Below are 103,285 nucleotides of genomic sequence, written 5' to 3'. Positions count from 1 at the left end.
ATCTTTCGTGTATCAATAAGGCAAATATCGATGGATATAAATAATATTTCTTATTAAAAACCCATTAAGTAAGTTAAATCTTAAACGGGGGTGTCACAGAAATCTTTTCTGACCAAATTTCCCCCGGAAAGCAAATCTCATTGTCACGCCCGTCATTTTAGACGGTTTCTAAGTCCGCCGTATTTTGACAGACGTTTAGATAAAGCAAACCAACTTACAAATGCTTGCCAATAATAAAACTATCTGCGTAATACAATTTTTATATTTACTTCCTGTTTTATTAAAAAAAAATTTTATAAAACGTCTTGAAAGAATTAGTTAAAAACAAGAGAGAAAGTTAACTTCGGCCAGCTTAAGTTAGTAGATTGTAGATAGATAGTTTCTAAATTGTTCTCATTCCGCACGCTTCAATAAAATATTCCTTTATTGTGAGAACCTAAAGTATTTGGCTGAAGCGGGCAGATTGAGAACATTTTATATAGTATTTTTATTTAGTCAAACAAACATTTTTCGTCATAAAAGTCGATATCAGAAACTGTTGTACGTTGATAGTGCGCGATCGCCACGACCCCATACATCGTTAGGAGGTGTTTTTGTTTGATTCGAGTTTAAAGATATTTACAAATATTTAAAATTAACAACGTTTTCTTAAACGATAAGTCTAAAATCATATTTAAATGTAAATCGTATTTTTCATGAGTTCACTTTCCGGGAAAAATAATTATACCCTTTCAATCTACGAGTATCGGGTATATTCACTTTACTAACGAATTGTTTGACATGCATATAAATTCTGCGGGAGTAAAACAGCAGACTTCGCACTTCATTATATACGTTTAATTAGAAAATAATTTCCACAAGTTTGACTAAGATCGAAGGATGCAATGCCGGTAAGGGGTGGTATGTGCATATGGGCACCAACGGAGTGCAACGCGGACGGAAATAAAGCAAGTGCGTGGCTATTTCTGTAACCAGAACCGTTTCATCGGCCAACGTTGTCATCCGTTTAACAATGCATTATTGCCTAACGCCCGGGAAGACTTCTGTAGCGCGTGTTGCACTTACACCACCCTATAGCATCAACAGCTAAGCCAGAATGAAGACTAAAAAGAGCTGGAACGAGCGGCGGCAACAAGTGTTTAGTTCTCTCAGCTGATGAGATTTTGTTCTGGCCGTACTTCGTTTATTGTTAATGATAACTGACGAAACCAGGATACGCTTGGCTTGAACGCTGGCCTCATGCTTCGCATTCAATACAGGGGAATAGCTGTCTGTTGGCATTACGAGGGACTGCGCGATTTACGCATAATTTCGGATTGTTAAAATAAAAATGCTGCGCATCATTGAAAGAAGAATAAACTATTTTAAGGCCCAAAATCATGCCAAAATGTGGCTGATTCAAGAACATATTTCAATAAACAGCACAAATAATTAATAAATTTAGGAAAAAAATTTACAAATGTGTGTGTATCTTGAAATGAGCAACCCTTTTTTTTTGTATACCCTTGCAGAGGGTATAATGATTTCAGTTAAAAGTTTGCAACGCAGTGAAGGAGACGTTTCCGGAGCACCTAATTTTATTTTTTACACAAAATTTGATGCAAATCCTTTGATCCGTATTTTTCGATAGCAAAAAATCGCTGAGCACGCAAAACAACTTGTTACCTTTACGCCTCTCACAACTAAACAAAAAAGGGGATTCAATTGAAACTTGGTACAGATGTTATTGAAGAGTGTACCAACATAACAAAACAAAAAAATGGATAATCGAAAACATGTTGCCCGCGAAATTTGAAAAGTTACCTTACTTTTTGAACACACCTCGTATTCCTGCTAGGGAATGACACGCCAATAGTTGTCCCAAAAGATCTACGCTGTCCTGCCGTTTTATGTTGTCAAAGATTTTTCATCGTTAACCTGAAATATTTGTTTGTCGCCATCATTTTAGGGTTTTTATAATTAAAAATTAAGCCTTTAAAATGTTACTATTTTGATCATTAAATACTTGTTCCTTTATTGATCTTAACTCTATCAGAATTGGAGCCGAGTTCTCATAACAAGCATTATTTGGGTTTTCCATACCACGTTTATTATGCAAAATTACTTATCTTTCATTTATTTATTTATGTATGCATGTATTCCAAAAGTGGTAGAACTAATGTATCATTTGACGCGTTTTTGCAATACCTTTTGATTGATGCATCACTCGTAACAAGCGGACGATTACAGTGGATTTTCATTTCTTCGTGTATAAACATACTAGTACAGTAGTCGCACTCGCACACCCTCCTGGTGTGGACTGCCGTCAAAGTATTTTGAAATCACGATCGCTCCGATGCTAAATCCAAGACTTCATCTCCACATCAAGAGCACACATTGAAAACCATTCCCAAACTGATTTGATCTTGGGAATGCTTCAATGGAGGTCCTCCCAAATATAAAAGAAAAACAAACATGGAAAGTTTTAAATATAATATTGTTTAATTTCTCTATGAAGAAATCTTTCATTAATTCTTTCAACTACATTAATTTTTATTTTCTCAGAAAAAATTAAATATTTTATTAAAACGTTTTAAAAACATAGGACATAAATTCCGCTTTCCTTTTGCAAGGTGGACAAGCGGTATTGATAAAACGTTAAGAACTGTTTTCCGAACGTTAAATAAAAAGAACAACTTAAACTCCGATGCCTTATTTCCTAAGCTCTTACCACTTCAAAGGCTTAAAACAATGTTTAAACATTCTTAGGAATAAATTATTAATTTGTAATTTCTTTGCTTGCCATTGTGGTTGCTTTATTCATTTTGTTTCACATTTCCTTACAGCATGTTATATTTTATGCTTTGCCAAAGTTTTAATAAAAAATAGTTTAATTTCATGGAATTTTTCACGTTTCCTAAACATTTTTATAGCATTATATATATTATTTAAAGCTACCGCTTGTCGTGTGTGTGAGTGTTGGTGGGTGTGCCTGTATATGTAGATATATACGTAAGAGCGTGTTTGTGTTTGTATTGCTTATGGTGAATTAAAAACTAGGATTACAATTGAACTGCCAACAGGATCAAATCATGTGTTCACTATAAAGCATTTTAGCAAAAAGGTTAGCCTTATCGATACAGATAACAATATACCTAAACACATGCATCTCTGTTCAAAATGTATATATAGATTTGTATATATTTGTATATATATTCTTTTCATTAAATTACGATGTATAAAAAATATATACCCACATTATACCTTAGAAAACATAAGCGTTTTGTTTACGGTTACATTGATTTTTCTTTTCAAAAACTCTTCGTGGTTTTTAAGATTTTTCGTTTTTTTTTGTTTTTTTTTTTTGACACTTTTTTCCTGCCTAAAACATTTTTAGTCTAGGCATCCGAAAGATCACAATAAGCCGCGCCACCAGCCCCTCCGCCACTTGAAGACTTATGTTCGTCTTCCATTAGAGCGTCTACAAACTCGCCGGTCGCCTCGTGGTGATTAACCTGCGGCGACGAGGAGCTCTCTCCACAGTTGGTGGCATACACATGCCGCCGACTTCCCCCTGGCAGCTGATTGGAATCATCGGTATCAGGGTCGCGAATCGAGTTAAACGCATTGCTAGTGTTGGCGTTCGGCGAACAGGTGTCATCGTTTGGTGGATAGACGTGCCGGTGGTAGCTGCCTCCCCCGCTGCCACCTCCTCCACTCCCATCACCGTCTAGCTCCGCTTCGCGCACACTTCCGAATACCGGGGTATGCGAGCTGCTCTTGCGCAGCGAGGCTGGGGGCGACCAGACGGTCTGGTAGAGTGGCGAAGCGAACACGTACATGTGGTTGAGATATTCCATGTCATAGCTGGGTTGGTATGAATCCGTCTCCAATGGATTATAGGTGGGCTGGTACATTGGGGTCTGCCGGCAACTGGCCGAGCCGGAGGCGCTGCCTGCATAGTGCGGCGTATCGTAGTTTTGCGACCGACTGGAGCTACTGAGGTGCAGCATTTGAGCATGCCCACTATGGCTACCGCCTGCGCTGCTTCCGCCGCCTCCCATGCGATGAGCTGGAAGGGTGGCATAGATGCCGCGATATGCCTCATAAGGGGTTTGCGGATAGTATGCATCGCTCCAACGCACATGATTCGGGGTATAATCTCCCTTAGCATACAGCTAGGATTCGGATATCACAGAAGTCGTAAGCGTTAGGTAGAAGTTTATATTTCCATTTCAATCATTTCTCACCTGGATGGGTCGGCAGAAACCCTTGTTCATGTGCCGTGGCACTCCGAGTGTATAGCTGTGACTGAATCCCACTTCCGAGCTGAGCAAGTATTCATGGAACTTGTTGGGAAAGAACTCGATCTGCTTGTAGTTGTTATAAATCTCTGGCTGCAAAGTCAAAAATATGTTCGTTATTTTATGATATTCTTAAGGGATTAACAATATATAAAAAGTGTGCAAAAATTCATCGGACTTTAAAAAATCAGCTGTCAATTGATGCGTTTTTTATTAATTCTGCTAATCATTTATATAGTTTCACCGTTCCATCTCCGTTACTATTAAGTTCGGAGTATGGCAATAACCTTCCCACTCTATCCTTGGGCGTCATTACGTTTAAATAAACACTTACCGTCAGGTTCTTCTTTTTCTTATAGCTGGCCCAGTTCTGGGCCTCAAGTATAAGCTTCCCACCGGGGCGCAGCTGGTTGAACATCCGCTTGAAGGCCATCTTTAAGCCGTTATCCCCAAAGTTGAGATGGACCCATTTGGTAACAGAGAGACACAGTATGAGATCGTATTGCTGCGAGTCATTGGCCATGAACGACTCGTCCTTGAGCACATAGTTGGTGTGTCTAAAGAAGACGTTTGACGGGAAAAGATTATTGTTGCCACACGTATTTGGCGATTTGCTTGATAGCGGCAAATGGGGGATTCCCCCATAGGTTAGCGGAAAAGAAATGGGGAAGAATTCGTGCGGCTTGACGAGAAGCGCGTCCAGCTTCTGTTGTTGCTGCAGCTGTTCCAGATCATAGAGGTGGTGGTGGTGGTGATGATGATGATTATGACGGTGATGGTGATGGTGCTGGAGTCTTTGGTGCACCTTGCGCCGCTTCTTTCCTCGCCTCGTTTTCTTGTGTGCTAAATCCGAAGCCTCTCCGCCTACGGATTGCGTTTTCTCAGTTGACTCCGCCTTACAATCGACCATTGGTTCTGCCTTGATCTCTGGCATCTTCTCTTCCTTGGGAATGCGCACAAATATCGAGAGATTCCTCCGAGCCCGGGCAATTAGCTCTCGATCAATGTCGATGCCTACAATTGTTTTCGGTGCCAGATGTCTGGCCACCGTGATAGTCATGTGGCCCACGTTGCACCCAATGTCAAGGATGTCCTTATTTTGGAACAGTTCCACATGGCGCTGGAACACCTGTAGGCGTACGTCCCGAAACTCGTTCATCTGCCGAAAGTCCACGTAGCGATCAAAGTTGCCGTACCGGTACTTCAACCCATCGGCGCGGAACTTGGGCAGCACTTTGAGTGGAGGAATCAGGGCGGGTTCCAGCATCATACTGCTGGTCACTTGGACTTCGGTCACGTCTTCAGACGCAGTAGCATCCGCTATGATGGTGTCCGCTCCTGCCAGGGAATCCTGCTCACCAGCTGTGTGCGAAGTGGCCGCCGAAGTGGTGCTCAGCGGACTCCCAAGCCCGTGCTCTGGTAAATCTGGCGTGTCGCCCCGGGGTATCTCAACTAAAGTTTGGAGAATTTAGTATGAAATGTGAAAACATCTTACTTACTTACCATCGATGAGAGGCAGCTGTTTTGGAGGCCCCTCCTCTACGGGACTGATAATCTCAGATTCGCTAAAGGATGTCGACCGGCGCGAGTTCGTCTTTCTAGCTCCGCTAGGCTGCAGGATGCGCGGTGGCCGTTTCCAGGCTCCTGGCTGCGGGACCACGGGACTGACGATTTTATCCATAACTTCGTGGCGATGAAATTTCTGTGCCAAACCAAAGTTAATCAATCTTTTTTGAATAATATAGTGCTTTAAATAACAACTACAATGGTCGGCATAAGTATTTTGACGAATCAAAAATTAAATATACTCATCATTTGGACTAACTTCTGCAATCTTTGGCATTAATGGAACGGTTATTTAAATGCCGTTTAAATGATACAATACTTTTCTTAACCCATTCAGTATTTATCAAAAATTCAAAATTTATGTCAAAATCTACTTTTTTAAATTTTGCGAATTTTTTTAAAATTATTTTGCGTAAATTGTTTATGATTTTTGGAAAATGTTTAGAATTATATATTTGAGGCATGGTTTTAGCTTTTAAAAAAAATATTTTCCTACATTGTCACCTTTAAAAAATCAAAAATAATATAAGCAAATGATTTTTGAATAACAAATGTTTGAAGTTGAAGTTTGAAGCATCAAAAAATGTAAGTTTTCAAGACGAAGAAAGAAAAGTTCAAAAAGTAGATTTTCATACAAATTCGGAATTTTTAAAAGGGTTTGTATCATTTCCATTGATGCAAAAGTTTACAAGAAGTAAGTTCAAATCATGAGTATATTTAACTTTTGTTTCTTCATAACACTTATGCCGACCAGTATAATATACAGCCAAAACAGTTCCGTTCGGTTAAAATTTCGACTACATGCTTATGCAACTTAAAATATTTTCCAAGAAAGTTGTTCTTGAAATATTCGCGAAAAACGTGATTTTGATGTTGTTGTCCAACTCTAACAGACACTATCGTTATCATGCACGGGGCGTGGGGGCTGTAAACTAGTGTAATTAAAAAACGTATTGTTTTATTATTTTCCAACTATGCTTTTGGGGCTATGGGATATAGTTGTCTGATTTCCAACTTGTAATATATAATTATTATAAAAAGGGTATTTAATTTCAGATCGAAAAGTAATTAAAAAAAAAGGTTTAACCGGTTGCTTAGTAGACAATGGCTGTGTCCTATCGTTTCTTTGAGCTTGTTTACCTTTGCTGAGGTGGTATAAATACAAAAGCAAATCGGCAACACTAAAATCGGAAACGGAAAACTGCCAAAAGCAATCAAAACAAAAGCAGCGATTGACTTGCTGCCAAAACGCCAAAACTCTCTTTCTCCCTCCTCCTCCTCTTCTCTTTCGATTGCATTTTTTCTCTTTCCCTTCATTTCTCTTTGTGGGAGGTCGACTCGGAACACATGTAATTACATTTTGTGTTCAATGTGTTGTAGGTGTGATGACTGGTCTTGAGCACTGTTATGTTCTGTGATCCCAAACTCAACTCGTTCCCGCCCCGATTCACCCGTTTCAGCCTTACTCACCTTGCTCTTTTGCGAATTGTTGCTCTCGCTGATTTTCCTCTTCCTCCCGCCGCCTCCACCAACACCAGTGCCTATGCTGGCTCCGCTGCTGCCGCCGAAACTCAGCCCCGTACCCCCGACGCCGTAGCACGTGCTCGACAAATCCAGACGCAAGTCCCTGCTGGCCTGCGCCCGCCGCTCTGCCAGCGTCGACGCCACCGCCAATGTGGTCGATGTAGTCGAAAAACTGAGCAGCATCTCCTCCCCCAGCGGCTCAGCAGCAGCAGGCGGCGCAGCAGCTGGGCCTTCTTCCGCGGCTGCGTCCACATGTTGATGTAGCTTTGGCGATGACGGCGCTGCCGGCGACGGAGCCGACGCCGCCTCTTCCACTTGTTCCTCAGCCCCTGCAGCCGCCGCTGCTTCGGTCGACGATGGCATCTCAGCGGTGGCCGAAATGGCGGCCGACTGCGGAGATCGCACATGCGCCTGCTGTTGGCCCGTTTCCGCCGTTTCGCCGGCGGCCGGAACGGCGGACTCGCTTAGCAGCAAACTGCCTCCGACGTTGACGAGCGCTGCCACCGGCGACGCCGCCAGCGAGGAGGTGGCTGTAGGCTGCGGCGGTTCGTCGGCCAGCTCGCCTCCGCCACCGCATTCGTCACCAGCGTGCGATGTGTTATTGGAGTCGAAGCGCCGACGCTTTCGGTTCTTTCTCGTGCGGTGGTGGTGCTGTCGGTGGTGCAGCATCCCCCCTCCAACGCCGCCGCCTCCACGCTTCATCGGCGAAGTAAGCTGCTTCTCGTACTCCATCGAATCAACAGGATCCAGCAAGTGGAGTGGATCATGGATGTTGGGCGGTATTATCACCTCCACTTTCGGGGGGGTGGTGATGGGCGACTGGCGGGGCGTGGTGGCCGGTGTGTTGTTGCTGGAGGAGGCATTCGATGTATTCTCGTTCTGCAGCGAATTAAGGTTAAGCGGGTCGGAGATGTTGCCGCCTAACAGAAATTTGGTGGGTGGGACAATCACCTCCTTGCGCAACCGCTTCTCCGGCAGGAAAAACTTAGAGCGGCCGCAGCAATAGTGTACAGCATTTCCAGCTGCTGCGCTGCCCGTGACGCTGCTGTTGCCGCTCAGGGAGCTGGTGTCCTTGCTGCTCTGCGCCTCCTTGCAGGTCGCTCCTCCGCCGCCCGATGCGACTCCAACGCCTCCGCTTGCGGGCACGCCCGCTCCGCTGGCAGAACTGCCGTTGCAGCCTGTAACCAAGCAGCAAGTGTGATTCGCATTGTTTCCAGCGCACAACACATGGTGATGGTGACCCCTAAGGAAATGAACAAAAATATTTGCTAAAAATGTAGCCTAAACAAATCGAAAAACTTAAAAAATACAAGGAAGAACGGTTTAGTCGAATATCCAATACCGTTTCATCTGCTAAAGAGAGCAAAAAGGAGATGGATATACGAGCAGCAAAGGCGCCACCTACCCGCGATATTAGTATTTTGAAATGTATGCGGCAGACAGATTTAAGCGTAAGGGCGTAGGGCGTAGAGTATTCACATAACAAACTTGCTCCGCTTACGAAGTTAATTCTAACTTCCTAGCTCATATACATTTCGAGATCATAGTGTTCAAAAGGACATACTGACACAGCTAGGTCGACACGGCTATGATGGTGATCAAGAATATGACATTGCGGAGGGCAGTCCACATAGCGACGAAGCGCACCAGGAGAGTGTGCGAAGGCGACTACTATATATACACGGAGAAATAAAAATCTACGGTAATCGTCTAATTTTTACGAGTAACAATAGGTAATTAATAAATAATTGGGCGTCTGTCTGTCTGAGCATTCATTTTGTTGTGCGTATCCATACTCTATTTTAACCTCTGATATCAAACAAGAAAGGAAGGTAACTTCGGCAAGCCGAAAAAGTGTACCCTTGCAGTTATAAGAAATAATCAACGTAAGTAACTCCGTGTGACATTTTTAAGGATTGTTGTAAGCCCTAGTATTATTAAAGAAAAATCTTTTATTATTTCTGTGACCATTTTCTTGACGGTTTTTCTCAATATCATAAGATAATACATATGTCAAAAAACGACGAAGCTATAATTTGTTCTGAATTTCGAATTAAATTTTATTAAAATCGGACGACTATATCATATAGCTGTCATTGGAACGATCGGATAATTGGTGGGAAATAATATAAAACAAATTATAGCTTTGGGGCTTTTTGACATATCTTATAATATTGGAAATATAAATTTTTACATTTTTAAAAATTTCGATTTCAATTTAATAAAATATTGGTTATTTTTCATAACTGCAAGGGTATACAATCTTCGGGTGTACTTAACTTCCTTTCTTGTTTTAAATTTTTTCCGATTATTCCTATGGGATCTATAAGAAATAGTTATCCGATCCGGCTGGTTCCAACTTATGTACTACCTAAAATAGAAAGAAGGCTTTTGGGATAGCTTTAAAACTGAGAGAACAGTTTGCGTAACGGACGGACGGACGGACATGGCTAGATCGACATGTCTAGTGACGCTGATCAAGAATATATATACTTTATGGAATCGGAAACGTCTCCCCCACTGCGTTGCAAACATCTGACTGAAATCAGTATACCGTCTGCAAGGGTATAAAAACACTTCTTAACGCGGTAAAAATATATTGACGATCGTACCATTAACAAACAAAAGGATAACACTAAGGAGCTCTTATAAAATTAATTAATTTTTTTTTAAATGAGTTTGATGATATATATTTTATCAATATATAATAAAAATATAAACATATGAGAAATTGTAAGATGTACAATTGCGGGCAAAAAAGCACCATTGTGTAGGCCCTTAATTCATTTTAATACAAAATTGTAACTTTTGGAGATTTTTTCTTAATGTTTGTAAGAATAGGTAGGGTATCATATCTTGTGACTACAATAAATGTGATTAAGCCTACAATGCAAAAGGTTTTGAAAACATCGACTCACTTATCAAAAAAAAGTACCATTAAAAGAAAAGGTTTACAAAAATGTAGAATATTGCGTATTGGTATATTCTTTCGGCTGTTGTTCTGATGCTTGAGCTGAAACAACAACACCATGAGCGACCGGCATTGACTTGAATAGACTCTAGAATCTTTCCTTGGGAATATTGTAGAGTGAGTTTTCAAAAATATGTAAAGGACATTTTATTGTTTGGCTTTGCATCAGAAACATTGTTTTTAAATATTTCTGCAAAAGAAATTAGTATTGTTTACAATAAGGCTCAAAATGGTAAAGCTTCCAAAATGAATTTATTTTGTATAACCTATAACATTTTGTCATCGTTTTTAAGCTACAAAAGGTAACATGCTGATCCTGCATGGATTTACTTTAAGATATAGTACCATTTCCATAGCACAAAACAAGAAGGTACGCTGAATCCGAGTGACTCGACTATCAGATCAAACAAAAACACCACTGATTAAGGTAAAAAGCTAGTGACGATCGCACCTACAGCAAACTTCTTGTTTTGCGTATTAATTTTGAATGGAGCATCCGATTTTGATTTTATTTTAAGTGAGAGTACAACTAGGTCAATAGGACGATTAGATTTTCTTTTTCTTTGTGTATATATAGTAGTCGCCTTCGCACACCCTCCTGGTGCGCTTCGCCAATGCGTGGACTGCCATTCATAGTAATATCCGTTACACAGCTTAAGGGAGCAAAAGAGATATGGAGGTATATCAGTAGCAAAGCGATATTGTAAAGCGCCACCTATCAGCTATTTCAATATAGGCGTTTTGGCAATTTGTGGGCGTTAAAGTGGAGTTTTCTGATGTGAATTTGAAGGCTTTTTTTAACATAAATAATTTTCAGCCGCCCGACAGTAAAATTTTTAAGAAATCGCGGTGCATCAAGGAGAATTTTTTTTGCGAGTTTCGGGGGTGAGTCCCCTAATCTAGAGTATTACCGCAAAAGCATATTGAATTGCAGAATGTAAAAAATGTAGGAAAAATATTTATATAATAGATTTTTTTCAAAAAAGTTGATATCAGAACTTTTGTTTGTGGAAGGTGCGATCGTCACTATATTCTTACTTTGTAAAGAGGTGTTTTTGTTTGATATACTTTATGGTGGATTTAGAAATTGACTTCCCTTATCCCTAATGGATTGATTATTTTCCTTTTATCTTACAATCCACCCACTTTATTTCTCACCTGTGTGTCAGCATCTTCTTATAGAGCTGCATGGCTCCTCCTCCGGTCGCTCCACCACCAGTGGCGTTCTGCGCTAGTCGCGTGTTGTGATGGTGATGGTGACCACCTCCACCCACTGCGACGTGATGTGCATTGACACCGACGTGATGGGCGGTTCCGGCGATTCCGTGGTGGTTGATTCCCCCGCCAGTAATCTGATTTTTGTTATGAATATTCTGGATGTTCTCAAGATCAGCCTTGTGGGCTGCCGACGACGTTGCTGGCAGGAGGGAAGTAGCTGGCGCGGTGGAGCCAGTAGACTGCGACTGGGCGCTGCTGGCGCCGCCACAGGTGCTGGTGTTGTGCTTACTTCCGGCCTTGTGCTGCCTCTTGACCCAGGCCTTATTTCGGTTTTTGGGTTCTTGTTGTTGCTGGGGAGCCCGAAACTGGTGATGCTGCGCCGCTTGCGACTTTCCAGAAGTGGGCGACTTAGACCTTCTAGGTGCTGCATTTTTGGCACTTTCCGACTGCTGGGGATGATGGTCCTGCCTGGGACTTTGATCCAGGCGCAGCGTGGGCGTCATGCTTGATCTCGTTACGCGACAGTTTCCGGGACTGTCGCTCGGCCTCTTTTCCATATTTCTCTAGTGGCAATCTGCCATTATTTAACGCTAAATATTAAATTATAATGGTGAGCCCCGTAGCTCTTATTTTATTTATTCAGTTTTTGGAAAGCGCACTTTTCAATACCACTTTCAAAAATATTTTATCTTCATTTTCAATTCAATTCATCATTTCATTTCCTCTGTTATCTGCTTTTACTTGATTATTTTATTATAAATGCCCATCCACTTTTACTGTCAGTTTGGGCAGCCTGCTGGCTCAAATTTATTCTACACTTGATATTGGATTCGTAGGCATAAATACTGAATACTTTAGCCTTTTTCACTTTCACTGTTAAATATTTTATTTAAATTTTTCATTTTGTTGACTAGGTGTGTGATCCACTTCCTTGCGGTAGCCCCTGCAAAAATCATAACAAGAAATTGGGAGAAATTAATTTTAGAACATTACTGCATGGCAATAAAGTGATTAGAACTAGTGCTTTTCCCACAACTTTAGCAGATTTTTGAACACATGAACAGCATTTTGCAGTCACTACATTCCCAAACCAAAACCGGTAATACGTAGGTATAACCTGGGGATTCAGCAGAGAAGAAGGCAAGATTGTTGTCGAAGGACCAGATCCACCTATTGTCAAGTATTCCCACTACAAAATTACATTAGCAAACAAATTTAAAAAAAAAAATTTAATCAAAAGGAACGCTATAGAACGGGCAATCTGTATATTTTTTACAACAAAAAAAGAGGCTCTTAGTTTTATAAAATTGTCATATTTTTTATGTCAAAGGCAGACATGGCTATATTGACCCGTCTTGTGACGCTGATCAAGAATATATATGTATACTTTATGGGGTCGGAAACGTCTCCTCTGCAAGGGTATAAAAAAATTTTAGAAATTGAATACAAAGAAATACAAATGTAATTTTGAATCTCACTGCCGCTGATGTAGAATTAGGTTGTTTTTATTGGATTATAATTTTTCAACTTATTCTGCTGTACATCAGCACGTGGTTTATGATAAAAGCAAACAACTGGTTGCAGACACAAAAAAAATAATAACTGAACAGAATCTATAAATTACACATTATAACTATGAACACGAAATAACTTAAAACGAGGCAGAACAAAGTCTATTCACATTTTATTCTCTTGCTCTCAAAATTAAAATACTTACAAGCTAAGAGAAAAAAAAAAGAAAAACCCAATGAATTGTCGGGGTGAGGTTGGACCCACACTGGCGGCTATAAGCCTTAACTACATTTGTATAATACAAAGCTACCATTAGAGCAATTTTTTAACTTATAACCTCCTACGCTTGGAAATAACATTTTTTATTTGGTTATGAATTTCGAATTAAATTCTATCAAAATCGGACGACTATATCATATAGCTGCCATAACAACGATAGGAAAATTAGTAGGAAAACATGAAATAAAAATGATATCTTTTGTGTTTTTTAACATATAACCTTATAAGCTTGAAAATAACATTTTTTAATTATTTCTGAATTTTGAATTAAATTTTATTAAAATCGGACGACTATATCATATAGCTGTCATAGGAACGATCGGATAATTGGGGGAAATAATGTGAAACAAATTATAGCTTTGGGCCTTTTTGACATATTATCTTATAATATTGGGAATAAAAATTTTTAAGAATTTCGAATTCAATTTAATAAAATTATTGATTATTTTTTATAAACGCAAGGGTATACAAACTTTGGCTTGCCGAAGTTAACTTCCTTTCTTGTTTTAAAATTAGAATGCTCTTTACGTACAATGCTACCACGGGAACGACTTAACAAAGCTAATTTCTTTCATGTTTTTATTGTGGGTTTACTATAGTTATTACGTTAAAAAATGAAAAATATTTCCACTACGCTTGGAAATAACATTTTTTATTTGGTTTTGAATTTCGAATTAAATTTTATCAAAATCGGGCGACTATATCATATAGCTGCCATAGGGACGATCTGAAAATTACTAGGAAAACATGAAATAAAAAATTATATCTTTTGTGTGTTTTAACATATATATAAGGTTATAAGTTAAGCTTGAAAATAAAATTTTTTAATTAGTTCTGAATTTTGAATTTAATTTTATTAAAATCGGACGACTATATCATATAGCTGTCATAGAAACGATCGGATAATTAATGGAAAATAATGTGAAACAAATTATAGCTTTGGGGCTTTTTGACATTTTATCTTATAATATTGGGAATATTATTTCTTATAGTTTTAAGAATTTGGAATTCAAATTAATAAAAGTCGGACCACTCTAACATACAGATGTCAAAAAATTGTCTTAAAAAAGAATGAAATTATTTATTTTCATTTCACTGAAGTGAGCAACAATCCTTAAAAATTTAGCATGGTGTTACTAAAGTTAATTGATTGAGTTAAAATAAACGTAGGTATGGTATGTCATGTTTGTATAAGGGTTTGCTTTTATAGGGAAATTTTGTTTGCATTTAAGTGCAAGCTTTTTTCCAAGAATTCGGAAAGACAAATTCGTTCATCTCCACGTGCGTTTATACTTACATAACCAATTATTTATAGATATGTATGCAAATATTAACAGAAACATAAAAATCTATAATATATTATTTCTTTTTCTAGTATTCCCCCATACACACCCTTAATATTATACAAGATTTAAGCCTGTACATAATCACTTATTAAATACATATTCCATATGTTACAATTTAATAAAAGTAAAAAACTGTTAAAAACCAAATACTATTATTTTTGAGATTTTTTTGGGAAAGATATTAATATTTAATTTAGTATTAAGCTTATTTCTAGAACTATTTGGGATCATTTTCGCCTTCTGAAAAAGGCTAAAATGGTCTTCTTTTAATTCCAATATCAGGTAAGGTCAATATAAAAATGTTATATTGATCAAAATATATTCTTATATTAAAACCGAAATCAACTTGAAAAATGGAACGAAATCAACTAATAGCACCTTTCTAGTTCATACAATTTCGTTCTAGAATTAAGAACATTCAGCTCAAGAAAATTTGTGCTTACACGGTTTTTAAGAACGAATGCTCTTAATTTGAGCACAATGTTCTAGGTTTTTTTTTTCCATTTACTCCCCAAACAACGGGTATACGGGTACAAATTTAAATGTTTCTTTGTTTGCAATGGACTCCGACATTCTATTTTAAGTAGACTTGCGTTATTTGTGTTTTTTAGTTCACTCAACTTAATTTAACCCTTATGTTAGTAACCAACTTTACCGACGTCTTTTAGCAACCGGGTACCCGGGTACCCAATTCTGAATATTAAAATTTTTTTTATTTTATTAAAAAATTTTTTTCCAAAATATTTTTTTCTTGAAATATTAATAGTAAGTGAAAATGTAAAGAAAAAAAAATAATAATAACATAGAGTTGTGAATGACATCTGAAACCTATTTGGGACAGTCCAGGTACGACGATGGGATTGACGAGATTCCATAATATTCTGCGTTTTTTGAGATTCGACGAAAGTAATACTCGAAGTCAACGTAAAAAAGAAGACAAGGCAGCTCCAATTCGTGTTGTGTGGACAATGCTGAATTCCAATTTAGCTCAGATGTACAAACCAACTGCAAAATTGACGATTGATGAACAGCTATATCCATACCGTGGCCGAACTGGGTTTACTCAATATATACCATCGAAACCAGCTAAGTATGGTATAAAGATCTGGTGGATTTGAGATGCAGAAAACGCATATCCTTTGCGAGGGATTATGTACACTGGGAAAACAGATAACACTCGAGAAAAGAATCAGGGTGAAAGAGTAGTGAAAGAATAGGCGGCTCCGTACCGAGGTAGTGGTAGAAATATCTGCATGGATAACTTCTTTACTTCTCTACCCGTTGCTAAACATTTGTTATCGTGGAATATTACTATTGTTGGCACGGTAAAAAAAATAAACCATACATCCCTAGTGTTATGGGAGCAAATAAGACACGGGAGCAGTACTCGACAGTTTTTGGATTTCACGAAAAGGTTACCATGTGTTCTTACGTTCCTAAAAAAAATAAAGCTGTCATTCTGATGTCTACGATGCATTCAGATGCATATGTTGGTGATGACGCTAAAAGAAAACCCGAAATAATAAATTTTTATAATAAATATAAAGCTGGCGTCGACACAATGGATCAAATGGTGCGGAGATACACCAGTAAACGACGATCTTCGAGATGGCCAATGGCAATGTTCTTCAACATGCTAGATATTTCTTCACTTGCGACATATATAATTTATTATGAAAATAATAAAATGATTACCAAAAAAACGACAGAACGTCGTCAATTTATGCGTAAGCTTAGTGAAGAACTATCATTGCCAATGATTGAACATCGTACTGCGAATCCACAAATAATGCGCCATTTCTCAACAAAGATTGCCATTCAAAGTATTTTAGGCCATGAACTGACAGAAACAGTCGTGGTAAATCCTGGTCCAGAGACTCCAAAAGATAAAACCGGAAGGAAAATAGTTACAGGATCTTGCCATGTCTGCAATGCTTTGCCAATAAGAAGACGGCGAAAGACACGTAAGGCTTGTGCCAATTGTCACCGACCTGTATGTGACGAGCACTCAGTTAATCGTGTTCAATGTCATTAACTATAAAAAAAATGTAATATTTTTAAAAAAAATTTAGTTGCATGCATTTATAGAAATTATATTCAATTTATTTCCTAGGCATTCCACTGTGGGTACCCGGGTACCCGGTTGCTAATGGGGCGATGGCTGAAGTTTAAGCTTATTTAAAAAAAAAAATAAAAAATAAATCAATTAAATGAACTCACAACTAGCTTTCTTTTAAGTTAAAAAACGACGATTTGAGAGCTTAAAATGAAATATTGAACTTTCTTTAAGTTATTCACACAAATACACCGCGGTGGGTACCCGGGTACCCGGTTACTAACATAAGGGGTTAAGGAATATAGGTATAAATATTTATAAATTCTATATATATTAAACAGTAAACAAGTGCATATGAAAATATTTTTAAAACTAATATTATTTTATATAGTTACCTTACAATCTGCATTCGTTTAGTTGTAATATTTTGTTGCTTGTATGTTACATGGTTGGGTACTTTTTCGAAGAGGTCGTAGGAATTTTATTTTTCTTATTTGCAATTTTAAAATGTAACATTTTTATAACAATCAATTTTTGATTATTGCTGGTCAGTAAATAAATCAAATTATTGCTATACTTTATATTCTGTTGCTGACATTCTACGGTAAAATTTTAAATTTTGCAGCCAAGCACAGTCAAAAAACCAAAGAATGGTTGATTTGCCAACCTTGGCGTATAATGGTCTTGTAAAGTTAATGTATTCTCGCCCATTTTTAGTCTTAATAAAATCCTTCTGTTTTAATGGACTTTCAAATTTCTATTTAATTTGAATGGATACGATTCATCCAATCATGAGCCCGCAGCCCAACCGAAAGCTGTTCTTTTTGTGGTTCATCCGACCACTAATGGCAAACGAAAGCGGCAGTGGATGAAGGCGTTTCTCGAGAACGCCAGCAATGTGCCAGTTTGAATCGAGGCTGCCACGGAACACCAGATCTGCCTTGGGAAGATCAACTTGATAGGCCACCGTAGCCGTAGACTCTTGTAGACGGAGATTCGTCTCCACCTCTACTCCGATCTGAAGCTGATCACTGGCCTTCTGGTAGTAGCTGAGGTGGAAGCCACCAGGTCCCAAAGAACAAGACCACACAGAATCATCGACAGAATAGCGTCCTACCGCCGATAAAACAGCTACTTGCCGTCCAGGAACATTAGGTCCGTACTGGTAGGCCAACTCCGATCCAAGAGCCAGACTTTGGGTGACTGCCTGTAAGTACTGGCAAACAATTACACCGGAGTTCGTCAAGAAGCCCGGGTTTCCCAATGTCACTGATAATGTATAGTCCCTGCCGCGATAGTCCCCCGAAAACTGGGTTACCACCAACTTTGAGTCCTGAAACTGCGACGCAAACTTACACCTCAGTCGAGAGGTTAGCTGATGGATAACGTTTGCATTGAGGTTTCCCAATGGATCGATTTCAGCCAAGAGGACTGGAAAGGCCTCATTCGGGCCGTATTGCTTGGTACCCACATACGTGGCTCCAAAGCGATAACCACTGGGTGCCGACAAGCTCATATTGATGGTGTGCGTTACTTGGAAGTGGTTACTTAGCCCCTTGTTCAGCATGATCTTGGCGCCCTCGAAGGTGTTAGCCTGTATGTCGTGACAGCGACTGTGCAGTTCTTCAACAGTGCCGGGATTTGTCAGCTCACTCTTACTAGCCTCCACTTCTAACTCCTTGACCAAGTGTGGCGGCATTCCGTTTTCTGAGCTGCTACACACCTCCTGCTTGACAAATCCGGAGGACACATTGCCACGACCACGAGGGGACCCTACGCTTTCAGTGGACGCCATCACGTTACCCATTTTCGAAAGATGAGCGTTAGAATGCAAATATAAATTTTTGGGAAACTGTTTCAAGTGAAATGTATTTCTTTTCCGACTTTTAAACTTGTATGTAATGACAAAACTTAAAAATAATTTTGAAAACAAAATCATATGCTGCCGAGTTTTAAGCCCCACGTTTAACTTATAGGAAGGAGCTATGATCGGAGTTGGAAAAAAAACCAGAGGGAAGGTTATGGTAGAGTGCCTTGATTGTCAGATACCGTTACTCAGCTAAACAGCTTCATATTAAATGTGCTTTTTACATTTCATCTGTTTTACATACATTGTTATTACATTGTTTTACATTTAATTAGCGAAATGTATAGCAAAATAAAAACAAGAAAGGAAGTTAACTTCGGCAAGCCGAAGTTTTTATACCTTTGCAGTTATAGAAATAAACAACTTTAGTAAATAATTGTTTTCATATTATTTTCCCACTAATTTCCCAATTGTTCCTATTTTGATAAAATTTAATCAGAAATTAAGAAATAATTAGAAAATGTTATTTCTAAGCTTAGAAGGTTATATGTTAAAAATCACCGAAGATATAATTTTTGATATTATTTTACTACTTATTTTCATACTGTAGTTCATATGGCAGCTATATGATATAGTCGTCCGATTTTGATAAAATTTAATTCGAAATTCAGAACTAATTAAAAATTTTATTTCCAAGCTAAGAAGCTAAGAAGGCTATATGTTAAAAAAACACCGAAGATATATATTTTTTTAAATTTTTCCGCGATAGTTCCTATGGGAGCTATAAGATATAGTTGTCCGATCATGCTGGTCCCGACTTATATTTTACCTGCAATAGAAAGAAGACTTTTGGGAAAGTTTAAGCCCGATAGCTTAAAAACTGAGAGACTAGTTTGCGTAGAAACGCACAGACAGACGGACATGGCTAGATCGACGCGTCTAGTGACGCTGATATATATACTTTATGGGGTCGGAAACGTCTCTTTCACTGCGTTGCAAACTTCTGACTGAAATTATTATACCCTCTGCAAGGGTATAAAAATGTATTTGAAATTATAATCTTTAAACAATTTTGCCGTAACATTTTGGGTCGGCATGTCTTATCAAAAAATTTTAACATTTTCAGTTTTTGAGATCACGAGAACAGATGATAATGGCTATATCGACTCGGCAGCTAATCCTGATCAAGAATAAGTATACTTTATGGGGTCAGAAACGCTTCCTTCTACCTGTTACATACTTTCTGAAGAATTTACTACACCCTTTTACTGTACAAGCTGCTTATCGGGAAATCCATCTGTCTTACTTAAGTACCACAGATTTAATATTAATATTACAAAATATACTTTTGGTCGAGCAAATTCAATAAGTACTCAGAAAATTAATTGGATACCTCATAAAGCCGCAAAGAAAGTTAAAGTTTGGGGAAAGGCGAACATAAAAGTATTCGCTCCAAAACTCAAGAATAAAATCAGAATCAAAGTTTATTTCAGTATGGTGGCATGCCAACAAACGCCCATGACGGTAAAAATCTGTCAAGCGCCCACCATTTATTAATAGTTCAAAACAGTGTTAATCGAAATTTGTCAATATATCACGTTTCCAATACAGTTTTATAGTACATTTTAAAAATTGGGGAGAGAACCTCTCTCCTTTTTTTGATTATGTAATTTACTGGAATGGAAACAGTTCTTTAACATGCTAAGTAAGAGGTAACTTTTCCGACCGCTCTGCATCGTTTATAACAATCTTGACATAAGTACTTTATAAAAGGATTTCTTGATTGTTCAACTCTTTTTACATACCTGATTTGGTAATCTGTGATCAAATATTTCTGAAATGGAATAAAAACAAAATACCTATTATTAGTATGGCAATATTAAACAAACAAAACAAGGACCAAGTTTGGGCTTTAAAGATAACAAAGTTGGGAAATCTTAATAGAACATTTTATTAGTCTTCAAAAAATACTACAATAACAATAAAAGTTAATAACACCAAAAACCAGAAAGTGCGAACACAAATATTTAACTTTTTGAGGTACTAGATTTGACGAAAAGTGTGTAACACGTAAAAAAAACATTTCCGAACCCACAAAGTATAACAATTCTTAATTAGGAACACTAGCTGATTCGATCGCCGAGATCTCGAAAACTAAAAGAGCTGGACTTTTGGGATTTGGAATGCAGATTCTTGCGCTTCCTGCACTGCAAAATGTACTGATTGGGAAATAAGAGTATTGTAACATTCAACGGCATTTAATTTACCTTTCCATTTAAGTTTTGTGCAGATTTTGTACCACTAAACAAGTGTGGTTTTTCCAAAGGAGGTGAAACTTAAATTTCTTATGTTAAACTGTTTAGCATCGTTTGGATATTTAGGCCCCTAAAAAACTTGACAATTTTCATTTCGTGAAATCCCTCAAAATTTTGGTTTTTGAACACTTTTATTTTCACAGTAAAAAATTACAATTAGGAATTCGGTGGTTCCCAACAAATTTACCAAATGTCAAAAAGGAGTATTGTGCTCTGCTCATATACAGTCAGCGCCACATAAAAAGCTGCAATTTGAAGGTTTACGAATTTTTAACTCTTAGGGCCTGTGGTTTCTTTACATGATTGCGAATTCTCCCAAGTTTTTTTTTTTAATAAGTTAACTGATGGTATATTAATAAAAGTGCATACCAATTTTTAAATTTGTTTTTAATATTAAAAAATTTTGTTTTTGGTTTCACCCTGGTTTTAACGACTTCTTACTATTAAGGCACTCTTAAGGAAAAAATTCATAAAAGTTATAATAATAAAAAAATTTAACAAAAACTATTTATTTCCAATTGAACACCTTACTAACTATAACAAAAATTTAAATCTATGCAATTTAACAATAGAAATCTTTTTTTTAATTTAGCTTAATACTTAGTAATGCCGCCATACCCTGAACCATTAAAATTGATTCCGTTTTATATTTGGATGTGCATCCCCATACCATAACATGCGGTGAATGCTTTATTGTGGCTATGCAGCAATTTTCAGAATAGCGTTCCCCACGTCTACGGCGCACCTTGACGATTCCATCAGATTCAATGAGATTACATTTGGACTCATCTGAAAATAGCACTCTTGACCAATCAGAAGCAGTCCAATTTCCTTGTCCATGGTCCAGTTTAAACGATTTTTTTTCATTCGCGGATTCAAGTGTCTTTTTTGCAGATGATCTTGCGAGCATTCCCACAGAGTTAAGCCGACGTTGAACAGTTCGCTCCGAAATATCTTTTGAAAACTGTTCCTGAATCTCAGATCTTATCTGCACTGCAGTTTTGAAACATTCCTGCGATCTTCTCGTGACGTGGTGCATTTTTTACCTGTTCCTTCTTTTCTTTTTACTTTACCTGTCTCACGATAATTTTTTTAAAAAGCGACGCACTGAGCTTATATTGAAATGTGTTCCAGCCGCTGTTTGCGATTTGACACATTTTGTTCAGCCAATAAAATAATTTTTTCTTATCGCGATGAACTGCTTTTGCTTTGGCATGATTTTACAGGAGTCTTTACGAAAAAAATTCTACCAAAAGCAACTTAAGCAACAGCGCTCTTCAAATGACGAAATTATGTTAAAAATAGTCAAGGGAAAACCCCCTAAAAAAGAAATGCCCACAGAATAAAATTTAGGGGAATCCCAGCATAGTGATTGCACAATTTCCAAATTTTTTCAAGTGCTCCTTTTTTGTGGCGCTGTCTTGTGAAAATCGTCACGTGTAAAGCTCAGAAAAACCACTTTAAATGACAAAAACAGATTGCCAAAATCAGTAAAGCCGATCCGTTCTTGACTTCGACGCACATCAGAGGTCAAGTGGTGGCAGGTTATGGCGTGAATTTGTCAGCTCAGACCATAAGAAGACGTCTAAATGAATTCGGGTTATATGGACGCATTGCCCAAAAAAAACCACTTCTGCCCTTTAAAGGTGTTGAAAACGCCTTCAATTCGTCAGAAAGCATATTCAAAAAGGTTCCAATTTTTGGAACATGATTGACGAATCCAAGTTTAATGTCTTTGGGAGTCATGGTAAACCATATGTATGTGCGATGTCCTTTCAGCAAAAAATTTGACACCAAATACACGACGAAGACCGTTAAACATGTTGGCGCTTCGATTATGGTCTGGGGATGGGGGACATCGGGCGAAGGTCCTCTAGTGAAGATAGAAGACATTATAAACGGCGAAATGTACAGGAACATCCTTATTAACCATTTTTCTGGAGAATATGCCGATAATTTGCCACTTGCCAGGATATTTTAACAGGACAACGACCCGAAAGACACCAGCAAGATAGTCACGTCGTGGTTTAGTCAAGAGGAAATTAATGATTTGCATTGTCCACCGCAGAGCCCCGGCTTGAACCCTATAGAGAACTTGTGGGTAATTCTTAAACAAGTCATTCGCCCAAAAAAACAGCAAATTAAAACGATTTCTGTCAAAAGAAGGGTGAAGAAAATCACCCATCAACAGTGCGCACGTCTTGTGGAGTCAATTCCAAAGCAACGCTCTGCTGTTCTTAAGCAGAAATGTCAAAGTATAAGGAATATTGGGCAAATTTTAACTTATTCAACCATTTTTTTCCAGGTGGCTTAAGTGTGTGACACCTGCTCTTTTTTTTTAAAGTTTTTCGTTTAATATATATTTGTACAATTTGGTTATTCTTCTATTATAATACTGATATACAGAACTCATGTGACACAAAAAATTGGAGCTGTGAAATAAAAACTGTTTTTAATTTTTGTTAAAATTGTTGGTTGGAGTCTTGTGGCTTAAGTCCATAAGCACCAATGTAGGTGTCATTGGACGCGTATTTTAATTGATAAATCCAAAGCAATTTTGGTATGCAATCGTCACTACGTAAACCGGCATCCACAGTAATCAAATAAATTTGTTTTCTTTATAATTTAAAATTGGGCAATACTATATTCGCGGTGGTGGGAATAAAACTCTGCATAATTGGTAAAAACAAAATATATTTAGCGTTTTTGAAACTATACTTAAAATGATAAAAATATTAAAATAAAGTTTTAAAAATTAAAATTACATAAAACAAGAAAGTTTTTTTTTACCTTTGCAGATCGTTTTCTCTGGAGCATTGTATTTACAAACCTTTTTGATTTTTACACAACTAAAAAATTTGGGTACTCTAGCTCTTGCGGTTTGGAAACTTAAATATCTCTTAAATGTCTCCTATTATTCATAGCAAATAATTTTGCATGCTGTGGCCTGCCAAAGCTAGCTCCTTTTCTTCTTTTTATACCTTTGCAGAGGGTATAATAATTTCAGTCAGAAGTTTGCAACGCAATGAAGGAGACGTTTCCGACCCCATAAAGTATATATATTCTTGATCAGCATCACTAGACGAATCCATCTAGCCGTGTCCATCTGTCCGTTCGTCTGTCCGTCCGTCTTTCCGTCCGTTTCTACGTAAACTAGTCTCTCAGTTTTAAAGCTATCGGGCTACAACTTTCCCAAAAGTCTTCTTCAGATTGCAGGTAGTATATAAGTCGGAACCAGCCGGATCGGACAACTATATCTTATAGCTCCCATAGGAACAATCGGGGAAAATTTTTTTTAAAAATTATATCTTTCGTGTTTTTTAACATATAAATTTCTAAGCTTGGATATAACATTTTTAAATTAGTTCTGAATTTCGAATTAAATTTTATAAAAATCGGACGACTATATCATATAGCTCCCATAGGAACAATCGGAAAATTAGTGGTAAAATAATATTGAAAAATTATATCTTCGCTGTTTTTTAACTTTTAATCTTATAAGCTTAAAAATAACATTTTTTATTTAGTTCTGAATTTCGGATTAAATTTGATCAAAATCGGACGACTATATTATATAGCTGTCATAGGAGTGATCGGAAAATTGGTGAGAAAATAAAATGAAACAAATTATAGCTTTGGTGCGTTTTGAGATATATAACCTTCTTAGCTTGGATATAACATTTTTTAATTAGTTCTGAATTTATATCATATAGCTGTCATAGGAACAATCGGGAAATTAGTGGAAAAATAATATGTGTAGGCGGTTCTTCTTTGGTCTATAAAATGCTTATTTTGTAGAATATTTTCGATCAGTTACAGGGCTACATCTCTAGTAATTAAAAAATAGTGTAATTACTCCCAAAAGAAGAACGGTTTTTATAAAAAAAAAATAACGAGATTATGAGGCAAGAAAAATAGCTCTTCCTTTTTGGTGTTTAATATAGGTACTCCTAAGTGATTTGAAAAACAAAAAATAATACAGAAGTGTTCCCCTTTCGACAAATAAACACACATTTAAGAAACCAATTTATGAAGGCTATGAAACAAGAGGTTGTATTGAATTCTTTAAAACAAATGTTGATATGAAAAAAACATTCAAACATGCAGTAGAAAAGTCGCAATGACCAACTATCTGTTAAAAGGTCGGGTGCATACATAAATGCAAGTAATTCTCGTTAAGGCTGCCAGTCGTTAGAAAATTTGGTTTCGAATATATTTATGTACATAAAAATTAGGATATAATGTAAATACAAATATAAAATTATAAGAACTAGTGTTGAATGTTGGCCACAAATAGAGGAAATCCCAATTTACTGTCTGGCCTTCAAGTTCACATCAGACATTCTATAAGTCAAAAACTTTGTTTTTTAATTCACATTTAGAAAAAATAATCATAGTGAGACAGTATCATTGGATGCGCTTGTTTTCGTACTATGGTGATGGTACCATATCATAAAGTAAACCTATGTGTAGCTCATAAATGATTATAAAAGTTTATGTGCAATACAAAATTATTCATTTTGGAAGCTTTACCACGTTGTTAAACCAATCACCAATAATAGAGATACAATCCTCAAAAATAAAACATTTCTTTGCAGAAATATCAAAAAACAATGTTTCTGATTCAAAGCCAAAGAAAAAAACTTTCTACATATTTTTCAATGTTGAATGTTTTTTGTTGTTGATGTTTCAGCACAAGCTTCACAACAAAATATTTTCACCTTGTTATACATATATAAAATAAAATATTTTAGCCAACCACAGTTTGTTTTTAGATATCACCTGGATTGAACAAGTCCAACAACTACGTATTTCTTCCATCAATAATTTATCTTGTCCTTTTACTGTATTATATATAGAATTACTATTATCATTCCATTTTCATTTTATTTATTTTAATATGCGAAGTATATTGTCGGTATAATTCTGTAAAATAGCATTTTTTCTGTATAAAAACTTATTTGGACCGCTAAACTCTTTGAACAAAACAGAAACATGCCAAGCGGTTCAGCATCGATGTTGTGTAATTTTTGGTAAAGATACTGGCAGAACTCTTACTTATGGCTGTTATTCGAATTTTACTTGTTAGGCGTTTTCGAAGCTTGTTCAAATCAGGAACTGCTTTGCAATTTATAATGAGCACATCCAATCGAAGTACGAGTGACCGGCACCTTTCCAATTTAAACACTTATCTATTGTACCATTAACTGAAAAGAAGAAAAGCCTCTGCCTACAAATTCTAGTTTAAAATGCTTTAATTTCGTTGCTATAATTATTTTTCCGAACCTCCGCTATCGATAAGTATTTCTTGCTGGTATTTATAGGATTTCCTTTTATTTTGTTTGCTTTTCTCTTTGTTTTTGCTTGTTGGCCCGTTCATTCGCTCGTTCCATTTCCACTTAGTTTTATTTCACGCACAGTGGTTCGTCGTTTGCGGAGTACGCGAATAAAAAAACCACATAAGTTTTCTACAATTTTAAACAATTCTGTTTCACTGTTCGCACCCTGTGTGCAAATGTCGTCGATGGGTCTTTGTTGTTGTAGAAGTCGTTGCAAAAGCGACTTATAAGAACAAGAGACGGTTCGCTATTTATCTTTAACTTGTGTTGTCGTTTGCAATTTAAACTCGCGACAGGCACAGAAGCACTCACACAGACTTATATATACACATACATAGGCTGCATTTTTGACACTTGCACCGGGGTGAAAAAGAGGGGAACAGTCTCGTTTTTCCAGCGATACTTACGAGTTTTGAACACTTTTAATTAGGGGCAATGAAATTGTAGGTGTATTTATGTGTATTAAATATGCATCCGCCTTTAGTCACTCGATACGCACGACTAATCTGCTCTGCCTATTGTTTTACCGTTGGCCTTCTCTCAATTCAACTGCGGACAGCTGCTGCGCGGTCGCGTTGTTTACTCTATTAGGCTTCGACGTCCGCTCGCCCCCGTTCCGAACTTGTTCGCGTTTTTTTGGCAAATGAAACGTTTCACTACCAAGGCGTTGCGCCATGGTTGCCATGGAACGATGGGATCAGCGGCGGACCAGCACGATGGGACCACCACCAAGCGTCAAGAAACCGAATGTTCTGCGCAGTCTTTTTTGAGACATTTTGTGAAGATGTCTTATATGTTTCATGAATTCAAGAGATATTGATAACGATGTGTCAAAACTTGCATCGGATTAAAAAAGGTCGCTTGCGTTTGAAATCGTTACTAGTATTGGATCCACTGTGGAGCAAGATGACGGGATGGGTTGGTCTGTTCCTTTGCCACTCGTCTTACTGACTCTCTCACTAACCTGACCGACTGACTCACTGCCACGAACCTCCAGCTCTCAGCGATGTGGTGAAAAAACGGGAGAGAACTGTGCAGTGTGTGCATTGAGTATTGCGCCATTGATGTTCGCCTGCCTCTTTTCCTCTGAGCACATTTTATTTGTTAGCAGTTTCTCCTTTTTGCGCACTGTTCGTAGAGTATTTTCGAATTCGCCACAATAAGCGATAAACTGGGTAGAATCTTTTCTACCTTAGTCACATCCTTATTATAGTTAAGGTTTCAATCCTGCAGTCATAGAAAACGTTGCCTTCCTTTAAATAACCAAAAAAATTCCCATTTTCCTTTTTTTTCTCTAATTAGTCTTATCCTGAACTATAATACATATTCCATTACATTAATTCTGACCGCAACTATAAATAAAGCGAATTTATAAGAAGGGTGTTCTTATGCCGGTTATATAGAAACGTACATACTTATGAATATGAACATTTGTAGGTCACCCAAAGAGGTTATTTTACTTTTTCTGGGGGGTTTGTGACTTTCATTGCGTTTGATCGTTATAAACTAAAATCTGTGTTTCATAGCGGCGGTGCAGAAGTAGTGATGTTAGGATGCAAGAATTTAATTTAAATTTGTTTATTATTATTTATATTTATTTGTACAAATTGTATTGTATATATATGTTGTGATATTGGCGGAAAACTTTCTTAAGCTCTTTTATTCTGTTCACTAAGGGATCACTGTCGATTCTTTACCGAAATAGGCGTCGATTGATTTCTCGACAATTTCAAAATCTTACAGCTTTGCAAAGTAATTTTGTGCCAGTTCCAAATTGTAACCTGAAAGTTTGCCTTATTTTTGTATCGTAGTAGAGTAAAAGGGGGTACTACATTCTTCGGAAAGAAGCTATCAGATGTAAAGAAGTCTGTATGGACAATAATTTGGTTAGAAACAGTTATGGAAATTATTTTCATGCGAAAAGTTGACAAAAAAAATGTATATATTTTTCAAAATTTTATAAAAAGGGCCAAAATAGGACTTTTTTAAGACCGTTAAGAAAAACTCAATACGTTTCTCAAAGAATCACTGACACGTTTTTTCTAAATTTGTATCTATCAGATACAAAAATTATATTTTTTTCAACCATTCAACATAAGAAACAAATCATCAAGAAGTCGACTGCGACGTCGACCAAGCATCCTGCGATGCCTCCGATGAAAAATGATGGTGAAGGCAAGGAAGCCCAGCAATTAAGTTAGTGAGAATTTTGTGCATCCTTGCATTTTAAACAATACGGCATTTTCACAGTTGTAAATACAACAATTAAAAATATTAGGTGTGCGTTTTGAAGTATATTTTCTGAGAAATTGATGAGTTAATATTTATTACTTATTATTATGTGAAGTTTCAAAAACCAGTTTGTGTTATGTGCCGCAAAAAATGCATAACTTATTAGGAAACGGGAGATTGCAAAATAACGACCTTAAAAATAATCGGAAAAAAAGTTTTTAAAATTATATTTTTGGTCTTTGGTATCTACGGTTGGAAATAACATTTTTAATTAGTTCTGCATTTCGAATTAAATTTATTAAATCAGACGACTTTAACCTATAGCTGTAAAAGAAACGGTCAGAGAAAAAATGAAATAATTGTTTTTTTTCAATATTACTGATGGTGTTACTAACATTTATTATTTCTTATAACAGCAAGGGTTGTTTTCATTTGCGTTTCCAAATTTGAAGTAGTTGGCTTTGAGTTCCAAGTTAAACAAGTTAAAGATTCCTAGGTGTGTCTTCCACAGACCAATCATTTTTTAAGAAGTGAATGTAAAAACAGGTAATATTCTTTCAGTATTAAGATAGAAGTCCAGATAAGTTCACTTTAAACAAGAAGAATTGCGATCCCCACTGAAAAGACGGCAGACGTGACAAGAGGTGAGAAAAAAAGAGCCTTAAAATAAAATATGTATTACTATAGATAGATAGAAGATATCCGATTCATCGGAAAATGCTTGTGAGATAACTCTGAATCTGCGTCTGCAATGGATTTTTACCAGTTCTTTAAACGAGTTGCGGAAGAAAAACTATTAAAGTATGCGGATTGCTATCTTTGTTTGATACTGAAAGCCCGTTAAGCTTTATTCATAACTCATTAGTTCCAAAAAGAGATTGTTCTAAGTTAAAAACAAGAATGGAAGTTAACTTCGGCAAGTATACCCTTGCAGTTATAAGAAATAATCAACACTACTACGTAAATTTTGTAAGGATTGTTTCTGGTTTTAGTGGTATTAAATAAAAATTTCATTATTTCTCTGACCGTTTTGTTAACATCTGTATGTTAGAGTGGTCCGACTTATTAAATTGAATTCAAAATTCTAAAAAATATAAAAAATTATATTCCCAATATTATAGCTATAATTTGTTTCATATTACTTTCCCACCCACTTTCGGATCTTTCCTATGACAGCTATGACTTTGATAAAATTAAATTCGAAATTTAACACAAATTAGTAAATGTTTTTATAATTTCTTTATATTTTTTTTTCCACAAATTTTCCGATTGTTCTTATGGCAGCTATATAATATTGTCGTCCGATTTTGATTAAATTTAATTCGAAATTCACAACTAATTAATAAATCGTATTTCCAAACGTAGGAAAACACCAACAATATACTTTTTTCCAAAATATTTTTTCGAGATAATTTTTATGGGAGCTATAAGATATATTTGTCCGATCCAGCTGGACCCAACTTATATACTACCTGCAATAGAAAGACAATAAAAGACTTTTGGAAAAGTTTTAGCCCGATAGCTTTAAAACTGAGAGACTAGTTTGCGTAGAAACGGACGGATAGACGGCATGGCTAGATCGCCTCGCCTAGTGATGCTGCAAACTTCTGACTTAAATCATTATACTCTCTGCAAGGGTATACAAATTAGGATATTATAGTTTAGGAGTACATTTCATATCATTTTTGGAACAGTAAAGTGCTTGGCTATTTTCGTTCAAAAAATCACTCCATTTCGTTGAAAATAAAAATGATCATAATAAGTCCAGTGCCAAACTTGCATTGCGGAATCTAAAGGAAGGAATCTAAATTTTAAATGCTATTTTTAAACACTTTATAGTTTTTGAGATATCGACGTTCAAATGTACATTTTTTGAAAGTTCGTAGGCAGTTTTTGGGCGTAAAAGTACGCTACTTTTGAAAAAATTGGGTCACTATCTTTTATAGGTTCCGAGGCAAACATGGCAAGATCGACTCGACTATTTATGCTGATCAAGAATATATATACTTAATGGCGTTGGAGGTGCATCCTTTTACCTTGTGCAATACAAAATAATATTTTATTTTACAAGTAACGGGTATAATAACTAAAAACATATTCTTATTAAAAAAAAAATGTGAATTTTTTGAGTACAGAGTTAGTAGGATAACATAAGTGAATCGCCGTTGGAAAACGGGACTAATTTCCTTTTGCCGCAAAATGTGCATGCCCTTCATTTCTGTATAGGCTTGTTTTCGTATTTAAGACGTTTTGTTCTTTTGTTTGCGCTTATAGATTAGTAGTAGTAATAAAAATAATAAATATTTTAATGTTCATATGTTTGTAATTCAATTTGTTTAAAATTAATAATAACATACTACTTGTACAGTAAAAAGGTTACGGACGGCCAGAACATATATACATATATATGTGTATATAGAATAATATAATAATAATAATAAAACATGAAAGGAGTTTTACTTCGGCAATCCGAAGTTTGTATACCTTGGCAGTTATAAGAAATAATCAACATTAGTAACATCATGTGGAATTTTGAGGGATCGTTTCTGACTTCAGTGATATTACAAAAAATTATTTGATTCTTTTTTTATTTATATGTTAAAGTAATCCGGTTTTTATTAAATTGAATTCGAAATTCTTAAAAATATAAAAAATTATATTCCCAATATTATAAGATAATATGTCAAAAAGCCCCAAAGCTATAGTTTTTTCATATTATTTTCCATCAATTTTCCGATCGTGCCTATGTCAGCTATATAATATAGTAGTCCGATTTTGATAACATTTAAATCGAAATCCAGAACTGATTTAAAAATGTTATTTCCAAGCTTATAAAGTTATATGTTAAAAACAACAGAGATATAATTTTTTCATTTTTTCTGACTAAATTTCCGATTGTTTCTATGGCAGATATATGATATAGTCGGCCGATTTTGAAAGCATTTATTTATCAACCATAATAAAAATGTTATTTCCAAGCTCAGAAGGTTAAATGTTAAAAAACACCGAAGATATAATTTTTTTTAATTTTTTCCCCGTTAGTTCCTATGGGAGCTATAAGATATAGTTGTCTGATCCGGCTGGTTCCGACTTATATACTATCTGCGATAAAAAGAAGACTTTTGGGAAAGTTTCAGACCGATAGCTATAAAACTGAGAGACTAGTTTGCGTACAAACAGACGGACAGACCGTCGGACAGACGGACATGGCTAGATCGACTCGTCTAGTGACGCTGATCAAACTTCTGACTGAAATCATTATACCCTCTGCAAGGGTATAAATATACATACACAGCTGTGTTCGTTAAAGTAGTAGTGCGACAGAATCAACACTACATAATATTTTAGTAACATAGTCCGTTTTGTTAGTGGAACGCTAGAACACTTTTTTTATAAAATTGATCTTAGAGTTAAGAATCAAGTAAAAACCCCGATGAATTTGGTTATTTTTTTGGGTTGTTTTCGTATTTTTGGACACGAGCAGAACTTTTTGGCTGTTGACTGAAATCGCAGTTTTTATTTTTTCCCACGAAAAGTGCAGAAGTTATGTGGGCGGCCGACAGTTTTAAGCGTTTTAGCCGTATAGGGGCGTTGAATTGGGCGTGGCACCTTGTGGCAACTTGAGCTGCGCAGGAACCACAGGAATATGCAGGCCAAGTCTGACGCTTCCCTCTACCTGTTCAATACTTTCCGACGAATCTAGGATACCCTTTTACTCTACGAGTAACGCGTATAAAAATTATACAATACACAATAGCTATGGAAAAATATTATTTAACTGGAAATAGGACCTCTTCATTTCAGGGTAGAAGGAGAAAAAAATATGAAACTAAGCACAAAACCACAATTGTAGAGCACCGACGCATAGGGCGCTTCAGCAAAACTCATCCCCTTGCATCCAGAGATATCAAAGCGAACCTGAATTCGGGAATCAGTGATGTGACTATTCGCCGAAGACAGTTGGACAATAATTTGAATGTGCGAAGTCCACGAAAGGAGCAATTACTTGGTAAAAGACATCTCAATGCTTAGACGGAGTTTGTCATATGGGCCGTTCTTTTACAAACCGAACACTTTTTTTAATTTGACGTTTTTGATTTGCTTGAAACTTTTTTTACGTATACTATTCGGAAAATAATTATTTTTTTAGTTCGAATTTTTTAAAGTTTGTGAAAAAACTAGTTTTCAGAAAATACGCTTTGTTTGCAGATCTCCATCTGGAGATATTCAATAGATTCCATGCCTTTATCATAAAATCCTCTAAGACCTCATCTTTTTAAATAATTTTTTTAAACACACAAAATTATTAATTTCCTAAAAATAAAAACAAATTTTAATTTAAACTATTTTTTGAACTACTGCCTCCACAAATGGGAGTCCAAGTCTCTACCAAATATAACAGTCAAAATTTCAACCATCGCAGAATATGCTGTTTTAAAGAAATCCAAGAAACGATGACTGTTAAAGGCACTTTATCCTTTCAATTAGGTACATCTTAGCACTATTCATTACAAGAAAAATCGCCTTGTGATAAAAAATTTGCATAATAAATGTAGTAAATATATTCTGAAAAGACCTAAAAAAACAAATAAAATTAAATTAACTTTAATTAAAAATTTAGAATTGTTAAAATAAATACTCCTTTGATGTTAATAAAAATATTTTCATTTATATTACAAAAATATCAACAGTTTAAATAACTCAGTAATACAAACGCCATAAGGTTCTATTGAGAGAGGGATTATTACGTTAAATTCGATTTTAAATATGCCATCATTCGTCACTTACAATCGCTTTGTTATAGGTTAAAGCCATACCTATAATAAAACGATTGTAAGTGACGAATGATGGCGTATTTAAAAATAAAAGTAGAGGTTCTAGAGGATTTTATGCAAAAGACCTGATAGATAGTAGACGGATAACTTCAGATTGAGATATATATACTATTTTTATACGATATGAATCACGATTTCTTAAAAGCGCGAAATAGAAATAACCCCTGTTTATATGACACATATCATTTCGTGATTTGCTTTCAGTAGAGATGCCAGACGTCTAAAATTTGGTGTTTCAGTCTGGTCACACTTTTACAAAATGTAAACAAACCAAACAACGCGATGGATAAACTAAAATTCTTCATTTACAATTGGCAAATAAGAACGGGAAAATTAATTTCCAATGTTACTGAGTGCTTTTTGGGCACTAATGCAAGAGTCAAAGAGCGTTGCCACCTGGTCTGCATAAGGTTAAGTTGGTTGCGCACCACAAATTCACGCTTTCAGGATTAAATCATAGTCAACTTTCGTGTGTTGCCGAATTCACGAAATGGCGTTTATACACACACGAATCGGCTGAAAGCGTGAAATGATAGCGTGAATTCGGCATCGTGTAAACACAGTAATAGACTTGCAAACAGAGGGTACGTTTTGTAAACTAAACTTTAAATAACAAAAATAATTTTTTTTGGTCTAAATCCTGATACACTTGTTTACTTAATTTACTTAATATTCTTAAAAGAAAGTTTCAAGCAAATCGAAAATGTGATTTTTTTTTTGCGAAATTCGTTTGGTTTGTAAATGGCGTAATTTCTTTTGGAAAAATGAGTCTAAGCCAGTGTTAATTTGTGGAAGAGGTTCAAGACAGTATGTCCGTCGACCACCAAACACCGAACACCACCCAAACCACGCGCTTAAGACCGTTAAGCATGGTGACCTTAAAATCATGGCATGTTTCTTATCTGACGGTGTGGGCCCCATACTGAGATAAAATGCCCTTAAGCAGGATTATGATCCAAAACATACCAGCAAATTGTACAAGAAGTGGTTTAGCCAAAACCACCTGATTGAAAACTTATAGGGGACATAAAGAGATATAGATCCCATACTTCTAAGCCGCAGCTTTGGCAAGTTGTGCCGGAGGTATGGCCCCATTTTCCCCGAAAACATTGCGAGGACTTGGTGGACTCCTTGCTATCTAGGTGTGAAAAAGTTGTTAAATTTTTTAAAAATAAATACATTAAGCTCTTATAAATAAATTTTGCCTTGAAGTTGTGTTTATAATAGTATTTTTGAACTGTGAACGTGCATCACTGCTATTTTGCAGACAAAAAAACGGAACAACACCCGATTTATATTGTCTCCTCATTTTTCATTTTTTTCATATTAAAATGTTACATAAAGATATCAGTGTGATACGAATTGATATTAATTACAAGTGTTGAAATGAATCCGAATTATATTGAAGAAGTATGACCGTGCCCTCGTCGTTTTTGTGTATTTATGGTATTAATTATAGTAATATATATGTTTTTTATTTGAATTGCCGCGGTCACTCTAACATTAGACGAAAAGTTATCTGGCCACTATGCAGTGAAGGACTTACGCTGATGCAAAGCTGAAAGTCCTTCAAATATTTTTAAATTATCTCCAAAATATGTATAAAATAAAATTATAAATGAATCTTTCAGGTTTTTGATAATAAAAACAAAAGTGAATATTGATTAAAAATATCAGCACCTATTACAATGAATTATACGCGGTGTTCTGCTAAGTAAATATCAAGTTTGGAGTACAACTCCTTAAACTTGAACTTTTCCAAAATTTATTGTAAGATATAATTTTAAATTTTTCTCTAATTTTTTATGTTAATTATGTTAAAATGTCGTATATCAGTGAAAAACTTTCAAGTAAATCAAAAGCTCACAAATACCTTTAACTTCATCAAATAACATGTTGCTAGCCGAGTCAATCGACCCTGCAAGCAAAAAGGCAATAATTCTATCTTCTATCGTCCAGAAGTCACTTCTAAGTCACTTCTGGAAGATAGAAAGACGATAGTACACATTTTACAAAAACAAAATATACATATATCGCGTTGAAGTAACTTCTAAGTCACTTTTGAGCGATAGAAAGGCGAAATTCCTCCAAATTTATTTTTATTTTAAATATAAGGACCGTGTCTACAAGTGCTCAAAGACCTTATCGAAAAAATAAATGCAAAATATTGCCTAACATGCCAGGAGTGACTTTGGCGACACTTTAAGAAGAGTCGCCGAAGTGACTTCCCGAAGTGTCGCCGAAGTGGCACATTTCTTCCCGACGGGAGTGACTTCCGCGATCCGAATGCGATATCGCGGACGATAGTTTTCATCTTCTAGAAGTCACTTAGAAGTGTCTTCCGCGATAGAAAATGCCGTATGAACGCTGAGATCTCGGAAACTATTACTGTGTTTATACGATGCCGAATTCACGCTATCATTTCACGCTTTCAGCCGATTTGTGTGTCTATAAACGCCATTTCGTGAATTCGGCAACACTCTAAAGTTGACTACGATTTTAGCCTGAAAGCGTGAATTTGTGGTGCGCAACCGACTTTACGCTCTGCAGACAGGTGGTAACGCTCTTTGGCTCTTGCATTAGTGCTCAAAAAGCACTCAGTAACTTTGGAAATTAATTTTCCGGTTCTTATTTGCCAATTGTAAATGAAGAATTTAAGTTTATCCATCGCGTTGTTTGGTTTGTTTAAGTTTGTAAAAGTGTGACCAGACTAAAATACCAAATTTTACACGTCTGGCATATCTACTGAAAGCAAATCACGAAATGATATGTGTCGTATAAACAGGGGTTATTTCTATATCGCGCTTTTAAGAAATTGTGATTTCCGATTTTCCCGAAAATGCGTACGAGAGAAATTCAAGAAATGTTTTGAACGAGGCGGCAGAATCCCGGCAGCATAGATAACTCTTTCCCGCTTATTTAAATAATCTTTTAAAATTGTCTGCATCAAAATGTGATTTAATATTGGTTCATGTGTGCAGGCAATAAATCGCTAATGGGTCTCTCATTTTAAGAGCTTTGATAAGCAAAAAAAAGGCAGCAAAAATAAAAGCGTGGTTATTAACTTTGACATCTAATAAGCACGCGATAAATGTTATCGATGAATGAATTGGTGTGAGTTGGGGGCAGGGTAGGGAAATCAAAGTTGATTGCTTAAATGGCACGTAAAATCGGCAACAACAGGGGAATATAACAAGTTGCAGAACAGCTAGAGCGCTGTATTCGCTAGAGGGGTGCATTTCCAATAAGAAACTACACGCGTTTTGATATCACTCTCACTTTTGTTCCCTTTTTTATGTATATTGGACAAAAATTCCATCTCTATCCCTTTCAAATTAATTACTTTCTTATGGTACGCGCCCGAAAACAACAACATGAATCTCACGAAAACAGCTGAGCGTCCGTCGCACACACACATCGCTACACACGTGCTGTGCTTTCAGCTCAATTAAATCTCAAATCTTTGCATGTATACATATGCATGTTCTGCCCTGAGAAACTTACAGCATTATCTTTGCCTTTGCTGCAACAACGTCTGAGCATTCATTAAGTCGAATAGAGTTTACTTTCACAGCACAACCGCTCCTTCTTTATTCCCGATCGTAATGCGTTTTATTGAGAAACGCCGCATAAATATTTCGAGGACACGGACAGGCAAACGTCAATCCAATTTCAGTTTTCAACAGTGTGACCGTGGAATTATCGATTATACCGTCCGCCGCAAAATGGTTATCTTAGCTTCGGCCAGTTAGTAACAAAAGTGGAATCGTGGAATTAGGAACATGTCTTAAAATTCGGCTAGCAAATTTGAAGCCGTCAACTGTCCCCTCACAGATGTGTCGACAAGCTTCTTGTCAGAAAGTTAAATGGCATTCAAACTCTCAGTTTGTGAACAAAAAAGAAAGAACGGAATATGGGCAAGTTGGGGACCATGAAATATCCTCTTCCCATATAGTCTTTCCGTTCGAAATAGTTGTTATTTTTGATACTCCTTATGACTCCGATTCCCACATAACAAATCCACCACTATCCGATAACATCTGATTTAACTGATATTTTCAAACCTTTTTCTTTTGCGACTTCCATATCGACTTCCAAATATCGCCTTACTATCGCATAAAAGAGTCAGTCAAAGTTGGATGGGGAACTGGAACATTTTCGGCACGGCAAAACCTCCGTTCAAAGTGGTGGAGAGATCTCTGTGGCAAGACACTGTAAGGAGTATTCTGCAAAAATTGCTTTACGGGTGGGGTTAATAAAAAATTCGATAAATCCAGAAATTGAACCATTGGATCCTAAGACATGAATTACACATTAAAAGATTACCTCCTTGAAAAGGTTACTTTAAATTAAACTAATTTACTTATTAGTTACGCTAAAATCAAAGCCACATGTTTCGATAAATCAACTCATACAACACTGTCGTTTCATTGAACGGTCACACCAGCCTCGCAGACGTTGTGCTATTTGCACGGTACATCCAAGAAAGTGTGATAGTCATAATAAGTTAAAAAAGTTAGCATCGAATGATTATCATGGTTAAGCTAAGTATTTATTGGTTCAGTTTCTGTTTTTAAATTTTACTGACATTGACAAAAGCCTAGTTGACCACAGGAGTGAGGGAGAGGCACCGCGGCACTTAGATGAGCTAATGAAAAATAACGATATTACATATTACATTTTCACTAAGCTATCCGGAAAGGCAATCTCGTGCGTGTCCTTTCTCTTTGGATACGGTTAACAACCGTTACTTTTTTGGGATCGGTACTTTTTTTGGGTATGAAATGCATTCGAACTGCACGGCGCCGATATAGGGATATAAAGAGCAAGGAACTCATCAGACGATTGTTAAAAACAGATATTGCTTGCTATTTTGTATTAAATGACTAACCTACTGCTAAGTCCCTCTAGGCGCGAATTGGTACTTAAAGCGTTCAGCGGAATCCAAACTGTAAAAGCCTTTGATTCAATTAAATTTTTAATGAACAATGAACATTTTGCTAATGGAAAATATACAAATTCACCTGCTAGCGTTAACATTTTATTAATTTTTGCTTGGTCGTCTTCCTTTTTATTTTCGGAAAAATAAATGTGCAGTAGCAGTACCCCTTCCTACGGTCTTGGCTTGGCTAAGCCGATCAAATGTTTACGCATCAGCGATCCTCTAGTAAGAGTTCCCATTTGCAACTTCAGCCGTTGTGTGCAGACGCCATTAAATGATGGCCTGCTAACTATCGATAACAGAGTATGTCGATAGGAGCCATATGTGAGGCAGAAGAAGTGCGAAGAAAACACGGGAAACTCCAATGTTTGCAAAATAATTTGATTAGCGTTCGAGGAGAATGCCGTAAGCACTGAGGAGCAGGCAGTGGGCATACAAATACATTCCCGAAAACAAAGATATCACTGGGATACACGAGCTTTCCCGTGCAGCGCCCCCATGGCCAATAGAAACATGCGTAACGCCACCAAAGTGGAAGCCCTGATAGAGAGCTGCCGCAGCGAAGGCAAGTGGCAGCGAGTTATCGAGCTGACTGACGAACTGAAGACCGGGTCGCCGCACAACGGTGAGAACAATGTCGCGGCTAACATTACCAGTACATTGACTCCTGTTTCCTGAAATAGAATGCCTGGCCAACTTTTTAGTGGGAGAGGCGCGGCTGGAGAACTACCTGGAAGACAACTCGCTAGCTGCCGCCGACTCCAACTTCGGGCGTGCCAAGTCAGGCTTAGCCGAGGCTCGGCGGTTCCTTCACCTGGCACTGGGGGAGAGTGGACAGAAGGCTGGCATTGCCTTGGACGCCTACCTGCTGCTGGCCAAACTTTGCTTCGCATGTGGCGAGTATGAGCAGAGCCTCGACAATTTTGTAAAGGCCGAACTCAACACACTCGCCGAGAAAGAACTGACCCTGTAAGTTGGAAACAAGACTTACCCCATATTTTTCTTAGCAATGTTTTTATGGCGTCGCTAACTTTAAAGGGATTTAAACACAGTGTTATAGGGCAATACCTTTTCATTTGGGTTAGATTTTATATTGTTAAAACAAATTATTAGGCTGTATCTTCTTCATGACATTTGCTCCCCAATCTCTCGTATAATGTCCTTACTATGTACTGATCATTTTTAATGTGTCAATGGATTACGTCGTGAACTACACTACAATGTTTAAGATATCATTATTTGATTATAGCATAGAGGGGTTCCACAAAAATCACTTTTAAACTAACTCGTGTAATTATTTTAATCCCCTGGCAGAGGGTTTACTGATTTCAGTCAGAAGTTTGCAACGCAGTGAAGGAGACGTTTCCGACCCGATAAAGTATATATATTCTTGATCAGCGTCACTAGACGAGTCGATCTAGTCATGTCCGTCCGTCCGTCTGCCCGTCCGTTTCTACGCAAACTAGTGTCTCAGTTTTAAAGCTATCAAGCTGAAACTTTCCCAAAAGTCTTTTTTCTATTGCAGGTAGTATATACAACCATAGTCAAAATTATTTTCACAACACACAATTATTTGCACATCCCAACTTCTTTTAGTTGTTATTCTTGTTGTTGTTGAACAATTTAACTGAAATAAATATTATAGCGTAGCTTGATCTATGCTTAAGCGACAAAAAAAGAAATGCGAAAAATAGCGGTTCATAGGGCAAAGCTAAAAGAAAAAGAAAAAAAGCTTATCAGTTGTCAAAAGTATTTGCACACGTTTTCGGTGCGTCAAAATTATTTTCACAAAACTTAGTTTAATTTATTTCAGCTTATTATCTAATTTTAACAAACGATTTTCTTAATTTTATAAAAATACATTATTAATATTTAGTTACACCACCTTTGGCATCATTGACAGCTTGTAGTCTTTTAGGTATTGACCTTACCAAAGTTTGGGCAAATTCAAGGGTCAATTTGGACCAAATTTCGTCGATTTCAGCGATGACTCCGTCGCGTTTTCTATTTTTATCAATAGTTCTTTGATTTTTTACAAAAGCCCAAACGTTTTCGATAATATTTAGGTCTGGGCTTTGTGGTGGCCAAGGAAGAACCTCCTGATTAAGGTCGCTCAAAAATTTGGTCGGTATCCTACCCTTGTGGCATGGAGCATTGTCCTGCTGAAGAATCCATTCATGTGTAGGAAAAAGTCTATTTCCTGACACAAAAGCATGGTCATTAAGGATTCGAACGTATCCGTGCTGGTTTAAGGTTCCTTCTATCGGTACGAGGTCTCCGAATCCATAATAGCAAAGGCATCCCCAAAACATGACTGTGCCACCACCAAACCTATTGATTGGCTGGGCTGCCAAATGCTTTTGGTTTTTCTTTAAATGCATAAAATGGTGGCTGTAGGACCCCTGGAACTGAAATGCAGCCTCATCCGTCCATAAAACATTATACCAAAAGTCAAGAGGCTTCTTAATATATTCCAATGCAAATTGGAGGCGTTTTGTTCGGTTGGTTGGTGTGATGTCAATCACTTTGCGGACAACATATGTATTAAAATCAGCTTCTTTTAACCTGCGACGAATTGTAGAATCACTTATTTGTTTACCAATTATATTTTTTGATTCTTGGGCAATTTTCAATGGACTTGCACTTGGATTGCTCGCTACAACTCCTAGTAAGTGCCTGCATTCTCTTTGGTCCAACACAGGTTTTCGGCCTGATCTTTTTTTATTTTTTAAAGTGCCAGTTGTGTCTTGCTTTTTTACTAAGTAGTAAACATTTCTGCGCGAAATTTTATACAGTTTAGCGATTTCAGCTGCTGAAATACCGGCTTTAAACTTAGTAACAATTTCTGCCCGGAGTTCAAGGGTTAACTCCCTTGTTTTAGGCACTTTGTTTAGATAAATCTAAAAGATAAATAATTATTTTAATTGAATTTTCACTGAATTGAATTTATTAGAGAAAACGAACCGCCACTTGTCGCTGCAAACCAAATACTAATGACGAAATTGCATTGTGAAAATAATTTTGACGCACCGAAAACGTGTGCAAATACTTTTGACAACTGATAAGCTTTTTTTCTTTTTCTTTTAGCTTTGCCCTATGAACCGCTATTTTTCGCATTTCTTTTTTTGTCGCTTAAGCATAGATCAAGCTACGCTATAATATTTATTTCAGTTAAATTGTTCAACAACAACAAGAATAACAACTAAAAGAAGTTGGGATGTGCAAATAATTGTGTGTTGTGAAAATAATTTTGACTATGGTTGTATGTAAGTCGAAACCAGCCGGATCGGACACCTATATCTTATAGCTCCCATAGGAATGATCGGAAAGAAAAAGTTTTGAAAATTATATCTTTTGTGTTTTCTAACACTCTTGGAAATAAAATTTTTTAATTCGTTCTGAATTTTGAATTAATTTTTATCAAAACCGGACGACTATATCATATAACTGCCATAGGAACAATCGGAAAATTAGTGGTAAAATATTATAAAAAAAAGTATATCCTTTGTGTTTTTTTTTCATATAACCTCCTGCGCTTGGAAATAACATTTTTAATTGGTTTTGAATTTCGAATTCCATTTTATCAAAATCGGACGACTTTATTATATAGCTGCCATAAAAACAAAAGTTAATTTAGTCGGAAAATATGAAAAAATTATATCTGCATTTTGTGCAAATTAAATGAGACATTTGAGAAAGAAGTTCAACATGTTCGCCTACTTATCCTTACTCAGATACTAAAATTTCCAATTTTATAGGCGCAGTCTCAAGATCCTTGCCGAGTCTTATGCCATTAAGGGACTGTGTCTAGAGCAGCAGACTTCGAAGCCGTCGTCCAAGTTCAAGAAAGCAGAAAAAGAATCAGAGATGGTAAGGCTCTCGGGCTTTTTCCTTAAACTTACTTTAACTTACTTAGGATTCAACTCTTAGATAATCTGCTTTGAGCGCGCCACCGATTTAGGCCTGCTGTACCTTCAGGAGTACGACATCGTGAGTGGGAGCAGCTCATCCAACTCCACTACTGGTTCCACTCTAAACGTGAACGCGTCGAGTGTGCAGACATCGAACAGCAATTTTGGCATTAGCAGTACCATTCCGGCGGGAGGTCCTTCCGGCTTGGAAGTGAACCGCAGAATGGGCGCCATTCTTGAGATCGCCCTGCAACGTGCGCCCATAGTGCTTATCAAGACGGAAAAGCTTCAGGAAGCCGTTGAACGGTACCGAATCATGCTGAACGCCATCGAGACGCGGGCTACTCAATCTCTGCGTCTTACGCTGGCTCGTCAGCTAGCCGAAGTGCTTTTAAGAGGGGTGTCCGGCACGATTTACGCCCCACCTTTTACCGGGAAGTCGGGCGGAGGGACCCTACGTGGAGGATCCTCCAAGAAGCTGTGGAAGCCAAGAAAGTATGCAGCCCGCCAGCAATTCAATCCACGGAACCAGCAGGAGGAGGTGATACTGCTGCTACTTATTGCCGAAGCTCTGGCTGTGAGAGATACTGTTTTGTCCCAGAGTCCTGAGTTTCGGCAGGCTCGTCAGCATGCTATGGGCAACGTGACAGCAGTCTATGATCTTCTGACGTTAGCCACTGTGCGTTGGGGCCTCGTCCAGTTGTTGAACGAGTCCTTCGAAAAGGCTTTGAAATTTAGTTTTGGTGAGCAACATGTATGGCGGCAGTATGGTCTGAGTCTGATGACAGCCGAAAAACATTCACATGCTCTGAGAGTGCTTCAAGAGTCAATAAAGTTGACGCCTGGCGATCCACTGCCTTGCCTCTTAGCCTCGCGCCTCTGCTACGAAAGTCTGGAGACGGTGAAACAGGGCCTAGAGTACGCTCAGCAAGCGCTTAAACGCGAAGTAAAAGGTAAGTTTGACAAAGCTTTGAACTAGCAGCAAGTATGTTAAGTAGCACTTTACCAATTAGACATGGGTTATGCATTATTCTTGCTTATGCAGGCCTGCGCCCATCGCGCAGTCAACTATTTGTTGGCATCGGGCATCAGCAGCTCGCTATCCAGTCGAACCTCAAAAGCGAGCGGGATGCGTGCCACAAGCTGGCTCTTGAAGCGCTGGAGCGGGCTGTGCAGATGGACGGAAACGACCACCTAGCAGAGTACTACTTATCCTTGCAGTACGCGCTGCTTGGACAACTAGCAGAGGCGTTGGCTCACATCCGTTTCGCGCTGGCGTTGCGCATGGAGCACGCTCCCTGTCTCCACCTTTTCGCGCTGTTGTTGACGGCTTCGCGTCGTCCTCGGGAAGCCCTGGGGGTGGTGGAAGATGCTCTACACGAGTTTCCCGACAACCTACAGCTTTTACATGTTAAGGCGCACCTGCAGTTGCACCTGGAAGACGCGGAGACGGCGCTGGGCACTGTACAGCACATGCTGGCCGTGTGGCGGGACGCCTACGAGGCCCAGCTAACCGGGGAGGAGGAAAAGCACTCGGATACCAAAAGTGGCGTGCACTTAGCACATTCGTCACAGATGTCCGACAAGGATTCAAGTAAGTACTCATGGCTGCCGACCGTATCTATCTTATATATGTACCTCTCGCTAACAATGTGAATGTTCTGTGTATATATGTATATTATACCCCAACTTCTGCGGAATGTCTGTTTTGTACATAACAAACAAATCAAATTCGCATAAAACAATTGTAAGTTTGCTATAAAAAATTCAAGTTTAGTCAATCTCGACCGCGATTGCATGTGGATCGAACTTTGCTAAAATTTAAATTCTCTTTATTACTCTCTCTGGTAGTGTTTTTCGATTATTATTTTTTAAATATATCGTTATTTTTATACCCTTGCGGACGGTATAATGGTTCAGTGAGAAGTTTACAATGCAGTAAAGAAGACTGCAATCCGTCTTTCCGTTTCCTCGCAAACTAGTTGTTTGTTCACAGAGCCGGAGTGAAAATGCAACTTCGGCGAACCCACTCCTGGGCTTTCTGCGCAGCGCAAGTTTATTTCAGCCGGTTGCCACGACCACTCTAGCGCACACATTTCGCGAAAGTTTTTAGCGCCTGCAGCTTTTATGATAGATTTTTAAATGTTAACTAAAATGTATTGGTGTCGTCTACACCCCTTCCTTGAGCCGTAAACCATTTTGCCACGCCCGCAAATGGCCAAAACCAAAAAATATTGAAATTAGGTTATGTGGCACTATACAATATCTTTATTTCCCTGAAGTAATGGGTATCTGATAGTCGAGGTATCGACTAAAACGTTTTTTTTTTTGCTATTTTTTTTTCTAATAATCGGAAAGCTCTGTACATACGCGGTAACGACCTGGAGGAGTATAGAAACTTTGGCTAGCCGAAGTTAGCGTCCTTTCTTGGTTAAAATTGGTAGCTTTTGTTTTTTAGTTGAACGCTTAAAATGCTACTAAATGCTAGCTATGCTTTCTTTCATAAGCAAACAATTTGTTAAATCCTAATCTCCTATGAACACCCCCATTCCATTCTTGTTGGGGTGTTAAGAACTTTTGCCAATCTCCATAACACTTCACTTTGCTCTTTGAAGATTCCGTGTATGCTGCTTCCCTGGCTGCAGTATCCCGTGTGGAACAGGCTTTGAGTGAAGCAGCCAGCTCACTTAGTTCGTTTACCCAGCGTCCTGGACCTCGACGACCCTGGATGCTCCAGATTGAGGTGCGAATATAAATAGAAGATAATTTTTTTTTAGTTTTTATTATGATGTCTAATGTGGGAAGTTTAAATGAAATTAAAATTTGGTATATTATATCCGGTTAAGATTTGGCTCTTACTGGCTGATGTCTATCTGCGCATCGATCAGCCTAACGAAGCACTCAACTGCATACACGAAGCTTCACAGATATACCCGCTTTCGCATCAGATCATGTTCATGGTACGTACTTGAAAAGTATGTTGTGTTCCTAATACCGAATAAACATTGAACATTTTACTCAATATCTTTCTTACATAATATAACTCAACCGAACTGTAACGCATTAAATTATACATTTTAGCGCGGACAAGTGCACGTGTATTTGGAGCAATGGTTTGACGCTAAGCAATGTTTTTTAAATGCTGTGGCCGCTAACCCCAATCATACGGAAGCTTTGCGCGCCTTAGGAGAGGCGCATTTGATAATGGGCGAGCCCCGGCTGGCTGAGAAGATGCTTAAGGACGCGGCTAAGCTAGATCCAAGCTGTCCAAGGATTTGGTAACTTCTAAGAGACTTAATTTTGTTTATGACCTCGAAGGATTTTCTTTCTATTTAACAGGTTTGCTTTGGGCAAGGTAATGGAGATCCTGGGAGACTTTCATGTCTCGGCCGATTGCTTTGCCACATCGCTGCAACTAGAGCCTTCGTGTCCAGTGTTACCCTTTACTTCCATACCGTTAATCTTTGAATAGGAACCGATGTTGGACATCTTTTGTTTTGTTCGGAGCAGATTTAACCTTAACTAACCTCAAAACGAACAGCAATATTACTTACTATGCATTCATATTTACCTAAACCTTAAGAAGTTCAAGTCTTAATTTATAACTTCGTTATATAGTAAGTAGATGGTGGGTGTGTCGCGGCTTAATAAGTTTCACCTTTGTCTCTTCCGATTTAATATTTTTTCTTTTGAGAAACCGATAAACCCGTTTTATTACGGTGGCAAAATGAAGTACTTCTTTGCCAATGCTTGCATTATTACCAATGCAATATATATATATATAACAAAATAATCTAAATCATAAAAAACAATATTAACTTGCATGTAATCAAATTTGCACCCATACAAAAAAAATCAAATAAATGAATGGTCTAATTTGCGACAAATGCATTTCAGTGCATTTTTTTCTAGCAGACTGAGAAAGTGTTAGAGAGGGCGAGTCACACATCTACATGCCAAATCCCACGAGATCTCAGCGTTCATGCGGATCGTGTTGGCAAGAACATATATACTTTATGGGGTCGGAAACGATTCGTTCTACCTGTAACATACTTTCCGACGTATCTGGTATACCCTTTTACCAGAGACCATAGAATACTTCTTATTACTTATAGTATCATTGTTTTTACTCTACGACTAACGGGTGCAATTGCAAATACCTCAACATATCCACAGGAAGCAACAACAGTTTCGAAGGTGCGAGTTTCGTCGATATGTTTGGCTTTTCCGCTTCACAAATCGTGACGTTAATGCTAACGAAACGGGTTCGAGAAAAGTACCATCCAAAGTTTTAAAATAAAGACTGAGCCCACTTCTTAAACAAAAATATGATTTGGTTGGTGTTGTGAATCGGTAACGCCAACAAACTTGCGTAAAGTCAGACAATTGAAACTTGGGAAAATCGGCTATGCTTTACCCTTTTGTTTGCCCTAGGTAATGGACAGTTTGAGTTCCTTTTCACATATATTTCCTCACATTTGTATATCCCTACTTAGATAAAAAAATAAGGGTCCTTCCCAATATTGACTCTTGGTGGTTAGGTCTTATGTATTACACCTGTGGATTGCCTTGATTTCGTATTGAGCCAAAACTTACAGACATGTTGAAGTTTATAAAAAGTGCTCTATGAAATTCGAAGACCCCATATTCACAAACGTAGTAGATCATAGGATTGCACCTGTCACGGGCTGGAGGTATATTTATTATGAAATTGGTTAGCTGATAGTTGGATTTAAATTAAAGGCAATTTGCAATGCAACACTCTTCTGCGATTTTATCGATTTTTATTGGTATACCCTCTGCGAAGAAGAAGAAAATAACATTTATTCTGTAACATTTTTGTTTTTTCCTTGACTGCATTCCACTTTATCAAGACCCGAAAATTCGGCATTAGCTAATTACAGATTTTATTTTTTTTTGTCATTTATGCCACAGCCTGAAATAGACCTCGATAGCTGCCCAGGAGTGTACTTTAAGTTGGGAAAGCTTTCGATTAAGACTCTTTAAGAATGTAGCGTTGCCCAGGACAACTAGCTTGTGCCCAATCAATGGAAAAATAAATAAAACGAAACTTCGTTGTGGAGCAAGCCCAGGAATTCGGGTTTACTACGCCAGTCATACAAAAGAAATACCGAGTCATCTACTCTGTGTGCCAGTTTAAGTTTGACCCCGTAGGTTTGAGCCTCTAATCTTGATGGGTGATTAGTTCCGCAGCCATAATGGCACCCAAACGGAAGCGTCGCGGGTGCAGCGAGGCGCGGCCCAGAAGCAAATCCAAAGACCAGTCGGAGGCGAAGCACTTGCAACTACTCGACGAGCTGGATTTGGCGGACAGCTGCTGCGAAATCTGCCACTGCGACTGCTACAGCTCCCACAGCAGCAGTTCTGTGAGTGGGCGCGGCAATCGAGGGCAGAAAAGCGTGAAGGAGTTGGTGCAACTGGACAAGGAGATTCAGGCCTTGGACCAATTACAACGACGGGAGAGTGGCAAGTGCAAAAGAAGTATTAGCAGCCAAAGCCTCAGGAGTGCTTCCAAATCCCCAACGGAGGGGAAGTCCTCCCGCAGCAGGCAGGGATCTTCTGATTGCCAGAAAGGCCACTCAGGTTCGGGCAGAAGTCGGCGGTCAAGAAGCGCCGGTAGCCGTGACAGTGAGTCCTGGAAAAAGCTCTTGCAGGACAAAACAGAACCCATTCCTCAGGAACGGCGACGACACATTGGTCAAAAAGATTGCAGGATGCTTAAAGTAAGTATTCTCGCTAAAATATAATATCCAGTAAATGCGGAATTGGTTGTTCTATGCAGTTAACTTAGATTGCGCAAAAACTAAAATTTTGTTACGAAAATTCGGACTAGTTCCTGCATCTGTAGTATAGGGTTTGCTTAATTTTAATGATATTTAAATATGCCTACGAAGGGGGATTTAAAACTAAACGGGTTAATATTCGATATAAAAATGCCAAAATCTTATTAATAACACAAAGGCTAGTGCCCCACCGGTGCCTTAAAATATGAGGATAGTAAGATAAATCATCCCGAATTAAATTAAGGTACTACTGAGTCTAAAGTGTTTGGTTACATACTTCTAGACAACTTCAAATCGTTTTTTAGTTTTATGTGGAATGATTACCCCTTACTCGTAAAGTAAGGGGGTGTGCTAGATTCGTCGGAAATTATGTAACAGGTAGAATCAGCCGAGCCTTTTTGGGATAAAGTAAATGAAATTTTGTTTTGATTATTAATACCTATCTTTATTTTCCAATCCAATCCATTAAGAAGTTATAAGTGAACAACGAAATTGGCCCAGGCGCGCTGTTGCGGGGAGCTGTGCCTTTTACAACTATTCCGTTGAAACGGTTTTTATTATTTGGTTTTTACATCTAAAATATCTCCCAGCTTTATTTAGGCGTACCGACGGACGCCCCCGCTCTATCGATTATTGGACGTGCTAAGTCAAAGTCGCATGACAATATAGCTCTGGTTTCAAGCCAACCGAGAGCCAAGAAGAGTTCGCTGTGCACATCGATGGCCAACTTGTGCCTTGCGCCAACGGTGCGAGCCGCCTTCCAGCAGGTGCCGAGCCACGACCAGAAGATCCTTAATTGCATGGCGGGAAAGCGAAGCCAGCAGGCCGCCGACAAGGAGACGTCCTGGCTAGCGCGCAAATTCTGGGAAAACGAACGACTGGAGCGGCAGCTTCTTCGTGTGGAGCAGTTGGAGGCGTACAAGCAGGCGATTCATGATAAACAGTTCCAGGACTACCTGGTAACGAAGGCCCGCCTGCAAGCTCTGGCTGAAAGGGATATGGCGGAACTAAAGCGATTGCGTGGGGCGCTCCACGCCAAGGACGCTGCGGCCAAAAAGCGTCTGGAAGCCAGGCGACTAGAACGTGATCTTAATTTCTGTCAGCGTCGGAGCGAGGAGTTGCGCCGCAGTGAGGCCGTCACTGTTCACCAGGAAGAGCAGCACTTGGACGAAACGTTGCGCAGGCGTGACATATGCATGAGGCTTACGCAAAAGCTTCGTCGGGCGGGCGAGTTGCGGGACCAGTTTCTGGAGGCGTATCTGAAGCGGATGCAGCACGACAACTTTCTTGAGCAGGCACACCACGAGGAGCAATGGCGGGAGCGGCAGCAAAAAGAACGATTGCGCCGGGATCAGCTGCGCGAGGACATCGAGCGCAAGCGGCATCAGTCCCAGCGCTTCGTTGAGTGTCGCCAACGTCGACAAGATGACCGCTTCCGTACTGCCAAAATTTCGGCCAGTCTGCGGGAACTGGTTCGGCAGTCAGTAAGATCGGAAGGTGTCAGTAGCGGCACGGTGGGTCAGGATATTCCAGCCCTCAACTCGTACGCCCAGCAGGAAGTGCAGGCGGGCCGGTTGCTTTTCCAACAATCTTTGAGGTAAGCACTTGTATATGTGCTGGGATGTTGAAGATTATTATGTATATACTAAATTGTTGATGGTATAATGTAAATAAATTGCGTTGACTTTGAAGATAAATCGATGGTTATTTGCTTTTCCCTAAAGATTGCGTATACATGCGTATTGCATGTAACTAGTTGTTGTTTTGCGATCTCGGCATCTATTAATGTAGATCCAGAGGTTCTGGAGCAGCGCAACATTGATATAAAAGTGTAAACTAAAATTGCTCTTATTAATATATATTTTTTTATAGATATGCTAAAAGCGAATGCTACGCATTGTTACTTTAAAAGTCATAAAATAGTAAAACAGGCTTTGCCATGGTCAGTAGTACCGCTAACGTCCGCCAGGTCCCGTTGCTTTGAAACGGTCTGTAGTATCGCTACTGTCCGCTATTTTCCGTGGTGCTGGCATGCGTGGTTTGTGCCGCTCCACAGTAAATGCGCTTTCATTTTATTTTATTTATAATTAGTCAAAAAGTCTCGTTCTTTGGCTTTCGCACCTGTAGTGGAAGGAGAATAAACGATTTGGAGGACAAAGATCCAGAAAACAATCAGCGAACCGTTCATTGATCCCCTCAGCTCAATAAATAAATGGTGATAACAAAGACCTAATATCAATAGGGAGCGGCTGAGGAAATCGAAGTAAAGCAAATCGTAGTTTATGGAGACGAAAGTGAGCACCTCTGGAGAACCTCAGTGAAGCCCTGAGTCGAAGGCCTTGATGGGTCAGTAGCCGGAGAGCAAAGACTCCTCTTAGTTTCTCATTTCCTACCGATCACGTTCCGGATGTGCAAATACTCATTGTGAGTAACAGTCCCGCTAAAATACCAGGAGATGCACATGCAGCCCGAACTGAGACAAGGTTATCGTTCCACGTCAAGTCTGATTCACCGCCAACCTAGGCCAGCGGTCACTTCCGCAGTTCAAGCTTTCCGTCTTTATCAAAGTAAATTAGATTAACACTTTAAGTGCTCTCTGGAATTCAGTAGCTCAAGTGCATAATTGTTATAGTGGTATTGTAATTAAAAACAAGAAGAAACACTGTAGTCAACACTATATGGGTTAATGGATGAGGTAGACATTGCGAAATCGTTGTTATTACTGAACATTAGGAGTAATAAGGAATATTATTTAGTGAAAATACTGTGCTTGCTCAGTACAATGCTCAGATTCAGGAATATAATAAATATCACATTATAAATATATATAATCCGATTATTTTTCGTGACTCATTTTTCGGTAAGATTATTTGGTTATCTTATTTTTTTTTGTTTAAAATTGATGCCCAAACTTTCTAAAGACATTGTTTTTTGTCCGTTATTTAGCGGTTAATGTTAGGAAAAAGTCCCAGTTATTAACAGTTCCGCCGAGTGGAAGGCATTCACCGATAATCTAAAATAATCTTTCTTAATTTTTACAAAATATTGTGGAAATTTATTTGCATATTGCAGGCTATGGTTTCTTGGAATAAATTCCTTTTTTTGACACTAGAAATATTTTTAAGAAAATTAAAATGTAATGATGAAACTCAAAATTTCTGGAATTTACTAAATTATTTAAGTTTGTTGTTAGAATCAACCGCAAAACAATGCCTAAGCGTGGCATTATATCACTGTGGACCGCGGTGACGAAGTGTGCGAAGGCGACTAGTTTGTATAGCCGCAGAATTAAAAATAAGCTGGGAAGATGCGATCGTAACGAGTGATACTTCAATCCTATTAAGTAGATAGATATAGAAAAATTTTTTTTTCAGATTTGAAAGGCCCCTTCTTTATGGAAAGGGCGTTCAAGAGGTATATCACACAGCCTATACTGGAATTGTCTGAATATAATAGATTTAAATTTGTAGCAAAAAGTTTTTTTTTAAAACACTTTCTGACTATTTTCTCAAAACGATTTATGTTTTTTTACAACTTTTTGTCATAAAAATTACGGTTTGGAATTTATTACGCGAAATAATATGCAACCCGTTTCAGTTCAGTATGAAAATCATTTTATGCTTACTTCATTGCCATGAACTATGCAACACTAATTGGATGAGACAAATTCGTATTAGATATAATTTAAGGAAACATCTTTAAAAGTCGACGCGCTGTAAAAAAGTATAAATTAAATATTTTGCTGGAGCGGGCAGAACAATAACATTTTAAAAAAGTGTTTATTTATTCGAGTGAACATCATTTGTAGGTATACAATCTGCAAAGCAAGATTGTAAAGCGCCACGAACTCGTTATTTATGGGCGTAAGGTCAATCGATGGGTGTATTAAGTATTCAGGCTTCTGAATAAAAACACCATATATCGACCGGTGTGAAAACTCTGGGTGAGCTTTGTCACTATGTGAACGGCTGTTCTTATTGATAATACACTGGAAAATTTTACTTGCGCTTTTTTTTTTACTAGGGGTAGACCCTTTGTGGCCTCTCTGTTAATCGCTTCTTCTTGATAATTTTCGATTTGTGTATACATTTTATTCCCAATTCTCGTAAAGTAAAAGGGATATTATATTCGGAAAAAAGTGTGTAACAGGCAGAAGGAAACGTATCCGAACACAAAGCATATATATTCTCGATCAGGATCACTAACGCTGTGAATTCGGATACTAAAAAAGCTAGAGTTTAGATTTTAGATTAAAATCCGAGTGCTAAAAAAATAGTTTAAATAATGTATATTGGTGGTGGTGTTATTCGCCTAAATACATTCATTGAAATCAGGAGTAAGTTGAGCCTTACCATCTCGCTTTGATGCTTGTAAATCACCATTCTCTCTTTAGCTGAGTAACGGGTATCTGATGGTCGAGGCAATCGAATAGGTGCTACACAAGCCACACATAATAAAGCACTCGTGCAAATAGACCGAGACTTTTGGCGATAAGCCCTGAAATTTGTTTTATAAGACCCTGAATACTGAACGTGAACGTAGATCCTTAAAGAGCAAACCATTATAAATAAAAATTGTTATTAAGTTAAACAATAGGGAACACTATCGAGGCCATCGACTATCAAAAATCAGCTAAGGAGAGTGCGAGGGATAAAGAGATGGCCGCTAGTCGGGTTTTAGCGTTATGGGTACTTGTGGGAGTTAGAGTGGACGCAAGAAACTCAAGGATCCGAGACTTCAACGTTAATACTGATGGACAGAATTGGTTGGTGGTCCTTATCAACAACATATAACAACCTGCTATACACTTTCCGACTAATCTACAACCTTAATGAGATAGTAAGGAGGTAAAGTCCATGTGTATGTTAAAAGAAATACGCCTAGAGTTATCTTTCCTTTTGTACTTTTTCATATTGATTAACAGGGTAATACATATTTTAAGGTAACGGCACTCGACCTTATCGTTTCGTTTTGTTTTATTTTGACTCCACATTTTTGCACGATTTCTGTTTCAAGCGTTTCCTCTGTGGTTTGTTTCTCACCTTTGTTTTTGGTTTTTTTTATTTTGTACGCTGTCCTGCCACTTTCACCCCGCGACTGCATTTGGCAATCAACCGTTTTCGGCCTGCGATTTTGGGGCGGATGATAAGACTGCTAGTCCTTCAAAATGTTAATGATTGCACAATTTGATGCCAGTCTCGACTATCAGATACCCGATGCTCAGCTAAAGGAAATGCATTTAAGCCAGCGACACCCAGCGACGGTTGCAACAATAGGTCGTGTGGGGATCCAACAGGTTTTGACCGTCAGATTTGCACGTAAGAGTGGGCGTGGAAGACTTTCTTAGATCGATGCGTCGAAATCAATTCATTTCTGCAAAAATTTTCATTAAACAAAAACACCTCTTAACGAGGTAGGGGGTCGTGGCGATCGCCCATTATCAACGTACAAAAGTTCTGATATCGACTTTTGTGACGAAGAATCCTTGTATATTCGCCAAAGTAAGCACTCTGTCTTCTTCTTCCTCATAGTTTTTGGAATACCTTTAGATTGGTGTATCATACGTTACGATCAGACTAACATAGCAGATCTTCAACTCTGCGGCTATATAGTAGTTGTCTTCGCACGCTCTCTTGCGCGCTTCGTCACTACGTGTACTGCCGTCCACAATGATTCTATCCGGTTTGTGCGTTAGAGCACAGAGTCAATGTATTTCGGATAATATTTTTTCTAGCATTAAAACTGGGGCTTGTGAGCGATAGTGTGGGAGTGTTCCATTGTCACAGAGTTCGTACATAGTATATTCTAGTATATAGCAAAGAGTAAATGCCTAAACGCAATCGGAGGATTGTTAATATCAATATTTTTTTTAAAATGATTTTTTTATTGCAAATTACATTTTGGTACGGTACAAAAAAGTTCGTTCATTTAAATAACATGATGAAAATTCCCAATGATTTTAGAAAACTTTTTGAACCACTGATGGCTATTTTGGGTATGTATTTTATTTAACTTTAAACTTTAAAAGTAAACATTTCCATAGTTCGGTCAAGCCATACATATAACATATTTTATGAGACATTTTTAACTTAAGTCAATTCAGAGCAGTTTTTCTATTGTTTCTTTTACAGCAATAATTGTTCGCTCCGATCTCGGTGATGTTGCCCTTTCAACGCCTATAATACTTAATACAGCCTCTCCTCAGGACGCGCTAGTCCGTCTGATTCTCAGCTCTCGATGGCCTCCGTTTCCAGTTGGGCCTCGATTATCTTTGCGTGCAGGCGCACCATGTGGTTGTTTAGGTTGCCAACGCTCTGATAGCTCTTGTCGCAGTACTCGCAGGGGTATGGCTTCTCACCGGTGTGCACGAGCAGGTGCGAGTTAAGGTGTCCTCGAGTAAAGAAGGCCTTAGAGCACTGGTCGCACTTAAAGGGCCGCTCCATGTTGGGGTTGTGCGAGCGCATGTGGGTGCGCAGGTCCGACTTGGTGGGCCAGAACTTTGAGCAGCGTTGGCATTTAAAGATTCGCGGCTTGGCCTCGCCGGTGTGGGTGCGCAGGTGGGACAGCAGCTGGGTGCGCAAGATGAAGCGACGCTCGCAGTGCTGGCATGCGAAAGGTCTCTCCGACGAGTGCACCGACTTCACGTGGTACCGCAGGCTGTGCCGAGAGGCGAAACTCTTGCCGCACTCCTCGCACTGGTACCGCAACTCGCCCATTCCGTGCACGGCGATCATGTGCAGATTCAGCTGGAAGTTCCGAGTGAACTTCTTCTCGCAGACTCCGCACGGATGCAAGGACCTTGGAGAACCAGCCGTCCGCTCACCACTGGGTTTCTGGTTCTCTTGGTGTGGCTTGGTTCTCCGTGAGCTCGGCTTTCCCGTAGGCTTTGGCTTTGATTCCTTCGGTGATTCCGGGGGCGTGGGTAGCTCCACTGCGAAGGTATCGGTGGTCTCCGACTGGTGATTCGGGGTATTCAGGCTGCCGGAATCTATAGTTGCCTCCCAGTAAGTAGGAGCCAACTCACTGGGTGAGCTCTCCTGGATGTCCAAGTTTTCTGTAGTTAAAGGATTAACAAAAATTTTTCACTCCTCTTCTAGTTGAACTTGGCTATAAAATAAAGTCTAGTGAAGGATAGCTTACCGAAATCCACAGTCTCCATTAGCGGCGCCACATAGGCCACTGGCTTGCTGGGCTGCTGATGCATAGACACCGGTGCCTCCAAACTGCCCACCTCCCGCTCTAGGCACTCGAGCACGTCGTCCAGGGCCAAGGCGTCGCCCACGGCCACCGTGTGCTTCCACTGCTCGTGCCGTAAGCGGAGCACCTGCTCAGAGTGCTCGCACCGCCTCTGGAAGTCGCGGGCGTCGTGCAGGCGGCGCAGGCAAAGATCGCAGATAACGTCAGTGAGATTCTCGCCGGGATCCAGGAGCAGGGCGGGGACCAAGGCCTTCAGCTCCACGGCCAGCCGGCTGGAGGCGTCATGGAGACTGTGGTAGAGCGGCGGCTGCTCCAGTAGACAACAGCGGCAGACGAGCGGGTGGCGCAGTAGCAGCGAAAACATAATACTTTGGTGCCAAACTCTCTGCAACAGGCACGAACCGGTACCGGGTTTTTATTTTCCAAACTAACTAAACTAATCAAATTTCAAAGCCCGGTTGTTAGCACTGGCATTCATTACAATTATTGTCCTTGGGTTTGTATCAAAGCTTGGTATCCCTAGCTTGTCATTTTAGAATCTGTACGAAATCGGATCACTTCGCGGTTTGATCCCAGGTTTAATACTTGGTGCGTCTGCTCGGATCGCCGTTCACTGGCCGTCTGAGGGTGCGGTCCGCATCCGATCCATTCCACAAAGTAGTGCTGCCAGCGATGGCTATCAGGAAAGGCGACCGGGGGCGCACAGATAGCCCTTGGCTTGGGCGATAAGTCAGCGGCGGCGGTGGCGACGGTTTGGCTGAGGGGTGGGGGCGCTGAGACTTTACAGGAGAGAGCATCTGCGAGGAGGGTCTGAAAGGTAGGGTAGGGCTACTTTTGCAGTCAACGTCAATGTTAGCTAATTTTCAGTTCGTGCCGGCTAATTGATTACCCTGGTGGACATCCGCAGACTGTCCCTGAACTCCGATAAGGCGCTATTATCTCGCCGTTATTTGGGTGGTCCACATCCCGGAGACCCCCACCACCTACCTACATCCATACTCGGCCGTGCCCTCACCGTTGAGAGTCGAACGGACCGAAATAGATTTGTACCGGACCTTATCTCCTATCCGAAGCGGATTTCCCAGTTGCCTCGCCGTTGGTGTATTTACCGCTACCTTTTGAACCCAAAAACGACACCACGAGTTCGCCAACTGATTTGTCACTGTTGAAAATCACTTGTAGAAGTCACTGCGGAGTCTGTGAAGCCAAAATTTTCATTCTAATGCACCAGTATAAAGGGTTTTCCGAAAAGGGCAAGAATAAGACGATGGCGACGAGGGAAGCCTCAACAAAAATAATTTGTTTACGCCATGAGCTCATTATCTCGACTGGCCCCGATGATTTTGGAATCTAAAGTTCAGACGCAGCTATCACCCTAACAATCATGAATTTCATTTAAATAACCTCCAACAATAATTTGTGTTTTCAAGACATGAAGTAAAACCCTGTCCTTCGTCCTTATGTTTCATTTAGTGAAGAAGCGACGATTCTCAAAATGTAGCCCTTGATATTAATGTATTCGAAGCGATCATATATAAGCCACTCATTTACCAAATGAGCGATAAACACGTCCAATTAAAAGATATGGCATGGCTTGAAAGGACGGACCAACAACAAATTGAAAGAGTCCCTCATTTTTAATGAAGAAGTGAACTTATACACATGTCAGGATGTACATGGTAAAATTTGATTGAAAATAAATTGATTAATTGGTTGGGATTAAAGATGAAATTACTTATTTTTACCGTTAAGCCGGTTAACTTTGCGCAGGGATGCCTTTGGGATGTTAAATTAATGTTCGTGCATGCTGGACAACTTCTCACTGATCTCCAACTGAGTTTTTATCATCATGGACAGGGTTATGGCCATAAGCATATCGCGCAAATGAGCATTGAACATTAGGCGGAAGTTCTCGGAATCCACTACCGGAACTGAGCTGAGGGCGTCGTGAAGGGTCCGACCAACCAAGTTGTCTGGCTTTCTCTTTCTGGCCAAAACATCATTGATGTAGCGCAGCACCAATTCCAGGCGCTGTTGCATATCCTTTGTGGCCTCCACCACTTGAACCAATTCCGGCAGGATTCGTCCCATTTGTTTAGTTGCCGAGTGCAGCGATTGCTTCTCCATCGATCGTAGAGCCACCATTTCGGGATTTCCACTAGTCATCTCCAGCGGCAGCATCGAAAACATCAGGCCTTTGGTGCCGCCAGGCACACCTATCTCAACAGCGCAGTACAGTCGCGGCAGCAGTCGCTGGGTCTTCAGGGTTGCATCTACTAGCAGGTGCAATGGCTGCCTCTCGCCGCATTCCCTGGTATAATATTCGTAAAGCAGAGTTGCGGAACGCGACACCGATTTCCCAGTGGAGAACCATCCCAGCACACGCTCTTGCGGATAGGTCAGCATATTGAGCTCCAGGATATCGGTAACATACGCAAGATCCAAATCTATGTGGCCAATGTCCGGCTGTTCCTTGTGCAGCACTGTGAAGCAGTTGGTGATCTCAATATGACCATTAATACCATTACCTCGGCCCAGAATAGTGCCTATTACCTGGCGTGTAGCTTTTGATGAATTACTGGAAGGGAACATAATTTATGTGTACCTACCTGCTTGGCATCTTTTGGTCTACGCTCGTAGGCGTCGATAATTTGGAAAAGCACCAACGGCTGTAGCAGCACCTTCGCCCGTATATTAAAATTGCTGAACATCGTGACTTAAAACAAAAACTTTCAAAGGAAGATAAGTTTTAGCAAGTGAAGTAGCAAGTGCCTGCGTCAAAGCCAAAATACCAGTGTTGGAAAAACAAAGGAAGAGGCAAAACCGAATGTATGATTTTCGACCCATTTAGAAACAACTAAAAATGAAACACACTTATGTACATATATTTTAAATATCCTCGCTATTCGCAGCTGTTGAATTGCTTTATTTCTGAACGTTTCACAAACGATTGAGAGATCGACCATAAATAGCTGCGGTTAAGTTCAATTCAAACCGCTGTGATATTTTTTGCAAGTAAAGTCGTCAATTAATTATTATTAAAATTGTTAAGAGGAACTAAAAATAAACTTTTCAATTAGATTTTAACTTAAAAAAGCTCACTAGTGATTCTAAAATGTTAAATAGTTACCAAGGACAGCCTCAAACTTGTTAAATTGCTTAACAAAACTGGTGTTTGTATGGAACAACTGACAACACCTTAACGAAATTGAACAGTTTAGGGATTACTCTTATTGGTTGTTAAATCAATATTTTCTTAAAAGTTTTGTGAAAGATTTAGTGCTTAAATTGTCCTGCTCTAAATGCGTACACAACCTACCGTCAAAACTACCAAATCCGTTGGTCAAAATATTTGTGTTTTTTCGAAACATAAAACAGCGAGGGAATCGATAAATTTAAAAAAAAATTTAAAGCTTCCGAACTATTAGTAAAATTTATATTTTTACGCCCAAGGAGTGCATGCATGGTATTTAAAAAATGAAAATACCCAAAATTCCACTAGGATGTTCACCGCAGACCACCTTTATCTCGAAGGTGAGCGGAAAACAGGCTCCATTGCCTTATTCATCAATAGTTTTTATTCCACAGCGGCACATTTTTGAAGATGTTGTTTTGTGGTTTGCGTTTTTTTGTAAATTATCTTTTGGTTCCCACAGATTAAAATTCCGTTCTTTTTAATTCCAAATACTCGAGCCGAAATCGCGGGTACCTTTTACCGAGCTGCTCACTTCAAATAATTTACAAAAGTTATACCTCAAATAACAACAAGTATATATATATTTAATATATTAAGAATTAAAAATTGTACATTTTTTTAAAAAAATTTTAATAATTGTAACGAGACAAAATATTGTTCAAATATTTCCGACCACTGGTAGGGCCGACACGTTCAACATGTCATGTGCAACATGTCACGTGCGACATGTCACGTCCAACATTTCAATTACCGTCATACTATTTATGCTCGTTACTCGATAAGTAAAAGGAGTAATGATTATACCCGATTATTCCCGAACGGAAATCAAGGGTTTTGGTTATCCACCACTGAGGTGCACCACAAAATCGCACATGAAACACCTTGGGATAAATATGGCCACCTTAAGACCTCGCGGTTTTGATATCCATGGGAAAAATTTAGAACTCGACTTAAGCGTTTCTTCTTGTTTATACTCGTAGAACCATCAGCATTTCCCATTGCATACCAACATCTTTATGCAATATAAAACACTATGGTTTGTTTTCTGCGTGGGGGAATGGCAGCTCGAAACTATACTGTCATCCGAAAATGTCACAGTATTGAAAACAATTTTATTAGCAAGTTCGAGTGTATTTATTATGGCAAGTTCAAAAGAATTCCTGGGTTTGGCACCAGGTGTAAATGTGCTGTGTACGGTACTAGCTGGGATTCTATGTTTGGGGTTCCTATCCATCGATGTGGCGGGATATCGTCTGGATGACTTTGTTCTTGCGTTGCACCTGAGCTACCTGGAGCAGGGACCACGTTCGTTTGCCCCAGAATCTTGGGAGCGGGGAACCAACATCATGGTAGGTCTCTACATGCTTATCCTTTATATGGTGTTCCGGCTGAGGGAGCACATGAGGCTGCAGAACGTGAAGGATATTCGCCGACAGCTGGAGTTCGAGGACCTGTTCCGAATGGAGACGGCGTTCATGGAGAAGCTGCGATCCCAGGGCGTCGAGCTGGAGGATCCCACCTTGGACTCGACCTGCACATAACCGCCATAATCGCCTCATTCAGGAGCCAATCAAGTAGCTCGTTAATGCCACCGGCATGGACAATGTTAATGCTGGATTTAGAGTGCGAGTACACATATATAGATTGCACGGCTTGATTGCTCAGAATTGAATTCACCATTCGCCCGCCGAGCCGGGCGCTTCACCTACACAGCTCAATTGCCCGACAAGTAAAATATAATCCTCCTCGGCCGAGTTGAACGTGCCCGACCATACGCCACTTATACTACACGTACAGTATGTTTACTCGTACTACGTACTGGCTTAGCATGGAGGCCGGCGGCCGTACACTTCCAATAGTTCATTGTTTGGTTCTGCACACGAGTGTATTTTTGTCGCGCACTATGCCCCTGCTATCGCCACCGATTGTGTGCACTTTTTCGGTGTGAAATAAATTGTAAATGATTTTATTAAAATTTCCGCTTAAATTTCTCAGCGGCAATATCTGGGTCCCCCACGTTGTATTTGCATCTCTCTGCCTAACCGTTTCGAAATTCCCTGCAGCTTTCTTTCAAGTGCGACACTTCTTAAAGGGGTGACGACCGCCCCTTCAACAAACAATACCTTATGTCCAATTAATTATAACCTTAAGTGGGCATCAGCAGCTAATTTCTGTCCTACGAATATGGGCTGTACTATGACTCCAGGCTGAGTCTGAGGGGTTCCCGAGGACGGGGACATGGCCAAATCGACTCAGCGAGAGTGTAACTCTCTCTCTGCCAGTAAGGGGTATGAAAACGCCAAGTAACGATCTAAAGTACAAGGATTGGAGTTGCGCGCAGAACATGATCGCTATCTGCTCTTCGTTTAAAACGCGCGTGCACCTGGCATACACACGGATCGCCCTGGCTAGGAGCTCGGTTGCTTCCAAGGAAACACATTGCCATCGGTTCAGGGTCCACACAAACTCGCCGAATTTCGGCTGAAGCCGCGCTTGCGATTTCCACAAAACTGGTGAGCGGGCGCTGAAGAAGGTGTCGATTAATGAGAGAAAATGCGACCTTCAGACTGCCGCGGAAAACGAGCGCACCTGAGGATAGAAACAGGTACACAGCAAAGGGGCGCAGAGATTTTTCCCGAAATCGTGCGAGCGCTGCAGGTGAGAGCTAGGCCGCGGTCGGGCGCCGCGAGAGCGCTGAGCCAGCGACTTCATTCGTCTGCGATACGTGGTGCGAGGCGGTCGTGTGCGCGGAACTCTGGTCTTTCTTCAGGGGCTGCGACTTCTGGCTGTTGATCGAGAATCCCACTGAAAGCCCCTTGGTGGTGGGCCAAACACGTTGGTAGAAACGCCGGAATTGATCCGTCGGTTAGCGGGTAGTGAGTTCGAATTCGCGTCAGCGATAGCGCAAGACAGCGTCTGATCTGCCAGCGCGATCTGAAGAGCGACTGGGTCCCGCAGTCCGCGGTTCGGACGCAAAGCGGTTGTCGCGCCGCTCCAAATCCGAGTTCGAGTCGCCTCCAGGTGAATAATATAAACACGGTGGCCGAATGCAGTGCGAAGAGAATGCCATTTCCGAAAAGTCACTAAGAAATTCTGTGAAAGCGCCTCACTCTGGCCGAGTGCAGTCGACAGGCTCGCCAGTAACTGTCGGTCCAGCGAAACTACTGGGAAGGAGCTACACCCAAAGTCGTTGGCAAGGAGAATTGCGTCTTGGATACGAAGCAATACCATAGTGAGAACCGCAGTGCCACAGGGTAAGTGCAGTCACAGAGACATTTACGCCTCGAACCTTCCTGGAGGTTTTCCCAGGGATGCTTCTGTGGGTGCGCAGAGCTCTTCTCGGAGGCTGCTGTGCAGGGGTTGAAATGTCGTCGTGGGATTGAGCTGAGGAGTGCGTGCTGGAAAGTGCGACTTAATAAGATTCCCGAGTTTCGAATCGAAGTTAAAAAACAAATGCCCGAACTATTTTAAATGTCTTACGAAACAAGAATGTTACATACTTCTTTGAAAGGTATGCCCCTCTGATTTTGAAAGATGTTGCTTACCAAAGTCGGGCTATAACATTGGTAAAGTGTTCATATTTGTAGTTTAAATTCCAATTACCGTTTGCGATGACGTATTGTGGAGAACGAGGAGCGGACTTGTTTATGATCATATTTTTGCAGTGAGGCTGTCCGAATGCGCCACTCTAGCGGTATTTCCTGATCTCATTTAATTTACTGCTTGTTGTACACAGATCTTTTCACTGTCAGTGATTATTTTACAAGCAATAAAAGAGTGCTTCTCCAAATTTTTGCTGTGCACGAATTATGAGCTACAATAGAAGCTAAGTGGGCGCAGTAATTCATCGCTTTGTTGAAGTTCATTAATGTCTGAAGGGAACAAGAAGCCAGCGACATTCATAAAAATTTCATGGACAATTTAAGCCCGACTTTGCCTAGCACACACAAGCGCAGATTCGAGTCCAACATTTCAGTGCACAAGTTTGTCTTTATTTGCATCGGCAATAAAATCTAATGGACGTTGTTTCCAAACTGCAAGTGCGATTGCCACAATAACCTGCAACTCCGGGCCAAGTCCAACTCGCTTTGCTGATTCGCGTCGAGAAAGAAACTCAAAACTTTTGACAGGCAAATTAGTGGAACAAGAATTGAGAGCGGCTTCAATTACGGCGTGCGATTGAAGTAATCCACCTGAGCCACAGAAAGTGAGGCATGGATCGAAAACCCACGATCAAATTCACCTGGAAAATGGCCAAAGAAAATAGGCAAGTGCGTTGGCTAACAGACCCTCACATATGTTTCCATTGCGCACTCGGACAACACTCAACGCAAGAGTGGTTACATAAACTGAACTTTGGTGATCCGGTTTGCCGGATGGATCTGGCCCTGGGCAGCCGCCGACGCCGAGGGAGTTTTTCGGCCCAGTTAATGAAAGTTCAAGTGAAATTCGCGTCCAACAGGGAACCGGTTGATTGGCTCATCCCCATCGTCGGTGGGGCGGCGGGGCCACTGTGCTCAAGGTTGAAGCAGAATGGAGCGATTCACATTTGGTAACTGGGTGCAGCTGCACGTATCGATATTGTGGCTGGGAAAGCCGCAGGTAGATGAGTTTTCCACCCTCATCTCGGGCAGTTCACGAGAACTGAGCAGCAGGTAGTAGCTCTCTAATCCGCGCGGCCTAAACTGGTTTTAAGCTTGGATTTTTCCTTTGAGTTGGAAATTGCTCGGAGTACGCAGACACCGCAGGATACACGAAACTGTTTTACTGCTCCATCAGTTTTTCACAGTTTTCAATTAGCAACTCTGCAACTAGCTCACAATTTGCCAAAATTCAGCCAAACTATAATTGAGTGTGTGCTCGAGTGATTAACGGCAGTGTTGTGAAAACGAGAAGCTCCACGCTGGCGTTCTTCAGTCCAAGGCATTTAAATTTAGCTAAGTGATTGGCAAGCTAATTATAGTTAATGGGTGGACGGGCGGGATAGGGGAAAGCGGGAAAGCGGGGGCATCTTGAAAGGAAAAGTGCCCGCTATCTCCGAAGCTCCAAGCTGGTTTCAGTTCAGAAACGCCGTCACATACCGCCTCGCTCGCTCACACACGTATATACTCGTACGTATAAGTTGTGCATGCGATGCGATCGGCCTCACACTTTCTTTTTCTTTCTCCGCTTCTTTCTTTCGGGGTCTCCCGCGCTTCAAGACTTTTGTCGCTCGGCACTTGAGAGTTTTTGCGGTCGTCTGTGTGCCAATTGGTTGATTCATTATTCCGCCGTTGATAGTCGGAAAAACTCAGTCATGATTAACTAATCTCCGAGGAAAGTAATCCAGTAGACCAACAAAAGTGAACGAGAGAGTGTAATTATGGCAACGACCTATCCCCGCTCGATTAATTGAAGTAGAGCGACGCTGGAAGACATTAGAGCAGGCTTCTTCTAATGACAAGTCTCTCCAGTATGGCTTAATAAGCTACGGTCAACAAACTATGTTCAGTTTTGAGCATTTATTAGTTTAAATGAGCTGTGACAATGTGATGACACTTGATTATCGTCTGTTCAAGTGATCTGGACGTGTGTGTGCCAACTGCTGAGGTACGCTGTACGAGTGCCGGCAGAGCTGTATCACGGTTGTCAGTGAAGGGTTCGAAGGACTCATACGATTCACTAGGACCAGACCATTGGCACGGTCATTCTGGGTCACCTTCTTCCTGTCCGCAGCCACCGGAGATACTGGACAAATCTTGATGCACCCAAGACTCATTTTCATCGATCTTGAACTAAGCCTGATGAATGAAATCAGATTAGGGTATTTTCGGACTGTGGTCCACTGACCTGCAGATCTCGGACTGAGCTGCGAGTAGATAAGTCCGAAGTCGAAACGCTAAGGTAAATGGTTAATTAATGCAAAGCAAACAAATCAAAAAGCCAAATTCAAATTGAAAGCGGCCAGCTTGTGCGTGTGTATGGGACTATGTGCTTAGGCCAACAGTTAGTGTGTTGGTGTGACCCAGATCCAGGCTGAACGCATGTAGCTGGAAGCGCTCCAGTCCGGTCCCGTCCCGCCCCGCTCTTCAGGCAACCCACTCGGTTAGTCAGTCAGAGGCGCAGAAAGAGTAGAAAGTGAATTTTTATCTTGGCTTCTGCCCCGAGGCAGAACTTCGTCTGGTCTGCCCCACCACACCCAAAAAAATAAAAATCCGAAAACTTGTAGGGCTTTCAATGTTAAATTGTCAGCCCCAAAGTAAGCTAATTAAAATTCACAGCTCACCATTGTGTGGCAACCGATTTCAATTGTGAGCGACCTTTTTCGGACTGATAGGTGTATGTGTAAACTTATAGGTAAAACGGAATCAGCTTCAGCCAAGTTAGCCCAGCACTTATTCATATGTAAGAGTACATACTTTTTGTCCATCTGTCACTCCCACGCCCAAGGTCATTAAACGCTCTTGTGTTCTACTTCAATGACTTGACCTACATAGATGTGTTTGCGGCAAAGCTACACCTTGTAGATAATGACAAGAAATCAATTCGAAACCGGGTTTCCAATAGCCAAATATATTTAAATATTAATTAATTTAAATGTTGTAATTTCTCGGCATTTATGCTTTGCGCCACGGCAACGCGCAAAAGTGAAAGTTGTTGACTTGGTCAAAAAGAAAAACTGACCAAAGCTTGCATGCCTTTTGCTCGAAATCAATTTCTGCGCTGCTCATTTTTCGCCTCCTTCTGTTTTTTTTCTTCTGCTTGCAAATATGCATTACATAAATTGTTTAAGCCAAGCACACGCTGCAACAACAAACTCTTAACGGGGCTGGACAAAACAGGGAGTTATGTAAGCCGAGCAAGCAAGCCGTGATTAAAGCGGTGATGAAAATATGTCAGAGTGGCGAGGAGTCCAAGCCGGCTGAGAACTACTTACTTGAATGACTGTAGAACCCGGAGTTTATTGTAGGTGCTCGCACAATGCTTCAGAGAGAAGTGCAGAGTCCCTTAAGGAGTTGGCCTACAAGCTCGTAGAAGACAAATGCTTTAAAGAGTCATAACATTTAGAAAAGCGAGGAACGCATTAACAGCAAGGCATCTAGAAGGCAACACATAAAAGCCACACAATGGTCGACACAGAAAGTAAAAACAACAAAACAAAAGACTTAAGAAACAAACTCTTTTTGGTCATCAACTTTCTCGGGCCAAACATAAAAGCTTTTGAGACGCATTCCAATGCCCGTCTTAGCATTCGCATTTAGCTGAGTATTGACAAAAAGTATGCATATAAAATTGGGTTGGCAGAAGCAAAGAATCCGCCTTGTATCATCCGCAGTTGACCTGGAAATTATGCAAAGCCTCAGCCAAATGTTGGATAGTTATAGATGGCCTACGTTGACAGCTTTCTGGGAGGGAAGTGCCGGTTCAAGTCGGTTTTTTTTTTGGCACGCAGTACGGGCTTGCTCAAGGCGCCGACCTGGGCTCTGACTCATATGGCAATGCAAAATGGAATTCTGTGACTTTAGCTTCACTTCCAATTTATAAGGCGTCAGTAATATCAACTTCGAAGGAAAAATAATGATGTTGCACTTTGAACAGATGTATTTTCTGGTCACATTTACTGTCATTCAGAAACGCATAGCTACTTCAAGAAACTTGGGAAGATGGGGAGCTCATTTGATTATAAAAACTGAAGCGTTGAAAAAGCCCCGCCGGAATTGCGACAGGCATTTGTAAAGTTTACTAATGGATTTCGAACCGAATCTGAAACTGTTTGTTACGCGATCAAACCCATGTGTATTGTACAATATTTATATTTAACCTTTGCATAACGGCTTTGGAGATTGATCAGACATAGGTGGTAGCTGATAGGAGCTCGCTGAGACGCACGTTACCGAATCGTATGATAACGTTTCCAAGTATGAGCAAAAAATTGTGACGAAACTATTTTGTGAAGAGGAGTTTCCGATCCTATAAAGTTTATTTATATGTATATGATGATCACTACCCAGGAGAGATCTCTGAAACTATAAAAGTTGGCAGTTGACATGGGGCTTAAGGCTCTGGGAAAGCATAAGTTTATTTCAACAGGGCTCTTTTGTTTGTTAGTAGTAGGTACACAGAAAAAAATGCGTCAAGATCAATTTGATATGCGCATGGTAAGTTTGAAATTTCTTGACATCGAACAAGAGGATAGAGCAATATGGCAGCGTTACGTGAGTGGAAGCGAAATAGACCTATTCGAAATTCGACTTGGCTTACTTCAAACATGTTGTCTCGCTTGCACTAACATGGTTTTCATGGGTTTTGAACTTAACGCCTGCAAAAAACGTTATGCGATAGACGGAAGGTAATATCTGATAATATCTGAAATGCCTTACAATTGTTAAAACAGGAGAGGACTCGAAGCACTAACCCTCAGACCTGTGTATCAAAATTGAGCTTTGTCAAAGCTTTTTTCTAGAAAAAAGTGATACCGCTAATGTAAAAATGATATTACCGAAATATCGTTTTTAACATTTCGATCATATTAAATTGATATGTGACATATCAGGGCCAATTGATACTGGATTTCATTAAATTGACCATCATATCATATCAATTTTTTTTCTGTGTACATTAAATAATTTGTATACTAAATGAATAGAACCCATAACAACATAATAAAAACAAATGAGCTATTAAAAAATATGTTTTCCTAAATTAAATTATACATTTTTAATGTCACGTACTATTTTTGTACCCGTAACTCGTATAACAAAAAAGTGTGCCCCTTTTTTTTGTCAGAAAGTATTTACAGGTGAAAGGAAGCGTTTTCGACCCCATAATGTATATATATTTTGATCAGGATCACTAGCCGAGTCGATCTAGCCATGTCCGTCTGTCCGTCCGTCTGTATCAACGCTGAGATCTCGGAAACTATAAGAGCTAGAACAGTCAGACTTTGCATTTTCGATTGATATAAGAAAATGTTTGACACGCCCGTTTTAACGTCCCCAAATGCCTAAAACTGTCTGCCGCCCATATTACACATACCGAAATAGCCGGTAGGCGGCGCCTTACAATATTCCTTTGCTGCCTATATATATCCATTTTCATTTTGCTCCCTCAAGCTGAGTAACGGGTATTTGATAGTCGAGGCCCTCGACTACAGCTTTCTTCCATGTTTGAAAATATATTTTTTATAGTTTTACAATGACGTTTTTCGGGCGGGCAGCGACACCTCACGAGTTGGGGAAAACCTACGCAGCTGCCCTGTTTATAAGACCGTGTTTATTAAACCATTTTGACATAATGAACCGTTATGTCAATGGTGGCCGGGCGTTGGAGTCAGAGTTGGGCCCGGAGTCAGAGCTATAACCTTGAGACAGCTCCGTGACTCAATTTGGCGAGCGAAGTGCTCGACTGAGCTGCTCAGCCCGGCCGTGTTGTAACCCAGGTGTTTACTGTACGAAAAGCCAAACAAGATTGTAACAGTTTGGTAAAAGTGCAGCGTCAGTAGTCGTTGAACCCCAGGCAGACAAAATTGGAAAGTAATCTTGTATAAAGTTTACGTGTCTTGGATGCTCGACAAATTGATTTCTGTAGTCTGCCGCCTCGCATGCAACCTGTACCGGTATTAGAGTCCGATCGCAATGGTCGGCCTTTATTGGTGTTGTGTGCCTAGGGCTGGCAGGTACCCGCTGTTTGGAACGCTGTCTTTACGTTGAGCAAGTGTCGCCGTCAATGTTCTATTTATGTCAGGTGCGATAATCCTTTGTGTCCTCCACCCATACGTGCAGTATCTGATCACATACATATGAGTCCAAGCTTGTAACAGGGTCTGCGTGGCTTGATAAATCCCAAACTAATTGCAAAGCTTTTGTACAGTACAAAAAATAAATATTAATAATAATATTGTTTTTTACTTTGGGAGTGAACCACTTTTTGTCTTACATGAAGAGTAAATGGGTAAAGCGAAAAAAAAAAAAAAAATACAAGTAACAACAAAAATTAGAAAAAAAAATAAAAAGAGTGAGCTGCGCCCCCGGGTGGACTCGAACCACCAACCTTTCGGTTAACAGCCGAACGCGCTAACCAATTGCGCCACGGAGGCAGTCGTGTATATTTTGCCGCATGTTCTATTTGTGGTTACTGGACTGGCTACACCGATACTGTTTGACTCGCACGAAATTAACTGCTTAGCTAGTCTTATTAGAATTTTTTATATTCTTATCCGATTTGTGCCCCCTTTTTGGGTGTGCTGACATGTTTAGTAGATTTTTCGGACTCGACGTAGCCTCCGTGGCGCAATTGGTTAGCGCGTTCGGCTGTTAACCGAAAGGTTGGTGGTTCGAGTCCACCCGGGGGCGATTCGCTTTTTTGCTCCCGTTTTTAATTCGCTTTTGTTGTTAATTTTTTAACACTTAATTGCATACTTAAGTTCTTTAATCGTGTTAATGAACATTATTGCGGGTTTCCTTGTTATTGTGTTTTCGTAATTTTCCTTTTTTGTTCAGTGAGATAGTGAGCAAGGGCATGTGTTCAGATTCGTTTAGCCAAACAGCGGCAAAGTGAGGCAACCAAAAACAATGCGTATCTAAAGTTTAAGTTGAAGGTGTCGATGAACAAAGCCAAATAGACACGGCAACGAGTACGTGGTACACATTTCAGTGGATGCATTTAGCAGTACTAATACACCGAGAAATAATTTAAAATAATTATTTTGAAACTCTAGGGTATACAATTAATAATCACTCGCGATGGTTTTATTGAGATTACCAGCAGTCATCCTGTTTTTAAACCACAATTTGTTAAAGAACCGCATTGGGCTCTGATATTAGCTTTAGAAACCCTTCTAAAATGTTTTAAGCTTCTCGCATCGAAGGTATATTTCATTGCACCGTTTGAAAACATTTCTGAAAACATGCGCTGTAGTAAATTAAAATAACAAGTTATATTAATATTTCTGCAGTTAGTTTTATGTTTTTCAAGAACTTGAAAGCTATGTACATACAATCTTCGCCCGCGAACGACCTCCAAGGGTATGGCTGGCCGAAGCTATAGCTTTTTTTCTTGCAAGTACATTTTAACGTACGTTTTTTTTTGGTTATTTATAAATACAAAAGCAATTGCCTTTTTACCTTTACGAGACGATCTTAAACGTACCGCGCTCGTTATTGTAGACTTGGATTACCATAAGCCTTCTTGTTCTTCACAGATGACGTGCGGCATATCATGTGTCGATAAGACACTAAACAAATCGTTTTACCATCTGGGAATTTGCATAGCCAAACATCCTGGCTATTTTATTATCATTCCGGTGCTGCTGACGCTGCTCTGCATGACGGGGTAAGTCAATCGACGTTGTGCTGGGCCCAATACCTAAACTTGTATATATATTTTACAGCTACCAACAGCTCAAGTATCAAATAGATCCAGAGTATCTGTTCTCGCCGATTGCGGGGGAGGGCAAGACTGAGCGTGCCATTGTTGAACAATACTTCAAAGTTAATTATACGCATCGTTTCAACGTCGGACGCATAACGAGACCCGGTAAGTAGCGGATAATATGTCCCCTGACGACTATTTTGGTAAATGTCGGTTAAATGAAATGGGATTAGAGTCACGTCGCAAAATTAAGAGTTTCCACATTTTTTGCACCTTACCCAAAACTAAACTCTTTCCTTTTGTCTGCGCCCCGCACCGACGTTTGTCTGAAGTACATATGCAATAAATAATTTCAGCACACGGTTAAGATGGAGACATAATATTTTCTGCTTTTATTGAGGTCTTGAACTCGGGTCCGTTTTACAGGCTATTAACTTCGTTAAATGGGTTATTGGGCAAAGCAACTAAAACCCCCGACGCCAAGCAGCAACATTAGTAACAGCAGAAACATTAGTAATAATTGAAGTAAAACAATGTCAAAAGCTGCCTTCGGCAGAGTACCTTATACATTACAAAGTTGCGAAATGTGGAAGATTCAAGCAGTTGTGCCTATTAAAGGAACTAAAATCTTCGCGCTTTCCAATTGTAAGGGAATCAAAAATGGCCTCATTCTGTAATAACATACCGATTTCCAAGGTGCCATTAAACAATTTACATACACAAAAAGTAGGCAGCAAGAGCCCCACACATTTGTATAGTTACATTACCAATTTTATAGTAGCTCTCACGCTTACGTGTTACTGGAGATTAACTTGTTGATGGTTGAAATTGACAATTCGACGGGTGGGCGCCGTTCACTTATAAATATTATATATATTCGTTATTTTATTCATTAATAAAATATGTCATTCATGTGTGAATGCAACCGATTTGTATAAACCTTACGGTTAGTAGCCCTACATGAGTGTGTTTATGTGTGGGACATACACAATTGGAAGTCTAGATGTGTACTGAATGTTTTCACAAACTTAATTTGTATAGGTGAGAATTGAGGGGTTAGCAACTAGGTGCAGTAGTCCGCTTACCTAACGCTGAATATTTGCATAATTTAGGCTTCGTTTCTCCAGTCGTTTAGCCGGACTTTAATGTCTGTTGCAAAAAATTAAGTAATACGGACCTAGGTTAGTCAAAAGATGGGAGAAACGTGTGCTTCAAGCAATGCGATCTACGACTGCAATAAAGCACCTTTGTTATAGCCTCGAAAAAGTCTCAAAAGTTTTCTCCTTCAAAAGATACCTTGCAATTGTTCTTTCGAAATCACTAGACCCATTCTTCGAGTATGTGCTAAATGTGCACTGAGCAGTTCTTGCAAAGAGATGCATGGGGATCAGTGCGGTTGGTCGATAACCTCAGAGAAGAAAACATCGAGAAGGCCTAAAACGGAATCCACGCGAAGCAACAAATAATTTGAAGGCGCGAACTCCGATTCAGTTCATTATTGAACTTTGTTTGGAGACTCGTCAGGCAATAGGCATGGGGACAAAAAACCCGTCGAGTGCGTGGAGGCCACAAGCGACCGGAGCAGATACACATCCAAGCGATTGCTTTGGTGCCCAACGGTATTATCCAGACCGCATTGAGTCGGTTACGACCAGTTAGCCACCAAACTCAGTGCTCCGCTTCAATTGCACTTTGGCCAAATGTGCCACAAGACGCGTGCGGGCTGCAACTTTCCCCTGTCTTTTGGAAATTTGTTTATAGAGCGCAACAGAGGAAAAAAGCCAGCAAATAATTGAATTACCCGCTTTGTTACCCTGGCAAAATTATAAATTGAAAAAAAAATTGACGCACTCGATTAATACTTAAAGCAAAGCTTCAGATAAAAGGTTATAATTTTCAAATGACCCAGGTGCCGGAAGGAAGGATTTCCGGATGTTGAATTACCTCTCAAATAACGTATAAATTGTTACTTTTTTCCGAAGAATGCCGAAAAATGTGTCCGAAAAAAATTAAGACTTTTTATTGTTTTTACCCCCGTTGCTGGCAGAGTACAAGGCTATTGTATTCGGACAAAATGAGTAACAGGTCGGAGAAAGGTTTTCCGATCTCATAAAGTTTATATATTTTTGTAAGCATCACTAGCCGAGTCGATCCAGCCGTGTCCGACTGTTCTTCTGTCCGTGTGAACGCTGTGATCTCGAGAAGCATAAGAGCTAAAAAGTTGTGATTTCAGATCTAGATTCCTTATCTTCGTAACTGAATTGTATTGCTTTCGTCCATACCCATCGTTTTTCGCGCCCACGCTAACGCTCTTGACGCCTAAATCTGTCAGTCGAGGGTAGCTGGTGCCTTTTAAACTCGCTGTGCTGCTTGTATGCCGCCATCCCCTTTTTGATCCCTTTACTGAGTAAGGGTATCTAATAGTCGAGGCACCCGGTAATAGCGTTCTTATTGTTATTCCTCAACTCATTTGATGATTGGAAGGACTTCTGGTTTACTGGAGCCTCAATCAATAATTGTTGTCGTTGTTCGATGTTGTGAATCATTCATAACAAAAAGTCTGTACAACGTGAATGGTTTTCTGATGGCATTTAATATTTTATCCAATTCAAGTTCATCAAAATGAAGTTCGGCAACGAAGCTTCAATACTCTTTGACATGTAGCTTTCTGGTTTCAAGAGTTTCATAATGAAGATGATTATAATGAATATACACATTTATTTTTTAATAACAAAATTCTTTTAAGTGACTGTATTTGGTTGTGTTGGAGCTGTATTGGAACCTAACTACTTTAACTGAGTGTATCCAGTCTACTTATTACTCTGATTGAACGAGATTTACCTATTGATATATACCTACTACATATAAGTTTCGCATTAAAACTGTGACGCAAGCACACGAGGCTGCATTTGCTATGGCGCATTAAATACAAATAACGATTGGGACAATCGGCTAATATCAAGTGGAAGGGCGATAAACGATAAAACTCAAGCAAAACCGAAATCCAATCAAATCCAATTAAAATTATTGCCACGTCTTGGCGTGTGGGGAACAGCAGCAGCCACATTAGCCTTCAAACCTAGGTCCATAAAGTCACTAATGTTTTTCTTACTGTTTTTTAAACACTTAGCCATTGCTAATCCTACAAGTGTTTTCGTTTTTAGGTCGCTTCGGGCGAGTCATCGTAATAACAAAAGATGGGGATCAAAATATGATCAGGCGCGAGGTGTTCCAGGAATTGCGCCAGCTAGACAACCTCATCCAGAATGCAACCACGACCTACGACGGGGATACGTATACTTACAAGGACAACTGCGCCCGGTGGGAAAACGAGTGCTTTGAGAACGATATTCTGAACCTGGATGCGCTGATGGATGATGTGAGTACAGCGGCATTGCCACGATCCACTCCCCCGAAAAATCGTGTTGAAGTTGGGTCGTTTTCTGGAGTAACGAATTGCTTTGCCTTTGAAAAACGTTAAATACCTAAATAATTTAAAAAACCCTCGAATTTACCCTGTGACGTCTTTTTCATGAATATGAATAATAAATTTTCGGTCCTCTTTGCTTTCAGATCGAATCGGGTCAGCTGAATCTGACATTTCCTTTCATGTTCAATCCAGTCACGTGGGATGCCCACCTGTTTCCTGTCTTTTTTGGCGGCACCAAGCTGACCGAGGACAATATTGTGATCAGTGTTCCGGCCATTCAGTTGGTTTATTTCGTCACCGCAGACACTAAACGGCAGGATGCAAAGTGAGTGAAAGTACCTGCCTGAAATTTGGCCGAATTTATGTATATTGTGATCCTCTTAGGGGTGCCGAATGGGAGGAAACCTTCCTGAGGGTAGTTGGCAATGCCGAGGACTCGGGTGTCTTCAAGCACATCTCGGTCTCGTACTTTGCCTCCCGCACCTTGGACCACGAACTGGAGAAGAATACGAAGACTGTGGTGCCCTACTTCAGCTCAACTTTTCTGCTCATGGGACTCTTCAGGTGAGTGGATGCAGTTGTCTGGAACTTATAGCTATACATAATTGGTTGAACTTCCAAATATTCAGCATCATCACCTGCATGATGGGCGATGCAGTTCGCTCGAAGCCCTTCTTGGGTCTCATGGGCAATATCTCGGCAATTATGGCCACCCTGGCAGCGTTTGGCCTGGCTATGTATTGCGGCATTGAGTTCATCGGCATCAATCTGGCTGCCCCATTCCTGATGATAGGTATGTTTGGCATAAGCGTGTTCCTCATGACCAACCAACAATTTCTAATCTTACTCCTCAGGCATCGGCATCGACGACACCTTTGTTATGCTGGCGGGTTGGCGTCGCACCAAGGCCAAAATGCCGGTTGCTGAACGAATGGGTCTCATGATGTCCGAGGCGGCCGTGTCGATCACAATAACTTCGGTCACCGACTTCATTTCTTTCCTGATCGGGATCATCAGCCCCTTCCGATCGGTCAGAATCTTCTGCACGTACTCGGTGTTCGCAGTCTGCTTTACGTTCATGTGGCACATCACATTCTTCGCCGCCTGCATGGCTATTTCGGGCTACAGGGAGCGAAAGAACCTGCATTCCATCTTTGGCTGCCGGGTGCAGCCTATGTCGGTTGCAATCAAAGGTAAGTGAACCGAGGGATTCGATGGATTCGTCATCGTTCCTATTGTTGTTCTACACTGGGAGTTTCGTTGATGACACTGATAGTATTGATATAGGTACAGTTGAGCAAGTATAAGAGTTCTTCTTTTCGGTATCGGCGTCGGTAGTTAGTTAAACCGTAGTTCATCATAAAATACGTTTGTAATCGTTTTCCTTTTCCTAATTCCCCGAAATGAGCTCTTGCTTTAAATTTTTGTTGATTGAACAATGTAGTTAAGCCATCCGGAGTGTAGACAGCACCACAACCGGATAGAAGTACTTAGGTTTCAGATAGCTAAGCGGCAGCTGCAGCAAACATGACCTTGATCATGAGACAGAAACAACTTGACTAGTCAGACATTGATTGACCACAATTGAGGCCAATGGAAACTTGTCTCACACCACTTCTTTCAATCGCTTCGTTTGGTCCCGCAGAGAAGCGCAACTTCCTCTACAAGGCGATCATGGCTGGTGGCATCGACCACAACGATCCGGATAACCCCATCGACAACAAGGACCACATGCTGATGGCGTTCTTCAAGGACAAGCTGGCCGCTGTAATTAACAACAAGTGGTGCAAGGTGATTATCATCTTGGCCTTTGCGAGTTATCTGGCGGGCGCCTGTTACGGAATTACCCAAATAAAAGAGGGCCTCGAACGGCGAAAGCTCTCCCGGGAGGACTCGTACTCGGTGGAGTTTTTCGATCGCGAGGATGATTACTACCGCGAATTTCCATACAGAATGCAGGTGGGTTTTCAAGTGCACTTCACTCTTGTTCCGTTCTGATTTTTTATCTTGCAGGTCATTATTGCTGGCCCGCTGAACTACTCGGATCCCGTGGTGCAGGAGCAGGTGGAAAACCTAACCAGTACTCTGGAACAGACCTCGTACGTGACCTCCAGGCGCTACACAGAGTCCTGGCTGCGGTCGTTCCTATCCTTCCTGGAGCGCAACAACGAGCTGCTTAACGTCACTGTGGACGACGAGCAGACATTCATTGATGCAGTGAAATCGCACTGGCTGTTCCCCGGGAACCCTTTTTCCCTGGACGTACGCTTTAACGACGACGAAACCCAGATCATTGCGTCGCGCTTTCTCATCCAGGCTGTGAACATCACGGACACCAACCACGAAAAGGAGATGGTGCGGGATCTGCGAAAGATTTGCAAGGACTCGCCACTTAACGCCTCGATATTCCATCCCTATTTCGTGTTCTTTGACCAGTTCGAGCTGGTTCGTCCGGTTTCACTGCAGGCTATGGTGATCGGGGCCATTATCATGATGATCATCTCCTTCGTCTTCATCCCTAACATCTTGTGCTCCTTGTGGGTGGCCTTCTCGGTCATCTCTATTGAGCTGGGCGTTGCCGGCTACATGGCCCTATGGGACGTTAACCTAGACTCCATTTCGATGATTAACTTGATCATGTGCATTGGCTTCTCAGTGGACTTCACCGCTCACATCTGCTACACGTATATGTCCTCGAAGAAGCGCAGTCCCAAGGCTCGCGTCCGCGAGGCCCTTCACTCCCTGGGTCTACCTATTGTGCAGGGTTCCAGTTCAACCATTCTTGGTATTGTGGCCCTTCTGTTGGCCCAGAGCTACATTTTCCTGGTCTTCTTCAAAATGGTCTTCCTGGTGATTTTCTTTGGAGCCATGCACGGTCTCTTCCTGCTGCCTGTGCTACTCTCGCTCTTCGGGCCCGGATCCTGCCTCACCTGGACGGGCAAGGACGACGGAAGCGACTCAGAAGTGGACGATAGCCTGGAGGACCGGCATCTGGAGAAGCCCTTCTCGCAGTCTTACTACATTCAATACCCCACCATGGGTCCGTATGGCTCGAAGGGCTTTATGGGAGCCCCGTACAAAGCCTACGGCGTGGATGAGAAAGACCTGGGACTGGGCACCTCAGGCGAGGACTCCTCAGAAAGCAGCTCGAGTCGATCGCAGCGCCGTCAGCAACAGGTTGCCACCGCCGAGGACGAGGTTGTGGTCCGGGAGTCTCCGAGTCGGAGGTACGAGGACGGCTGGCGCCGCTCTTCCTACCAGAATATTTTTGGACGTGGCGCAGCGCAGTTTCAGGCTCAGCCCGAGCTCTACGGCCAGCAGGTTTCGGCGGCAGAGTGGCGCCAGCGCCTAGATACACACGAGCAGCAGCAGCGCCAGCGACACCGCAGGGTTCCTCACGATAACTACCGCCCGGAACTGGAGATGGACATGCAGAGGGCGCGGCGCAACTCGCACGGCGACGTCATCGACATGCACGGAACGCCCAACTCTTCAGTGGACGAGCGAATAAGAAGGCAGACAGAGCCCTTCAGTGCCGGCAGCGGCGACGACAGCAGCTACCGCCATCAGCAGGGGCTGGCTATGTCGCCGCCCGCTGGAGCCGTTCCTTCAGCTAAGCGGTATCATCGACGACGATCTTCGGAGGATTCGACTAGCCGGTACCAACGTTGGCCGGCGAACATTGAGGAGCGAAGGGCACGTCGCACCCACTCTCCTGCCCACTCCTACCGCTCCTCCTCGCACCACAATCTCTACCAGCCCAACGGGAAGGGGTCAAAGCATCCGCCCACCTACCAGTACGGAGACTACTTCCCGTAAGGCGCGTTATGTGACGGGATTATTTCTATAATGTGGGTGGGTGCGTCCACCTTTTAGAGAGATTTACCAAAAAAGAAAAATAGTATTTGGACAATACTAAAACAAGGAATTGTTATAATCAAAAACTGTATTCTTTCTCGAGCTCTAAATATTGTTATAGGACTGAGAACGTAAAGGATTTGTGTTATAAGTCGAAATGCCTCAGAATTGTCCACAGATTACTTTTTGATATTTTGGTAGTTACGTTTTTTGGCATCTATTGCAAACAACCCATCCAGGTATAAAGCAGCATAGAGGGGAGCAGAGCAAATTTTCTTGTCAAACTTAAAATAAGTTAGGGCTGTTTTTTAAAGAAATCAAACCATTTTCTGTCTTCAATTCTCTTAAGCTTGCCCTGCGTAGACTACATATCAACGAATATCGAACCATCGAACCATCGACTCTCACACTGGTCCCAGAGATTATTTTCGATTTTAACTAAAAATGTACTGGTTGATAAAGGCTATTTATCACTATCATCTTATTCATAACAACTCGAGTTAGACAGCTTAATGTACCATCTCCACACTACTATACTTCTTGAGTCATACGTTGGGCTTCCCACATCAGTGTTTATTTAAATTAATTTAGACGTAGTGCGAGTGCGTGTTCGATTCTGTTGTATAGCAAGAGCAACACTAAGTATATATTTAATAACTAATAAATGATAAGAGTGGCCTAATAAAGGCTTAGATGCTTAGCTCTGTAAGATATTTTGAACAAGGTTGTAAAGCGTTTACAATGTTTTCTATTTAATAAAATTTTATATTTTCCTAGAAATGATTTGCACGCCTTGTAGATATTGTTTCGGGGCATTGAGCTTGTCTTAATGGCTTTTTGAGTTACTTTTAATGGCATATGCCCAAGCTTTATAAATGACTTTGGGTCTGAAGGAAGTATATTCAGTATGCTTTCCATATTGCTAATTATCTGTACCCTGCGGTTGTGGGTAATAGCTGTCGATAACGGTGAGAATTTAGAGCTTTCATTTGTTCCGAAATGCAACCCTCTTATTCATTGCGACGCATATTTTTCTGTGGCGGGTTTTGCCGAGGTGAGTTGTGCCCACCGCTGCAGATTTTCTGTTAACTTTATATTTTTTGTATTTTTAAGGTAAACTGGCTGGAAGCCAACTTTATATGTAATAGAGTGGGAGCCGTTTTAGCAACGGTAAGAAATGAGGAACAGCATCAACTAATGCTTCACTACGTACATAAGAAAGGTATGATTGGCCTTGGGTAAATTTTCTTTCTTTATAACTGTCCTTTACCTAGAATTTTTCTTTGGAAACCAAACTTTCTGGATGGGCGCCACAAATATGGTGGAGCACAGCTACTTTTGGACTTGGCTGAGTACTGGCATCCCCGTAACTTACGCTCAGTGGGCAAACGAGGAACCCAAGTCCGATCAGACTGGCAAAGACGCCTGTTTGATCCTAGGAGCAGACCTTTTGTGGCACAGTGCTCCATGTAATGAAAAGCATAATTTCATCTGCGAAAATGTTTGCCTACTAAAGTATACATCGTTAGACAAAAAGGTTTATATCTAAAACGGTATATTGAAGTTTAGAAATGGCTATTTCAACTTAAAAATATCAATTAAAATTTCTACAAAAAAGTATTTAAAAAATAAAAGAGGTTTTATGAAAGCAATCCCAAACAGCAAATAAAGCTCTTTTCCTTGTTTTTGAGATTAAACATTTATGTGAAGAACTTTACAGGTTATCAAATCAAAATTCATTGAACTTAAATGAGGATAAAATCATTCAGGGACAAACAGCCTTGATTTAAGAATGATTTCATGCCATTCTTTTTAGGACCGTTCATAATTACATGAGCACATTTTTGGATTTAAATATCTGTCAACTCTATACATTTCCAACTGCGCAATCTGAAAGTGCTCTGCATATAAAGGGCACAAAATACAACGTTTTAAAACCCGTGAGCAGCAAGTCGTAAGTTAACTTAAAAAATGTATACAGTTTAGTTATATCTCGTTTATTTCGTTTTAGTTTCCATCACCTATTTCTCTTACTAGCAAATAATTAAAACCCAATTAAACTTGATAACATTAATTTTTTTTTAATTATTTGTACTGCAACCTCATTACTTTATTTATAAATCATACTTGTTTTTAATACAAACATGACTAAATTTAAGAATTATTCATACTGTATTGAATGACTGTAGAGCAAAGCGTTCTAAAAACGTTTTGAATTTTCTGCCAAAAAAAGTCGTCAGTAAAAGCTGTACTTTGTTGACACTGAAAATTCTTGATCCAAGTACGAAATTAACAAAGAATGAACTTTATATTTGTATGAACTTTTTAATCCTGATATTTGAAAAAGGAAATATTTTTAACTTAACAAGAGAAAAAGCTACAACCCAGTTATTTGATTACCATATACACACAAAACAAGAAAGGAAGTTAACTTCGGCGAGCCAAACCCTTAATTTAATTCTTAAAAAAATAGTACCAATATTATAAGATAATATGTCAAAATACACCAAAGCTATAATTTGTTTCATACAATTTTCCGATCGTTCCTGTAACAGCTGTATGATAGATTCGTCCGATTTTGATAAAATTAAAATAAAAAATTAGAACCAATTAAAAAAAATTGTTTCCAAACGTAGGAGGTAATATGTTAAAAAACACCAAAGATAAAACATAAGACAGACGGACAGACGGAAAGACGTATGGACAGACGGACATCTAGTGATGTTGATCATTTATGGGGTCGAAAATGTCTCCTTCACTGCTTTGCAAACTTTTGACTGAAATCATTATATCATCTGCAAGGGTATAAAAATCTAATGGTAAGAGAGAAACCCAATTACAACGTACTTGAATTGAGCACATTCGTCCTCAAAAACCGTGTAAGTTCATATGTTCTTATTTTGAACTGAATGTTCTTAATTCAAATGGTAGGACCATTTTAAAGTTGATTTTGGTTTTAATTTACGAATTATATTATTTAATAATATTAATGGCGAAGTATGTTGAAAACTTTAAAGAATAATAAAGAATAATTCCCGATCCAGTCCGGAATTGTAAACAAGCTTGGATTTAACAAGCTTTTCAAGGGAATACATAGGGCAGGACTTTAATTTCATAATTAATTTTTGCTTTTACATTTAAGGACATATTCGTCTGTCTGTCTGGCCGTCCGTATGAACGCTGAGATCTTGGAAACTATAAAAGCTAGAAAGTTCGTGCTTGGCATCCAAATTCTTGAGCTACTGGTACGATTACGATTCTGAAAGATATAAGTAAAGTGAATTTATATCCTTATGTATGCATATTACAAATGTACAAAATACAAGTAAAATGAACACACAAATAATTTTTTTTTAATTTTTTATACGTTTTCCTATTGTTCATATTAAACTATATTAACTACACTTAACTTACCTCTGATACTATTGATCTAAAATTTCCCTTCCCTTTTCACAATTACAAATGCAACTGAAGAGAATTTTCTATACCAGAGATAAGAATAATCATGCACTTCCCTGCATCTTCCCTTTTCCCTCTCTTTTCATTTGTGTATCAGGAGTACAGTTCCAAACAACGGCCACCTTCGGGTTTCATATATTTTTTAAAATTTGCAGCAAAATAAAACTGAATGCATCTTATTTAGGAACATTTAGAAGGCACCGCAATGCACTGCAGATGCGACCTTGTACTAGTTGTTTTTGGAATGCGTTTCCGATCTTACAAGTGGGGTAGCAAAAAGGCAGCTTCGAAATATATGCATATAGGTGCATGCAACGTATACCTTCTACTTTCCCGCACCCGCGCAAATAGAATATAATGCTTCATCCCTTTCGGCACACGTTTTTGGTGACCATTTCATAATGAAAGAACAGGTTCCAAAATGCAGTCATTTCCAACTGGGATGTCGAAGTCACACCAGCGTTTACATGTGTGCGAAAGCTGAGCTTCGAAACTCCGAGGAACTCTGAAGAAGCGAGTTAGGCACGTCTGTTCTAAATCAAATAACTCCTTATCCCTTTTGTTTTTGCTTGCACTCATTTGGCTGCTATTTTAATTAACAAACACCAAACGTTTTTGTATGAATTTTGTCACTTGAGCTTACTAAACGTCGTCATCGAACTGACAGCGCTTCTCGCAGATGAAGTAGCGCTGTTCCTCGCAGTCCTCGTTCTCCCACAGCCCGTTGATTCCGTTGATACTCAGGCAGTTCCGGCCACCGCTGGAGTAACCGGGCAGTCCATTCTGGAAGTTGCGGTAGTTGAGGGCTCGTCCCTTGCTGAACCACACCCAGTTGTTTTGGCTGGCCAAGTCGGTGCCAGAGGTCCACAGTGGATCAGCAAGGAGCTCCTGCTGGTTTCGGGCGTAGTTGAAGAGGAAGTTGCGCAGGCTGCGCTGATCCTGCTCGGACGTAATGCTCACCAGGGTGTAGCCATAGGCGGCACAGGTGACCTGGGCCTGGAACCAGTTTACCTTGGCGAAGGCGCCTATGGCAAACCTGCCATCGCGCAGGCTGAAGGGCGAGAAGGCGGGTATCTCAACTTCGTCGGAGCTGTCGTTTCCAGGTGCCGGGGATGTGGGCGCCAGCTGCGATTCCGGCAAGGAGCAAGCCAAACCGAAGAGAAAACTGATCAAGAATAGGGACCGCATATTGCTTTGAATGAACCAGAGGGGAACTTCCCTTATATAGCCAACGTACTAATTGCAGCGAGCATTCATCAATGTCACTAGATAAACAACCAAATCTGGTACATATATCTGAATAGTTTCCCTAAATTGGTTTCAGCGTGCTTGCTTCTTGCTGCTCGCCATAAATATGGCTTACCAGTAAATCTTAATATTAAGCGCTGCGCAAATCCGCTTTCCATTTTTATGTTAAGGATTGCGCTCGCTAATAATTTTATCCTTCCCCTAGAAACATTCAGTCCAATGCCAGTGCTGCAAATTTATCGAAAAAATGTAAAAAGCATATCTCATTTAACTCAACTGACAGCTGGGGGAATCCGTGGGAGAAAGGATGACGTTATGACGGGGTCAAGGATTGCCAATTGCCAAAGCGGAACCCTTGTCTAACTTTTCCCCATTCAATCTCGAAGCACATTTCCTTTTGGAGGCGCTCTGTTTGTCAGTGTGTTGGCCAAGTGTTTACGAGTCCCACTGGGATTGAACAGCAACGAAATGTTGACTTGGGGGAAAATGACACAGATTCAAAAATTGCTTCTGCATTGTGGTAAGTGTCCCGTTCTGTGGGGCGAACACGTTATATAATTTCTGTGAATGGCGTCCCATTTAAAATTGCGACTGCACTTGCCAGTGCTGCACACTAAGGGTCATATAACTAGTAACTAGTTTACTATTACTATTTTTAGTACGATAAGAAAGTAATGAATTTTGAGACCAGACTCTTGAAATATAAGATATAAAGCAATACGAACGTAGGTTTAAAAAACGCATAGCTAAATGCACCAAAAGAGATATACAACGCCAATTTGGTGTGGGAGAATTTATAGCATTGGGTATAGTCTAAAACTTGCAGTTTACGTGCAGAAGACTTTGTCAGCAAATACATGATTCCCTTGTACATATATTCCCTTGCAATTCGTCAGAAAAAATGTAGTAGGCAGAAGGAAGCGCTTTGACCCCATAATAATTTTAATACATCATTTTAAAATTGAGATTAGATGTGTAAAGTGCTACAAGAAAACAACATTAATAAAACAAAATTTCATAAGGAAATTGACCAATTCATCGAACAATTTATAGGACTAATGATTGAGATGTATTACGAGTCCTTTGCCCAGAGGAAGGAAGTAAAACCGCAGAGTTATGAGTGCGTTGATAACTGATTTATTCTTAAGTTGGTACATGCTTATATACTACTTACAGCGCAGACATTTACTAGAGTACGTCAAAGGTTTTCGATGATGGTAGCAGTTAGTGTAGTTGATTCGTTGACTCGAAGTTGAGCGTTGGAATTTCTCTTGGTGTACCGCAAAATTTTCCAGTAAAGCTTGAGTCTCCTGGTCTAGTTATACCCGTTACTCGTAGCGTAAAAGGGTATACTAGATTCGTCAAAAAGTACGTAAGAGGCAGAAGGAAGCGTTTCCGACCCCATAACGTATGTATATATGTATATTCTTGATCAGGATCACTAGCCGTGTCCGTCTGTCTGTCCGCCCGTATGAACGCTGAGATCTCGGAAACTATAAGAGATAGAACAGTCAGAACTGGCATGCAGATTCCTGGGCTTTTTACGCAGCTCAAGCGGGGTACCACGCCCACTCTAATGCCCACAAGTAGCTATTAAAAGCGGTTGCGGAGGTTTTTTAGGCGGTTTTAAATGTGTTTTGTATGAGTTGTTTTTAATTGCAAGCGTATACTCATCCCAAAATCAGTGTGTTTGGTATTCCACGGAACCCTCCCTTTGTATTGCATTTCAAATATTGTGACCCCTCGTTATCTTCTGAGAATGAGCAGGAGAAAGTGAACGTGCGTACCCACGAACCCGAATCTCACCCCTACCCTCGAGTCCTTGCTCATGACTGCTTGTGCGCGAAGGTGTGAAATTTTAATTTTGTGAGTTTTTTTCAAAATGTGCAGTTTTTATTTTAGAACAGAGAAAATTATACCATTGGAAAGGGCTTGAAAAATGCTTTCCAATGACACCAAATTTTTTTTTTTTTTTTTTTAGTGAGGGGGTATACTATTTACGGCAGCGGAGGTCATCGTCGTTTTTTGCCTTTTTCAGTCGAGTAGTGGGAATATACGGGAGCGGCGGTTTTCGCAGCGGAGGTTTGGTCGCTGCCGAGACTGCCGCTGCGATGACCGCCGCTGCGGTCTTATACTCTAGTTTTTCTTATATGTTATACAATTCCTTTTGAGGAGTGTGTCTAGGAAAAATGAGCTGAAGAATCACTTTAATGATAAAGTTGTATAAGACTTATAGGATCACTTTTTAGGGCTGAGGATATCGAAATTGTTTTTGTCTACGATAAAGTTAGACGGGGGTGTATGGAAAAGTCAGCTAGTGGAATCACTTTAAGGTTTATGTTTTAAATTTCTTATTGGGAACACTTTTTAGGGTTTATATCTAAAGGCCACCCAATAAAATTTATGTGTAGGATAAGAAGTTTAGTTTTAAGAATTTCTTAAAACGGTGCACTGAAGCGGAAAATTGTACCGAATTTCAAATTCTGCCTCCTCCCGTATATTCCCACTACTCGACTGAAAAAGGCAAAAAACGACGATGACCTCCGCTGCCGTAAATAGTATACCCCCTCACTAAAAAAAAAAAAAAAAAAATTTGGTGTCATTGGAAAGCATTTTTCAAGCCCTTTCCAATGGTATAATTTTCTCTGTTCTAAAATAAAAACTGCACATTTTGAAAAAAACTCACAAAATTAAAATTTCACACCTTCGCGCACAAGCAGTCATGAGCAAGGACTCGAGGGTAGGGGTGAGATTCGGGTTCGTGGGTACGCACGTTCACTTTCTCCTGCTCATTCTCAGAAGATAACGAGGGGTCACAATATTTGAAATGCAATACAAAGGGAGGGTTCCGTGGAATACCAAACACACTGATTTTGGGATGAGTATACGCTTGCAATTAAAAACAACTCATACAAAACACATTTAAAACCGCCTAAAAAACCTCCGCAACCGCTTTTAATAGCTACTCTTAGCTTAAGGCTTAGGAAATTCGAATGGCTGCATCGCGACATCTTATGCCAATGCTGGCCCGACTTTAACTGACCATTTATTCATATCTTGCTTACACAGAGATTGCCTTTCCTTAACCTATGTCGAAGTTGCACACCTTCGATATTTACCTACATCCAGACCCCTCCTACACCACGTTCACCCCCGGTAACTTGTTATCAATCCTTGTGTTCGTTTTCCTTCTAATAACCATTCTACTGGGGTATTGGGCTGCTCCTTTTGTTCGAGAACCAATCGGATTGGTTCTAGGAGTACAACATACCTGTATGCACTCCCTGTAGATGTCAACCTGTTAAGTGAACATTCTGGACTATAAAAATGACACCACTCAAATTGCTCAGGATCAGTTCTTCAAATGCCTCAGTACTGCATACCTATGGATCTAACCGTAGAATTTATCGATTCGGAAAACGAGGTTGAGATTGACAACCCGGAATTACCACCCACGCAAGATTCTGATCTCGAAATAATCGAAAACTCGGATCTGGAACTTGTACAGGTTTCCGAAGCAGAAGATTCGGTTGATCGCCTTCTACAAAGCGTATTTCAACCGGCTGCATCGTCGACCCAAAATAGGGACCCAGGATTGGAGTCTCTTGAGTGGAGCCAGTTTCCATTGGGGACTACTACGCAGGCTTTCTTGGAATCCCTTATCACACACGAAGAAGGTGAACATGTATTTCAGTGCGCACAGGAATTTCAATTGGACGACGACCTATCCAGGACAGAAGATGAGGTTTTTCCTAACGACGACCACATCTTTGAAGAACTTATGGGACCTCAACCGCCACCGACTAACCATTATTTAACTTTGCTGGATGATGGAGATGACGACGCATTACTAGATGTTTTATTTGACCTAGATTCTTAACTTTTTAATTATAAATACACCATGCATAAAGAAAAATAAAGTAAAAACTATTTTAAAATTGAGGGCTTATAATTGTTTTTTATTTATTGAACAATTTTTCTTTGCCTTACAAATACTTTTTAGCTCTGCGTTGTGAACCAATAGACGATGCATATTAAAGTCGTATCGCAACCAAATTTTCCGTACTTTAGGACAGAAATAACAATAATAAAAGGAGGATTTAGATTTCTGATAGGCGAAGTTGTGTATTTTTAATGTGTGCCCTTTTAGACCGCTGCGAGTAGTAAAGGATTTTGTTTCTGAACACAACTCGCAATGGTACTTCACCATTTCGATGTTTTTAAAAATAAACTGACTTTTCTATAAAAAATTTATCTTATATAGCATTTGAGGGACAATTCTTACGTTATATATACTATCTTTATTTTAACGCTATTGAAAGATTTATATAAATATAAAAAGAGATAGACATACTGATATGTATTTCTAACTTTATTCTCAAGTATTACATAGTTTGAATAAGTATTTTGGTGCATATAATGAAGACATATTGTTATCTCATTTACTCCACATGAATTGATAGAAGTGTATAGTTTTTGACAAGTATAAAAGACCATGTAATTTCTGGTTAAAGAATTAGTATACAACAGTTAGGTACTAGTGCACGACGAATCCAAACTTACGCTAATCAAAAATGGTATGCATATAAATTAAAAGTAAATACTTTATCACCTAATTTTGTTGAATTTTATAGGACTTCTTAGAGACCTTAAATGACGTGAAGCCTGTGATTGGCTACACAAAAATTGAAAATCTATGTATTGGATTTAAGTATAAGATCACTGGATGTAAGCTGAAAAAGACACCATATGGAACTAAAATAGCTCTATATTTAACTGATAAGGACGATAAAGATGTTTGGATATTTCTACCTAAAAGTTATGTGAACAAATTTTCTACAAAGACACCATTTAGGAAATTAAATGAGAATGGAATAACTCATATGGTATATAAAGGAAAAGATCTGAACAGATTTAGTTGTGCTCAAATTGAATTTTTATCAGTAAATAAGTAAAGTAAATAAGATTCTTCAATAAAAAGAGCTGAGTTTTTAAATCCAACAACAGTCTTAAATCAGTCTCAAAAAGAAATAGTTGTCCTTAAAAATGTACGCTCAACAGATAGAACTATTCTTGATGCAATTTGAAGGCATGCTTTTCGAGCAACACCTACAAAGGATGGAGTTCCTAAAAGCTACTTTGGAGGATTTAGAGGAAAAAGAGTTGATCCATTCGAAGTTTGGATTCCATTATAAACTTTGTCCCTGGAGCGACGATGATGCCTCATCTGGACCAGACACATGTCAGTGTCATATGCTGCCTGCACTGAAAGAGGAAGCCCTTAGTCTAATGATTAAATATTATAAGTTAAACAAACGTATTGCTCCAAAACCATAAATAAAACGATTTAATTTTACCTAAATATATATATGTTTTTATGTTTTTTATTTTTTAAAATGGTTCTTAAACATTTTTATTATTAATTTATCATTAAATGAATAGTCGTTTTTCTTGAATTTTCTTAAAAAAGAATTTAGTGTTTTCTTTTTACTTTTAAAAAGACCGAACAGCATACAATAATGTCCGCAAGTGTTAGAAAAGTATCCCTGCAGTTGTTGCTTATTAAAACAAAATTTATAAGCGTTAGATTTTAAAAATATTAAAAATTCTTTTTTCTGGGGATATTGACCATATGAATCGAAAAATTCTGCTGACCTACGACTTTCAAAATAAAATGCAATCCAATGAGTTCCAGGTTGATCTGAAGTGTCGGTATTTGCAATTATTAGTGCGGGATACTTTAAAATAGTTTTTGGTAACCTATCAGAAGGAAAAACTCCTTTAAAAATAGATTTTGTCTTTGAATGCTTAGAAAGAAAATATTCAATTTGTAAAGTATTCATTTTAAAAGAGCGTACGAATATTTCTATGCTTATCAATATCAATCATTGAATCGTATTCACAGTATACCAAGCAAGTAACTGCTTCAGCAAGTGGTTCCGAAAATCTTCCTTCGATTCTTATAGTACCTTGAGAGATTAAATTTGAACATATAGTTGAATTTGATTGATCAGCAGTTAAGTCAAAGGCTAATATAAAACTGTTTGAATCAAACATTTCCTTGGTAATTTGTAGTCCACGATCGTAATGTTTAATTCCACATGATCTAAAAAGCATATTATAACCTCTTGAGCTCTGAACCTTTTCAGCGTTCGAGTAATCGAACTCCAGAGCCTGGGAAGGAACTTGAACTCCGTTAACCAATAGGTTAAAGCGTTGAATTTTAAAATGTTCAAATTGAAATGGGTCTAAGCCTCGGTTTCCTGAGTATGAGCGGTTCTTAACCATACAAAAGGCCAGAAAATTTGGTATTTGACCAATAACTGCGTTGTCTATCGACAGTGTGTTGTTGCCCGGATATATTGTAAATGATTTGACTTCAACCTTGCTGAATGGGTACAGAGCATTTTTTGTTTGTAAAACATGATGATGAGCCAATAAAATGCTTGGGTTAACTGTTATGTGGTTCATGAAAAGTTGTGCTTCAAGTATCTTTAAATTTGATTCAGTACCAGTTTCCATTAAATAAAACGCTGTTTTTTCAATATTGAAATTGATTCTTAAATCAACATTGTTAACAAGCAGTTTGGTTTGATTGAAAATATCTCCATGAACTTTTCCGAATAACTCAACCTTGTTACTATTTTGAAACATATTTTTAAGGGTTTCATTCGAGTCCGGATAAACATATTTCCCTGCTGTTATTCTTCCAAAATTGGGAAAATAACCTTGGGAGGCCAAGTGACTTTCAGAGGCGTCACTCCCATAGTTTAAAATTGTTTGCAAATACGCTCTATAGTGATAATTATTATCACTTTGCGATACCAGTATATTATTTAAATAAACGGACGAACTTCTAAATATTGAATGTAGAATATTGTTTACAACACCAACAGCATTTCCTTCAATGCTGTTGTTATCATTTTTTTTAAGTTGCACAACAAGTCGTAAATAAACACTGGATAAATCTCGATACGTTTCACCATTTCCCAAGCAAACAAATTCGATTGAAGAGGCACCGTCCAAAGAAGCAATTGGGTTGTATGAGACTTCTTCAGTTCTTAGAATAGAACTTTGCGTGGGGTGTGCCGCAAACAAATCTAATTCACTTTTCATACATTCGATATGCGTACTCATTTTGCTTTAGAAAAAATATCTTTAATATTTAATTTTCTTATTGATTTTTTTTTTTTATGTTGCGTTTGGGTATGTTTACGTGGTCGTTTAGATGTATAATGAAGTCGTTTTTTCTTATTACCTAGCCTTTTATTTCTTTTTCCACTTCCACTTTGAAAACGGGTAATTTTATCAATTGCTTTATTTGAAAGATTTTGTAAAGCAATTTTACTTTGTTCTTGAATTATATTTCTTAAAGGCTTTCTCCCAAATTCATTGATTACAGCCTTACCAGTCTCAGCAGCCTGATTTTTTATAGCAGTTATGCCCGAAAGAAAAAGTGGTTTTATGTAATTAAAAAGACCGCTAAAAAAATTTCCTATTCCTCGTCCTTGTTGCACTATATGCGGAGATATGTAAAGACTTCCGATGTTGCTTAAGCCCCCACCACACTGATTTACATAATAATCCTGATAAGATTTCACCATGATGACTATTTTGGTTCTAAATAAATAACATTTGGGTATGCATTATTTATAGTCCTGACCTTCTTCTTCTTCTAAAGTGAAGAGTAACAAAAATGGGAACAGCTGAAGTTTCAAATGGTACCTTATATCCATTGGAATCAGTAATGAGTATTGAGATTTCATTTGGCGACCATATGTCCAAAGGGTAATATTCAATATTTTTAAATTGAATATTTCTTTCCTTTCCATTATAATGCATTACACGAAGACATCGCGGTCTTTTACTACCTACTGACCTTGGTTTTATTATGTCAGTGTAAATAAAAATCAATCCATTTTCAGGAATATTCGTTTTAACGGATACATTTTTATACCTAAATGTTTCAGCATTTACAAGACTAACAAACTCGGTTTCTTCAACGACATTTTTATCTTGGTTAGGTGTATATTTAATGTAATTATTCAAATATATGTCTGAAATACCGACTTCCCAGTCATCGTTCATGTCTTCTGGAATGTTAACAATGTTTGTAAATGCACACTTTACGTTGTCAGGAAATACATTCATTGAGTCGTTACTTAACAATGTGATAAAAATCTCATTTAAATAACCCATATTTGATATTTATGGAAGTTAATGATACGAAATCCAATTTAATTTATTTTTACCAGTTTGTACTGGATTTTTTGTTCTAACCGATCGCATTAACCTTTCACGTCCTGTTACATATTTAAAATTTTGATAAGGTAAAGTTTCCGTTTTTAATTTTTGTAGTTTTGCTTTGAATTTGCGTTGTCGTTCATTAAGCTTCGCTTTGAGCACTGGTTTCTCTAATCCTATTTTCTTTTTATCTGTTTCACTATCTAAAAAAGAGGTATCACTCACTTTTCGTTTATCTGAAACAACATTTTCTTTTGTATTTGAACTAAAATCCTCATTATCACTTTCAGGTGGTAAATCGGGAAACTCAAATTTTTCCGGACGTGAGTGATCGTACTTTGATGTTGATTTTGATGTGCTGGGTTTTATATCAATCCAATCAGTGGTTTGGGATTCAATTGTTTTGGTTGTAATAGGATTCGCTTTTTGTTCATTTTGAAAATTCCATGATTTATTACGTTTTTTGTTTTGATAGTAACTTAATTCTTGACGAATTTTGATCCATTTATCGAAATCACTTATTTTGTTATTATTTAATATTGGTAAAAATTTTATATTTATTAATTCATTTCCTCTATCATTGTTTATCAATTTCTGATAGCTGTTAGGATGCATTAAAATTACTTTGCTTAAATTATGTTTATTCTTAATCATTTTTTAATAGTTTTCCAAAAATTCCAGAAAGCAATGAAGTTATTAGAATCGGTAGAAATCCCCCTTTTTGAATAAGGACTTTTCTCTTAGAGTTTAATGTACGTTTTGGGCACGAAAGGTAGCGCAATGCATTTTTATACTTTTTTAGAGCATTAAGATGGGATTTAGTAACTTTATGGTTTCCCTGTAATGTGTTCAATACAATCTCTACTATTGTTTTTACCAGGTCACTATTACTATTGCTTATAATTGCCTTACGTAGTCTATTGTCGGCCTTTTTGAGCACATACAATAAATGTTTGTTCGCTTTCAAGCGATTTAGGCTCTTTTTGTAAACCATTTTCATTTGAATAGCACACAGAATATTCTGAATTAAAAATGTCAGATCTAAATCTTAAGAGATCGTTAATGCCCTGAGTGAGATCAATAAGTAAATATCCGTGAGGTTGCTCCGTTACTTCTTTATATATTCTAAATAGCTCCGTGGGGTTTTCTGGGTAAATTTGTCTTGCTAAACATTGAAATTGAAGCTTATCACGAGGATTTTTGAAAGCAACAATGTATTTGGTATTTAGTGAAATATCTCTGGTGTGCGAAGATTTATGAAATATGTTCTGAGTTACCACTATTACTGATAAATTCCTATGGTGTGATCCTTTTGTAAACAGCTCACACACATTTTTATTAAAGGCTCCCATCATCAAGTCATCCAATATTAAAAGAATTGGTTCATTCGTTTCATTTTCAACTGTTTCAGGGACTCCTTTAAAATATTCAATCTTTTCGAAATTGGGCTTGGCACTCTCCTCTGCATAACACCAAATAATTCGATCTATTGAAATATTAAAAAGATCATTCTTTTTGGTGATTAGATTTTCTAAAAAGGTTGTTTTTCCCGATCCTGAGGGTCCACAAATAAGCATTGTAAAAGGATGTATAAATTGTGTAAACATTTTTTATTAAAAAAATTTTTTTATTCGGAATGAATTTTAATATATTATATTATTACTAATTGCTTATATAATGTTTTTAAGTTATATTAGGTTTTATTAATATTCACTTGATCGCGTTTCTTGGAGCAGTTCTTCTCGAAATGAGTATCAGATCCGCAATAATTACAATAAATAAGTTGCGTGTATCCATTTTTACGGGGATCATTTCCAAAAAATCTCTTAAAAGAATCCATAATAAGAGACAACCTGATAGGACCATGAATTTCTTTTTACTAAATTTTAAACACATGTGTCACCATTACTATATATTTCATAATTGGTGTTTTCTAAGAATACAAACAGCTTAAATAAATTATTTAATGAACATCGAAGTGGAAGTTTTTTCTTGTGTATTCTACAATTCGTAAAAAAATTGGGTAGTTGAGTTAAACTTCTTCCGATATCTATATCGATAATGTTTGTTGATAAATACTTGATTAAAAAATTCTTTTTAATTTCACCACGAACAAGAACTGTGTGATACTTATTGAGTGGTGTGAGTATTTCTTCAAGACTTGTGTATGGAATATCTCCAGCTGACCAATCCAATCCGTTTATGTTCTGCTGGTTAAGGTGCTGCTGCTTAAGAGCTCCATTATCCAATTCTTTTATGTTATATGGCGGTTTGAAATGGAAAAAATTAGGTATAACAGTTCCAGCAGGCATAAACGCCAGCTCCTTAACGAAAACTTGTTTGTTGTTACCAAGTACATATTGAAAATCTACTATAATGCTTGAATTACGATCGACTGTGTTCATCATTGGTTGAGATTTTTTAATCAACTGAGGGTGTGCTTGCTAGGGCTTTCTCCTTTATATACCGGTAAGACTAGAACATATTTACAGTTTATTTGAAGTAGTCTTACCTGATGGACATGTGTGTAACTAAAAGAAATAAAACTTCTCGAAAGAAACAGGACCACGAAGTCATTTTTGGATTCGAGTATTATGTTGTTCATAACTTAAAATTGAAATGTGGTCTGTCAACTACTCGAAAATTTTTGCCGATGGTTTGGATGCAGCAAAGTAAAAATAATTTCATTGGATTTGACAAAGACGAATGGATGCAACTTCTTACGTATAAGGAATTTATTCAGTTGAAGCTGGACCAGTATGACTTCTTGATGCCTGATACAATTATTGATCATCCGTGCTTGCACTCCATAAAATGTAACTTTAGATTTAGGAAATCAGATAATCAGTACGTTTTTGTGATTAATCAGTATGGTAACAAAATTGAGTTTGATTCTGAGTCCTGGAGATCATTACTAAGATTAGGCATATTTTTTACTACATTTTTATGTTGGAACTCCATATTAAGACAGCAAGTAATATATCTTTACAATAATCATATTATTCCTAAGTGTGTATCTTTACAAAAATTTGATATTCAACTATCTGATTTAGAAGGTACCTATGATAAGGATGTGCAAATAGATTTAACACGATTATGTTTTGAAATATCAAAAAAGATGCGTTCAGAAATAAAAAGGGATGTTCTTGTATATAAGCAAGCATTATTGACTAAGCAACCATCGTCATCAAATAAAAAATAATACTAATAAATCAACACCTTAAGATGAGCAAACAACAAGTTGTCGATGAAATTCATAAGGCAGCGAGAAAAAACTTCATACGGCGAAAGTTCGTTCAAAAAGGGATAAATGACACATGGCAAATTGATTTAGTTGAAATGATACCATTTTCGAAAGAAAATAAGGGTTTTAGATATTTACTGACCGTTATTGACACGTTCTCAAAGTATGCATACGCCGAAGCAGTTAAGTCAAAGTCTGCCCTGGATGTAGCAGAGGCAATGAAATCTGTTTTTAAAAAGAGTAAAAGTACACCCAAGAATATTCAGTCAGATCAAGGGAAAGAATTTTTTAATTCCACTTTTAGGAAATTAATGGATAAATTTGGTATAAATCATTATCATACTTATACGCATCTCAAGGCTTCTATATGTGAACGCTTTAATAGAACATTAAAAAATCGTATGTGGAAAATGTTTAGTATGCAGGGTAAATATAAGTGGATCCATAACATCAATTATCTCGTAAATCAATACAATAATTCATATCACCGAACAATTAAAATGAAGCCTATAGATGTCTGCACGAAAAATGAAGAGTTTATTTTAAAATCGGTATATAATATACCAAAAATATTTCCAAAACATAAATTTTTAGTAGGTGATTTTGTTAGAATAAGTAAATACAAGGGAGCATTTATGAAGGGATACGAACCTAATTGGACCACAGAAGTTTTTAAAGTTTTAAAAGTCAAGTCTACATACCCCGTAACATATGAAATACAAGATTATATGGGTACCCCTATTAATGGGTCATTTTATGAAGAGGAACTTCAAAAAGTGAAAGACAAAAATGCTTTCCTAGTAGAGAAAATACTAAAAAGGAAAAATAATCAAGTGCTTGTAAAATGGAGCGGTTTCGATTCCAGCCACAACTCATGGATATCTGTAAATGACCTGCTAAAGTAATAAAACGCAACAATAACAAGTTTAATTTTTTATCTATTTATTTACAAATTTTTATTCTTATAATATAAACATTTACTTAATAACGGGTTTAATTTTGACTACTTAATATATGTTCAATATTATAATGACCATGAGCCAATGTATTACAATTATCTGGTAAAATATATCTCTTATCATCCTTATAATTAAGACTTATTTTATTCATAATTTCAGTATAGAGGATGTGCGACCTACTTCGAATAACTCGCTGGGATCCATAAAATGTTTTTTTATATTTTATACATTCTATATAATCTTCATGATTCAGTTTTTTAATAACCGATTTCTTAACTCCTTTAATTTTTTTTATACATTCGTTTTCGTTTCCTTCCTTATCAACTAAACAAGAGTATGCCTTAGCCTTCAGTCCAGCAAAAGAAGTCATAACCCTACCTGCATGTTCATCCTTCATTTTGCCAGGTTCCCTATTATTAGCTTTAACTATATTAAATTGGTTTTCTAGTTTATAATTTGAGGTATCAAATCGTTCAGGATTTTCTTTTATAGTTTCGTAAAAGTCTTCCTCTGAAGATAAAATAAATGAATCTGTATCCATATAAATTATTTTCGAAGAAGGACTTTTTAAGTAATAGAAAATTATAATAAAATTCATACATTAACCATTTAGATAATTCTAAAACAGCAACTCCTATGTATATTGGCTTATCATACATAATTTTTGATGGTGTTGATTCAATCGCTGCAAGATCTGTCCCAAATATCTCAACGCTATGGAAGTCATGTCTAGCTATGCGTTGCCTGAAGCCTGGCGAATTTTGTCTTGATTTATAATGTTTTACTAATACTATATTTCTACGCTTGGCCACATTTTCCATTGTTTTGCCGTATACTGCATTATTCATTAACTTAAAAAAATTTTTTTCAAAATCATTTTCGGCTAGTTTTCTTTGATCAGTGTTTAAATCAATATAGGGCTTTAACCAGCATGATTGTGTAAAAGACAAAACCCTATGTATTTTTTTTACAATTAAACCATGCTGTATACAAAGTTGAAGCTGTTTTAAGTGGATAATGTATTCGCTTTTATTCGATAAATCAGCTATAAGTTTTTGCTGCTTACCTCCTGGAGGAACTTTGTTTTCTGGACAGAAAGGCAAGTAGTTATGCGAGTCATGCCGATCAGTAGGATATTCTAAATCCACTTCTAATATATATCCTACATTTCCATCAGCAGAAATATTTTTGAAATCGAAAGATTCTAATTGATCATTACTTAAAAATTTAAATCCTGAAAGCGGTAAGGGTTGACTCATTGCCCAACCATATAAATTATTTGCATCAATATAGCTGAGGTAGTTATTTGGTTTACTTGAATCGAAGTTAGTTATATATTTATTATTAGCTATAGAAATTCTTTGGGTACATTGAGTTAACCCACCCCTTATCGCTCTTTTTAAAAAGTTGTACATGTCTCCGTCACTAATAAGTTCTAAATTTACATTAGTATACTTGAGCATAGCATCCCAAGATATTGACGGAGCTGTAACATAGTTAATAGGGTCAAGCTTATAAATTTTCTGACAAATTTTTCTAAAATTTTCGAAAACATCGGTCAAAATTAAAACATCACTTTCTAAATAAAGTTTTATATAATCTCTTATAGTATTACAGTTAAAAGTTTTCCAAACCTTTTGTGCAAAATTGTAATCATCTATACTACAATTTTCTTCGCTGAGAGAATTGTAAAAACTATCAATGTCAGGAAGCTGGGTATCCTCAAATTTTTCAAAACTATCTAAATAGTCGTAAGGGAAGACACCCTTCCTACGCATTTGCTTAAATTTTTCTCCCTGAAATTTAGTACTTAGAATTTTAAAATCTTTGTCCTCCATGTAGCTTGATAGTTTTTCTAAACTAGAATTTAAAAATCTAATCGAATCGATATATCTTATTTTATATCTATTTGATGCATTTATTTTAATTGTCTGCGTTAGCGCTATATAAAGCTCTTTATTACAGGGTATAGGGCTTAAGTCTCCTTCTAATTCAGTAATGAATAAATGTATGTCATATTTAGATAAGTTATGAAATACTACAGGAAAGAAGGGATCACTTAATTTGTACTTTGGCTTACAATTTTTATGAATGGGACCCATGTATTTTCCAGAAAATTGATCAAAATATTTGTCCAGATCGTCAGCGTTTATTTCCTTTTCACAGGCACAGCAATTTCCTTCCTGTTCATGGATTGTGCTAGCAATCGGGTTTTTGGGGGTCGACCAGTACATGTAAAACAAGCTCGAAGTTTTTTCCTTTAGTGATTTGCAGAATTTTTGTATGCAGTCAGCGCCTATAAAATTATACAAAATTTGAATTAGTTTTTAAAATACTAAGAAATTAATTATTTATTGTTTTTACATACCTTCATATGTCCACAATTCATTAAGATCCGGATTATATTTATGTGCTATATAAAATGATACGGCACATGCAGTATGCTTCTGCACTTTTGTTGTTGACGATGTTGAAGACGAATTTAGGCATGTTCTATAGTTTTCAAGAACAGCCTCAATATCGGCATATATCACCACCGGAGGAGATAATTTTTTATGAAAGCCCTTGAATGAAGTTGTAGTGTTTGGTTCAGGGTAAAACGAGGCCACTTTTCCGCATTCAAGTTTGTTGTGGGTAGTATTGTTAACTGTGAAAAACTGTAGACAGTTATCACAAAAATATCCTCCTGATTTTGCCTTGGAATGCTGTGAGTAGCATAATCTTTTTACACTTGTAATGTAAGCGTAATGCATACTGTCCTGGTTTACGTTATTTATTCCCAATATATTGATGTGGTTGGTTTGAATACATTTGGTTCTAAACGTTGGGCCGATAATTTTATCACCATCAGCGTCGATCTCATAAACATTTATACTGAAGTCTTTATTATTTTTCTCGAAATGGATAATCCCTTTATTCGTTATTGGAAACTCGATTCCTGAAAAATCCAATCTTATTCCGTCATATACAATTATTTCATTATTAATATTAATGTGGTAAGTTGTGGGCTTTGTCATTTTCTCTCGTGAATACTTTTTTTGCTTTGCTGTTATAAAGGTAGCACTCTCATGAGTTTTGTTAGCTATGAATGCCAGTATGCACCATTTGAAACAAAATACGTCAGTATTCTGTACGTTTATAAGTGCATTTCGGGCTCTTATATTCTTCGGGGCCTGAATGTATCCGCTAGCAGGAATGTTTTCTAGCTTTATTATAGTAATTTCAAAATAATTGAAATTTTTTATTGCCCAACCAGAGTCTTTTTCTTGAAACTCACTGCTCGATGCTAGTAAGCTATCTACTGCCTTATTAAGTTCATCGATAATGCTTTCATTTTGGTATACAGATTTATAAGATGTCCCAAAATGTTTTGTTGTTTCAACAGTAACTCCTTCGTCTGTTTGTTTAATATAGGTACCATAAACTCTTAGGTTGAATTTAATGGCTCTATATTCTATCATGCAATGCTTTATAATTTCAATTATATTTTTTTGGCAAAGCTGATAAAAATCTTTTAAATCAATAGTGTTTTGGACTGTACTATTGATTCGATATGATTTAACAGGAAAAACAGTTTGAGAGTTAAGAAGAATTATGTTTTCATTATTTTTTACTTCTCTGGCTGATGCATTTTTATGCTTATCGGTCAATATATGTTGACGTTCCCTTGATGCAAGATATTTATCACCACAAGTAGGACATAAAAGTTCTAATTTTAAATCATTTGTATTTTCGCTAATCTTAGCTTTTTTTCCTTGTTTGAGTACTTCCTTACCCTCATCCATTCTCATCCGTTTGAGAGCATTTGATGATGTTGTGGGATGATCGTCCAAATTATTTTGCCTTCTGTTTTGGGGTTGCCGTTTTTCAGCATTCATTAAAACATTGAAGGCATTTATAGGTCCATTACAATTTTGATAGTGCTCGTCAAATTCATAATTATGAACTAAGGTAGAGCATAAGTCACACCTTATTTTTGATTTACACATTAAAACCTCGAAGGCATTCCGAGGCTTTGAGCACTGAGCATAATGAGTTTCAAACTCACTCATCTCCACATTTTTGGTGCACAAATCACAAGCAACGAATGACTCCATTTTTAGGGTTTTGGTTTTAATATTTTTATTCAAAAAATATATTGTTATATGTTGTAATGTTGTTAACAATTTTCACCCACTCGTTTAAAAGGTAAAAAGCACGATTAGAATTGTTAGGCGCGATTGCAAGGACCGATGTGGATCTAATTATTTTAGAATACAGTACTGAGGCATTTGAAGAACTGATCCTGAGCAATTTGAGTGGTGTCATTTTTATAGTCCAGAATGTTCACTTAACAGGTTGACATCTACAGGGAGTGCATACAGGTATGTTGTACTCCTAGAACCAATCCGATTGGTTCTCGAACAAAAGGAGCAGCCCAATACCCCAGTAGAATGGTTATTAGAAGGAAAACGAACACAAGGATTGATAACAAGTTACCGGGGGTGAACGTGGTGTAGGAGGGGTCTGGATGTAGGTAAATATCGAAGGTGTGCAACTTCGACATAGGTTAAGGAAAGGCAATCTCTGTGTAAGCAAGATATGAATAAATGGTCAGTTAAAGTCGGGCCAGCATTGGCATAAGATGTCGCGATGCAGCCATTCGAATTTCCTAAGCCTTAAGCTAAGAGTAGCTATTAAAAGCGGTTGCGGAGGTTTTTTAGGCGGTTTTAAATGTGTTTTGTATGAGTTGTTTTTAATTGCAAGCGTATACTCATCCCAAAATCAGTGTGTTTGGTATTCCACGGAACCCTCCCTTTGTATTGCATTTCAAATATTGTGACCCCTCGTTATCTTCTGAGAATGAGCAGGAGAAAGTGAACGTGCGTACCCACGAACCCGAATCTCACCCCTACCCTCGAGTCCTTGCTCATGACTGCTTGTGCGCGAAGGTGTGAAATTTTAATTTTGTGAGTTTTTTTCAAAATGTGCAGTTTTTATTTTAGAACAGAGAAAATTATACCATTGGAAAGGGCTTGAAAAATGCTTTCCAATGACACCAAATTTTTTTTTTTTTTTTTTTAGTGAGGGGGTATACTATTTACGGCAGCGGAGGTCATCGTCGTTTTTTGCCTTTTTCAGTCGAGTAGTGGGAATATACGGGAGGAGGCAGAATTTGAAATTCGGTACAATTTTCCGCTTCAGTGCACCGTTTTAAGAAATTCTTAAAACTAAACTTCTTATCCTACACATAAATTTTATTGGGTGGCCTTTAGATATAAACCCTAAAAAGTGTTCCCAATAAGAAATTTAAAACATAAACCTTAAAGTGATTCCACTAGCTGACTTTTCCATACACCCCCGTCTAACTTTATCGTAGACAAAAACAATTTCGATATCCTCAGCCCTAAAAAGTGATCCTATAAGTCTTATACAACTTTATCATTAAAGTGATTCTTCAGCTCATTTTTCCTAGACACACTCCTCAAAAGGAATTGTATAACATATAAGAAAAACTAGAGTATAAGACCGCAGCGGCGGTCATCGCAGCGGCAGTCTCGGCAGCGACCAAACCTCCGCTGCGAAAACCGCCGCTCCCGTATATTCCCACTACTCGACTGAAAAAGGCAAAAAACGACGATGACCTCCGCTGCCGTAAATAGTATACCCCCTCACTAAAAAAAAAAAAAAAAAAATTTGGTGTCATTGGAAAGCATTTTTCAAGCCCTTTCCAATGGTATAATTTTCTCTGTTCTAAAATAAAAACTGCACATTTTGAAAAAAACTCACAAAATTAAAATTTCACACCTTCGCGCACAAGCAGTCATGAGCAAGGACTCGAGGGTAGGGGTGAGATTCGGGTTCGTGGGTACGCACGTTCACTTTCTCCTGCTCATTCTCAGAAGATAACGAGGGGTCACAATATTTGAAATGCAATACAAAGGGAGGGTTCCGTGGAATACCAAACACACTGATTTTGGGATGAGTATACGCTTGCAATTAAAAACAACTCATACAAAACACATTTAAAACCGCCTAAAAAACCTCCGCAACCGCTTTTAATAGCTACTCCCACAATTTGCGAAAATCTGTAGCGATCACAGTTTTTAAGATAGAAAAAAAATTGACACTGAAATGTATTTGTAATATCAATACCTACCGTAAGAAAGTATGTAACAGGTAAAAGGAAGCGTTTCCGACCCCGTGAAGTATATATATTCTTGATCAGGATCACTAGCCGAGTCGATCTAGCCATGTCCGTCTGCCCGTACGTCCGTATAAACGGTGAGATCTCGGAAACTAAAGGAGCTATTCATACTTGGCATGCAGATTTCTAGGCTTCCTACGCAGCGCAAGTTCAAGATATCACTTTGCTGCTTATATATCTCAATTTCCCTTTCGCTCCCTTAAGTTGAGTAACGAGTACCTGATAGTCGAGGCACTCTACTATAACGTTCTTCCTTGTTTTTATATATATATATATTCGTTTTGGGAACTGTTAGGAACTCACATGACCCAGGATTACAAACATGTACTTCTTCAAGGTAAAATTGCTTTATTCAGCTTTCTAAAAATTAGCGATTTTTTTTAAATTTTAATCTCTGCCTAAAAAATATTCTAAAAAAACACCTCTTAGCATCAACATACAAAACTTTTGATACCGATTTCTGTAACGAATAATGCACGTAAATACACGTTCTTTAATATTCTCATTTGCATAAAAAAGGCTATTTAGAGCTGTTTTCCCGCCAAACTAAAGCGATTTCCCAAATGTGATTGAACTAAGGTTGTATTATGTTTAACATCACCTAAAATTGTTAAGATCCCGAAACAAAGTTTTTTTAAACACCCAAACATCTTGGGTGTACATTTTGAACGGAACATCGGATTTTAACAAGTAAATTGGTTTTCGACAAGTGTTTTAAGTAACAAGTATGCAACAGGTAAAATAAAGTATTTGTATTTTTGACCAGGACCCCTAGCCGAGTCGATCTGAATGTCCGTCTGACTGTTTATTAAAGCTTCTTGAGTAGCGCCAATTTGTGCTGGGTGTGATAAGTGCTAAGTGTGATAATGAAAAAACAGATATGCTGATAGCATACAAGTTAAATTTGTAATTGTATGTAAAAAAATATAACATTTTTCTTTTTTATCTTTGGCGTTAAACCTTTATTTAAATACAAATAATACAAAAAATATTTATTTTTTTCGAATTATAAACCGTTTGCGGTCTTCCTCAAAAAAGGACTGAAGATCCAATCTTAAATCTAATCCAAGGAACATCGGCCAGAAGCTTTTCTGGAGCTTCAAGAAGGTTATTTTTGTTTAAAATAAAAGCTCATGATGAAAATGTCGCATTCTATTGTGAAGTTCAATTATGCTGACCAATGCTGTTTATTTGGGGCTTGGAATGGGGAACGCGCAATTGATTGGGTTTCGAACGGAAGCTGATGTTTACTTTAAATTTGATTTGTTTTTTTCGGTTGGGGAACCAAGAGCGGACCTCAAAGCCAAAGACATAGGCAAGGGTAAAGACAAAGGCAAAGGCAAATGCGAAGATCGCTGAGATTGAAATAGGAAAATTGTTTATAAATGCCATAAGAGGTCTGGTTTCACGGGTTGGATAACTTACATATATTCATCCCCCCGCACAGTTTTATCAGAGTTATGGGTATCTATTATCATTACCATATAGACGTCCGATCCGGCTGTTTCAACTTATACACTACCGGCAAAAGAAACAAGACTTTTAGGAAGGTTTCATCTTAATGGCTTTAATATAGTTTGCGTAAACGGAAAGGCTGACAGTCGGGCGAACATTGTTAAGTTAACTCGGCTAGTGATCCTGATTAAAAATATATATATATACACCTAAAAAAAATCCTATCAATACGCCGTTATTTAGTGATCAATGTCAATGTAATACTATTGAGTGTCAAAAATCTCTGATGCGAAGATCATCTATTTGACACTATTTGTTTCATTTTGATACGTATGGCATTTTTTAGTTAGAATATGTGGTCACATTGTCACTATTTCGGAGTAATTTTATACTCATTCGGGGTATATAAAGGCCAGGAGGTCATATGTTAAAAAACACCAAAGATATAATTTTAAAAAAATTTTTCCCAGATGATTTCTATGGAAGCTATAATAGTTGTGCGATCCGTCTGGTTCCGACTTATGTACTACCTCCAATAGAAAGAAGACTTTTGGGAAAGTATCAGCCCGATAGCTTTAAAGACGATACTGAGAGACTAGTTTGCGAAGAAACGGACGGACATGGCTAGATCGACTGGCCTAGTGACGCTGATCAAGAAAATATATACTTTATGGGGTCGGAAACGTCTCCTTCACTGCTTTAAAAACTTCTGACCGAAATCATTATACCCTCTGCAAGGGTATACAAATGGAAAGGAAACTTTTTCGAAGTCACTTTGGATTTCACTTATACTCTTTTGTTGTATGGTCTCTCTCTTTCAAATGAAACGTCCCAAGTACTATCACTTCAAAAATGCTGGCTTTTCCAACGAGTTGCACCAGTAAAATTCGTTGTAAGTGAAACTTCCAATTGAAATTACTTCGGAAATTCTAGATTTCTAAAGAGTTTCACTTGTGAAATCTTTTGGAAGCAAAACGTCCCAAGTGAAATCACTTTGCAAATTCTTTTTTTTTCAACGAGTTTTCACTTGTGAAATCCCTTGCAAGTAAAACGTCGCAAATGAAATCACTTCGGAAATTCTTAATTTTCTTTAACTAGTTTTCACCTTTCCAAATATTGAATTTAAAATACATACATAATTTATTTACATTTTACTTCATTTTATTTAAATTGTATTATTTAAGTTTTCTGTGGAATAGGAATTATTGTTCGTAAATCTATCTTGTTGTTTTGTTAATTTGTTTTTAAGGTTTTTCGTTGCTTTTCCTGAACATTTGTCGGGGTACTCGGAATCCCGGGTTCTTTCCCGATCGCTTTTGTAATTTTCTTTGCCTACAAATATAAAAAGAAAGATATAAGAAAAAAGATAAAACAGGAAAGAAAGTTAGTAAGTTGTTGTCAATGATTTAAAAAAAAATTATTTCATTTTTCCTCTGACCGTTTCCTTTACGGCTATATGTTAGTGACGTTTTTAATTAATTTAATTCGAAAGTCCTAACAAGAAAGGATGTTAACTTCG

General features: G+C 38.7%; 10 protein-coding genes and 2 non-coding genes across 17 annotated transcripts; 6 read left to right on the top strand and 6 right to left on the bottom strand.

Moving 5' to 3' along the window:
* Window positions 1–2,458: 2,458 nt before the first annotated feature.
* Window positions 2,459–36,965, bottom strand: LOC108029603 (7SK snRNA methylphosphate capping enzyme bin3). Of its 2 annotated transcripts, none has more exons than XM_017101978.3 (8): window positions 36,788–36,965; window positions 20,368–20,396; window positions 11,503–12,505; window positions 7,320–8,616; window positions 5,787–5,985; window positions 4,618–5,735; window positions 4,230–4,376; window positions 2,459–4,157 (listed from the first exon to the last, which is right to left on the bottom strand). In XM_017101978.3, exons 3-8 carry the CDS (start codon window positions 12,117–12,119, stop codon window positions 3,378–3,380), a joined length of 4,158 nt encoding a protein of 1,385 aa, XP_016957467.1. In that variant the 5' UTR covers window positions 12,120–12,505; window positions 20,368–20,396; window positions 36,788–36,965; the 3' UTR covers window positions 2,459–3,377. The 2 variants fall into 2 exon arrangements, with proteins under 2 accessions (XP_016957467.1, XP_050743868.1); XM_050887911.1 differs by lacking the exon at window positions 36,788–36,965 and adding an exon at window positions 26,624–26,862.
* Window positions 17,285–18,690, bottom strand: LOC108029605 (mitochondrial import receptor subunit TOM40 homolog 2). The gene has a single exon (XM_017101979.3). The coding sequence runs from the start codon at window positions 18,560–18,562 to the stop codon at window positions 17,537–17,539; it is 1,026 nt and encodes a 341-aa protein (XP_016957468.3). The 5' UTR covers window positions 18,563–18,690; the 3' UTR covers window positions 17,285–17,536.
* Window positions 36,966–38,533: 1,568 nt separating the features above from the next.
* On the top strand, window positions 38,534–46,027 carry LOC108029688 (tetratricopeptide repeat protein 7B). Its single transcript, XM_017102144.3, has 9 exons — window positions 38,534–38,850; window positions 38,909–39,194; window positions 41,984–42,095; window positions 42,156–43,089; window positions 43,182–43,730; window positions 44,752–44,879; window positions 44,983–45,096; window positions 45,218–45,414; window positions 45,476–46,027. The coding sequence occupies exons 1-9, from the start codon at window positions 38,724–38,726 to the stop codon at window positions 45,606–45,608; spliced, it is 2,580 nt and encodes an 859-aa protein (XP_016957633.1). The 5' UTR covers window positions 38,534–38,723; the 3' UTR covers window positions 45,609–46,027.
* Window positions 46,028–46,131: 104 nt separating this feature from the next.
* On the top strand, window positions 46,132–49,637 carry LOC108029325 (trichohyalin). 2 transcript variants are annotated; one of them, XM_017101519.3, is made up of 2 exons: window positions 46,132–47,880; window positions 48,531–49,637. In XM_017101519.3, exons 1-2 carry the CDS (start codon window positions 47,356–47,358, stop codon window positions 49,539–49,541), a joined length of 1,536 nt encoding a protein of 511 aa, XP_016957008.1. In that variant the 5' UTR covers window positions 46,132–47,355; the 3' UTR covers window positions 49,542–49,637. The 2 variants fall into 2 exon arrangements, with proteins under 2 accessions (XP_016957008.1, XP_050743875.1); XM_050887918.1 differs by having other exon boundaries at window positions 47,736–47,880; window positions 48,541–49,637.
* A 4,271-nt stretch (window positions 49,638–53,908) lies between these two features.
* On the bottom strand, window positions 53,909–55,754 carry LOC108029790 (zinc finger protein 184). The gene is made up of 2 exons (XM_017102301.3): window positions 55,081–55,754; window positions 53,909–54,994 (listed from the first exon to the last, which is right to left on the bottom strand). The coding sequence occupies exons 1-2, from the start codon at window positions 55,499–55,501 to the stop codon at window positions 54,168–54,170; spliced, it is 1,248 nt and encodes a 415-aa protein (XP_016957790.1). The 5' UTR covers window positions 55,502–55,754; the 3' UTR covers window positions 53,909–54,167.
* Window positions 55,755–56,727: 973 nt separating this feature from the next.
* On the bottom strand, window positions 56,728–57,937 carry LOC108029414 (eukaryotic translation initiation factor 3 subunit F-2). Of its 3 annotated transcripts, none has more exons than XM_050887925.1 (2): window positions 57,747–57,937; window positions 56,728–57,639 (listed from the first exon to the last, which is right to left on the bottom strand). In XM_050887925.1, exons 1-2 carry the CDS (start codon window positions 57,846–57,848, stop codon window positions 56,929–56,931), a joined length of 813 nt encoding a protein of 270 aa, XP_050743882.1. In that variant the 5' UTR covers window positions 57,849–57,937; the 3' UTR covers window positions 56,728–56,928. The 3 variants fall into 3 exon arrangements, with proteins under 3 accessions (XP_050743882.1, XP_016957137.1, XP_050743883.1); XM_017101648.3 differs by having other exon boundaries at window positions 56,728–57,690; window positions 57,747–57,935; XM_050887926.1 differs by having other exon boundaries at window positions 56,728–57,620; window positions 57,747–57,855.
* A 1,472-nt stretch (window positions 57,938–59,409) lies between these two features.
* Window positions 59,410–60,308, top strand: LOC108029429 (uncharacterized). Its single transcript, XM_017101674.3, has one exon. The coding sequence runs from the start codon at window positions 59,473–59,475 to the stop codon at window positions 59,872–59,874; it is 402 nt and encodes a 133-aa protein (XP_016957163.1). The 5' UTR covers window positions 59,410–59,472; the 3' UTR covers window positions 59,875–60,308.
* Window positions 60,309–61,048: 740 nt separating this feature from the next.
* Window positions 61,049–77,750, top strand: LOC108029693 (patched domain-containing protein 3). Of its 2 annotated transcripts, XM_017102155.3 has the most exons (10): window positions 61,049–61,587; window positions 69,513–69,643; window positions 69,702–69,847; window positions 72,847–73,061; window positions 73,256–73,437; window positions 73,497–73,676; window positions 73,742–73,905; window positions 73,967–74,305; window positions 74,758–75,071; window positions 75,126–77,750. In XM_017102155.3, exons 2-10 carry the CDS (start codon window positions 69,513–69,515, stop codon window positions 76,929–76,931), a joined length of 3,477 nt encoding a protein of 1,158 aa, XP_016957644.1. In that variant the 5' UTR covers window positions 61,049–61,587; the 3' UTR covers window positions 76,932–77,750. The 2 variants fall into 2 exon arrangements, with proteins under 2 accessions (XP_016957644.1, XP_050743870.1); XM_050887913.1 differs by lacking the exons at window positions 61,049–61,587; window positions 69,513–69,643; window positions 69,702–69,847 and adding an exon at window positions 72,751–72,765.
* Trnan-guu (transfer RNA asparagine (anticodon GUU)) lies at window positions 68,335–68,408 on the bottom strand. The gene has a single exon. It is a non-coding gene; the product is annotated as a tRNA-Asn (tRNA).
* Trnan-guu (transfer RNA asparagine (anticodon GUU)) lies at window positions 68,591–68,664 on the top strand. Its single transcript has one exon. It is a non-coding gene; the product is annotated as a tRNA-Asn (tRNA).
* A 112-nt stretch (window positions 77,751–77,862) lies between the features above and the next one.
* LOC108029431 (macrophage mannose receptor 1) lies at window positions 77,863–78,640 on the top strand. The gene is made up of 3 exons (XM_017101676.3): window positions 77,863–78,024; window positions 78,084–78,192; window positions 78,245–78,640. Exons 1-3 carry the CDS (start codon window positions 77,878–77,880, stop codon window positions 78,517–78,519), a joined length of 531 nt encoding a protein of 176 aa, XP_016957165.1. The 5' UTR covers window positions 77,863–77,877; the 3' UTR covers window positions 78,520–78,640.
* Window positions 78,641–80,986: 2,346 nt separating this feature from the next.
* On the bottom strand, window positions 80,987–81,640 carry LOC108029423 (galactose-specific lectin nattectin). The gene has a single exon (XM_017101667.2). The coding sequence runs from the start codon at window positions 81,615–81,617 to the stop codon at window positions 81,072–81,074; it is 546 nt and encodes a 181-aa protein (XP_016957156.1). The 5' UTR covers window positions 81,618–81,640; the 3' UTR covers window positions 80,987–81,071.
* Between the last annotated feature and the right edge of the window lie 21,645 nt (window positions 81,641–103,285).

This window comes from Drosophila biarmipes, chromosome 2R (genome assembly GCF_025231255.1).
Source record: "Drosophila biarmipes strain raj3 chromosome 2R, RU_DBia_V1.1, whole genome shotgun sequence".
NCBI lineage: Eukaryota > Metazoa > Arthropoda > Insecta > Diptera > Drosophilidae > Drosophila > Drosophila biarmipes.
This window is presented reverse-complemented; position numbering and strand designations above follow the sequence as displayed.

What these genes read in the sequence shown, in the direction of transcription:
- LOC108029603 (XM_017101978.3), bottom strand. Translation starts at nt 12,119, where the DNA reads ATGGAAAAGAGGCCGAGCGACAGTCCCGGAAACTGTCGCGTAACGAGA. An exon ending in ACAGCTGCCTCTCATCGATG is followed by an intron (nt 5,736 to 5,786) that starts GTAAGTAAGTAA and finishes TCCAAACTTTAG; the next exon opens with TTGAGATACCCCGGGGCGAC. An exon ending in GTTTCTGCCGACCCATCCAG is followed by an intron (nt 4,158 to 4,229) that starts GTGAGAAATGAT and finishes TCCGAATCCTAG; the next exon opens with CTGTATGCTAAGGGAGATTA.
- LOC108029605 (XM_017101979.3), bottom strand. Translation starts at nt 18,562, where the DNA reads ATGGGTAACGTGATGGCGTCCACTGAAAGCGTAGGGTCCCCTCGTGGT.
- LOC108029688 (XM_017102144.3), top strand. Translation starts at nt 38,724, where the DNA reads ATGGCCAATAGAAACATGCGTAACGCCACCAAAGTGGAAGCCCTGATA. An exon ending in GATGTCCGACAAGGATTCAA is followed by an intron (nt 43,731 to 44,751) that starts GTAAGTACTCAT and finishes TGCTCTTTGAAG; the next exon opens with ATTCCGTGTATGCTGCTTCC. An exon ending in CCTGGATGCTCCAGATTGAG is followed by an intron (nt 44,880 to 44,982) that starts GTGCGAATATAA and finishes TATCCGGTTAAG; the next exon opens with ATTTGGCTCTTACTGGCTGA.
- LOC108029325 (XM_017101519.3), top strand. Translation starts at nt 47,356, where the DNA reads ATGGCACCCAAACGGAAGCGTCGCGGGTGCAGCGAGGCGCGGCCCAGA. An exon ending in AAGATTGCAGGATGCTTAAA is followed by an intron (nt 47,881 to 48,530) that starts GTAAGTATTCTC and finishes AATATCTCCCAG; the next exon opens with CTTTATTTAGGCGTACCGAC.
- LOC108029790 (XM_017102301.3), bottom strand. Translation starts at nt 55,501, where the DNA reads ATGTTTTCGCTGCTACTGCGCCACCCGCTCGTCTGCCGCTGTTGTCTA. An exon ending in AATGGAGACTGTGGATTTCG is followed by an intron (nt 54,995 to 55,080) that starts GTAAGCTATCCT and finishes CTTTAACTACAG; the next exon opens with AAAACTTGGACATCCAGGAG.
- LOC108029414 (XM_017101648.3), bottom strand. Translation starts at nt 57,848, where the DNA reads ATGTTCAGCAATTTTAATATACGGGCGAAGGTGCTGCTACAGCCGTTG. An exon ending in GACCAAAAGATGCCAAGCAG is followed by an intron (nt 57,691 to 57,746) that starts GTAGGTACACAT and finishes GCTACACGCCAG; the next exon opens with GTAATAGGCACTATTCTGGG.
- LOC108029429 (XM_017101674.3), top strand. Translation starts at nt 59,473, where the DNA reads ATGGCAAGTTCAAAAGAATTCCTGGGTTTGGCACCAGGTGTAAATGTG.
- LOC108029693 (XM_017102155.3), top strand. Translation starts at nt 69,513, where the DNA reads ATGACGTGCGGCATATCATGTGTCGATAAGACACTAAACAAATCGTTT. An exon ending in TGGATGCGCTGATGGATGAT is followed by an intron (nt 73,062 to 73,255) that starts GTGAGTACAGCG and finishes CTTTGCTTTCAG; the next exon opens with ATCGAATCGGGTCAGCTGAA. An exon ending in ACTAAACGGCAGGATGCAAA is followed by an intron (nt 73,438 to 73,496) that starts GTGAGTGAAAGT and finishes TGATCCTCTTAG; the next exon opens with GGGTGCCGAATGGGAGGAAA.
- LOC108029431 (XM_017101676.3), top strand. Translation starts at nt 77,878, where the DNA reads ATGCTTTCCATATTGCTAATTATCTGTACCCTGCGGTTGTGGGTAATA. An exon ending in CTGTGGCGGGTTTTGCCGAG is followed by an intron (nt 78,025 to 78,083) that starts GTGAGTTGTGCC and finishes TGTATTTTTAAG; the next exon opens with GTAAACTGGCTGGAAGCCAA. An exon ending in TCACTACGTACATAAGAAAG is followed by an intron (nt 78,193 to 78,244) that starts GTATGATTGGCC and finishes TCCTTTACCTAG; the next exon opens with AATTTTTCTTTGGAAACCAA.
- LOC108029423 (XM_017101667.2), bottom strand. Translation starts at nt 81,617, where the DNA reads ATGCGGTCCCTATTCTTGATCAGTTTTCTCTTCGGTTTGGCTTGCTCC.